Source organism: Electrona antarctica (assembly GCF_951216825.1).
Source record: "Electrona antarctica genome assembly, chromosome: 19".
In the NCBI taxonomy this organism is placed as follows: Eukaryota; Metazoa; Chordata; class Actinopteri; order Myctophiformes; family Myctophidae; genus Electrona; species Electrona antarctica.
The window spans coordinates 40,546,978-40,691,156 of record NC_136800.1 but is presented as its reverse complement, the minus strand read 5'-3'; the positions used below and the strand labels follow the sequence as shown (position 1 = coordinate 40,691,156).

The following is a 144,179-nucleotide window of genomic DNA, read 5'->3' as shown; positions in this document are numbered from 1 at the left end:
GCGCATATAAGCTCTGAAGAAAAAAAAGTTTGTTACTTGCATATCAGAAAACATTGAACATTACAATGAATCTTGATTTACTTGCCTTGTTGCGTTTTCAGCCTGTTTAAGCTGCCCTTCAACTGCACCCATTGGGTCAATGAAAAGCGCGCGGTTCTCTTCGGGATACAGGACCTTCAGCAGATAGGATACTTTATGCAACTATATTTACAACTAAGCCTTTGAAGTTTTAATTTGAATTGATTAAAGGTCACTTACTAGCAGTGTGTAGTGGCCATTTTCACACACTACCCCCACGATGAGCTCCCATTCCAGGGCATCAATCTGCAAGTGATCATTGAATTTGTTAACATGGTGTGATTGTAAGCAACACTTTTAAAAGCAACCATTATCCTTACTTTTTTCACCCCCTTGGTGGAACTATTCCACATTTTTGTGGTCTCCTCCACTGACAGGACCTTTATTGGCCCGTTAGCCATTCGGGCCACCCTCTGCAGATAAGCATTCACAATCTACAAAAAACAAACAAAGAAACAATCACTTTAATATTACTTTAATATCAAAGAGAGCACTTTGCAAAACAAGACTTACTTCACTGTGCAAGCTCTCTCCAGGTGCCAGGCTGTTTAGGTCCAAGGTCAGGACCTTGAACCTGGCGAATTTTGCCCACATAATTTGGCCTGTTGTCCTCCCCGTCCATATCGCTGTGAGAACTGGAAATATAGAACATTTCAGTCATTCAAAGTTGTACATTGGGCATCATTATTCTTGATGTTGCATTATTAAATGGGAATTACCATCCCCATGGCCCAATTTGGAAGGGGGGGGGGGGGGGGGGGGGGGGGGGGGGTCAGTGGAGGGGCCTGCGGCTGGTGGGTGGTGTAGGGCAGGTGGGGGGTCAGTGGAGGGGCCTGCAGCTGGTGGGTGGTGTAGGGCAGGTGGGGGGTCAGTCAAGGGGCCTGCGGCTGGTGGGTGGTGTAGGGCAGGTGGGGGGTCAGTCGAGGGGCCTGCGGCTGGTGGGTGGTGTAGGGCAGGTGGGGGGGGTCAGTCGAGGGGCCTGCGGCTGGTGGGTGGTGTAGGGCAGGTGGGGGGGTCAGTCGAGGGGCCTGCGGCTGGTGGGTGGTGTAGGGCAGGTGGGGGGTCAGTCGAGGGGCCTGCGGCTGGTGGGTGGTGTAGGGCAGGTGGGGGGTCAGTCGAGGGGCCTGCGGCTGGTGGGTGGTGTAGGGCAGGTGGGGGGTCAGTCGAGGGGCCTGCGGCTGGTGGGTGGTGTAGGGCAGGTGGGGGGTCAGTCGAGGGGCCTGCGGCTGGTGGGTGGTGTAGGGCAGGTGGGGGGTCAGTCGAGGGGCCTGCGGCTGGTGGGTGGTGGAGGGCAGGAGGAGGCCCAGAGGGGCTGAATGAAGGCTGTGCAGGGCCCAGGTCAGGAAGAGGGCTGGAGGGACTGGGTGACAGTTGGGGAAGGTGAGGACCAGGGGGAGGAGATAAAGGACAAAGTGGTGGAGCCAGAGGAAAGGTTCCAGCTGGCTTTAGCATTGCTGGAATCCTCTCCTCTGGCTCTATGTAGCGTGAAAGCTGGTCCAAATTAGCAAATTGCTTCTCTCCTTTGTTCCCAACCAAGTACACCGCTTTCCCCTTTATCTCCGTGATGGTGTATGGCCCCAGCATCTCTGCGGCCATTTTCCCACCCTTCCTCTGATCCTCCCTCATGTTCTTTTTAAGGACCCTATCCCCAACTGCCATGTCATCATCCCAGCCCTGCTCGAGCTTCCTCTTCCTGACCTTGTCCTGTTGCTTTTGGACATTGCCCTGCACAGCCTCATAAATGGCAGGTTGCTTTGTCAGCCCCACGAGACCTCCTCTCGCATCATGAGGCCCTCCACATCTTCTGGACTCACCTATAGTACAAAAACACCAGGTGGGGTTATTGACAGTATATGTTCAACATATTTGCATTTAAGTTCATAAAGTTAAGTATAACTAAATGCATTTGAAATAAAATAAGTTACTTTTCAGGATTCCAATTAAATAGCAAAACAATAATTCAGGATTTAAATTCAAATATAGCAAAATATCTGATCTATAAGCTTAAAGCTTGTAGAAATATAGTGGCCCGCTCCATCATCAAAGTTGCCCACCCCTGAAAATCAATATGCAACTGGCATTGACCTCTCAGAACACAGGACCTCTGAGGGATACCTGGCCTCCCTGCCAAACATCAGGTAATATGGGGAGAATCTGGTGGTAAATTGTTTTTTGGTCCTCAGGGCGAACATGGTGGGTTTTAAATGTTTATCCCACAGTGTGGGGTGCTTGTTGCACAGCGCTGTCAGAGACCTGAAAATATCCACATAACATAAGAGCAGACATTCAGACACTTTTAATGTACACCAGTCATGTTGTGGAGGTGTATCTGACAAGTTGACAGTATGCAACGTACCTCTGGATGGTCCCATTCATCTTTTCCACCAGCCCATTGGTTTGGGGGTGGTATGGGGCGGAAAAGCTCCTCTTGATTTTGAGGGCTTCACACAGCCCATAATTCACCTTAAATTACATTTCCCATTAAGAATAAATGGGGATTCGCATTTGACAATAATATTTAAATACATAACACTGAAATTAACAACATTCCGATCAACGGTTTGAGTCCCTCCCCAACTATACCCAGAAACAAATGATAGTTTACCAATACAAATGTAAAGTAGCTATAAACATTTTGATGCCATTTTATTTTTAGTATTCAGACAGCGAGCAATGGATTTAACGCAGGCACTAGGATGGCATCACAATAATAGAAACTGTAATAGTGGAATAGTGAAATAGTGAAATAGTGTAATAAGTGTGTAATAGCCCCAATAGCGTAATGTGCCAAATTTGGCACATACCTACATTTATATCTATTGTTTGTGCTAAATTGCTTTAAAGGTGTAGTGAAATAAAAAATACGTTTTTCACACTTTTAGACCATATCCGTGGTCATCATATGGGCATACCTAACAATGGATGCAAAAAAAATGGGAAAATTCTCATTTTTGTGTGTTTTTATATCGAGGCCCACAGCGATAAAAGCCAATAAAAATGAAGCTCACCCGTTTAATTCCCCATATCTCCGCATCCGTCCAGCACAGGCTGCACAGCTGCTACTGATTACATAAATCTTCCGTTTTTATTCCCACTCAAGATAACATCCAGAGAATGTATTACTCGGTTTCAACTTAATCATCACGCTAAAAAAATTATCTGAAAACATTATAGGGTAGAAATAAGCCACATAAGAGTAAACTGGTAAAGTTGGCCGACTATCTGATTTGTAAACAAACATCCACACGCTGTCCTGCGTAGCATAGCTACCATCCCTAGCTACCGTCCCATCCCCTGGAGGGATGCGACGCTCCGATTGGTTCAGAAACTTCATAGCGGTGTTTCAACTTGAGACCGTCTGAAACTTCAAAATAAAATGTCCACAATTTCCGTTTACGCCTTTAATGCTTTGATTGTTGTACCTGGTGCCGGAATTCGGTCCCCTGATCTGTTAACAGCCGCTGGGGGGCCCCGAATTTGTAGAACCAGTCTAATATGCAGTCTGTCACCGTCTGATTGATAGAAAATTGGATTTACAGTTTGTAGAATGGGTGCAGTTCAACAAAAGTACAGGAGAGACAGAGACGACGAGATACAATTGCCGACTGAATTATTCTGCATACCATCCGATGGCAATTGGATCTCACCCCTCCTGAAGAACAGGTCAATACAACATTTGCTAAGACGATAAGAGTAGTAAGACTTGTTTACATAAGAGTCCTCCATTTTCAATTCATCAGAACATTTAAAGACATACAGAAGCAGATACACTTGGGGAAAGAAAAAAGAAAAAACATTTTATTTATGCATTTATTTTACCTCAGCCTTTTTGTTTGGAAGGGGATAAGCCTCTGACCACTTGGTGAAGTAGTCCACCATGACACAAATATAGGTGTTGCCCGATGTTGTGGTCTTAAGCTTGATGAGGTCCATACCGACCAGCTCAAATGGCTCCTTAACCTGAAAAATAAAGGCAATTAGACATATGTTGGTAGCCCATCTCAGCAAATGTAGATGCATGCTATATTCAGTTGAACACTCACAGAGATTGGCTGGTTCTTCTCTTTGAGGTTCCCCCGCTTGACCTGGCACGCTGGACACTCCTTGATCTTAAATCAAATGATATGAACATTAATGTATATCACAGGCCTTATTGGTCAAGCACAAACAGTAAGTGAAGGTGATCTACAAGCACATGAATTTAAATTGATGCTTCAATTTGACATTGTTTTCCTAAATTGGCCAGCATGTACAAAGAATATTAATTTGGATGAACCTTGACCCTTCCAACTTACCCATTTGCGGATGTCACTTTGCATCCCAGGCCAGTAATATCGGCGGATCACTGCGTCATGGGTCTTCTCCACACCGCAGTGACCACCGATATCACTGGCATGGAACTCCCGAAATATGTCAGAGGCCTCAGCAGCCGATGACACCACCTGCATAGGTAAATAGCATATAGAGATGAGATTGACAGATACTGAAAGGACCACTTCACCACTTTTCAACCCATCTTCATATGATTTATACATAGTCTAATTGCATTCATCCTCACTATATGAAGACAGGTTTAAAAGTGGTCCTTTAAGATTCCTCTTTTGATCAATTCAATTGTTTGAGCACTAAAAGTAACCATGAAACACATTTACCTTTGCATAGTGTGAGTCCTCGGTCTTGCGACGCTGGCAGAGATAATGAAGGACTCCATCTAGTACAAATGAATGAGAAAAATCTCAATGTCCAAGATACTTTTAGACATTTGATCATCTACTCAGGCTTATGTGAACACCACAGTTTTAGAGTTGATCAATTCTGTATTTATATATTTGATATTCTAATCATTACATTTCTAATTTTATAAGACAAATATATTATGTAGAATTGATAGTGTAACAGAATACATACCCTTAAGCATATACTGCGCAGCCGACCTCTTGAAATTAAATTTTGCCTGCGGTGTTGTGGCAGACGCTGGCAGATGATCATGGAGTTTATACTCCATGATATTGGTGAACTTCACTGGGTCCATGACTCTTACTCTCTCTTACTCTCTCTTACTCTTGCTCTCTTACTCTCTCTTACTCTCTCTTACTCTCTTTCCTACTTCCCACACAATTTTTTGTTTTGCACCACCTTATATATGTTTGTTAATCACACCCCAATTACTCAGGTGTAAGTGATCACTGATCGGGCAGCAATGGCTCAGGGGTAGAGTGGCTGGATGGTAACCGCAGGGTTGCCAGTTCGATCCCAGCTTCCCCCAGAGTTGGTGTCAAAGTGTCCTTGAGCAAGACACTGAACCCCCAATTGCTCCTGATGTGCAGGTTGGTGCCTTGCAGCCCTTGCCTGTCATCGGTGTAGTGAATGTGTGTGTGAATGAAATGCACAATATATGTAAAATTCACTATTTACTGATTACTGCCTCCCCTTAAGCCAGGTGCCAGTCAGTCATTCCTGTTTGTCTATTGCTATGCACTGACTTCTGTGGGAACAAGGTGCCCTCCCCATAGGCATCAGTGTTGAGGACCGAGTGAAGTTTGTTTGTAAGCCATTTTAGGGCCAAAACCGCACTTAACTGAAGGCTGGTGTACTGTCATGTAATGTTCAGTGTGTTTAGGCCTACTCTTTCAATGAGTCTTGAGTACCAATGTACCAGACCTTGACTGTTGAGGCTTAGCTCCTTGCTGTGCTTCTAGATTATTAGAATGATTAGATCATTGTTGTATTGTATTTTACTTTTTGATAACCCAGCTGCCAATTAGCTGTTAATTGTCTCCACCAGGCCGAAGGCATGGGGAGAGAGTATGTTTTGCACTCCGTCCGTGTGTGTGTGTGTCCGTCCGTGTGTGTGTGTGTCCGTCTGTCCGTCCTTCCGTCCGTCTGTTACCAGCTAATCTCCGGCACCGTTAACCTGGTCGATGCCAAACTTTGCACACACACTCCCTGGATGTCAACGATGAACCTCTGCCCCACATTTTCCAGAACGGCCTGTTATAGCGCCACCATGAGGCAGCTTTTCAAATTTTTTACCTAAAACTGCACCGATCTGCGTGAAACGTTGCATGCACACTCCCTAGAGGCCAAGGACAAACCTTTGACCTGCATTTTCCGCATCTGCCTTTTATAGCGCCACCAGGAGGCCGACTTTTGTAAAACACATTTTTTTATATTACTCCTCCAGATTCTGTCCAAAAATCTCACAAATCGTTACACAGTATCTCTATGGTCATGTGCTCAAGTCGGATCTGTCCGATATTTCATATTCCATCCTAATTGGCTATAATTGGCTTTCACAGTTTGCAAGATTGCCCCGTTTTGAACAAAAGCCTCAAATCATGAACGCAGCATGCAATTTACGTGAAATCTTTCACACATTTTCTTACTAGGCTGAGGAATATATCCCACCCTTTTCACATTGGCCTGTTATAGCGCCACCAACAGGTTGATTTTTGCAAAACACATTTTTGGAACAAAATGCCTCAAGTCATCCAATTGCCATCAACGGCAAACATGTTTATATTACTCCTAAACATTTTGCCAAACATCTCACACAGTCCTATCCTCCTGGTGGAGACCTGTGCCCAGAAGGGCACTTTTTCTAGTTTAAATTCTGATTCCTTCTCTAGCCCCCAACACCAAGGACCTGGACGTGTTCATCAAGAGGAACCAGGAGTCAGGCTTTGGTTTCAGGGTCCATGGAGGCGAAGGACCAGATCAGCCGGTAAGCTTCGTACACTGATGCCACATTTATATGTAGTTTTGTACGACAGTGTTCTGACGCCCGTGACAAAAATAGTTGATCTATTCTACAATCTATTCACAACATGTTGTGAATCTGAACACAATAAATACAGCTGATCAGAGTTGGAGTGTGATTGCAATCCAGGTCTGATCTTCAAGTTAAAAAGAGTGCAAAAAGCCAAGCAAACATGCACATTTCACACATTTATGTGAAAGCTCACAGAAAAGTAGGTAATGCTAAAATTATAAAAGCAGACAGGGGAGCTAAAAAAGAAAAGAATATAGAGAATTGACAGTTATCGAACGTTATTGGTAACAATATATTTTTGTAATAGCTATGTTGGGCTGCATTAATGGCCGCTACTCCTTGGTGTCTGCAGGTGTACATCGGGGCCATCGTGCCCCTCGGTGCCGCTGAGAAGGACGGGCGCCTGCGAGCAGGGGATGAGCTGCTCTGTATAGATGGCGTGCCAGTCAAGGGAAAATCCCACAAACAAGTTCTGGATCTGATGACCAATGCTGCCCGCAATGGTCAGGTCATGCTCACTGTCCGCAGGAAACTGACTCACACAGGTGGGTCTGATCCAGGTGGATTAACTCTAAATATTTACAGTATATATTATTTACTCCCTGAGGACTTTAAAGCTGCAATCCGTAAGATGTACACTACAGTATGTCCTACCCGGGATTCAGCACAAGGGCTGAAAGTTCTACTGCTGAGCCAAGTTGGAATGACAGCTTGGACAGGGGAGCATTTTGAGATTCATGCAATACCTTTTGTCAACCAGTGTTCCTACCCGAACTGCATCATTATCGATATGTCTCAGTGGAAAAGTAGAGAGGCCACCTCCAACCATTGCATATTATGTGCTACCTTGTTATTACAGATTGCTTAAAATAACAGTTTATCCACTAAAAAAGTTCTGTATTGCAGCTTTAAACACCAAGCCACGCCGCGTAAATTCAGATCTAGAATTTCCTAGGTCAGGACGCTACAGGAAAGCCTGTAAGAAAGGCTTTGATGTTGGATTTTCTCTCTGATCCCCTACATTGGGGATTGCATGCTCGGTCTGTTCATCTTTGTGTCTTTGTATGAGCATGACTGCTTCCATGGCTTGATTTCTGGTTTGATTTCTGGTTTCTGTTCTCTCTGAGTGTATGACGCTGTCATTTGCAGTGCTCTTTCCCTGCTCTGAACCTCTTTCTGTAGGAATTTGACTATTTCATCAACTTTCCATTCATCATCACTTCCCCTCTGACGGCTATATTCAAGTGCTATGTCATCTGGAATCATCTTCATTAAACTTGGGCATAGTAGGCTTCCATAGGTGTCCGACACTACACCCAGTGACTCCAGGCTCCTAATTTGAATTTCACATTCATCATATAGCTGCCTTAGTGCATGCACGTCAGAGGATTTCTTCACAGAATTTAGATTCAGCAGCCTTGACATGTGAGCACTGATAACCAGATCTTTCCTTCCAAATCTGCTTTGCAGTAATGTGATCGCGCTGTCGTAGTTTGCATCTGTGAGCATCAGCCCTGCTACTGCCTTTGCAGCTTGTCCAGTGAGATACGTTTTCAAGTAGGTAAACTTTTCACGTTTGCACAGTGCATCATTCGTGTGAATAGCGGTCTCGTACTGGCTCCAAAACTCCTGCCATCTACTGACATCTCCATTGTATTTGTCAATAATCAACTTCGGCAGCTTTACAGACTGTCTCTGTGCAAATGAGTTAGCTGAATTTGCGCCGCTCACCCTGCTTTGTGTTGTTGATTGGAGCTGCTGGTTTTCATCCTCCTTTCTCCTTATCATCCGCTGTGCGCGGCTCTTAGACGAGATGACACGTTGCTTGTAGTCCTCCGTAGTTTCGATCTCGTTCTCCAAGTCATCCAGCGCCGTATGCCGTTCGATTTCGTTGTCCAGGCCAGATAGACTGTCCTCTTTAGCGGACAACATGTCCAATAAAGTGCTCAGTTGATCCATGTCCGGATCTGGCTTGGCCATTTCTGCGTCAATATTGTTCAAAAGTCGTGTAGTAGTACCTCTTATTGCACCCCGCTTTCTTCTCATTCTTTCCATTTCTCAGCGAAGATGAAAACAGGTGGACAAAACACTGTGCTGCTGCAGACAGCGAAGGCATGGGTGGGAGGCCCATCAGGAAGGAAAATAGCTCGCTGCTTGCTCGATGGAGGGAGTCAGAGAAGCTTCATTCATGAAAACCTTGTGAGGAGCCTGAATTTACCAGTAATAAGACAAGAGACACTCACACTTCACACGTTTGGCTCCACTGTCCCTACAATGTCACAGCGCAACACAGTGAGAGTAATTCTACAGAATGTCTGGGACAACCAGCAGAGAATTGAAATTGAGGCTATAGAAACCCCACAGGTGTGCTCAGCTGTGATGAAAGTTCCCGGTGACCAGATTCAGCACGAGCTCAAGAAAAAGGGACTACAGCTAGCGGACTTCCCAGACAACGATGATGATCCTGAGCTCTCCGTTCTGATAGGAGCAGACTACTATTGGAAAATAGTCTCAGGAAGAGTGGAGAGACTGACAGAGACATTAGTAGCACTGGAGAGCACCTTTGGATGGTCTGTGCAGGGACCAGTGTCCATGTCAAGTGTCGCCGAGGCAACCTGCATGTTCATTCCACTTGAAGAGGACACACTTGTCTCCAAGCAACTATGTGCATTCTGGGAAATTGAGTCTCTGGGTATCACAAGTGAGAAAACACAGAACCCAGCAGAAGAAGAGGCTCTGCAGATCTTCGAGAAAACGACAACTTTCAAAGATGGACGATACCACGTGGAGTTGCCATGGAAACAAGAAAGAGCAGAGCTACAAGACAACTACAGAGTTGCTAAAAAACGATTTGAAGGTCTGAAGAAAAGACTAAAGAAAGATGTCACATTCTACAGCAGATACAATGAAGTAGTGGAGGACTATTTACAGCAGAACATTGCAGAGGAGGTGCCAAAGGACGCAATTACAGACAATGTGAAATACTACTTACCTCACCACGCAGTACTCAGAGAAGACAAAGTGACCACAAAACTGAGAGTTGTGTTTGATGCGTCGTCACATGAAGTTGGCAGTCCATCCCTCAATGACTGTCTGCTCACAGGACCAAACCTGAATCCAGATCTGCTCAGTGTCCTCATAAAATTCAGACAACATGAGGTAGCCTTCATGGCTGACATAAAAAAGGCTTTCTTGCAGATCTCCCTAGAGGAGAAAGACAGAGATGCTGTGAGATTCCTGTGGCTCTCAGGCCCACCAAATGGAGAACAGGATGGAGAGCCACGCGTGCTGAGGATGACCAGAGTAGTGTTTGGAGCCTCCCCGAGCCCATTCCTGCTCGCAGCTACGATCAGGAAGCACCTGGAACAATACGAAGCAGAACAACCACAGGTTGTAGAGACACTAAGGGAGTCATTGTATGTGGATGACTTTATATCAAGTTCAAACAGTGTTGAAGAGGCTTACCATGTGACACAACTGCTAAGAGGATGCTGTCAACCGCAGGCATGGACCTCTGCAAGTGGATGACTAACTCTCATGAGCTGGAGAAGAAATGGGAGGAAGGCACAACCGATCACACACTAGCACCAGAGACACACGGAGCTGTGCTCAAAGTGCTGGGCTTGGTGTGGAGACCAGCAACCGATGATTTCACCTTTGACCTCAGACCGCTATTGAACATCCTAAAAGAAATTAAGAACACAAAGAGGAGCGTTCTACAGTCAGCTGCACGCATCTATGACCCACTCGGGTTCCTGACACCTTTCACCATCAGAATCAAGTGCATGTATCAAGAAATGTGGGAGAGAGGGCTCTCCTGGGATGAAGAGCTACCACCTGACCTGACTCGAGAATGGCAACAGTGGTGTTCAGAACTACCCAAGCTACACCAGCTCGCCATACCAAGGTGGTATCAAACAGACATACAAGACAAACATGCCCTGACATTACATGTGTTCTGTGACGCAAGTGAAAGAGCTTACAGTGCCGCTGCCTACCTGCAAGGTAAATCACCAGACGGAGAACCGACAATGAGCCTAGTCGCATCCAAATCCAGAGTGGCCCCTCTCAAGACAATGACACTGCCACGCCTGGAGCTCATGGGAGCTGTGATTGGAGCGAGACTAGCCAACAACTTGATGACTACTCTAAAACTGGAACCAAACCAGTTAAGAATGTGGACGGACTCTATGATTACGCTGCATTGGATTTGCAGCTCAGCTCAGAAGTGGAAACAGTTTGTTGCAAACAGAGTGACCGAGATCCAGTCACTGACCAACCCTGAGACATGGTCACACATTGCAGGAAAAATCAACCCAGCTGACATCCCAACAAGAGGACAAAGTGTCGAAAGTCTGATACAGAGCCAGCTATGGTGGAATGGACCCAGCGTTCTGACAACACCCGATCAGTCAGAGGAGACTGAAAATGAACAGGTTCAAGACGACATGAATGCAGAACGCAAGTCCAGTCAACAAATCACTGTACAGCTCGCTGCAAACGACACAGACCCCACTGAACCAGTGTTGGAGCTGGAAGGATACAGCAAGCTGAACAGGGTCCTCAGAGTGACAGCCTGGATAAAGAGATTCATAGCCAATGCACAAACAAAAACAAAGACAAGAGGAGAACTGGCTGCTGACGAGCTCTTCGAGGCAGAAAAGTACTGGATCAAGACTACACAACAACAGAGTTTCAGCCAGGAAATAAAACAACTGAAGGCAAGAAAGAGCCTAAACAATGACTACAAGATTAAAGAACTGAAACCCTTCCTGGATGAACACGAGATGCTCAGTGTGGGAGGAAGGCTGCAGCAGTCGGACTTCACATACAGACAGCAGCACCCATGGATTATGCCCAACAAGCACAGATTTTCAGAGCTGCTGATACAAAGCTGTCATGTGAAAGTGATGCACTCAGGAGTGAGAGACACTCTCGTACAAGTGAGAGAGAGATACTGGATCCCGCGTGCAAGGCAGCTGGTCAAGAGCACTGTGGCTAACTGCACAGTCTGCAAACGATTCAAGGCAAAAGCCGGACAGCAGATCACTGCGCCCTTGCCCAAAGACAGAATAACTGAATCCCCACCATTCGAAGTCACAGGTGTGGATTTTGCAGGGCCACTTTATGTGAAGGCAGGTGATTCTGTGAAGAAGTCATACATAGCGCTATTCACCTGTGCTGTAACCAGAGCCATACACTTGGAACTGGTCTCAGATCAGTCAACAGAGACATTCCTGTTAGCGCTGAAAAGATTCATCTCCAGGAGAGGATTATGCAAGATAATCTACTCGGACAACGCCAGAACCTTCAAGAGAGCTGATCAGGACCTGAAGGAGCTGTGGAAAGCCATTAAAGAACCCCAACTGTTAGAGTTCTTCTCAGAAAGAGGCATCACCTGGAAGTTCATTGCAGAACGAGCAGCCTGGTGGGGCGGATTCTGGGAGCGGATGGTCCGATCAGTAAAGACATGCCTGAAGAAAGTTCTCGGAAAAGCTTCACTCAACTTTGAAGAGATGTGCACAGTACTGACAGAAGTGGAGGCTATCATAAACTCGAGGCCTCTGACATTTGTGCATAATGAAGTGGATGAGCCACAGCCACTCACTCCAGCCCACTTCTTGGTGGGAAAACGACTAACATCTCTGCCACCCAAGCCTTTCCCCGCTGACACACAGCACCCAACTGTCAACAAGGCAGAGATCACTCGAAGATGGAAATACAGGCAGAAACTCACGACCAGCTTCTGGAACGCCTGGCGTAAGGATTACCTGTTTTACTTAAAGTCAGCACACCGCTGCGACACACCGACGCCCACGCCACTGAAAGTGGGTGACGTTGTACTCATTGGAGAGGACAATACCCCCAGACAAACCTGGAGACTGGGAAGAATCACAGAACTGTTTACAGGCCGAGATGGACTTGTCAGGTCGTGCATGGTCCGCACTCCCACAGGGACTTTGTTGAGAAGACCTATTCAGTTACTGTACTGTCTTGAGATTTAGATGAACAGATAGTTCATGGGTGGGAGAATGTTGTAACTTAATTTGGGTTACATTGGTTAATATTGTGTGACATTTCATTGCATAATAGTTGAAAGCTGTTTATTTTATATTATTACTATTTACAGTTTAAAAGGACTTTATGGAGTTAAAAAGAATTGATTTATTTACAGTATATATTGATTTCATGTAGAATTGTTATTTCTATTTGCTATTCAATACTAAGCGATTCTTAGAACTGCATTTCCCATGATGCTAAGTTGTATCTAGCGCCGGATATCCGGTGAGAGAATTGCCGGGTTTTCGTGAGTTTGTTGTTGTTGTTGTTGTCTCCCTTCTGGCCCCAAAACTGTGGAATGCACTTCCCGTTGCAATCAGAACTGCAGCATCACTCCCGATCTTCCGCCGTAGTCTGAAAACCCACCTTTTCAGACTCCATCATGGCCCATAGCACTTACCCTACCCCCCTTAGACAGCACTTCTTAGACTTATATAGCATTTGAAACAGACTTATAGCATGTCATGTAGACAGCACAATAAGTGCATTGTATGTAGTCATAGCACTTCATAGTATATATGTACAGCATAGTATAGCATATATGTATAGTTTATATGTATAGTGTCATTATATAGATATGTTCTAGTCACGTTCTTAGCTTACGCATGTTTCACGATAAATGCATTTTACATATGTGATGTATTCCCATGCTTTTTGTTCTTGCTTAATGTAAATCGCTCTGGATTAAGAGCGTCTGCTAAATGCCTAAATTGAAAATTGTAAATTGTAAATTGTAAATTGATGCATGTGGAGAATAGCAGCCAGTAGCCGAGAGAAACCGCGTATGACAAATAATACCTAAAGATTCATTTTCTGCACTTTTCATGTACACCTTTTTTCTTATATAAACAAGAAACTTCATCCCCATATCCCGACGTCCTCTTCAGCTTCTTTTGAACGTAATAATTACATTATTTGATTTGAGTCTCCCTCGCTCATCTTTTCCCGGGTTTCGGCACCAAATAATGTAAAGTCCTTTTAAACTGTAAATAGTAATAATATAAAATAAACAGCTTTCAACTATTATGCAATGAAATGTCACACAATATTAACCAATGTAACCCAAATTAAGTTACAACAGGTAAGTCTTAACAAAGGGGTTTATGCTGAAATGGACTTTTAGGTGGTTATTTTGCAGGTGTAAGCATTTCTGTGTTGTAAAGCTTCAGCTTTTGACATTTGACAGGGAATAGCATTGTTGAGAAGACTGAATGAGACTTTTATGAACAGTTTCATACTTATTATTAATATTATTGTATATATCTTTATACCTGCAAATTCCCTTTTTTCATACATCTAGAATCTGGATGTTGCAGAGTGTCTGCCCAAAAGTATTCCAAGAAAACATTATATTAACGGACTGTCATTACATCTTTATGCACCATAAAGATGTAAGATCAGTGTATGGAGATTGGAGAACAATCTTTGGACAGTGAACACATTGAAAGGTAGTGTGGTATGTTGTCACCATCACTAGGACAAACATAGCATTACAATGTGTTAGCCTAAATGTCAATTCATAGTCCAGACATAGCATACACAGCCCAAACTCTGCTGGGGTATGTGCAGACTAATAGCAGACGTCAGCAGATGCCCATCTGGGCATGTCCAGGTGGCCGCACATGCATAGTGTTCATACAGTGGTGGACACTATATTGTGTCCACCACTGTTATACAACGTGTTGCAGTGCGATGCGTGATAGGTCGCGACCCCTCGGGGGGTCGCCAAATTATTTTAGGGGGTTCCCAAATTATTTTCAAAAAAAAACCAAAAAAAAAGGGGAAAAAAAAACACGTTTTTTCAAAAATAGCAGACCTACAAGCTCGTAGCGCGCCACTCGGTGGCGCGCTATGAGCTTGTTCGATCTGCTATTTTTCAATAGCTAAATTATAACATAATGCTTAAAACACCAAAACACCAAAAATGGGTTAAGGTTATTGTAGCAGTCAATTTATATTGGGGGTCGAGAGGGGGCGGGGCGGGGGTCCCGAGACATTGCCAAAGCATTTCCGGGGGTCCCCGGCCAAAAACGTTGAGAACCCCTGGTGTAGAAAAGCAGTGGAGTCCAAATAAAAACAATTCTATTTGAAATGTAGCGGAGTGAAAGTCATGACCTTGCAAAACAGAAACAAATACTCCAAAGATGTACTTAAGTACAGTACTAAAGTAAATGTCCTTAGTTACTGTCAGGGCCGGATTAACACCTCTGAGGGCCCCTGGGCACTGAAGCTCGAAGGGCCCCCCCTTCACGCGCGCGCAATTTTTTTGCGGTTTTGGAGCCGTTTTGGGGCAGTTTTATGCCGTTATATTAGCCTATTTCCGGTCGCCTACCCCCCCCCAGACACCATTTATTTCAGGGAAATTTTATGTGGAGCTAAAAAAAATAAATAAAAAAAAACTTTTTTTTTTTTTTTTTTTTTGAGGGGCCCCTGGTGGCCAAGGGCCCCTGGGCACGTGCCCAAAGTGCCCTATGGTAGATCCGGCCCTGGTTACTGTCCACCACTGCAGATACTGTATATACAGTACATGCATGGCTCAGCATGACACGGTTTCACATCATGTACTGTCACAGTGGAAAGCTGCATCAGCTGTTCTGTCTTCAGACTTGGCAAATGTAATGATGTAATGGCCAAAAATAGGACCAATCACTGCTATCTTTATAAACAGTTATATGTTATAAGCTTAAACATATATTTATAATTTTCTACATAGATTATCAACTGTAATGCAAGTTTGACAAGTTGGCATTTCAATCTAGAGCCTTGGCTTGTGCTGGCGTATTGTTGCATTACATGCCTGATTGGCTCACTCATCCCCTGGTTCTGCCTGGTTCACGGAAGTCATTTCTCTATGGAGAATAACATGGGGTCATCTTTAAATTTTAATATGTAAAAAATCATAACAATTATGCACTTGGTAACTACTTTTTGAATTTTGGCATGGTGTTAGGTATGGGCATAAGGTTTTCAAAAACCATCGCAAACTAATTTGGCTCGCCCCCTAGTGGTCGGCCCTCAGCCCTCCACTTCCTGTGGTGTGCCTGTCTTTTCATCCCCACTATCAACTCTGAATGGCTTTGCTGACAGATTTGGTAGCGCAACACAGAATCTGTTCTTGAGAGATTACTGCACACTAAATGGATCTGTTACTTACCGATGATACTAATGACATCGGTAAGTAACACCTGTGAAAGAAGTAGGGAAGCAAGCCTGAAAGTAGGAAGAGTTATTCTGTGTGCATAATGCATTGATTGATTGATTGAAAAATGTATTAACAGTTTGCAGAATTACAGTACATTTCAAGCACGATTCAGATTTTACGGGGGCCAGTTTCGAATTGCAGCCATCCGTAGGTGCCCTTTGAGAGCGGTTTTGAAGGAGTCAAGGGATTCGCATGTCTTAATGACTGTTGGTAGGGCGTTCCACATTTTGGTGGCATAGGAGCGAAAATAATTTAGTCCCTTGTTTGTGCCGAATCTGGGTTGAACATGGTTCGTTTCACTCCCTCTGGTGTTGTGGGTGTGGACTTCGTTAACATTAAGGAAGTATCTACACAGGTACATGGGTATCTTGGTGGAGTATCGAATCTTGTGGACCAGACCCATTGCAAGATGCTGTACTCTGTCGCCGACCCTAAGCCATGCCAGTCTGTCAAAGTGGGCAGGGGTGAGGTGGGTTCGGGGGTGAGGCCAAGTAGGAGCCTGACCAGTTTGTTTTGGGAGGTCTGGAGCCTAGTTTTAAGGGCCTTTGAGGTGCTGTGGTACCAGGAGGTGCATGCATAGTCAAAGAAGCCTTGTACAAGGGCTCCTGTTAAGGTCTTCAAGGTGTTTTTGTCGACCAGTGAGGAGATCCTGTAAAGGAATCTTGTTCTTTGGTTGACTTTTTTGATTACGTTGGCATATAGCCCAATGACTGGGTTGTCTTTGGTTTTGGACATACAAGTTTTCCACTTGAAAACGAGGAATGACACCTTCACTGGGTGACTACAGTACATATTGCAGCAAAAAAAGAAAGATGTTTACTAAACAGAGATTGTTTGTTTGTCTGGTGAAGCTGATTGGAGTTGAGATAGACCAGCCAGCCAGTAGTGTTGATTTACATCTCAAAGGATAGAGTAAAAAATAAATAAATCTGAATTTTCTCTTTCAGCAGCACCGACCCCTGCTTAACGCAGCCTTGTTTACAACCACAAATAAGAATTCCACAAATAGTACCGTACAAGCATTTTCTGAAATGACTTTGGATGTGATGTATGGTAAACAACCTTCCTGATCATGTTGCAGAACTGAAGCGCCAGTCTATTTTTTTCCAAAATTGCACCTTGATTCAATTCAAAAAGTGATTCCCAGACGGCATCTGACAAAACAGAAACGCCACAAAACAACTAACACATGGATCTGGATGACATGGATCTTTATTGTGAAACATCAGCTTAACTCTAGAACAGCGGCGTCGAGTCCGGGGGTGCTTGAGGGCTGAAGCACCCACTGACACAATGGGCGCGTTTGGAAATAGCGCGCTGAGCGCACTGTGCAATGCAAACTAATAGGCAAGTGCGCTCCCACACTGGGGGGCAGGGCGGGGGGGCACCCACCCACTGCCATTATAAGAACTTTCCGCACCTGCTCTAGAATAACAAATTAACAGATCAAGATCAACTAGATCAAATATATGTATATATAATATATATATATTTAATACCTCAAATTTTAGATATACAACACAAACGGAAATGAATGTATATAACTTTGAGAAAGTGGTACTTTTTGTTGTAGGCTCTCAAGGATGCCAGACTGACAAAATGGTGTCATTCCCACTGATGTCTACGAACGCAACTGATATTTAATATTCCCTCCTGTGGTCATCCTGTGTTGTCATATATCAGATTGCAGTGGAGAGCAGGAGGGCAGTCAGCAGCCCCCGCAGGTGGCTTCTGTCCTGGTCAATGGCTCTCCAAAGGCACCTCGCATCGAGGGGCCCAGCACCAGCCAGCCTGCCCAACCCTGTCGGCCGGCGTGCTTCGATGTCACCCTGCAGCGTAAAGAAAACGAGGCCTTCGGCTTTGTCATTCTCACATCCAAGAACAAGCCACCACCTGGTGGTAAGATATAAAGAGACATCACTTCTCTTGTCACTGTGACTGTCACACATTGTGCATTTTTTATTTAATTTGGCTGAACATTTTACAGATAAGAAGCTTCACAGAAAATGTGTCATTACACATAAGAGTAAAATAATGTTCTACTTTGAGAAATGCTGCTTTAGCAGATGATATACACCTTTTCAGACTAGCTCTTAGAACAGAAATAAAATGATCAGCGAGATTGGTAACAGTAAAGCTACATGTAAGAGCAACTCAACTTATGTAATTAGATAGCATTTTATGTAGTCATAGCACTAGTGTATACGCATAATTTCATTAAATAGATATTACACTGTTAGACGGATGTTAGGTTCTTAGCTTACGTATGATTCTTGACGACTATTTTTTATGTACTTGATGTATTACATGTCTTGTTCTTCCTTACTGTAAATCGCTCTGGATTAAGAGTGATTTACAGTATGGATTAAGAGCTGCTAAATGCCTAAATTGTAAACTGAATGCAGGTCAGACATATGCAACCAAGCTAGTCATCGAGCAAAACATTAAGTTGAAATGTGTCTGTTTTCTCTGCGGCAGTTATCCCACACAAGATTGGCAGGATCATCGAGGGCAGTCCTACTGACCGCACGGGGCAGATGAAGGTGGGAGACCGCATCTCTGCAGTAAACCACCAGTCCATTATGGAGCTCTCCCACAACGACATAGTCCAGCTTATCAAAGAGGCTGGCACCTCTGTCACACTCACCGTGGTTCCTGAAGATGGTACGTTGATCCAGTCCTGTTGACTTCCACAATGTTGTAGGAGTAAGATAAATTCATCAAACTAATCTAATAATGGCTAATTTGTTGTGTTATAGGCAAAAAGGTTTCAAAAATGTAAAAAGAAAGAAAGAAAATAACTTGTAGATCCACATTTAAGTACAAAGATTATGTGGTTAAATGATTCATTGGTGTATAATAAACGTGCTTAACGATTGATTATTCATTGAATGAATAAGCCCTAGTTTCTAGATAAAACTCCACATCACTTCATTGTATTAGAATGGGGGGGAAATAAATCAATGAAGCCATTGGATATTGTACTGTGGTGTGACTGGTATCCCATTGTGGATTGCAAGACACCGGTGCTCCTGTGTTTTATCCTTGATGTTTGGACATCCTTGGAATGTTTGGTGTGTATTGTGTTTGGACAGAGACTGCGGTCCTCCATCCGGAACCAGTTCAGCCAAGCAGAGCCCGTCGTCACAACACAGAGCTGTTGGCCACTAGCCCCCCAGCCATCCAGACAGGTAGAGGGGCTATGCACGCACGCACGCACGCACGCACGCACGCACGCACGCACGCACGCACGCATGCAGGCCACATAATAGAGGTAAACTCACCGGTATACCAGTACCTCCTGTTTATCAGACTGAAAGTGAGTTGAGTGGAGACCGTTGAGCCATAAATTAGCCCCAGTTGAAACAGAGTCTGGTTTGGTCTGCTTCTTCCACCACTGCTTTTCCTCGTTACGAGTGGTGGAAGAAGTACTCAATTTATTTTTACTAAAGTAAAAGTAGCAATACCAAAATGTAGAAATAAAATACACTGTTAAAAGTCCTGACTGTATTAAACATTTAACTTGAGTAAAAGTACATAAGTATTGGAATCAAAACTTAAAGGAGCATTCAGTGATTTGAGTGATTTGGAAAACCACCCAGTCCGCCCCGGTAACAAAATGTGCACATGCACGCTCTACAGTGGGGGGAAGTGCAACAGGCCAACAGCATGTGCACCAAGGCCCGCCCCCACTCGATCATGATTGGAGGAAGGCCGCTCTCATCCTGATTGGATGAAGGCTTTGCCACCCGCCACCAAAACTGAAACTAGGGTTTTTTTTACCCCAGGGGCTCACTGGGGAGTCGGGGAACTCCTTATATGGTCAGCACACTATAGTAGGGAGGATTATCCAGAAAAAAAGGAAAAATAAGTGATATTTAGATTAAGTCAAATCACTGAATATACCTTTAAGTGAAAGGGACCCACCCCCCCCCCCCCCCACACACACACACACACACACACACACACACACACACACACACACACACACACACACACACACACACACACACACACACACACACACACACACACACACACACAAAAAGGAACAAGAAAATAAAAGTGAGCTTGTAGATCCTCTACTTTCAAATAGCCAAAGTATAAGTATAAGTGACACTCGAACGGAGTATGAATCAGACTTTACTGTGTTTCTGCAGATACAAATCTTCCTTTCTCATCTGTTACGTCTCTCTCAATCAACATGTCTGCACCTCCTTTTTCTATTGTTTTTTGATTATATTTTATTCTATGATTTCATTTAATAATTGTGTCCGTTTTATTTAAGGCACAATTCCATTGGAGGCATCTTAATGGAAAGGACACGAAGGCCGTCTGTGAAGCGTCACTTGACAGAAATAACATTTTCAAATACCCCCCCGGGGGTACTTACTATTAAGGGTGCAACAGTTAATCGAAGTAATCAATTTCATCGATTGTAAAAATGAGAATGTACTGTATATGAACCTTTTATTGAAAAGGATATCCCCTTGAGTTGTATCATCTCGTTTTCGAGGTTGAGTTGTATCTCGTTTACGAGGGGGTCCAACAGCAAGTACAGTAGACAGAACAATACAACATGCATACATAAACAAGGAAAAAAACAGAAACATAAAGCTCTCCTGAAACTGGCCGCTCCCACCCCACCTGATCACCCACAGAATAACAGACTTCATGCATCAATGTACTCTAAAAGCTAATGAACAGACTACAGACCATTACATACATGGACATGCGATATCTTGCACTAACATACTTAAATAAATATACAAACATGCACCTTGGATGTTAAATCACAGTATATTCACATGATGGTTTATAAGAGACAGAGAAAACGAGGTATTTAGAAGCAGGAGCAGGGTATTTGAAAATGAGTAAGGATGGAATGTAGCACGCTATGAGCTTGCAAATCGCCTATTTTCACTGTAGAGCTTAAAGGACCACTTCACCACTTTTCAACCTATCTTCATATACTAGGTCCTCAATAATAATCATGATAAAATGGCACGATTTTTTTCTACTCAGTCTGTGTCTCATAGGAGGGCTGTGGGCAGTTTAGAAACCGTCTTCCAGTGACATCATCATTAGGCAGATTTTTTTTTAAACAAGATTTTTTAACAAAAATGTTTAGATTTTCATTATCGTGAGAACGATGGCTTCCATTTTCACATTGCAACTTTTCAGGACTAGAAAGCCTGCAGTTTCTATTAGCTTGGATTCCCCATCGATGATGTCACTGGAAGACGGTTTCTGAACTGCCCACAGCCCTCCTATGAGACACAGACAGAGTAGAAAAAAATGCGCGTTTTTTTCATGATTATCAGTGAGGACCTATTATATGAAGATAAGTTGAAAAGTGGTGAAGTGGTCCTTTAAGTGGTTAATCAGGCCAATGGATTTAGTTGATATTTGTTAATCAATTACAATAAAAAAGAGAAAGACATAAAAAATACAAAATACCAACGAAAACATGCTTCAAGATTATTTGATAAACCAAAAAAGTTATTTGTTTTAAACTAATTTAACGTAGCCCTTACTATGTTGAGTTTCATGCTGAAAGAACTATTGCCCCAGTTTTTTCTAATGTCCAAATTGTTCAATTACCCCTGTTTAATGGCAACATTAATGCCCCTTTTTGACTAAAATATGCATGCTTCCAGTTTCTGAGGCAAAATGTAATAGTCCATTCATAGAGCTGGAGGAAGTCATTAGTCAGTCATTACGGATAGCCAGTGGCATTTGGTGTAAAGTATATTAATTTTTCAAAATGTCATATCTGAAATAGTCTCTGAAACAACCCAATCTTCTTACGGATAATCTTAAAGACCAACCCCTCCTTTTTTCACAGGAGAAGATATTGTTAAAACCCCTTTTACGGTACCATTTTATACCTTTTTTGTAGCTTCTATAAACAGAACCCTGGCCCTAACCTGGGAAGTACAGTATCAGTGCCATGCTCGACCCATCAACCTACACAGGGCTATTGTACATTAGGACGGTCACTGGTTCTCAACACCGGGACCACCAGGTGTACAAACCCTTACAGGGCTGCAGCTGGGTGTTGTCCTGGATAGTCAGCTATCCTTTAAGACTCATGCAGCAATACCTCGCTCCTGTAGGTTTGCACGTTATAACATTCGATTACAGTCTCACCCAGGAGACTGGCTAACTCCTTATCCAGGCCTCAGTTATTACAACTACTGTAACTCCCTCTTTACTGGCCTCCTGGCATTCTCACTTCAGTCTCTTCAAATGATACAGAATGCTGCCGTAGTAGTCTTCCAACAGCACAAAACATCAAATGTCTCCCCCCTTTTGCTCCCGGTTGCTGCCTGTACTGAATACAAAACACTGACCAAAGGCATGGCATCTTTCAAGGCCTGATGCAACCCTACATCGCTCACTTAGATCAGCTAACACAGAAATGATGACCGAGCCCTCCCTAAAACACCATGGACAACCTTCCACACATTCTAAACTCCTGGCTCCCAATCTGTGTAATAAACTCCCCATGGTCTCATTATGTCTCCTAATTGTCTGCTGTAATGAAAACTGACCTTCGGACTCCACCTAACCCCCTAGTACCTAGTACACTCTACCTGTAACTTTAGCCACATTTTCTTTCGGTTGATGCTAGCGACGGACATAATAATTGACCACAAAATCTGTGGTCAATTATGTCCGCATAATTGAAATAAATAAATAAATCGAAAGATTAATGTTAAGAATGGGATTTAGATCACTTGTTAAGAAAGGGATTTAGATGTAAGTATGTTATTTTTAGACAGATGCTAGGGTCATTGTTTACCTGCTATCTATCTTATAGTTGAAATGTACATAATGTTATTGTCACCACCAGGCCGAAGGCATGGGGAGAGAGTATGTTTTGCACTCCGGCCGTCCGTCCGTCCGTCCGTCCTTCCGTCCGTCCGTCCGTCTGTGAACAGCTAATCTCCGGCACTGTTAACCCGGTCGATGCCAAATTTTGCACACACACTCCCTGGATGCCAACGATGAACCTCTGCCCCAAAATTTCCAGAACGGCCTGTTATAGCGCCACCAGGAGGCCGCTTTGTTAAAAACAAGTTTTTGGACAGTACACCTACAGATTTTGTCCAAACATCACGCAAATTGGTACACAGTCTCTCTAAAGCCATTCAACGAAACGGGTCTTTCAGATTTCTCAGACTTCATCCTGATTGGCTAAGATTGGCTTCCAAAGTTCGCAGGAGTGCTCAGTTTCAAACAAAATGCTGCAAATCATGAACACATCATGTGATTTCCGTGAAATTGTGCACGCACATTCCCACTAGGCCGAGGAAGAAATGCCACCTTTTTTTACCTCTAACTGCACGGATCTGTGGATAACTTTGTATGCCAACTCCCTAGAGGCCAAGGAAAAACCTTTGCCTGGAATTTTTCACATCTGCTCTTTATAGCGCCACCAGGAGGCCGACATATGTAAAACACATTTTCTAATTACTCCTTCAGATTTTATCCAAATTTCACGCAAATCGGTACACATCTTCATAGTCATGTGATCAAGACGGGTTTGTTTGATTTCTCATAATCCACCCTCATAGGCTATGATTGGCTTCTAAACTTTTCAGGAGTAGCCCGCTTTGTACCCGTTTTGTACAAATCACGTTTATATTACTCCTAAACATTTTGCCAAACATCACACACACACTCCTATCCTGCTGGTGGAGACCTGTGCCCAGAAGGGCACTTTTTCTAGTTGTCGGAGTAATACTCTGAGCAGAGGGCTGATGGTCGACACCGGGGCTACGTCACATATTGTGACCGACGTGAAGAAGTTCCGAAACTTCGATGAGAATTTCGAGCCACGGAGGAATGTTCTGGAGATGGCTGATGGAGTGAGGGCCTCTGGCGTAGCGCTGAAGAGAGGTACTGCAGTGTTTTACCTGAGAGATACCAAGGGTCGAGAGGTGGAAACGATGCTGAAGGGGGCGCTGTATGTTCCATCCTTTCCCCAAGACATTTTCTCAGTCAACGCAGCAACATCAAATGGAGCCACATTCATCTTCAAAGAGGGACAGAACAAGTTCATCCAGAGAGACGGCACGACATTCGACATTAAGGTACATGACAGGTTGTTTTATGTAAACACCATTGATGAGAGTATTGATGTTGATGAATGTCATGGGTGCTATGACATCAAGACGTGGCATGAGATTCTGGGACATTGCAACTACGAAGATGTGTTAAAACTGCAGAATGTAACTGATGGTATGGAAATTAAAGGCAAGGTTGATATTTCCAAGTTGTCATGCGATGTGTGTATAGAAGGTAAATTTGCTCAGAGCCGAAATAGAGAACCAGACCAAAGAGCTAAAGCAGCACAAGTTCAGTCAGGGAACCTCAGTACCGCCTCGGCATCACGCTCCCATTCACATGATTCACTCAGCCAATCACACACTCACTCCATCTTCATACCGGCTACTTTAACCGGAGGTTTGCATTCCTCCTTCTGCTTGCTTGCTCGCTGCTGCTACCGTATACCTGCGCGCTGCAGTATACAACTTGCTTGCTGCTACTGTATCAGCGTGCCGCTGTATACAAACCTTCTGCTCAATTCTACTGCTGCTTACGTTGCTTTCACGGTTTTCCACGCAAACCTGGTAAGTCAGGGGGTTTGAATTGGTGGGAAGAACGTGCACTGCTTTGTTCACCGACGGAACCTAGATCAAGTTGAAGCTGCTGCTTAAATGTTCTCTTCTGTTGCCATTTTATCGTTGTGCCTCAAACACCGAGATCGCATTGTTAGCCAATGAATGTCACGTTGGGTCTGTCCTGCTCACAACACTAGTCAAGGAAGCAGCCTTACCTGCTATCGAGTTGCTCTGCTTCTCCGCCGTTCTTCACATGTAAATCCAGGCCAATGTTTTATAATCATTCAGACAGCGGTCACGTTTAGTGCGCATTCTTGTCTTGACTGCGTAGTAGTAGGCCTACTAGTCAATATGTGGACGTAATATGGATTAAAAGTATACACTAGTCTGCGACGAGTTTGTCCAGAGGTAAAGTAGGAGGAGAGTGGCGACACGCTTTGATCTCCAGTTCCAACATCGTTCCTATGGCTGGAACTATCCCGTTGAGATAGAATGAGCACTTCCGCATTCCATTGTTGCCACGGAAGTCGCCACTATTACTAGATTACTCTGAGTATGTGCGCATCGCGTCTGTCAGGCATGTTGCCACGTCTGGTCATTATAAGCGTCTTGGGCTTGTTTTATTTAAGTCACTTGCCGGGTAAACGTCGTTGTTAAACCCACGGTGCATTTGAAGCACCCTCAGTTTAATATATTGTTAAAATTATTGACGTTGTTGGACTGTTTTCATAAGGATTCAAGATTGTTTTTGTGGCTTGTTTTCGCGGACCTGGCTGCTTGTCTCTTCCAATATGGCAACACAAGTTATCTGATCAGAATGAAATGTCCAATGCAGCGTCAGTCAGAAGTAAATGGAGTTGACCAGAGCAACTGAGGGAGTAGAGGTTGCTAGTTTGCATAGGCCCACATGGTTGCTGGGTCCCAAGGAATATTTCAGTGTGAATTGTACCATATCATGGGCCTAGGGTGGGCAGAGCCATGCTGGATATCTTTGGCTGGAGGAATCAATATAATGCCAAATGATTCATGCTAACTTTATAAACCAAATGATCCTGCTGTTTAAAGTAAAGGATTTACTTGGCTATAAGGTGGATGCTTGCACATTCAGGAATCACAACAATATTTTTCATTAGTATTATGAGGTCTTTAGGAGGCTAATTGATAGGGGATTAATGATCAGGAAGATCTATTGCAAACTATTACCAGTTGTCAAAGCGCAGTTCAATATAAGTGGTCTGCAGCTAGAGGATTTTAAAAATGCCCAGAAAAGCACTTGGCTGGTTACGTTGGGGTCCTTCTTTTCAATTAATCAGATGCAGAAGTGCTCACGGATGGTTAAAAATATATATATATATATATGCTCATGCTCATAATTGGAGAAACAAGTCTATGGTACGGACGCACGGGATATAGGCCTATGCGGGCGCTAAAGTTCTTATAACGACAGTGGGTGCCCCCCCCCCCTGCCCTGCCCCCAGTGCGGGAGCGCACTCGTCCATTTGTTTGCATTGCACAGTGCGCTCATTGCGCTATTTCTGAATGCGTCCATTGTGTCAGTGGGTGCTTCAGCCCTCAAGCACCCCCGGACTTAACGCGCTGGGCCGCCTATGCAAGTATGCTTGGAGAAATTGGTGGCATAGGTTACAGCAGAGCCATCTAATAGAAGAGTTACGATGAGGGGGTAGAAACCGAGCGCTGTTCATGCAGTCTGAAAGACGGACAGGCAGAGTTTGAATGCATTGTTTTCAACGAGGTTTCAGCGGCGCAAATGGGAGCTTTTTTTTTTTGGGCACGTGTGCAACATGACAACTGTTTTTAAAAGTGTTCAGTGATGACTCTAACGTGTTTGTCGTATGGTTACTACAGACAGTCTGACATGTAGGGATTTGGGATCACTGGGGCTGGGCTGTTGCATGGGTCCATGCATTTCTGCCTACTTCGGTCCTTCTACCCATTTGTAGAAGAGCCGTTCTTACCGTCTTACTCTATGGCTCTGTTTTTCAGGTAAGTGCATATGGCGCGCCAGGGAAGTGTCTAACATTAAAATAAACGTCTTTAAAGACAGGAATTGGCTCATTGCTAACATTTCTGCTATTCTTAGCCCAGAAACAGGTGTGGTGTTTCTCCTATGCTCAGCCCAGGAAAAGAGGTATGGTGTTACCGCGTTGCTAACACTGCTGCTAAATGATGATGATTTTAATTCTATTAGCGTTACGGCTTAGATGATACTACACTATGACTGAAGCTAACTTGCTTTTAACGTCAACTTTAGCTATATTCATGTCATTTTAAAGTGATATTCATTCATAGCCTGACCTCATACTGCTTCTGTTTTCCATTTCCTGAGCGACAGGCCTTTATGGTGATCATACTGATGGGATGAACCTTGGGTGCTGGGAAGGTCCTTCCTGTGGGTTGCCGCATACAGTCTTCATCGCAGCTGCGGCCATTACCGGATAGGCTCACATTGGCGGTATTCGTGGATTTGCTGCTACCAAAACCATGAGGTTTGTCAACGTAGAGATGCTTGTCCTGTTTAATTTCATGTTCTAGCCCAGAGGCCATGCTGATGGGTTCGAAGTAGCCTGGTAACTTTCAATCAAACCATGCTAAACTATTCCTGCCTTCTCTTAAACAGCTGCAAGCTTCAGCCAAATCGGCTTAAAACCTATGACTCTGCAGGGTCCTATTCATCTTTCCAAGTTGCTTTCTGCGTATCCTATTTTGTAGTGCTTTAGTTAACTGTTTAATCTCAAAGGCATTATAGCTGACGTTCAGCTTTACTCCAGATCATTCAGTGAGTAATCTACTGGCAATCCTATTACTCTTTCAATACTTTTCAACTGGTTCTCAAACTCCAAGGGTTTCAGTCTTACCTTACATAGATCTCATACAATCAGATGTCTCACTTCCTTCTATGGGTTTCTAAGATGTGGTGAATCCTATGCATGATATTTCCACTTCTGACTTTGCTTGGATGCCCACCATAAAATCACTCAAAACAACTCATTTCATTAAGGTATTTCTGTGACAGCAACTAACACTGGTCTTTGTCCTTTCTCTTCCATGCCTCGTTTCTGCCATGCTGTCCATCCGCAAATGTCATGAGCCCCTGTTCATGATGGATTCCGGGAAGCCATATCCGGTCCTTGGTTCTGCAAAAGCTGCATCTTCTGTGTCAAGGCCGTGGGCTGCCTCCTGATCGCTACACGTCACACTCTTCAGGATCGGCGCAGCTACCACAGCAGCACCAAAAGTTCCAAATGCTACACACATGCTACATTTATTCATTATTTAGCTCCCTATGCTGCAGGGTATTATAATACTCTTAAACTGCTTCTGCATGCTTGCTATATGTGCTGTGCCAGGTAGCATAGTTTACTTGCTGCCGCCTTTATGATCATGCTTATATGCACTGTGCCAGGCGGCATAGTTTACTGCTGCCGCTTATGATCATGCTTATATGCACTATGCCAGGCGGCATAGTTTACTGCTGCCGCTTATGATCATGCTATATGCACTGTGCCAGGCGGCATAGTTACTGCTGCTGCTCTATGATCATGCTTATATGCACTATGCCAGGCGGCATAGTTACTGCTGCTGCTTTATGATCATGCTTATATGCACTATGCCAGGCGGCATAGTTTACTGCTGCGCTTTATGATTATGCTTATATGCACTGTGCCAGGCGGCATAGTTTACTGCTGCGCTTTATGATCATGCTTATACGCACTGTGCCAGGCGGCATAGTTACTGCTGCCGCTTTATGATCATGCTTATATGCACTATGCCAGGCAGCATAGTTACTGCTGCCACTTTATGATCATGCTTATATGCACTGTGCCAGGCGGCATAGTTTACTGCTGCGCTTTATGATCATGCTTATATGCACTGTGCCAGGCGGCATAGTTTACTGCTGCTGCTCTATGATCATGCTTATATGCGCTGCGCCAGGCGGCATAGTTTACTGCTGCTGCTCTATGATCATGCTATATGCGCCGCGCCAGGCGGCGTAGTTTACTGCTGCTGCTCTATGATCATGCTATATGCGCCGCGCCAGGCGGCATAGTTTACTGCTGCTGCTCTATGATCATGCTATATGCGCCGCGCCAGGCGGCATAGTTTACTGCTGCTGCTCTATGATCATGCTATATGCGCCGCGCCAGGCGGCATAGTTGCGCCGCGCCAGGCGGCATAGTTGCGCCGCGCCAGGCGGCATAGTTGCGCCGCGCCAGGCGGCATAGTTGCGCCGCGCCAGGCGGCATAGTTTACTGCTGCTGCTCTATGATCATGCTATATGCGCTGCGCTTTCTGCAAGGCTCGCTAACTCTCAGCTCCAGGTGGTAGGCTACTGGGTACTGATTTCAGATTAATTATAATGATAGAATGTTGATCCCTGAATTTCGGGGATCAACAGGCGCTCTGTTGAACACATTGACCTAGTCATCACATAATGTTAGCATGACCTATGTCTGATCCAAGCCCACACTTTTTATTTTTCTGTCTCTGCGTGGAATGGATATCGGTTTGGTCTTCCTGTTTCAGGAAACAACAGGTGCTCTGTTGTACACATGTATAGCTTAAGGTTGGTGTTGGATGATCTGCTTTTTGGGGGATTCGGATGTTTTGTGCTGTGTTTGGGGGATTCAGAGTCCTTATGGTCGGGACTGATGCGCTTGATCTAAGTACCTAAAAAGCAGATCCAATACATCGCCAAACCATAATAAATATACTGTATTGCTCATCTATATTCAATAAATATATATTACATCCTTCTTGAGTTGTCTGACTGAAATGAGCATTTGCGCCTGTCGTAGACATGCGCAGAGCAAGTTCAGTCAGGGAACCTCAGTACCGCCTCGGCATCACGCTCCCATTCACATGATTCACTCAGCCAATCACACACTCACTCCATCTTCATACCGGCTACTTTAACCGGAGGTTTGTGTTGTGATGCAGAGATGATTTGAACCCAATGTGCAGAGTCACAGGAAACAAGTGTTGATTTTTAAGGTATTTAATAATGAAAATAAGGCAAAGTCTTACAAGGAAGTTGCACGCAGGGACCAAGGCACAAAACTCACATTAGAGTAGAACGCAGGAAACTGGAACAAAAACTCACACTTGAGTAGAATCATTAGAAAGCAGGAATCAAAATCATAAAAGGTCCACATAGTCACAAAAACCAGGAACAGGAAACCCAGGAACATGCATCTGCTACATCTGCTACAATAAACTATGATCTGACACTGAATGTTTGCAATGAGTCCAGTCTTATAGGGGGAAGGTGATTGTGGAATAGTTCACAGGTGGGATGACGAGGGAGTTGGAGACAGGTGAGTAATTGGGACTGCAGTGTGGAAATGGAAAGTGGGAGTGGCCAGGGCTGACATGGTCTGTGGAGAGACAGATCATGACAGTACCCCCCTCTCAAGGGACGGATCCCAGACGTCCCACAACATTGCCGAGGGACGAGCAGGGCGGGTGGAGGGGGCCTGGAGGAGGGAACCTGGGGCAAAGGACCAGAGCAAAGGGGATCTTCAGGGGGGCGGCCAGGAGGATGGGAGGTGGCAGAGCGAGCGCCATCGGGGGGACGGCCAGGATGCTGGGATGAGGCAGTGACATCATCCGGAGGGCGGCCCGGAGGTCGAGACGTGGATGCGTCGTCCGGAGGGCGGCCTGGAGGCCGAGACGAGGCTGCGGAGGCGCCGTCAGGAGGGCGGCCTGGAGGCCGAGACGAGGCGGAGGACCATGGAAGCGGAGCCGGGTATGCTGCAGACAGAGGCGACGCCAGGGATGCTGCAGACGGAGGCGACGCCGGAGGTGCTGCAGGTTCAGAAGGCGATGCCGGAGATGCTGCAGGCTCGGAAGGCAACGCCGGAGGTGCTGCAGGCAGAGCTGCAGGAAGAGGAGATGGAGCTGCAGGCGGGACTGCAGACACAGGAGGCGGGGCTGCAGGTAGAGCTGCAGACACTGGAGGCGGGACTGCAGGCGGAACTGCAGACGATGGAGGCGGGGCTGCAGGTGGAACTGCAGACACTGGAGGCAGGGCTGCAGGTGGAACTGCAGACACTGGAGGCAGGGCTGCAGGCGGAACTGCAGGTGGAGCTGCAGGCGGGACTGCAGGCGGAGCTGCAGGCGGGACTGCAGGCAGAGCTGCAGGCGGGACTGCAGGCGGAGGAGGCGGAGCTGCAGGCGGAACTGCAGGCGAAGGAGGCGGAGCTGCAGGCGGAACTGCAGGCGGAGGAGGCGGAACTGCAGGCGGAGAAGGCGGAACTGCAGGCGGAGGAGGCGGAGCTGCAGGCGGAACTGCAGGCGGAGGAGGCGGAGCTGCAGGCGGAACTGCAGGCGGAGGAGGCGGAGCTGCAGGCGGAACTGCAGGCGGAGAAGGTGGAGCTGCAGGCGGAACTGCAGGCGGAGCTGCAGGCGGAACTGCAGGCGGAGAAGGTGGAGCTGCAGGCGGGGCTGCAGGCGGAGCTGCAGGCGGGACTGCAGGCGGAACTGCAGGCGGAGGAGGTGGAGCTGCAGGCGGGACTGCAGGCGGGACTGCAGACTCAGGACAGGCGGAGGATGCTGCAGACTCTGGAGGCGGGACCCCAGAGGACTCTGCACACCCAGGGGACGAGGAGGATGCTGCAGACTCTGGAGACGGGACCCCAGAGGACTCTGCACACCCAGGAGACGAGGAGGATGCTGCAGACTCTGGAGACGTGGAGGATGCTGCAGACCCTGGAGACGGAACGCCAGTAGACACTGCACATCCAGGAGACGAGGAGGATCCAGGAGACGTGGAGGATGCTGCAGACTCTGGAGACGGAACCCCAGTAGACACTGCACATCCAGGAGACGAGGAGGATGCTGCAGACTCTGGAGACGGAACCCCAGTAGACACTGCACATCCAGGAGACGAGGAGGGTGCTGCAGACTCTGGAGATGGAGAGCCGGCAGACAGCATCGGACGGAAGCAGCCGAACAAAAAGCCCAGGGCCAGAGCTTCCATCACCTCGGTCTGAAACCGATCACCATTGGAGATGACCGACAAGGGCTCTGGCAGGTCACTGGCTGATAGGACTGTCGAGGGTGCAGAGGGCGCAGGCAGGACATCTAGGGAGATGGCTGGCAAGGGCTCTGGCAGGTCGGCAGTGGATATCACCGGTGAGGGTGCAGAGGGCACAGGCAGGTCAACCATGGAGACAGCAGGCTGGGAGGGCTGGTGGATGCTGGGCAGGCTGGGCCGTGGAGAACTGGGCGGTGGAGAGCTGGGCAGCGGAGAGCTGGGCAGCGGAGGTTCCTGGTGGTGTTGGTGGCCACGCCTTCTCCTACCAGGCCCACGGTTCCCCCCACTGTCAGGACAGACGGGGCGGGTGGGCTTGGTGGCTGGGAGACCCCCCCGCCTGTTGACACAACGGGGCCCCCCCCTAGAAAAATAATCCATAGACTGGGTGCCCTGCTGGTTAGCATCCAGGCTAGTGGGACGTAGGCTCATCACTCCAACCCTAATTGAGTGAGGAGCTGGCTGGGAAACATGGGGTGAGCTGGTCTCCACAAAGCTATTAAGCCTCCCATTAACAACATCCATGTAGGGAACAAAATGGTTTGTCCATGGCCTCTCCTTGAACCACTGCTGGTGTACTGTAATCTCCTTCTGGAGTTCAGCACGCAGGTTTGGAGGAGATGCCACAAGACAATCAACCACAGTTTCAAAGTTCAGCACCTTCCTTGTCAACACTAGTAACTCTGCTGGGTTCATCTTATTGGTCAGATCATACTGTTGTGATGCAGAGTGATTTGAACCCAAAGTGCAGAGTCACATGAAACAAGTGTTGATTTCAAAGTATTTAATAAGAATAAATGTAAAAAAGCTTACACTGACGTAGAACTCAGGAATCAAGGCAAAAGTCTCACACTTGAGTAGAAATGCAGGACACAGGAATAATTCTTATCCTTGAGTAGAACATAGGAATAGATCTCACTCAGGAACCAAACAGAAAAATGACATGGTAGTCAAGCTGGATACATACATGCACCGACAACATCAAACTATGATCTGACCCTGAATGTTTGCAATGAGTCCAGTCTTATAGGGGGAAGGGCTGGGCTGGGCCAGGGCTGACATGGTCTGTGGAGAGACAGATCATGACACATTAAGGACCAAATAATATATGAAGATATGGTTGAAATTGGGTGAAGGGCCCTGTCTGCGGGATTAAATGATTGGAGGTGTATTATGAACACACAGATATCATGTGTTATATGGCTGGTATGCTCATCCCTATGGATACTGTTATTAATTTTATAATGACATTAATTATAATTATAATGCGTTAATTAATATGAATGGAGGTTCAACTCCAGACCAAGTCACATCACAAACTGCTCAAATGAAGTTCTCAAGCTCACTCACCTTCAGGAAAAAGGAAGGCCCTCAGAGGCCCAGGGAATCTTTTCCTCACAGTGGGAGAAATCCTATTTCTGAAAGTATCTGAGATTCAAACACAGCGACAACATAACAATGTTAGAGATGTGCCATCAGTGCCGATAGAATTCTTCCCTTCGTGATACCAATCTTGATACTTGAACTTGACTATCAGTTGATTAAAAAATGTTTTAATATAGCACTGGGCATCACCTTAACCACTTTGACCCCATTTGAAAATATATACTGAATCGACCCCAAGAATCGAAAACAAAATAAGATTCACACCCCTAGGATCGGTGCTTAGACTCTTGATCCAGCATTTTAGGCTGCAACTGAGTAATTTGCAACAGTGGTATCAGAACAATTCTGAACATAACAAAAGTGATGAGCAGCAAATGATTTGACACTGCTGCTGAGCACGAGCAGTAACTGGTAAGCACATTGTATGTTATGTGTAACCTAAAATTGGTAGAGGAACTTACTAGATGTTTTCACACCAATCAGACAGCCGACAACTGCGACAAGTAGGAGAAGCAACAAACCACCAACCACTCCAACAGCTACTGGTATAGATGATGTAGGATCCACTTATGAGAAAAACATAATTACATTACTGGGTTTCATTTGCTTTCAAGTAAACAGTTAATTACACCTAAATGTGGGAGACACATTCATGATTTCTGTCTATCTGTATGAATATATATATATATATACTGTATGAATTATATGGAATGAACTAGGGATAATGAATGGTTAGCCACACAATACCACATATCTGAAGAGGCTTATTGGTTCATTTAAATACTTAACACAATGGGCAATAACAAAGTAATATCAGACTGCATGTCTGGTAGGTCTAATGAGCTAATGTTAGAAACAAGACAATTAAAACAAAGTGTACTTTTAATGGGCTCTATGCACACACGCCATTTTGGACAGAACTTGGGCCCCTTCCCTACTTCCTTCACAGGTGTTACCGGTCGGTCCATTCTGGTCAAACAGAGTCAGGATGCTGCTATTGTGCATGTTGGCTCACTGGAAACACTCTGCTACACCAGTGGGTCTCAAAGTGTCCTTGAGTGGGTTCCAAATGGCCCCGTACGGGTGTGTAATACTGCGAGTGTACAAATGTAACTAAATGGTTCCACTTGTACACTCTCAGAGTTATGAGGTCTTTGAAATAAAAAAGGTTTGAGAACCACTGCACACTATATGGAACAGAGCCTTAATTAGTATCATTGTTAACGCCTGTGAAGGAAAGACTAGAAGTACAGTAGGAAGAGTTAAAGCCTATTCATATAGTAAGAGAAATCTATGAAAATCTGGGAACTAAATCGTTATCAAGAAATCTCTTCACCAATGTGTTTCTAAAGGTGTCTAATAACATGTACTAAAAGTTTGAAATTCAACTCCTGTGGGAAATGTGAGTTATTAGCATAATATGTGACCATATGCGGCCACCTTCTTGTTTTTTTCAAGATCTCCTCTATAATATGTGACCATACCCATAACATCCTATATAAGGCAAAAAAAGTCCAAATTTCATCATTCTTTAAGTAGCATGTGACATATGAAACTAGGGTGTTTTCATGATTCTGAATCCATTCCAAGCATTCGTTTTGCACAAAAAACACCTAATTTAGCCCAAGGAGTGTTTTTTGTGCAAAACTAATGCTTGGAATAGATTCAGAATCATGAAAACACCCTAGTTTCATATGTCACATGCTACTTAAAGAATGATGCAATTTGGACTTTTTTGCCTTATATAGGATGTTATGGGTATGGTCACATATTATGCTAATAACTCACATTTCCCACGGGAGTTGAATTTCAAACTTTTAGTACATGTTATTAGACACCTTTAGAAACACATTGGTGAAGAGATTTCTTGGTAACGATTTAGTTCCCAGATTTGGTCAAATACCTGATAAAATGCCCTTACTATAAAGGGCATAAAGACCCTAAACGAACAGGTCTGTAACTCTGAACCAATTGGTTCTATTTGTACCCTCTCATAGTTAAGGTGGTTCTTTCAAATAAAACATTTGAGAACCACTTTTTGAGGATCCCAAAGGAGAATGTTCTCATCAGAGAAGGAGCTGGCTGCTAATAGGATCTGGACTGGAATGTGTTGAGCTCTCTCTCCCTCTTTTCTCACGGACTCTTGTGCGTTTCTCCGTTCCCTTAGCGTCACAGCATTGCAACATCTGGAGAGAACATCTGACTTCTAATATTGCAACTGTTCGGCCTGCAAAACCAGGCCTGAAAATCTGGAGACTTGAAATTCTGTAATTGGGTCTTATGGTCAAAATAAAAACATTATAATGGTGTGTAAAAAAGAAAACCAATGGACAAGACCAAGTCTTTGACATGGACACATTTGTCCATGTATGGACATATTGATGACCCTGAATGAGGTTGGAATGCACAAGCCATTGGAGGACTACACATTTCTGTTGGCTGTCATTGAACACAATTCTACACACCTTTTCTTGCAGCTGAATCCTGGTCATCGGGTGGGTTCTGGGTTGTCATCAGGTCATCGGGTGGGTTCTGGGTTGGCATTACGGTTGGCATGGGTGCTGCCGTTCCTGAATCAGCTGAGGCTGGCACCAGGAACATTTGGTTTAGTATGTGGATAACTGGCTACAATTTGGCATGCATGCGTTGCATGCATCTTGACCAAAAGAGCCAAACATGAATGCTCAGAGCAGGGGTGGGCAACTGGCGGCCCGGGGGCCACATGCGGCCCCCACCTTCACTTGATGTGGCCCTCAGGTTAATGTCAGGATACTGATATAATATTGGTTTCAGCTGTTTACAATTCCACAACATGCAAACATGACTCGCTTTAATTACTTCAGTCTAAATTAGTAGCTCATTGCTCAACACAAGTATAATTAAAAGGCATTTGAAATTACATAAAAATGTTAATTTTCAGGATTCCAATTCAAAAATAGTAAAAAATAATTCAACATTTCAATTCGAATATAGCAAAAATAGCCGATCTACAAGCTGCGACACGTTTTGAGCTTGTAGATCGGCTATTTTTGCGACGACGTAATATATGGCCCTAGGGAGTGAGTGTGGAAATATAGTGGCCCTCTCCATCTTCAAAGTTGCCCACCCCTGGCTCAGAGTATGCACATATCTTGGATTGATTTAGTATTATGTATAGCTGCTTAATTTTGTTCCAGTGACCCCCAGAAGCAAAAATGTTCGGTATATAAGATTTGCACAAATCATTATGAGCTTGTAGATCTGCTATTTTTGAACAGCCAAAGTATAAAACAATGGTTAAAGTGCTTAAAATCTAAAGTGACACAGATGCTTTCCCGGTTTTAATGCATTTAAGGTCAGTAAACCATATTTTACTAAACCGTTTGGGCGCCATTGCCGACGATTAAAGTCAATTGAAGCCTAATTTTGATACTGACGCTTAACGCCATTGCCGACGGCCTTCGGCAATTGAGCTTTTATAGCGCGTTCGATTGCTCGAGCCAAAATGCTACTCACGTTAGCTGGTTATAGTAAGAGAAATCTATGAAAATCTGGGAACTAAATCGTTACCAAGAAATCTCTTCACCAATGTGTTTCTAAAGGTGTCTAATAACATGTACTAAAAGTTTGAAATTCAACTCCTGTGGGAAATGTGAGTTATTAGCATAATATGTGACCATATGCGGCCACCTTCTTGTTTTTTCAAGATCTCCTCTATAATATGTGACCATACCCATAACATCCTATATAAGGCAAAAAAGTCCAAATTTCATCATTCTTTAAGTAGCATGTGACATATGAAACTAGGGTGTTTTCATGATTCTGAATCCATTCCAAGCATTCGTTTTGCACAAAAAACACTCCTTGGGAGGAAAACGGCCATAGCCGTCATCACAGGTCAGCACATTTGGTCAAGTGGATATGGCCTAATTTAGCCCAAGGAGTGTTTTTTGTGCAAAACTAATGCTTGGAATAGATTCAGAATCATGAAAACACCCTAGTTTCATATGTCACATGCTACTTAAAGAATGATGAAATTTGGACTTTTTTGCCTTATATAGGATGTTATGGGTATGGTCACATATTATGCTAATAACTCACACACATGTGAACGTAACAGTCTGTCCAGTAAATGCTGGGTTGGGCAGAACGGTCAGAACAGCTGAAGGTCTCTCTACACAAACACATGCATGGGTCAATAATGTGTTATGAATCTACAGCAAAACATTGTGGAATAATGTGGGATGTAGTTGTGAAATAGTGTTTATAACTCACCAGAGACAGTGATAGAAACGGAGCTGCTGTTATGTGTGTAGTATGGTGGGTCTCCTCTCCCTCCTCGACAATTGTATTGTCCACTCTCTGAGACACTGGAGGGAATGAATGTGTAGGTTGATCCACCTCTCTTCACTTGTCTAGACTCTCTGTACCAGTAGATGTTCCATGAAACTGTACTGTCTTCCACAGTACAGGTGAGAGTCACACTGTCAGATACCAGTACACTGGTTCTGTCTGATATCAGTGTAGGCGTTGGTTTAGCTGTGTGCATGACAGAGAAAAGAATCACATTTGTGTGAAGTGAGTGGCGGTCTTATCATCATACATAATCATGCATCATCACATTCCGTGCTCAGCCAATCAAATCATCACATTCCGTGGTACAGACACAAAGTTGTGAAAAAATGAGTAAGTATTATTTCACAAATAAATAAAAACTTAGGACAAGTGTTTTTTTAAACACACACACACACACACACACACACACACACACACACACACACACACACACACACACACACACACACACACACACACACACACACACACACACACACACACACACACACACACACACACACACACACACACACACACACACACACACACACACACAATACCTCTGCCCTGAAGCACTGCTGATTATAGAGTCCCATTTCCCACATCCTTACAGTACATTCATCTCTTTATGGCTACAGTACTACAGAACCATAGTTAAACCATCATATTAATGTTGTAAATGATCATGAACATAATGTCAGTGATGAGTAAATTATATGACTTACCTGATGATACCGTCAAGGTGATTTTATCACTTTTCACAACCAGGTTATCCTCTGTAAGACGACCGGTACACTGGTATTCACCACTGTCCTTTGTGCTGTATGGCGTTGTTTTAAATACATAAGGACTCTGACCAGAGTAGCTGTTAAAGTTAGCACCATCTTTGTCTATTGTATAAGACCAGAGCTTTCCTTCTCCCATGTCACATGTGAACGTAACAGTCTCTCCAGTAAATGCTGGGTTGGGCAGAACGGTCAGAACAGCTGGAGGTCTCTCTGCACAAACACATGCATGGGTCAATAATGTATTATGAATCTACAGCAAAACATTGTGGAATAAAGTGGGATGTAGTTGTGAAATAGTGTTTATAACTCACCAGAGACAGTGATAGAAACTGAGCTGCTGTAATGTGTGTAGTATCGTGGGTCTCCTCTCCCTCCTCGACAATTGTATTGTCCACTCTCTGAGACACTGGAGGGAATGAATGTGTGGGTTGATCCACCTATCACCTCCACTGGTCTAGACTCTCTGTACCAGTAGATGTAGTAGATGTCCCATGAAACTGTACTGTCTTCCACAGTACAGGTGAGAGTCACACTGTCATATACCAGTACACTGGTTCTGTCTGATATCAGTGTAGGCGTTGGTTTAGCTGTGTGCATGACAGAGAAAAGAATCACATTTGTGTGAAGTGAGTGGCGGTCTTATCATCATACATAATCATGCATCATCACATTCCGTGCTCAGCCAATCAAATCATCACATTCCGTGCGCGGGGGGGACAAATATGGTCTGTTAAACTAAATTAATTATTATTATTACTATTATTATGATTATTATTAATAATAATAATTATTATTAATTATTATTATTAATAATAATAATAATACTACTAATAATAATAGTAATAATAATAATAATAATAATAATGTGTGTGTGTGTGTGATGTTTGGCAAAATGTTTAGGAGTAATATAAACATGTTTTTTTGTTTGTTAGTTTTTTTCATTTTCATTTTCTTCATTTTGTTGAGGAAATGCAGAGTGCCTGGTGGCACTATAATAGGCCAATGTGAAAAGGGTGCCATTTCTTCATACGCCTTTGATGGCAATTGGATGATTTGAGGCATTTTGTTCCAAAAATGTGTTTTGCAAGAATCAACCTGTTGGTGGTTGCTATAACAGGCCAATGTGAAAAGGGTGGGATATATTCCTCAGCCTAGTAAGAAAATGTGTGAAAGATTTCACATAAATTGCATGCTGCGTTCATGATTTGAGGCTTTTGTTCAAAACGGGGCAATCTTGCAAACTGTGAAAGCCAATTATAGCCAATTAGGATGGAATATGAAATATCGGACAGATCCGACTTGAGCACATGACTATAGAGATACTGTGTAACGATTTGTGAGATTTTTGGACAGAATCTGGAGGAGTAATATCAAAAAATGTGTTTTACAAAAGTCGGCCTCCTGGTGGCGCTATAAAAGGCAGATGCGGAAAATGCAGGTCAAAGGTTTGTCTTTGGCCTCTAAGGAGTGTGCATGCAATGTTTCACGCAGATCGGTGCAGTTTTAGGTAAAAAATGTGAAAAGCTGCCTCATGGTGGCGCTATAACAGGCCGTTCTGGAAAATGTGGGGCAGAGGTTCATCGTTGGCATCCAGGGAGTGTGTGTGCAAAGTTGGCATCGACCGGGTTAACGGTGCCGGAGATTAGCTGGTAACGGACGGACGGAAGGACGGAAGGACGGACGGACACACACACACACACACGGACGGAGTGCAAAACATACTCTCTCCCCATGCCTTCGGCCTGGTGGAGACAATAAAGGGTGCATTTATATAGTACATAGATAAACCAGAAGCAGCGAGTGCATAATCCGACAACGGCATGAGACACTGCCGGGGGGAGGACCGGCAGCTCCGCCGCCGCAACTGCCAGTAAACTGCCGGTAACAGCCGCGGCACTGCCGGGGGGAGGGGCGGCATGTGCCGGGGGATTATGTCACTCCACTGCCGCTCCATCTCGTGGTCACCGCTTCACGCAGCAACTGCCGGGAAACTGCCGGTAACATCCTATTCATTATTTACACTGATCCATGCATATCATCAACTATTCGTGCAATTACATTTATGACAAAAAACCCCCAAAAATACCAGTAACAACTAGTTAAAGTGCCCATCGGGGCACAGGTCTCCACCAGGGCAGGTGAGGTTGTGGCCTCCTGGTGGCGCTATAATAGGCCAATGTGAAAAAAGGTGCCATTTCTTCTTACGCCTTCGATGACAATTGGATGATTTGAGGCATTTTGTTCCAAAAATGTGTTTTGCAAAAATCCACCTGTTGATGGCGCCTATAACAGGCCAATGTGAAAAGGGTGGGATATATTCCTCAGCCTAGTAGAAAAGTCTGTGAAAGATTTCAAGTAAATTGCATGCTGCAATCTGGAGGAGTAATATCAAAAAATGTGTTTTACAAAAGTCGGCCTCCTGGTTGTGCTATAACAGACCGTTCTGGAAAATTTGGGGCAGAGGTTCATCGTTGGCATCCAGGGAGTGTGTGTGCATCGACCGGGTTAACGGTGCCGGAGATTAGCTGTTAACAGACGGACGGACGGGCGCACACACAATCCTGCAAACTTTGAAAGACAATGTTAGCCAATTAGGATGGAATATGAAATATCGGACAGATTCGTTTTGAACACTAACGATTTGCGGGATTTTTGGACAGAATCTGTAGGAGTAATTTAAAAAAATGTGTTTTACAAAAGTTGGCCTCCTGGTGGCGCTATAACAGGCCGTTATGGAAGGTTTGGGGCAGAGGTTCATCGTTGGCATCCAGGGAGTGTGTGTGCAAAATTTGGCATCGACCGGGTTAACGGTGCCGGAGATTAGCTGGTAACAGACGGACGGAAACACACAGACTCACACACGGACGGAGTGCAAAACATACTCTCTCCCCATGCTTTCGGCCTGGTGGAGACAATAAAATTAAGAGTAGAAATTAATATAGAATGTGTTAATGTTCTGTTTACTCACTGTGGATCTGCACAGAAACAGGATATTCTCTCTCCTCTACTGCAAGTACCAGCACGCAGGTGAAAGTCTTCTGGTCATTGAGGGTGACTTCAGAGATGAGTAGACTGGATTTTCCTGACAAGCTCACACGGCCTTTGTAGCTGTCTTCGGCGATGAATTCGGCACTATGGTCTGGTTTCTTGACAATTAGGTCAACTGAAACACCCTCTCCTTTGTTCCACTGGAATAATCAAGTTTGTACATTTTGTTACTCTTCTGCCGGCTAAGTTCTAAAAACTGTAAAAGTATAGTGGCAAACTCGAGTCTAAACTATAGGTTAATGAGTAAGAACAGTTGCATTTTCTATTGTAGATAGATAGAGACTGTATGTTTCAGACAAGGTATCGCAAGGTATACTGTATAAGTTACCACCTGTCTCGCCCCAAATAAATTAATGAAGAAATTAATAACTTACGTATTTCCATTTAGTGATATGAAGGCCAATTGGATATGCATTTCCATTGTTGCATGGCACCTCAAGTGTTTCCCCATATTGGCCCCAGAGTTTGGTTTCCAAACTGTTCACTGAAAGTGAGAGGAAAAAAGATACATTTAAACCAAATTTTCATTGACGTTGTCACTGGGGCTCAGCCTGTTAACTATAGCCATGATGACAACCTTCTGACTCAAAAATACACGTTTAACACTGACTTTTACACTGAATGCGCTCTTGTACATGAGGCCACACATTTGTGTGCAGCATGCGTCCGCCCACACACCCATTCATGGGAGGGGGATAGGGGGGAGATTAATGGGTGTGTATGGGGCAGACACATGCTGCGAGCTAATGTGTGAGTGCGGCCTGGCATTAGCCTGACGTTAAAGAATAAATAGAACCGCAAATTGTAACTTTTCAAGAAGCCCCTGGTCAGGGACTCGAGACATGGCCAAAGCATTTACAGGGGGTCCTCAGGGGGTCCTCAGGGGGTCCTCAGGGGGTCCATTTACAGGGGTCCTCAGCCAGAAAGGTTGAGAACACCTGGATTAAGATACTGCAAAGTAACATAACTATGGTCCTATCCAAGCAAAGCTCATCAGCAGTCCGAGTGTGTAATCCATAAATGATGGTTATAATATATTGAACAAAACAGCAAATAAACTCGCCACAAACCACGCAGAACGGTCGCCCTAAAGCCCAACAAAGCCCTGTACTTTACAAGCAGTGGATATATTATGCCCTCTCCTAGGGGTGCATGCTCCTCATATTCATGACAAAGAGAAGAGCAGAAAGAAGAAATCACTATCTGTTTAAAAATAACTTGCTTCACAATACAGTCCCCATGAACCCAAGGGTTGACCGATTTCACCAAAACTAAGGATATGTTCATGAATTTCAATGGGGGGAATTTCCTGCATAAAATGGGATTGCTACTGCATAGGGCGCGGCCAACTCTACCCTGTTGCCATGCCTTTCACTTTGTTGATACATTGCTTTTTGGGGATCCACCCTTTGGATGACAAAGCCTTATTTTGCATGGCATTGCAAAGATGCTGTATTTGAATAAGAGAGAAATGGAACAAACAATGGGGAAGAGAAAGCCAGAAGCTAGAATCTTTAGTCAAGAAAGTCATTTCAAATGAGCAGAAAGACATACAGTTGGAGGCCATCGATATTGTCCTTTTCTTTTTGCTGAGGTTTGCGTGATCTGCGCAAAAGGACAGTTAACACATTTTGGGCGGGAACCCCTTTTGGTGTTTTAAACATTGTTATAATTTAGCTATTGAAAAATAGCAGATCTACAAGCTCATAGCGCGCCACCGAGTGGCGCGCTACGAGCTTGTAGATCTGCTATTTTTGAAAAATCGTGAAAATATTTATTTCAGAAAACTGGAGGATTTAGAAGGATTTTTTAAAATTTTGAGGTCAGGCCTAAATGGGTCAAATGATAAGGGACAATATCGGTGGCACCCAACTGTACCAGCATGCATATCTTAACATGAATGAAAATTGTAATGATAGAACAGGCAATTCTAGTCGTGATTATAAAGACATAATGTAGCCTAGCCATCTCCCAGCCTTACTTGATAGCAGGACAAGCCAATCACCAAAATGCAAGTGAAATTTAGGGTGTTTAATTGCTGCAATTACACTGATTCCCAGAGTAACGGATTGTCACATGATGATGTGGACAAAAAGATATTTCACGACACGAGAAATTGTATTTTCCCTTGGAACAGCAAATCAAATCTATGCACTGTATGTGCATATCATGGGAATATGAATTCCCTTACTGCTGTTTCACTGATCTTAGCAAAGACACAATTAGCTCAAAACATATATATAGTTTTAATCAATTATATTCTCCCACATTTATTTATTATTATTCATTAAAGTAATCCAGTTAAAGATGTATATAGTGATATTAGACCATGGTTAACTAATCTTGGATGATTTATTGTGTTATCATTTTTGTAAAAAAAAAAGCGCTATGAAAAGGTTGAATATATCATGTCCCTTCTAGCAGAAAACTGAAAACAGATAGGAATCATTAACACTGTCCCTCATCACAAGGCTCGAGAAAGGCACCACTATATCCACCTGTTCCTGTCTCATGCTGGGACCATTACCCCATGTGACACCATACATCTTAACCCCAGGGGTAAAGGCATGGAATACCTAATATAAAGCAGTCTATAACCTCAGTCTAGATTAGGCTCTTTCTAAATCTAGCCTGTTATATTGCTCAACCAGCACTATGTTGATTTGTACCATTTGTTCCTTGAGGTATAGGTGGCACGAGTAATCGATTTATAAACACTCATTGTGAATGTTCAAACTCCTCTTGCGCTTTTTTATAGTGGGAAATGGTATAATTAGGCTATAACTCATCTCGTCTCGTACCGTTACTTTAAGCTAATTTATTCAGATACACACCCATGAGTGGTTTCGTACCATATATTGATTGTTTTTCTATACAAAAAAAACACACACAAAACTAAAACTAAATTCTCTAAATAAATGAACATGGTTACAGAGTGGCACGCAATTAAGTTTCATAAATGCATTGTTTTGCAGCAAAACCGTTATATTTTTGCACAAAAGTACACACAATTAAAACAAAAGAAATATGATTCAGAATGGTTATGAAGACAAAGCCTACCTTGGCAGATAACAGCGATGATGAGGGCACCCACGCAGCTGGCAGACAACAAGTACATCCTCGCAAGTGTCTCAGATGCTTCTCTCAGTTTAAATGATCTTCAGCAGACGTTGGAGCAGCGATCCTTTTAGTTGTTGTTGTTTTTAATATACTTTACCGTTCCTTCGAACTTGAATATCTCGGTGGAACGAATTTGGTTAGTTATCTTTTGGTTCTCCCGAGGCAACGTGCTTCACAGTCTGTGTTGTAGTCTGTGGCAGTGAGTGAACAGGTATATATGCGAGAGGGGCACCACCAGCGAACGAGGGCGTAGGCAACTATCCGCAACTCCGCCCAACACCCACCCCTTTGTGGGTGTGCTTTGTCATTCTCTCTCGGTCTGTCCACACACACACACACACACACACACACACACACACACACACACTGTATGCAGACCAAATACCGTAAGCCTACTGTAAGAACAACATGCACTTCGTCTCCGGTAAAGTTATTTTTTTTGTCTGTGTTTTTATGTCACTGACCTATTGTGCAAAGACAAACAGGAGGCCGAATAAAGTCCTTCATGTTATGTTCCCTTAAAACAGGTTTGTACACTCACTTTTGAAATTGTGTATCACTCATTTGAGTCACTGTGTGTGCTGTGATAATGATACTCATCATCATAGCACACACAGGGACATGTCAGTAACTCAAATTGAACTATACTGCAGAGTGCAACACTTTGACACCAGGTATAATTACTATTGACTCATAGAACATGCCAAGCATTTCAACATACAGCTGTCTGTTAATACACTTGGAAAACAGACTTTGATTTGATGTCAGATCTGTGAAAACTATCAATACATTTTGATAAGAATTTCATGTGGGTCAAAATTATTGAGACAGAATGGCGACCAAGTCTTAGAGTTTGGTATTCAATTACCAAACAAAAACATTCTGCTAATAAGAGTGTTAGCTTGGATCACAGTGCTTAGAAACAGTGTAACTACCATGACTAAATAGGCTAAAAGTAACTTCAATACTTCATCAATGATAAAGCAGAGGAAAACAAAAACAATCCTCGTCGTGAGCTCTGGAAGCTACTAAACAATCAACTAGGCTGCGGTCAGAAACTAAAAACCACTTTGACAGGATCAGCAGAGAATTCAAGATCAGCATCCTGTCAAAACCACTTTGACAGGATCAGCAGAGAATTCAAGATCAGCATTCAAGATTAATTCAAGATTAGCAGGAGCCCTCGTACAAGGCTTCTTTGACTATGCATGCACCTCCTGGTACCACAGCACCTCAAAGGCCCTTAAAACTAGGCTCCAGACTTCCCAAAACAAACTGGTCAGCCAGGCTCCTACTTGGCCTCACCCCCCGAACCCACCTCACCCCTGCCCACTTTGACAGACTGGAATGGCTTAGGGTCGACAACAGAGTACAGCATCTTGCAATGGGTCTGGTCCACAAGATTCAATACTCCACCAAGATACCCATGTAATGGTCTAGATACTTCCTTAATGTTAACGAAGTCCACACACACAACACCAGAGGGAGTGCAACGAACCATGTACAACCCAGAACCCATATAGCTATGCCGTACTCCAATTTAAATGCAGTTGTAGGGCCTACCACTTTCTATAGTCAGTCCACTTACTGCAGTCAGTCCATTTGCTACTATTACGAGATTATATTTCTATGGCCCATGTCCCTGACCTTGTTCATCATAGCTAAGTATTGTGTAAATGTGTGATCAAACTGTCATTGATCTCATTCTGTCCTCGGACAAATCCAGAATCTCCAAGAAAGGGGTTATTGTATGTGGGCTTAGTGATAATTTTATGATTTTCTGTACCCGCAAAAAGTCTGACTGTCACAAAACAGTCATATCTATAGGGACCTCAAAACCTACTCTAGCGAGGCCTTTAACCTTGAACTGAAGAAACTGGATTGGTCCGATGAGCTCAGGAGCTCAAACAGCAAACACCATGGCTCCTTTGAGAAACAACAGGGTCAAAACCCGCTCGGAGCCATGGATGAATTCGGACATACTGACTGCAATGAAAGCCAGAGACAAAAAATGCTCTGAACTTAAATGCAAGTCCAAGCTAGCCAAGCGCTTCGACAGTGATCTCCAAACCCAACTGGGCATCCTAAAAACCCAACAAAACAAGCTTAGAAACAGTGTAACTACCATGACTAAATAGGCTAAAAGTAACTTCAATACTTCATCAATGATAAAGCAGAGGAAAACAAAAACAATCCTCGTCGTGAGCTCTGGAAGCTACTAAACAATCAACTAGGCTGCGGTCAGAAACTAAAAACCACTTTGACAGGCTGGAATGGCTTAGGGTCGACGACAGAGTACAGCATCTTGTAATGGGTCTGGTCCACAAGATTCGATACACCACCAAGATACCCGTCTAGATACTTCCTTAATGTTAACAAAGTCCACACCCACAACACCAGAGGGAGTGCAACGAACCATGTACAACCCAGATTCGGCACAAACAAGGGACTAAATTATTTTCGCTCCTATGCCACCAAAATGTGGAACGCCCTACCAACAGTCATTAAGACATGCCCTTGACTCCTTCAAAACCGCTCTCAAAGGGCACCTACGGACGGCTGCAATTCGAAACTGTCCCCCGTAAAATTTGAATCCCCCCCACCCTCCCCCCCCCCCCGTTTTTCCCCTCACTGTATATGTTTCTTTTCCCTTTTTACCTCCTTTATGATGAATTCCTGTTCTGTTCTTTGACTATATAGAAGTGTCTATTTGTTCGTCTCTAAATGTTTTGATGAATTGAACATGGTGGACCCTCTTGTAAACAAGTGTAATGCTTAATTGGGTCGTCCACTCACAGTTAACAGTCTTTGTATTGAGTTTGTGCTTGAAATGTACTGTAATTCTGCAAACTGTATTTCAATAAATATATAAATATAAATATTTCAATCAATCAATCAATCAAAGTCAATTAAAGGACCACTTCACCACTTTTCAACCTATCTTCATATAATAGGGCCTCACTAATAATCATGATAAAATGGTACATTTGTTTCTACTCAGTGTGTCTCATAGGAGGCAGATTTTTGATTTTCTACAAAAAATGTTTAGATTTGTATTATGGTTATGGTATTATGGTTCGTATAAAGTTCGCAATGCAACTTTTCAGGACCAGAATGCCTGCAGTCCTATGAGACATACTGATGGTGCCATTTTATCATGATTAGTAAGGATAGGTCCTTTAATACAGTCCTATATGGTCTACTATACTGTAGCGTTTAGGATTACTAGTTTTCAAGGCAGCCCGACCAGGGAGTATGCATTGACAGTGATGAGTCACCGTTAAGTCTTTCAAATGTGTCTACTCTGCCATTTCAGTCTTAATCAGTGACGGTCCATAAATCATGGCTTATTGATATCCGAAACAGTCACGATAATTTCAAAAGTATTGCCTAAACTACATGGTTACCATTGTCTACTTGTCATTCTTGTTGTAATGTTTGTATTTGCTTGTAGCACAGATACTAGTAGAAGATCATGCACCTGGAAGGTAGTTAGGTAAAGTTAGCTTAACTTGTGGCAAATCTGCAACGTTGTGACAGTTGCTGAAAGTTGGGGTACCATTATCAACCAATATAAGGCAAAAAAAAAAATCCAAATTTCATTATACTTTAAGTAGCATGTGACATGTCAAAGGGGGTTTTCATGATGCTCAATCCATTCCAAGCATTAGTTTTGCACGAAAAACACTCCTTGGGCTAAATTCGACCATAGCCACTTGCCCAAATATGTGCCCAAATGTGCTGACCTCATCACATTTGTGATGATGGCTATGGGCATTTTTAGGCAAAGGAGTGTTTTTTGTGCAAAACTAATGCTTGCAATGGATTCAGCATCATGAAAACCCCCTAGTTTGACATGTCACATGCTACTTAAAGTATAATGAAATTTGGAATGTTTTGCCTTATATTGGTTGATAATGGTACCCCAACTTTCAGCAGCTGTCACAAAGTTTCCCAAGGGAGTTGGGTTGGAACAATTGTTTCTGTGATAGTAGACACCTTTATGAACACATCTGTGAAGAAAGCTAGTGGTAAGCATTTTTTTTTTCCAGATTTGCCATAACTTAAGCTAATTTTCCATTATTAAGGGTTGGGGTTGTTTAGTTAGGAAATGTGTATACTTTGAATGTTGTAACTGTATGTAAATGAAATGTTAAAAGTAAATAAAATATAATAATAGGCCTATTGCCTACTTAAATAATGGGATTAATTTATTATAACCTCCGAATCCGTACAGAGTGCGTCCCTGTCTCTTCAGAGCATAGACGACCTCCATAGCAGTCACGGTCTTTCTCTTGGCGTGCTCGGTGTAGGTGACGGCGTCACTGTTATCCAGATCATCTACAGAACCCACTGTGAACACAGACGATATCTCGCCTTGAAGTCCTCCGTTATCGAGCCACTGTGGCAACCAAGCAGCAAATGCAACAATACCGGAGAATGAGTGCTGTGGTCGGTCTCCAGGCAGCCTACAGAGGCCACAGGGAGAGACTGGAGCTTGCTCGTCGCCATAAAGCAGCTACTGTCATCCAATCTTCATTCAGAAAGCACAGAGAGCACATCAAATTTCAGGCCATGTGCCTGTCTGCCATCATCATCCAGAGATACTATAGGGACTGCATTCTTCAAAGACGAGAGACAGAACGATTCCTGAAAATGAATCTCTCTCTCTCTCTCTCTCTCTCTCTCTCTCTCTCTCTCTCTCTCTCTCTCTCTCACAGTTAAACGTACAGTATATTGCTAGTCAACTCTATAATATCAACTCTATAATATAATACAATATAATATCATAGGCTATGTACAGTACAACACCCCTCCTGGTTCGTTTTGCTCACATCACCCTCGGATAGTTAACTTTACAGTAATATTATATTGCTAGTGTACTCTTCTATAAATCATGTTTTATTTTTTACATTACCCCTATTAATATTATATCAATCCAAGACACTGATACAATAATTTACATACAATTGCTGTTACCAAATGCTGCCCTTTGACAGCATTAATTAATTTACCATTTATTAATTGAGTAATGCTTATTTGAAATGTGTCACTTCCCATTTACTGCACACAATTAGGTCTAGACGATGTAGAAGTGGTTAATATCTATAAAAATTTATATGATTTTGAACTATATGTAAAATCTTTATTTTCCAACGACAATAGAATGAACCAAAGAATATAATCGTCGAATATAATCGCAACATCAAATCAGTGATTCATGGCTTAAGAAAATGAGAGAAACGGCAGGGTAGAAATAGCTGGGGATTAGACCATAGGCAAAATTATTAAATGTTACTTAAAAATGAGCCCCACTTGTGTGCTGTCTTAAAATGAACTAGGCCTGGCTACACTTTGTTACGGACTATTTGTGTGGTGGTAATGTATCACAAAGGCGTGAACTGGTAATTATCCCATGGTGTAGAATAAAGTGAAGAGGATACTCTTATAAAAGTATGTGGTTGGCTCTTAAAAGAGCCTTTTGTGGGTATAAATATGGTGCACCGTTTACTTATTTTTGGGAGCGGCCTTCTTTGCTGCCTTGGGTTTGGCAACCTTCTTGGCTGGAGCTTTCTTGGCTGCTGCGGGCTTCTTAGCCACTTTCTTGGGGCTCTTGGTGGCCTTCTTCGGGCTTTTAGCTGCTACTTTCTTGGCGGCAGGCTTCTTGGCTGACTTCTTGGCCGCTGCAGGTTTCTTGGCTGCAGCAGGCTTCTTTGCTTTGACTGCTTTCTTAGCAGCAGGCTTCTTCACCTTCACCGCTTCCACCTTCTTGCTCGTCTTGAAAGAACCAGACGCGCCGATGCCTTTGAGCTGGGCCAGGGTGCCTTTAGCGACCAGGCTCTTGACGGCGATCTTAACGCGGGCCTTGTTCTTCTCCACATCGTAGCCGCCGGCAGCCAGAGCCTTCTTGACCGCAGCCAGGGACACACCGCTCCGCTCGTTAGAGGCGGACACGGCCTTGACAACCAGCTCAGCGACGCTGGGTCCGGTCTTCTTGGGTCGGGGAGCTGCCTTCTTCTTCGCGGCCTTGGCCGGTGCAGGAGCTGGTGCTGGTGCGACTTCTGCCATTATTCTCTCGGTCGGTTGCTGTTCCTTCTCTGAAGCAAACTATGAAAGAGTGATGCTGAAGGCTGTGAAGGGGCTGGACTTAAACACCACGTGAGAACCATGTAGAGTCAACACACACCGAGTATCTTCTCTCTTGTGCCACTTGTGTTTTCTCTTCGATTAAAATAACATATAACAAACTACCTTTTATTTTATGAAATGCAACAAAGAGCTGACCAGTTAGCACACAGGGCATTATTTTCATTGATATGTCTTAGGTAAAAACAGCACTCTGGTTTTCAAGTTACACACTCAAAACATCACCCTTCCACAGTCCGAGCAGTTTAAAACATTTGAAACTGTCACCTTAACAGCAGTACTCACAATCTTCTTAGCAAACATTCATGGCGACTTGATACCATAAACTATACTCTTGTTATGTCCTTAATTTTGCTATAAATGAAAGGTTTTCTGACCCCAGTCACACTCCAGTCAGCATGATGGTGGAGAGATGAGCCTGACTTCCAATGACAAGATTGACAGCTGTTGGAAAACAACAATAACCTACTGTGATCAACCACAGGAAATAAAACGTGTTTAAACCTTCAATCAACTTTTGTATCTGTATCTGATTATGGTTTCACTGACAATACATTATATTTATAGTTTATATATGTCAGTTTCAGTTTGTAGCCAATGTTATTGTAGTATAGGCCTATACATATTGTAAAAACGTCACATTTTACACCGTCCCAGCTAGGCTGGTGTGAGACAAAATACATCTTGAGTGTTGTGTTATTATTGCAATCACATGGTTAGTATAACATCATCATGATTAGATATCATCACAAATTCACTATCCTGACACTATCATGGTAAGCGTCTTGTCAGTATCATTTGAAAATATTTTGTGCATATGCAATATGTAGAATGGTAACAGTAATATCATATAAAATGAGATAGACAACATTGGAATGCCATTCATGCATTCATTCATTCATTCTGCTGTAGGACTATTAGTAGTAATATCAGACATATTTCAAATATAACTCAGCTAGTCTCAAGGCTGTATGTTTAGAATCCATACATGGAGTTCATCTTAAGCCTTAATGTGGTTGTGATATTGTACTGTGATAGTAGATCAAAGGTATGTCTAATAATCAATACAAAAATACACAATTTCAGTTTGTTTCACTACTTTATTTAAAAAATAACTGTATTAGTGCACTGACAATATGTCACAAGAATAGGAGATTTAACTAAATTTAATTGCAGCTTAAAGGAGAATTCCATGCTAGAAGGCTTTCTTACCTTTCTTTGTAGTTGTTACGTCCCCACCAAAGAGGTCCAGGTGTTTTATTGTGCAAAAGCTCCTTATTGGCCATTTCCCCTACCATAAGCGCTCAATGAATTGCATTGAATCGAATGGGAATGGAATGGGGCTATGGGGTGTTGTGCTAATTCGCTTATTTCCATCGAAATAAGTAGTAAACTGTGCCGCTTGGGATATTATTTACATTATGAAGAGAGGATATATACAAAAAATATATAATTTTGAGCGATGGAAATAAGCAAATTAGCACAACACCCCATAGCCCCATTCAATTCCCATTCAATTCAATTAATTTAGGGCTTATGGTAAGGGAAATAGCCAATAAGGAACTTTTGCACAAAATAACACCTGGACCTCTTTGGTGGGGACGTAACAACTACAAAGAAAGGTAAGAAAGCCTTCTAGCATGGAATTCTCCTTTAACTCCTGGTGACTGGATTCAAGAGTTGTGCAGCTGTACAATGACAGCGTCCTGGTATGTGTTCTGCAATGTCCTGTACAAGCTTGTGTATTTATTACTCTGATAACAATTCTTACACTAAAATTCTGATCCCCTCCCCATAGTAGAAACATGCTTGCAACCCCCACCTGCACTTTGAGAAGCCACTGATAGACATGTAAATTAGATTTAAACCAAAACTCTAGACTTGCTTGGTACAGAAGAGTCTCATTCTGCACCCATTCCAGGACTATGAAGTGTGAACAACTGCTGGTTTTGGTGTGAAGCATCTTGTTGAGTTCAATACAATGAAACAATGCCTGCCCTCCCCAACAGGGTAGAGCTGTGCAGCGGAATGTCTTTAAATCATTTGCATGTTGATCACACATTTAATCCTTGGTTTATTTCAGTTAGATGCATTATTAGTTATTATTTCTGATTAAAGTAAGACCAGGCCTTCTTAATCAACTATTAAAAAAACCCCAAAAACAGGCATTTAATCTTCAACTGTTGTGTAAATCAAAATAATGTGTCTGCTTAGCAAATGCCATATTCTGTCTATACATATTCCTGGCCAACAGCAATAGTTATCATAGCAAACAGTTAAATATGGAACGATAAAATGCATTTCCATCTATATGAACGCATCAAGGGAGATGATGCAACATGTTGGGTATTTTTATTTATGTAATTGTATTTGAAATAAATTATATAAATGTTTTTACAATTTACATTTCTATGAACAAATTGAAAAGATAAATGGGAATCGCAGGCCTTGCATTATTGTAGTTCCTAGTCTTAACTAGAAAGCAGAGCCTACATTCCTGTTTAATGGTGCATCAGTCTATCAAGTTTAGAATTACATAAATTGCTCTAAAGATTAGACCATATTCATAGCAGTAATTTTATATAACCGTCTAATGAATGACTAGATTAATAACTGGACAGACAGACAGACAGACAGAACTGGCAGTTGGCAGGTTCTGAATCTGTAGGCATTCGGATAAACTCTTTCTTGGAAAATATGTGTGGTCCTTAAAAGGACCGTTGTGTTTAGAGCAGACAGAACAGCTTACTTGGAGCTGGTGTACTTGGTCACAGCCTTGGTGCCTTCAGACACGGCGTGCTTGGCCAGCTCACCGGGGAGCAGCAGGCGGACGGCGGTCTGAATGGTGCGGCGCTTGTTGTAGTGGCCCAGACGAGAGGCTTCACCCGGGTGTTGTATCGTCATCATTCATCATAGATCCCTCCCCGTCAGAAACTAATATCTAACATTAAATTGCAGTCAGCAGTTCAGTTGGCACGGCGGCCATTGTAATTAGTAAATACTATATTATTTATTTACCTTAAACCCCAAATGTGCTTTTGCGCTCCGGGGTGGTTAATTCCCTCATCATGGCATTTACTGTATATCCAACGTGTGTTACGTGTCCAGAATGTCATTATGTACGTGAGGGTAATAATGGTAGTCGCCTGGCTCATGGCTGCAGGTGCAGGACACTGAACACTGCTGCTGCTGCTGCTGTTGTTGTTTTTATTATTGTCCTCCTCCTCGACAACTCCACGACAATGTCCTCTTCAACGTTAGCACTCGTCCCCCTGCTGAACACTGCTGCTGGTGCTCATGAAGGGTTCATGAACTAGACTTGATTTGGGCTTGGACCCACCAAATAAATCACTCATTCTCTTCTGAGCCATGTTGACAACAACAACACACACAGTCAGGCTGACCGGATAAATTCAAATTTGTGCGCCCCGTGCGTAAAGGTAACCGGAAATAGCGTCAGCAGCAGAGCAGAGACGATGATAAATATAAAAACAAAACAAAAAAGTCAGTGTAGTTTAAGAATACTATTTATTTTATCCTCCAACCAGGCCCTGCACTTTTTATTTATATAAATAATAACGTGACATTTCTATTATTCATATATATATATATTTTTTCTTTCCCCCCCTCCTGTTCGAGGGGGGCTGTGCCTGGGGGGGGGGGGGGGGGGGGGGGTGCACCCCTACTTCCCTCAGCCATGCACACACACACACTCATACACACGCTGCATTATTTATCAGAGAGGCTGTGCTACTTCTCCTCTCCTAGGTAGAGTATTTACAGCTGGGATTAAATCACCAGTGAATCCTGCTGGACGGGAACATGAATATTCCTGGTATTTTAATACGCCCGTTGAAGCTCCTGCAGGAATAGTCAGCGGAGACGCTCTGGTCGCACCAAACACAAGGAAACCTCTGGCTACCAGTATAGCCCGGCAGCTTAAGGCCATATTTTAGCAAAATGTGGACGCGGTGGACAAAAGCGGCAACATTTTTCCACATGCTCTCCATAACCATACGTTTCATTTTGGAAGGGGGGGCCACGTCATCAAGATGTCAGAAGGCGGCCATCTTGGCGTTCAAATATGGCCGCCATGTAATATCTATAAGTGCCGCTATCTCGGCTTCTAAGCCACTTAGAAGGTCAATCTTGGTGTCAAAATATAAATTATCTGGGTCAAGGAATGCAATAAGGTCATAGAGAATATCACTAGATGTTTATTTGTGCCAATATCAAATAAATACGGTCATTCTAGCAACATATTTACATAATCTTCAAATTATCTGTCACAATTACAACTGCAAAGAGCTGTGCAATTCCAGTGTGCCTTCTGACATGAGCATCTTGTACCACAACCCTTTTTACAACCGCACTTTACCAGTTCATTGCAGGCTTTTGACGCCATAGGTAGAGTGCTCCACACAGGAAGCCAGCCCTGGTTGTCGACATCCAATGTCCATCCCCATCCTTCTGGACTGGGTGTTGGCTGCTGGGCCAGTTCAGACGTGGCCCAGATCCCAGACTGGTATACAACTCGCTTCACGTGCTGCAGCAGTGAATCTTGTGTTGGTGGAATGTGTTCCATCGTTTTGTTCTTCTGGCAGAACCATTCTCGCCGTGCTTCATTGACAGATTCCAAATCACTTGTTTTGTCATACATGATGACTGTAAAGCGCTCAAGAAGCTGAAAGTGTTGGGCATCTATGGTCACATTAGTGTATGGATTTTCTGTCATGTAGGTGAAGGCCTGGGTGACCTCAGGGTAGGAATTCCAAGCCACCCATGCTGACTTCTTCCCTTTCCCACCGAATGCTGATGTTGTGTCACAGCCTGTGTAACAGTGGAAGACCGGAAGTGCTGTGGACTTGTCTTTGCCCAGAGCATGGCAGATGGTGTTTATATGAACATTGGTGTAGTTTTTGGTCTTCATTACATCTGGCATCACAGTGGTTGGCACAGACATTAGCCACTACATGCTGCCATGTAACCATGAAGAGGCAGACACCAGGATAGTGATTCACCTGCTTGATGCCCTGGTACATGGCTGTTCTACCTGCTTGATACGCACTGTGGATACGGATGTTGTTGTTATCCTCATCGGTAAGTTTCATGCCCTGTTCACCAAGTATCCAGCTGCAGACATCTGGGTCGCTTTTGGCACTGGCAAAAACTACACCAATGTTCATATAAACACCATCTGCCATGCTCTGGGCAAAGACAAGTCCACAGCACTTCCGGTCTTCCACTGTTACACAGGCTGTGACACAACATCAGCATTCGATGGGAAAGGGAAGAAGTCAGCATGGGCGGCTTGGAATTCCTACCCTGAGGTCACCCAGGCCTTCACCTACATGACAGAAAATCCATACACTAATGTGACCATAGATGCCCAAAACTTTCAGCTTCTTGAGCGCTTTACAGTCATCATGTATGACAAAACAAGTGATTTGGAATCTGTCAATGAAGCACGGCGAGAATGGTTCTGCCAGAAGAACAAAACGATGGAACACATTCCACCAACACAAGATTCACTGCTGCAGCACGTGAAGCGAGTTTTATACCAGTCTGGGATCTGGGCCACGTCTGAACTGGCCCAGCAGCCAACACCCAGTCCAGAAGGATGGGGATGGACATTGGATGTCGACAACCAGGTCTGGCTTCCTGTGTGGAGCACTCTACCTATGGCGTCAAAAGCCTGCAATGAACTGGTAAAGTGCAGTTGTAAAAAGGGTTGTGGTGCAAGATGCTCATGTCAGAAGGCACACTGGAATTGCACAGCTCTTTGCAGTTGTAACTGTGACAGATAATTTGAAGTTAAAGATTATGTAAATGTTGCTAGAATGACCGTATTTATTTGATATTGGCACAAATAAACATCTAGTGATATTCTCAATGACCTTATTGCATTCCTTGACCCAGATAATGTATATTTTGACACCAAGATTGACCTTCTAAGTGGCTTAGAAGCCGAGATAGCAGCACTTATAGATTATAGATTACATGGCGTCCATCTTTGAACGCCAAGATGGCCGCCTTCTGACATCTTGATGACGTGGCCCCCCTTTCAAAATGAAACGTATGGTTATGGAGAGCATGTGGAAAAATGTTGGTGCTTTTGTCCGCCGCGTCCACATAATTTCGCTAAGCTACCGAACTCTTGTTTGGCTGGTCCAGCTCTGTCACTCACTGTCCAGTTGGATACTAGAACGCTCGCCTCAAAAACACAGTCAACTGTTTGGAATAACGTGTTCCATCTATGCGCTACGTCCAACCAGGGAAACTCCCCCCTGTCAGGTGTTAAGGAGCGACTTGGACACTCAGGCATGAAGGAAGCATGCGTTCAAGTCCGTTGCTCTCCCCATGTCCCCCATATATGGGGACTAGGTTGGCGGAGGGTGTGTAGAGCCCATGATCACATTAGATCATTGTCATAGGGGTGAAAAATTGGTTACAAAATCATTAAAAAATGATTAAAAACAAAAACACAGTGAACCTGGGCAGGGACGTGCACACATAGACGTCAAAGGGGGCTTCAGCCCCTGCCCTTTTAACCGTCTGTAAAACAACTGTCCTCTCCAGACCACAAATGCAGCATTTACTACGGTGAAATAAATGTAAATGCCCTTCCTCTCCTTTCCATGCCATACCGGAAGGCAGCATTCAGGAGAATTGTTTTTTTTCTCTCCGAAGTCTCCTGAACTAATTTGTTTCGAAATCCATGCCGTACACCGTATCTCCAGTAGATACAGAGTGCAGGGTTGCGCCCCGAAAATAGCTGATCTATAGCTGAGCTCACAGCTTGTAGATCTGCTATTTTCACTATTTTGGGCCAAAAGTGCCCTCTTGGGATTTCAGCCCCTGCCCCTCTAACACTCTCTGCACGTCCCTGCGTGTGTGCATGTCCTCAAGTGGACATTGCATTCAGGCAGGCGCGCAGTTGGGGGGGGGGGGGGGGGGGGGGGGGGGATAATCACCCTCAGTTTTATGAGGTGGGGGGGGATCGTCCCCTCCACCTTTTGAGCGGAAGAAAAGGAAAAAATGATCAGGCAGCAACCAGTTCTCGTTTCAAGGCGTATTACTGCTGGTTTGGTGTATCCACGGCAGCAGCTGTTTTGCTTAAAAGTGGAGGGGATGATTATGATGATTACTATATTTACCCAGGGTATCTGGGCTAAGCTCAAGAACTTGTTTCCAGCCAGGCCCTGCTCATAGAACATTTCATCGTAGTGGTTCAATGCCTTGTTCAAGGGCACTTCAGCGGATGGTAATTTTAACGTGTCGGACCGCTGATTCGAACTGGCGACCTTCCGGTATCAAGACCGCTCCGCAATCCGTTCGGCCACCGCTGCCACTAAATGTCCCCCCCTCAGTGCAAAAGTGGAGGGGATATCCCCCCCCCCCCAACTCGTGAAATTTTCCGCGCGCGCAAATACCCCCAAATCTATCCCCCCCAGTTATAAAATGCTATCTGCGCCCCTGCATTCAGGCGAAATATTGTTGTACAGTAAACGTGGACATGTTGTATTAATGCACACAGAGCACGGACTAGACCAGATACACGACTTGTACACAAATAGCAAAATAATAAGTTACACACACACACACACACACACGTGCGGGGAGAGAGAGAGAGAGAGAGAGAGAGAGAGAGAGGTGAGAGTGACAAACTTTTACAATATCTCCACTACCATTATCAAAATTAATTCCTTATTATATATATATATATATATATATATATATATATATATATATATATATTTTGTTTTTACATTTTGGAAAACAAATAGCTCTTTTGCAATGTGAAATGCAACCGAATTCTTGCATCTTAATCCTTTTCCTTGTCTTTATTATGGGCCAACTTGTGAAAGCTGCATGCTTTTGTGAAGGCTCTTAGTTCTCAGTTCAGTTCTCACAGCCTGCATATCTCTATGAAAATAGCTGATCTACAAGCTCACAACGCGTTGCTCGGACGCAACGCGTTGTGAGCTTGCAGATCAGCTATTTTCAGCATGGAACACTATTACATTCATCAAACTGTCAGTCTCGATCTGGTCAGATGTCGTCACCAGGCTGTGGTATGAGTGAACGTGGACCCTCATAGAAAAGAAAGGATTGTTGACCAGTCCTTGGTACAGCAGCAGATAGGATAGTAAGAGTAAGAAAAAGGGGCGCCAGGACACAATTTGAGTCTCACTCAAGAGTGAAGTTCAAATATGACACTGATGTTTATTACATTTTCCGTGCATTATATACAAAACAGTATCTCGAGAGGTGGTCGTATGTCACATGGGTATTTATGAGAATGCATAAGATTGACATGAGGTACAATTTCCGTGGTTTAAAGTTCGTTAGGCCTCTGTGAGTTGGAAGAGTCAGAGAGAGGGCATCGGTGGGGGCCTGGGGGGGGGGGGTCCTTCCTGTTCATCCATGGCAAGACTTCACTGGAAACGGAGCAACCTGAAAAGATATTATCTATGATATTATCTCTGCACGTTGCCTGCGCTCTCGTAAACAACACCTATAAACAGTGGCGTGCACAGACATTTAGAGGGGCAGGTGCTCAAGTGGAAAAAAGGGCACTTTGTGCAGCGCGTGGAACCGGCCGGTTGCCTTAATAGTGTGAGATTTATAGATTGTGGGGCCTAAATAATATATTAGAAGCCTTTTATCAAGAATTGATCAATGTTACCATGGTCCACAATCCACATACTGTACAGTGTAACTGTACAAAATAAGAAAAAAAGGGCACATTGGGCACAAAGGGCACATTGCCAAAAGGGCAGGGGGTGCTCTAGCACCCCCTACTGTCTATCTGTGCACGCCACTGCCTATAAACCGGATACCAATAGATTATCTGTTAAGATTGAAAGGTGTAAGACATACAGGATACTGCTTTTTGCGTAAACAAGTCCTTAAGGTCAACATCAGCATATCTCAGGGTATCTCAAGGTATCTCAAGAATTGATGCAATACAGTAAGTACAGTATGCATGCTGTTGGTCACGTAACCATGAGCTGACATTACACTTTGACATCTTGTGCATGGTTTGAGCTGCCATTTGGCTTGTACATCTATGCATGGTTATGAAATTCATAACAAACACGTTGTACGACGAAGAATAAATCAGGCATCACTGCGTTTCTGTGGAGGGAGGGAGATGTCTTGTGTTGGCCGAACGAGGCGATCATGTATGGACAGTTGGACACTACCTCCTCGACGCAAACATAACAAGCTATTGGAAGCTATTTTTGGTGGAACATTATGTTTAATCAACAACACGTTTGTGTCGGGACATGTCCTATCATGTCCTATTATGTGTCTGCTCACTCTGCTGTCTGTATGCGTGCATTACTGGATCATCATGCATGCAGTTAGATATGCGTGCCGTGCGCTGCAGTGAAATTGTACGGCTGAGACAGATTAGTTCATTTGTTTTGGATAATAAGGGCTTATTTGTGAGTTTTCCGCTAGATATTAAGGCCTGTTTATAGGGTGTGTTTCTTTTTTTTTTAAGATCTTTTTTTTGCGGCTTACGCCTTTTTTTTTTTTTTTTTGAAGGGACAGACAGTAGGCTGACAGGAAACGGGAGAGAGATGGGGGAAGACATGCAGTAAAGGCCGTGTCGGGCTCGGGAGTCGAACCCGCGGCACACTGCGACTGGATTACCAGTCGGGTGCCCAGACGGTTACGCCACCGCCTGGGCCTATAGGGTGTGTTTTAGCGGGGGTTTCGTCTAGAAGGCTGTATGGAAACACTCACTTTGAACTCAGTTGAACGCGAGAAAGTGACGTTCTCACACGCCAGAAATGAACACGTTCACAATGACGTTAGTCAAGCAGAAATACAGTACGTTCCGTTCACGTTCACCCAAAATATGAACGTGTTCGTGAACGATCGCAAACATCACATAACAGCAACCAAGGACTGTCTAAAGAGGACGAGACGCGAAGACTGTACGGGCGACGCCATGGTGCTCCATGGAAGGAAAGAAACATGCGCAGTTGAGACCAGGAAGTTGTACATGCACAAATTTGGGCGTGTACAATTTCCTGGTCACATCAGCGAATGACATGTGGGTCTTGCACACACTGAATTTACCCACATAGTAATGCAGCATATTAACCCCTTTGCCCTTGAGCACAGCATGAAACCCCTCGAGTATATCTGACTGAACTAACTCTGCAAGCTACGTATCATTTACCATGCTCAGTGTCACGGATGCAGACAGAGAGTTGAACCCAAGTGCAAAGTCACAACAAACAAGAGTAGATTATAAAGTATTTAATAAAGAATCAGGAGATATCTTACACAGGAGATGCAGGTATGAATCAGGCAATCGAGAATGACATCAAAGTCAACACAGGAACAGGCAGGACATCTATGACAACAGGTTATGAACTGACAATGAGTGTTTGCACTGAGTCCAGTTTTATAGGGAGCCGGTTGATTGGAGAAGTGTTCACTGCTGGGCTGATGAGGTAGTTGAAGACAGGTGTGTAAATAGATCTGGGTGTGCTGGAATGGGATATGGGAGTGGCCAGTGTGGAGTCACAGACTGAGGGAGAGACCATCCTGGGCAAGACCTACGCTGAAAAGACTATCAGCGGAAGTGGCGGAAGTGTTGCGTGTAAGATAACTACGTCACGCGGTGTGGCTGTGTTTACTAGTCCCCACCGAAACAAGGAAATGACGTTGATGCTTTACAAATCAGTTCACATTCTCCGCGAATGAAACAAGTGTTGTGATTGGTCGGGAAAATATCGTATCCGGGGGAAATACATCTGATGGATGTTCCGGAGGATACGTCCGCCGATAGCTTCTTTGCCTTACGTTGTGACCAGGCTCTTCTTTTCGCAGTTAAGTGAGCCTGGGACCGAGGCTAGGGAGAGACAGACTGTGACACTCCGTGTGAATGGGTCTTTGCTCTGATACAAGCGAGCGTGAAAGCTCCCTACTTACTTATGAGTGTTTAGACAATATGGAGGTTATGCTATGCATATTCATGGCTCTCATAACTTTAAATGTGTCAAAAGGAACTTGGTATGCTATAAGTGTCAACAGACGACAAGTACTATAAATGTACTGTACTTGAATGATAGAATGATATAGTTTGGACACTTGTCTTATACATTGTCCTGTACTTTGTCTCCCTCTAGATTTGAATCTTTCTCTGTGAGAGATGGCAGAGAGTGGCAGAGGGACAATTATTGGCGACGACAGTCTGGAGAACTGGTTAATACTGGGCTCAGGGGGCTTTGGGTGGGTCTTTAAGGCCAAACACAAGCTCCTGGGCATTGAAGTGGCCATTAAGCTGCTTAATCATGATGACAGGTATGATGACAAATTGACAATGATCAAAAAAGCTAAATAATGTATCTATTGATAATTATCTTCATTCACACTATTATTCTTTTCATGATCTTAGTCAGTTTCACACAATTGGGTTCTAACTGCTGCCTTTCCCCTCCTAAACTGACCCCATACTGCAGCTCTGGAACGTTGTATGCTGCCCTGTGTCGAGAGGCAGGTCACATGGACTCTGCAGACCATCAGTTTGTTCCCAGGGTCTATGGGATGTACCGCGGCCGGCCCCCCATCATCATGGGCTCCAAAGAGATGCAGGGTATAGTGATGGAGCTGATGGAGGGAGGCTGCCTGCAGTCCTTTCTGCTAACCAAGGTCTTTATAATTCAACTGAAACTAACTAAATAACCACAACTAAAACTGAAAACGCATCTTCGTCAACTGAACTAAATAAAAACTAGAATAAAAAAACAAAGACGTTAACTAACTGAAAGGGGGGGGGGGGGGGGATAATAATAAAGAACTAAAGCTAACACTAAATCCAAAACTATTCTTAACCTTTCCACAGACCCAGTCTAAACCTCCACCCTGGCCCCTGGCGTTCCGTCTAGCCCACCAGGTGGCGCTAGCCATGGACTTCCTCCACTGTAAGAAGGACCTTGTGCACATGGACCTGAAACCAGCCAATATCCTGCTGGATGCCGACCTCAATGCCAAGGTATACAATATACAATAATTATACATATCTATCAATCAGTTAATGACCTGAAACCAGCCAATATCCTGCTGGATGCCGACCTCAATGCCAAGGTATACAATATACAATAATTATACATATCTATCTATCAGTTAATGACCTGAAACCAGCCAATATCCTGCTGTATGCTGACTTCAATGCCAAGGTATACAATATACATATATGTATATATCAGTTGTATACATATATCCATGCATTTATCACTTTGTGTTGAAATGAAATGAGGAACACTCTTTTGTTTTACTCTTATCAGTTAATGTATGCATTTATGTTTACTACAGTATTAGTAAGTGTATACATATATATTTACTATAAAGTATCAGTTAATTAATGCCATGACAACATGACCACTAGGGTTTGATTCCCAACTCAAGCAGCGTGACGGATTCTCGTCGACTAAAACCAAAACTAAATTAAAACTAAGATACGATGACTACTAAATATACTACTGACAATTGTGTCAACGAATATAAACTAGATTAGACTAAAATGTCAGGGAGGGACTAGTAGAGAAGAGATCCGGTAGAACTAAATGTAGAACTAAATGTCAGGGAGGGACTAGTGGAGAAGAGATCCAGTAGAACTAAATGTTAGGGAGGGACTAGTGGAGAAGAGATCCAGTAGAACTAAATGTTAAGGAGGAGAAGAGATCCAGTAGAACTAAATGTTAGGGAGAGACTGGTGGAGAAGAGATCCAGCAGAACTAAATGTTAGGGAGGGACTAGTGGAGAAGAGATCCAGTAGAACTAAATGTCAAGGAGGGACTAGTGGAGAAGAGATCCAGCAGAACTAAATGTTAGGGAGGGACTAGTGGAGAAGAGATCCAGTAGAACTAAATGTTAAGGAGGAGAAGAGATCCAGTAGAACTAAATGTTAGGGAGAGACTGGTGGAGAAGAGATCCAGCAGAACTAAATGTTAGGGAGGGACTAGTGGAGAAGAGATCCAGTAGAACTAAATGTCAAGGAGGGACTAGTGGAGAAGAGATCCAGCAGAACTAAATGTTAGGGAGGGACTAGTGGAGAAGAGATCCAGTAGAACTAAATATCAGGGAGGGACTACTGGAGAAGAGATCCCGTAGAACTAAATGTCAGGGAGAGACTAGTGGAGAAGAGAACCAGTAGAACTAAATGTTAGGGAGGGACTAGTGGACAAGAGATCCAGTAGAACTAAATGTTAGGGAGGGACTAGTGGAGAAGAGATCCAGTAGAACTAAATGTTAGGGAGGGACTAGTGGAGAAGAGATCCAGTAGAACTAAATGTTAGGGAGGGACTAGTGGAGAAGAGATCCAGTAGAACTAAATGTCAGGGATGGACTAGTGGAGAAGAGATCCAGTAGAACTAAATGTCAGGGATGGACTAGTGGAGAAGAGATCCCGTAGAATAAAATGTCAGGGATGGACTAGTGGAGAAGAGATCCAGTAGAACTAAATGTTAGGGAGGGACTAGTGGAGAAGAGATCCAGTAGAACTAAATGTCAGGGATGGACTAGTGGAGAAGAGATCTAGTAGAATAAAATGTCAGGGATGGACTAGTGGAGAAGAGATCCAGCAGAACTAAATGTTAGGGAGGGACTAGTGGAGAAGAGATCCAGTAGAACTAAATATCAGGGAGGGACTACTGGAGAAGAGATCCCGTAGAACTAAATGTTAGGGAGGGACTAGTGGAGAAGAGATCCAGTAGAACTAAATGTCAGGGATGGACTAGTGGAGAAGAGAACCCGTAGAATAAAATGTCAGGGAGGGACTAGTGGAGAAGAGAACCCGTAGAATAAAATGTCAGGGAGGGACTAGTGGAGAAGAGAACCAGTAGAACTAAATGTCAGGGATGGACTAGTGGAGAAGAGATCCAGTAGAACTAAATGTCAGGGATGGACTAGTGGAGAAGAGAACCAGTAGAACTAAATGTCAGGGAGGGACTAGTGGAGAAGAGATCCAGTAGAACTAAATGTCAGGGAGGGACTAGTGGAGAAGAGAACCAGTAGAACTAAATGTCAGGGATGGACTAGTGGAGAAGAGATCCAGTAGAATAAAATGTCAGGGAGGGACTAGTGGAGAAGAGATCCAGTAGAATAAAATGTTAGGGAGGGACTAGTGGAGAAGAGATCCAGTAGAACTAAATGTCAGGGATGGACTAGTGGAGAAGAGATCCAGTAGAATAAAATGTCAGGGAGGGACTAGTGGAGAAGAGATCCAGTAGAACTAAAAGACAAGTTATTTTATGCTTGGTTGCGCTCGGGTGTTGCACTCTGAAATATAGCAGATCTGCAAGCTCACAATGTGTTCCATTACGACGCCATCAAGGCCCGCTTAAATACATTTTAGTCGGCTAAGTCAACTTTAGATTTAGTCGACTGAAATCATATGACGATGTATGATGATGAATCATATGTCGACTAAAACTAGACTAAACAAACATTTCACATGACTAAAATCTGACAAAAACTAAATGAAAATTTGCTCTTGAAATGAACAGTTCTCGTCACTGCATGTCCTGCTTAAACACAATCATAAACACCTCCTCTTTCTGTCAACAGATAGCAGATTTTGGCCTGTCTACGGTGACCAACAGTGTCAGGTCGACCAACCGTACAAACAAAGGTGGCACTCTGTCCTACACCCCCCCGGAGGCTTTTGGAGAGACATACCACCGTGTTCGCTCTTATGATGTTTACAGGTGATTAACTATCTAGATACATACCACCATGTTCACTACGATGTTTGAAATTAAATGAAATTAAATCTATATTTACCCAGGGTATCTGGGCTAAGCTCAAGAACTTGTTTCCAGCCAGGCCCTGCTCATAGAACACATTTCATCGTAGTGGTTCAATGCCTTGTTCAAGGGCACTTCAGCGGTGGTAATTTTAACGTGTCGGACGGCTGATTCGAACTAGGAACCTTCCGGTATCAAGACCGCGCCGCTATCCGTTCGGCCACCGCTGCCACACTGTTTACATGTGACTAACTCTATCTAGATACATACCACCATGCTCACTATGATGATGTTTACAGGTGATTAACTCAATCTAGATACATACCACCATGTTCACTATGATGTTTACAGGTGATTAACTATAGATACATACCACGGTACCACCATGTTCACTATGATGTTTACAGGTGATTAACTCTTATCTAGATACAGATGTGATCAAAAGTTTACATACGTTTGTAAAGTCCTGACTTTCCAATAATTTGTTCAACTCTTATTTTTCTGCGATAGGTTGATTGGAGAAAATACTTCTATGTCATACAAAACATCTTGAATTTATTTGTATTTTTATGAATGTTTAAGGGTTTTCTGAAAATGTGACCAAATCTGCTGGTTCATAAATATACATACAGCAATTATATTATGTCCCATGGTCATGTAGAAAGTTGTGTCAATCAAATTAGCTTTGTGGCATGGCTTCTTAACTTCTTGTGAGTGATTATGATTGACTACATCTGGCGTGTTCACTTCTGAGCCTTAATTAGGGCTTGTTTGGCCACAACCCACAAACAATAAAATGGGAAAGTCAAAGGAGCTCAGCATGGATCTGAAAAAGCGAATAATAGACTTAAACAAGTCAGGTAGTCACTTGGAGCCATTTCAAGTCAGCTACAGGTTCCAAGATCAACTGTGCAAACAATTGTTTGTAAGTATAAACTGCATGGCACAGTTGTGTCACTGCCACGATCAGGAAGAAAGCGCAAGCTATCACCTGCTGCTGAGAGAAGATTGGTCAGGATGGTCAAGAGTCAACCTACCTCAAAATTCTTCAGGGCAACCAAATCATCAGCCAGAAGTTTGGGTCTTGGGCGCAGATGGGCATTCCAACAAGACAATGACCCCAAACACACGTCAAAAGTGGTAAAGGAATGGCTAAATCAGGCTCGAATTAAGGTTTTAGAATGGCCTGCCCAAAGTCCTGACCTAAACTCCATCGACAACATGTGGACAGTGCTGAAAAAACAAGTCTATGCCAGAAAGCCAACAAATTTAGATGAACTGCACCAATTCTGTCAAGAGGAGTGGTCAAAGATTCAGGCAGAAGCTTGCCAGAAGCTTGTGGATGGCTACCAAAAGCGTCTAATTGGGGTGAAAATGGCCAAGGGACATGCAACCAAATATTAGCATTGCTGTATGTATTCTTTTGAACCAGCAGAGTTGAACAAATTATTGGAATGTCAGGACTATCATGACAGTATGTCCTTTACAAACGTATGTAAACTTTTGATCACAACTACATACCACCATGTTCACTATGAACTCTAGAAGGAATTCTGTTACTACATCAGTCATAAATACATATTATGCGTTGAAGTGACACATGTTTTTTATTGTATGAAAACCTCTAATGCTTGGATGCTTCCCGCCTTTTTATTAGCTACGGCATACTTCTCTGGACCATTCTCACTGGAGAGAGTCCCTATCCAGGTAAACTATTTGCGCACGCACGCACGCACGCACGCACGCACGCACGCACGCACACACAGTAAATGTTCCTGTATTTTATGTAGGGGTGGATCAGTCCTTGTTGATGTTCCACATTCCAAGGGGAGAGAGACCAGATCTTCGTAAAATCGATGTCCAGAAAGCAGCTGGATTAGAAGATCTGGTGGAGCTCATGCAGAGATGCTGGGACTCTGAGCCCAACAAGAGGCCTTTGTTTGCTGGTAAATCTATTCATGCAGAGAAGCTGGGACTCTGAGCCCAACAAGAGGCCTTCGTTTGCAGGTAAATCTATTCATGCAGAGATGCTGGGACTCTGAGCCCAACAAGAGACCTTCGTTTGCAGGTAAATCTATCTTTGTCACTGCACCAGTGAGAAGGTCTATTGAAATCACAAAAGATTATTATTTGAACTAATGAAAAGCGTTTTTGTTTTTGAGGCACTAAACCGTTGCGCAACTTTTTGCACACACATCACAAGAGGCGAAAAACTACGTATTTCAATCGTCTCACAAAATGGGCATGGCCTGATGGCTCAATAGTGCCCCCCTACACAAGTTTGTGCTTGAAGCCCCACAATACGGTTTCACCTACATGTATGAAGATCGGTACACACCTGTATTATGTCCACACTTACAAAAACGTCTCTTGGCGTCATGACCGAGACCAACAGGAGTTCGCCGGTTCCCTCCTCCATCTGGTCTCTCTCAAGCAGAAACGATGAACCCGGAAGCAGCGGGACACTCATTTTGAGTTGTAGTCTTGTTAGGTTGTGTTTACATTTGCGCTGTCACAGCTTTAATACGTCGTAAGTCTCACGTTGATCCCGCCTCTAGCGGCCGCAACTCTTGAATACGGACTTGGCCTGGGCCGGCCTAGCGGTCCAGGCACCCTACGCTGGCAGTGGACTTGGCCTGGGCCGGCCCAGCGGTCCAGGCACCCTTGGCTGGTATTCAGCGTGTCGTGGGTTCAAGTCCCGAGCCCGACGACCTTTGCTGCGTGTCTTCCCGCATCTCTGTCCCTCTTTCCTGTCAAACTACTGTAAAACCTATCAATAAAGGCAAAAAGCTCCCAATAATATCTTTAAAAAAAAGAACATTTTTTTTCATTTCAGAATGTGTTGAAGTGACACGTGGTGTTTTTTCAAGACACAAGGAGGGAATCTCTGCTGCCTGTGACCTCCTGAATCCTCCTCCTTCTGTTCCTGCTCCTCCTGGTGCTCCAGGGCTCACCATCAGAAAGGCCTTTTTAAAACGTGAGTCCATGTTGATACAGAGCTTTTACACAGTGGAACTGTTTGGATATCAGTATACATGTTGACACACAGCTTTTACACGGTGGAACTGTTTGGATATCAGTATACAATGTGCATAGTAAAATACCAGCTCAGCCTTAAAGACGTAATGAAATGAAAAAATATTTTTTCACACTTCTAGATCATATCCGTGGTCATCATATGGTCATACTAACAATAGATGGTCATCATATGGTCATACTAACAATAGATGGTCATCATGGTCATACCTAACAATAGATGGTCATCTTATGGTCATACTAACAATAGATGGTCATCATATGGTCATACTAACAATAGATGGTCATCTTATGGTCATACCTAACAATAGATGGTCATCATATGGTCATACTAAAAATAGATGGTCATCTTATGGTCATACCTAACAATAGATGGTCATCATATGGTCATACTAACAATAGATGGTCATCTTATGGTCATACTAACAATAGATGGTCATCATATGGTCATCCTAACAATAGATGGTCATCATATGGTCATACTAACAATAGATGGTCATCATATGGTCATACTAACAATAGATGGTCATCATATGGTCATACTAACAATAGATGGTCATCATATGGTCATACTAACAATAGATGGTCATCATATGGTCATACCTAACAATAGATGGTCATACCGAACAATAGATGGTCATCATATGGTCATACTAACAATAGATGGTCATACCTAACAATAGATGGTCATACTAACAATAGATGGTCGGTGAGTACCACAGACGAATAACAGTCTAAGTCCACACTATTGATCCATAATATATAAATGATAGATAAGGGTTCAGGACAACGAGGCCTTTTCATGGAGGGGTCAGTCTGAAATTTGGACTTAGACTGTTTTTCGTCTGTGGTACTCATATGGTCATACTAACAATAGATGGTCATCTTATGGTCATACTAACAATAGATGGTCATCATATGGTCATACTAACAATAGATGGTCATCATATGGTCATACTAACAATAGATGGTCATCATATGGTCATACTAACAATAGATGGTCATACCTAACAATAGATGGTCATACTAACAATAGATGGTCATCATATGGTCATACTAACAATAGATGGTCATACCTAACAATAGATGGTCATACCTAACAATAGATGGTCATACTAACAATAGATGGTCATCATATGGTCATACTAACAATATATGGTCATCATATGGTCATACTAACAATAGATGGTCATCATATGGTCATACTAACAATAGATGGTCATCATATGGTCATACTAACAATAGATGGTCATCATATGGTCATACTAACAATAGATGGTCATCATATGGTCATACTAACAATAGATGGTCATCATATGGTCATACTAATAATAGATGGTCATACCTAACAATAGATGGTCATCATATGGTCATACCTAACAATAGATGGTCATCATATGGTCATACTAACAATAGATGGTCATACTAACAATAGATGGTCATCATATGGTCATACCTAACAATAGATGGTCATCATATGGTCATACTAACAATAGATGGTCATCATATGGTCATACTAACAATAGATGGTAATCTTATGGTCATACTAACAATAGATGGTCATCATATGGTCATACTAACAATAGATGGTCATACCTAACAATAGATGGTCATCATATGGTCATACCTAACAATAGATGGTCATCATATGGTCATACCTAAAAATAGATGGTCATCATATGGTCATACTAACAATAGATGGTCATCTTATGGTCATACTAACAATAGATGGTCATCTTATGGTCATACCTAACAATAGATGGTCATCATATGGTCATACCTAACAATAGATGGTCATCATATGGTCATACTAATAGATGGTCATACCTAACAATAGATGGTCATCATATGGTCATACTAACAATAGATGGTCAGCTTATGGTCATACCTAACAATAGATGGTCATCATGTGGTCATACTAACAATATATGGTCATCATATGGTCATACTAACAATAGATGGTCATCATATGGTCATACCTAACAATAGATGGTCATCATATGGTCATACCTAATAATAGATGGTCATCATATGGTCATACTATAACAATAGATGGTCATCATATGGTCATACTATAACAATAGATGGTCATCATATGGTCATACTATAACAATAGATGGTCATCATATGGTCATACTAACAATAGATGGTCATCATATGGTCATACTAACAATAGATGGTCATCATATGGTCATACTAACAATAGATGGTCATCATATGGTCATACCTAACAATAGATGGTCATCATATGGTCATACTAACAATAGATGGTCATACTAACAATAGATGGTCATCATATGGTCATACCTAACAATAGATGGTCATCATATGGTCATACTAACAATAGATGGTCATCATATGGTCATACTAACAATAGATGGTCATCTTATGGTCATACTAACAATAGATGGTCATCATATGGTCATACTAACAATAGATGGTCATACCTAACAATAGATGGTCATCATATGGTCATACCTAACAATAGATGGTCATCATATGGTCATACCTAAAAATAGATGGTCATCATATGGTCATACTAACAATAGATGGTCATCTTATGGTCATACTAACAATAGATGGTCATCTTATGGTCATACCTAACAATAGATGGTCATCATATGGTCATACCTAACAATAGATGGTCATCATATGGTCATACTAATAGATGGTCATACCTAACAATAGATGGTCATCATATGGTCATACTAACAATAGATGGTCAGCTTATGGTCATACCTAACAATAGATGGTCATCATGTGGTCATACTAACAATATATGGTCATCATATGGTCATACTAACAATAGATGGTCATCATATGGTCATACCTAATAATAGATGGTCATCATATGGTCATACTATAACAATAGATGGTCATCATATGGTCATACTATAACAATAGATGGTCATCATATGGTCATACTAACAATAGATGGTCATCATATGGTCATACTAACAATAGATGGTCATCATATGGTCATACTAACAATAGATGGTCATCATATGGTCATACTAACAATAGATGGTCATCATATGGTCATACTAACAATAGATGGTCATCATATGGTCATACCTAACAATAGATGGTCATCATATGGTCATACTAACAATAGATGGTCATCATATGGTCATACTAACAATAGATGGTCATCTTATGGTCATACTAACAATAGATGGTCATCATATGGTCATACTAACAATATATGGTCATCATATGGTCATACCTAACAATAGATGGTCATCATATGGTCATACTAACAATAGATGGTCATCATATGGTCATACTAACAATAGATGGTCATCATATGGTCATACTAACAATAGATGGTCATCTTATGGTCATACTAACAATATATGGTCATCTTATGGTCATACTAACAATATATGGTCATCATATGGTCATACTAACAATAGATGGTCACCATATGGTCATACTAACAATAGATGGTCACCATATGGTCATACTAACAATAGATGGTCATCATATGGTCATACTAACAATAGATGGTCATACCTAACAATAGATGGTCATACTAACAATAGATGGTCATCATATGGTCATACTAACAATATATGGTCATCATATGGTCATACTAACAATAGATGGTCATCATATGGTCATACTAACAATAGATGGTCATCATATGGTCATACTAACAATAGATGGTCATCATATGGTCATACTAACAATAGATGGTCATCATATGGTCATACTAACAATAGATGGTCATCATATGGTCATACTAACAATAGATGGTCATCATATGGTCATACTAACAATATATGGTCATCATATGGTCATACTAACAATAGATGGTCATCATATGGTCATACTAACAATAGATGGTCATACCTAACAATAGATGGTCATCATATGGTCATACCTAACAATAGATGGTCATCATATGGTCATACTAACAATAGATGGTCATACTAACAATAGATGGTCATCATATGGTCATACCTAACAATAGATGGTCATCATATGGTCATACTAACAATAGATGGTCATCATATGGTCATACTAACAATAGATGGTCATCTTATGGTCATACTAACAATAGATGGTCATCATATGGTCATACTAACAATAGATGGTCATACCTAACAATAGATGGTCATCATATGGTCATACCCAACAATAGATGGTCATCATATGGTCATACCCAACAATAGATGGTCATCATATGGTCATACTAACAATAGATGGTCATCTTATGGTCATACTAACAATAGATGGTCATCTTATGGTCATACCTAACAATAGATGGTCATCATATGGTCATACCTAACAATAGATGGTCATCATATGGTCATACTAACAATAGATGGTCATCATATGGTCATACTAACAATAGATGGTCATCATATGGTCATACTAACAATAGATGGTCATCATATGGTCATACTAACAATAGATGGTCATCATATGGTCATACTAACAATAGATGGTCATCATATGGTCATACTAACAATAGATGGTCATCTTATGGTCATACTAACAATAGATGGTCATCGTATGGTCATACTAACAATAGATGGTCATCATATGGTCATACTAACAATAGATGGTCATCATATGGTCATACCTAACAATAGATGGTCATCATATGGTCATACTAACAATAGATGGTCATCATATGGTCATACTAACAATAGATGGTCATCATATGGTCATACTAACAATAGATGGTCATCATATGGTCATACTAACAATAGATGGTCATCATATGGTCATACCTAACAATAGATGGTCATCTTATGGTCATACTAACAATAGATGGTCATCATATGGTCATACTAACAATAGATGGTCATCATATGGTCATACCTAACAATAGATGGTCATCATATGGTCATACTAACAATAGATGGTCATCATATGGTCATACTAACAATAGATGGTCATCATATGGTCATACTAACAATAGATGGTCATCATATGGTCATACTAACAATAGATGGTCATCATATGGTCATACCTAACAATAGATGGTCATCATATGGTCATACTAACAATAGATGGTCATCATATGGTCATACTAACAATAGATGGTCATCATATGGTCATACTAACAATAGATGGTCATCATATGGTCATACCTAACAATAGATGGTCATCATATGGTCATACTAACAATAGATGGTCATCTTATGGTCATACTAACAATAGATGGTCATCATATGGTCATACCTAACAATAGATGCATAGAGATAGAGAGAGACAGAGACAGAGACAGAGAGAGACAGAGACAGAGAGACAGACATGAACAACATAGACACAACCCACTGCCTACAGCTGCTATAGCTACACGCACTGAGACAGACTGAGCAGTGTTTACAAGTTCTGTTGTGACGTGGAAACGTGCGTACGCTTGTCAGTATTTTCTCACACACACACACACACACACACACACACACACACACACACACACACACACACACACACACACAGTTGCGCACGCGTGTCAGTCAATTTCATCATGTGTGCTTTACTGTGTTTTCTCCAACAGATTCCTCTCCTCTGTCGTTGGATCCAAACACAGCGATGAGAACCCTCATCCTGTCAGAGAACAACAGGAAGGTGACTGATACAGATGTAGACCAACCTTATTCAGATCATCCTCTGAGATTTACCTCTAGGTCTAATGTGTTGAGTAAAGAATGTATATCTGAACCCCATTACTTTGAAGTGGAATGGAGTGGAAAGTGGGTTGGTATAGCAGTCTGTCAGGATGACATGAACAGAAAGGATTGGGGTCTATCATGCTTTGGATCCACTCCTCAATCATCAATGTTATATTACTCTGATTGTTATAAACGCTACATGTTCAATCACAACAACATTGACACTGAAGTGTCAGGAACTGTTCCCTCCACAAGGGGGAGCCACAGGGTGGGGGTGTATGTAGATCCCCCAGCAGGTGTTCTGTGTTTCTACCATGTGTGTGGAAACACAATGAGTCTCCTTCATACAGAGAGGACGGCCTTCACACGACCTCTGTATGCAGGGATATATGTTGTTGCTGCTACAGCAGAGGTCTGTGAGATCTGGTAAACATGTTGAACCTCTATACTAACAGCTGAGCGGGGTTCTCCAGGGCTCTGTACTTGGAACTGTCTAGGAAAATGTGTAATTTCCTTCGTTTTTAAAGCGGGTTTTGGCAGGTTTAGTTTAGATTTGGTGAAAATGCTAAATTCTGTTTTTTTTTTAAATTAATTTAAGTTTTTATAGTAATGTTTTGGTGCCACGATCAGGGATGAGATTCAAAAAAGCTAAATAAATAAAATAAAATATCAGATCATCCTCGTTTGACATCTTTTTTTTCTGTGTTTAAATGTTGAAACATAAATATTTTATTTAAGGTTTAGCATTATTAATTGATTTATCATGGAGATAACGATAAATTATTATTAGCCTATTAAACACACACATTCATACAGCTTATTTACATAAAGTATATACAGTTGGAGGTACAGCATTGTGTAGACAAAGTATATACAGTTGGAGGTACAGCATTCTGTAAACAAAGTATATACAGTTGGAGGAGGTACAGCATTGTGTAAACATAAAGTATATACAATTGGAGGAGGTACAGCATTGTGTAAACATAAAGTATATACAGTTGGAGCATTGCATTGTTTGATACATGTTGGGTGTAGCGTACCAGGCTGGATAAAGAGGTAGAAGTTTCTTTATTTGATCAACGTGAAAACTAAAAACAAGACACAAAACATCTAATCAACATAGGCAGACACATCCAATAATATGAGGCATTCATATAAACAAATACGTTTACAAAATAACCAATAAAAGGTACATATCAAACCATAATACCATATAAACAAACCACCAACTACAACAATAAAAACCCACAACAATATGACACAAACCAATAACCATAAAATGAACATTCACCTCTCCAGCTAGGTGCTAATAGGTTCCCCATGGGCATGACGTCACTCTGAACATATTGTGTGTGTCCAAGAAAGTCACTAGAATCAATAAAGCACAAATTAAAATCTGAGATAAATCACTCGATCCGTTTGGCAGTCCAATTTATCCCGTTAGGGCTTAGCTTTAATCCAACGTTGTTTGAACGCATGGTGAGGAGCCAAACATTTCATCTGACTGACGCTGAGCTGTCTTTTATCAGTCAACATGCACGGCTCTGGTGAGCGAGTGTACTTCCAGTGAGCCTGCAGTGCCTCGCACAGCTTCTTCAAAATAAAAGTGTTTCCTTAATTTCATTCCGGGGTCCGTTACATTGGGTATAAAGTATTTTTAACAAATAGCAGCATATTTTTCCTCTAGATATACAAAATAAAAAGAGACTCAAATTTCAAACGTGTTTAAGTAATTCAATCAAACCAGCAGGTGTCGCTGTTTCACCACACTTGGAGAATGGAGATCAAAGCGACCCGATTTCAGCTCAGCAGATCCGGTCTAGAGCGGATCTGGAAATGGTTAACAGATCCGGAATCACAGCGAGCTTTGTCGTCACAGTGCATGCATGTGTGTGTGTGTGTGTGTGTGTGTGTGTGTGTGTGTGTGTGTGTGTGTGTGTGTGTGTGTGTGTGTGTGTGTGTGTGTGTGTGTGTGTGTGTGTGTGTGTGTGTGTGTGTGTGTGTGTGTGTGTGTGTGTGTGTGTGTGTGTGTGTGTGTGTGTGTGTGTGTCCGTGCGGGCGTGTGCGCGGTGCGGTACATTGAAAGGACTAGAATCAGAGATAATCAGAATCAAACTTTATTGTCACATCACATTACAAGTAACATGGGTGAAATTCTTGTTTGTGCAGGCTCATCATTGCAGTTAAAAAAATACATAAAGTGCATAGTACATGACTAATCTACATGGTACAATATATATGCATATAAAAATAAATAATAGTGATGTAGCCTATGTGTATATATAAAGTAGTCTCTACTAAGAGGAGACCAATTCTGTTCAGTCTGGGCGGCGTCACCAGTCCTAGTTCTTGTTCAGCAGTCTAATTGTTGACAAGTAGAAACTGTTCAAGAGTCTGGAGGTGCTGCTCTTGATGCTCATGTAGCTTTTGCCCGGCCGTGGGCGTGGAAGTGGCTTGAACAGGCTATGGCTGGGGTGATGGATGTCCCTGATAATGTTTTCAGCCTTAGCCACACAACGTCTCTTGTGTGTTTCCTGGAGTGGGGAAAGCTTCCCTCCCACGATTCGCTGTGCTGTTCGCACTACTCTCTGCAGTGCTTTCCGTCATCGTCGTCGATCAGGCCCATCACTGTTGTGTCGTCCGCGTATTTGATCACGACGTTGGAGCTGTGCGTGGCTGTACAGTTGTGTGTGTACAGTGAGTAGAGTAGAGGGCTCAGCACGCAGCCCTGGGGGGCTCCTGTGTTGAGGGTCAGGGGGTCCGACGTGATGTTGCCCATCCTCACCACCTGACGGCGGCCGGACAGAAAGTCAAGTATCCAGCTGCACATGGTCGAGTGCAGGCCTATTTAATGACTTTGTGAAGTAATGCAATGTGGGTTCCTGCACAGTTTATTGTATTATAATTTTTGAAACAGCTTTGTAAGTTTTATAAACAGAAAATAGTCAGAATGTGTGTAGAATGATTTCGTTTTTGTATTTGAATGTAATACTGTGAAAATGTGTTTAGTATGGCCCAGTTCAGTGTCAGTTGAATTAGCTCTAGGCCTACTGTCTACTTTCTGCTAGCACTTTAGCAGTGCAGCTAGCCACACATGTGCCTTGCCAAAACAATGCAGTGACTGCAATGGTATTTATTTATACTGAATGGTATTTCAGAGTATACTGTATAGTATTACTGTAAAGTAAGAAGATATGTTAAGAGGATATTAGTATTATACTGTAAAGTAAAAAGCGATGTGAAGAGAAAATATGGGTTACTGTAGAATAAGAATGGTGTTATGGTGTATATGGAATCGGAAAGTGAATATGTGTACAATGACAGGGTGAATGTTATATTGTATGATTATTGTTGAAAAGACAAAATATGAACATTGAAAATACAATGGAAAAAAAGAAAAGACAGAAAACAGTTTGTGAGTAAATAAATTATCTGATGGATCTTGCCAAAGAGATGACACGTTTTTGTTGTTCATTCTTGTGTCCTGTATTCCAGGGTAATCTATAATCTGCACCTCGGGTACCCACGCCTGGGACCTGTAAAATTGCCATGTCTGCTTATTATAAGCGTCTTTAGGCTCGTCTCTTTCTGTAAAGTTAATGTAAACAATTGTAAATATTATAGCTTATTATAGCTTGTAGATCTGCTATTTTCAATGGACATGATACATCAATGATAAAGCCGAGGAAAACAAAAACAATCCTCGGGAGCTCTGGAAGCTACTAGACAACCAACTAGGCTTCGGTCAGAAACTAAAACCAGGTTTACAAACAAACATCAAATCGAACGACACCCTCATCACTGACAAGCTTGACGTAGCCAACTACTTAAACATCTTCTTCACAAACATTGCAACAACGCTGGTTAACAAACTGCCCTCCCACTCTGGGCGTTTTGGTGTAGAGCACAATGATTTTAAACTGACAATGGTAACAACTGAGGAGGTACTTAAAAAATCACACCTGTGTGAACTGAGTGGTGCAACTCCCCCCTTACACCCCCCCCCCTCTCTCGCTCTCATTAGCAGGCAACAGTGCAGCACTATTTCTCTCTCTCTGTTTCTGGCACGACAGTGCCCCTACTGGTACTCATGAGTCACACATGAGTCACACACAAACATAGGTTAACACGAGTCACATAGGTGTCACACGGACACGGACATTGCTGTTCCTTGGAGTGGTTGCACCACTCAAAAACTGAGTGCCCTTCAACCACACAAGGCCACTGGCCATGACAATAAATTCCCTCTAAATTTCTCAGAGACTCAGCCACAGCTCCAATCCACCGGCTCTTTTAAGAGCCACCAAATGTGTTATTTGAAGAGAAATTATTAATTTGATATAGACTAGCCATGCACTTTAAACTAACATGACTTAGTTGATGTAACTCCCTCGAAGCACAGACAGACACAAGTGGTTTCATCATACTGATTTATTTGAAGGCTTCTAATCAATCCTCCAAATCCACCAAGAAAACTAAACGATGACAAAATACACCCATTACATATTAACAATTAACATAAAACGACAGCATGTAGATGCAAACATTTTACCAAAGTAAAATACAGACAGAAATGAACAACATACCGTGTTGGCTGTGTGCAAAACAAAAGGGGTATCTCTTCAGTCTTCAGGTCCTTATAACCCTCCTTATGACTTTAGTCTCTTGTGACCTTTTAACTTTAAAAGTCTTTGTGTGACCAGTGTGAAACAGAGCTTCTGCACCTTGCTGCTTCTAGATGCTTGTTGCTTGATTGCTTATACAAAAGTCCTGTGTACCCCATTAACATGAGAGCAGACCAAACGAGATACAGAACATGACTTTGACTCTTCAAAATAAAAGTATTACAACAATTTGACACAAAAATACATGAAATAATGTTTTAAACATAAATGTTACTTAAACTATGAACTTCTTAATTATGAACTTAGACCTTTTAGAAATATAATAGACAATTATGAATTTATTTTAGCCTTATTATCATAGAGAGAATAATTATATTACTCATAGTGGCAACAGTTACAGTTGACAATGAGCCAAAAACCACACTAATGAATGCATTTGGTACGATTGTGTGAAAATCAAAAGTCTGCCACCTGTTGTAGTATCTCCCTGGCCTTGATACATATCCAATCATTCATACAGATGTTGTGTATTGCTACAATAATGTTGTTTTTGTATTTATTTATTTATGTAGAGGCCGTTAAATTAATAGTGCATGAATAATATGTCATTCATATAGCAGACACCACTTGATTTACACAAAGCTAGTTTAAATATAGTTTATCTCATTTAAGGAGGTCTGGTTTTACTTTAAGCAGCGGTGGCCGAACGGATTGCGGAGCGGTCTTGATACCGGAAGGTCGCCAGTTCGAATCAGCGGTCCGACACGTTAAAATTACCACCACTGAAGTGCCCTTGAACAAGGCATTGAACCACTACGATGAAATGTTCTATGAGCAGGGCCTGGCTGGAAACAAGTTCTTGAGCTTAGCCCAGATACCCTGGGTAAATATAGTAATCATTTCATTTCATGCATTTAATCTAAGTGACATAAACTAATGATTAAATGTGTGATCAACATGCAAATTATTTAGATCACCTCAATCAGACAATCACTCAGGCATTCAGCTCCACCCTGTGGTAGAGGGGAGGCATTGTTCCATTGTGTTAACCTCAACAAGATGGTTCACAGTTCACCAAAACCAGCAGTTATACATAATAAGTCAGTAAAACTGTGTGTGTGTGTGTGTGTGTGTGTGTGTGTGTGTGTGTGTGTGTGTGTGTGTGTGTGTGTGTGTGTGTGTGTGTGTGTGTGTGTGTGTGTGTGTGTGTGTGTGTGTGTGTTCTAACACAACGGGGAGGGCAGCTGGAGGGGAGGGCAGCTGTTACTATGAAAGGGCTTTGCCGCAAATAAGTGTTGATTGTGGACTAAAAAATATGCCTTGCACTTGAATATTACAACCAATCGCTCAGGGCGGTGTTCTGCCCAACATCCAGGCTGTTCTGCTGCCCAAGAAGACTGAGAGGCTGGGTACACGAGGACGTCGCGGGCTGTTCCCCGCCTAAGTTTGTGAACGATATAAAACTTTACTGCGTCTACATTGCGGTTATGTTAATTATGTACGATGTCTAGACGAGACCGGTAAACTGCTTCGTTTTAGAACGTTGTAGCACACATGGCCGGCCTGTAGATGGCCACCCCAAAAAAAGAAAAAGCTTATTCTTTAGGCTATATGAACGAGTAGCTGTGTGCTGCTGCTGACCACTGCGATAAGCATTATGACAGGCGTGTGGCGCGAGAGAGAGAGAGAGAGAGAGAGAGAGAGAGAGAGAGAGAGAGAGAGAGAGAGAGCGCATTATATAAAAATAATAATAATAATGCACGTCTCTCTCTTCCCCCCCCCCCCCCCCCCCCCCCTTCTCTCACTCAGATAATTTTAAAAAGCTCACAACGAGGGGCGGCATGATTGTGAACTTATGAGTTTGACTTTGGAGATTGAATATATATTCCCTTGTCCGCAACACCTCTGAATGTCACATAATTGCTCGTTTAGATTGATTCCACCTGCTGGCAGCATAGCGCTAATCATTGCACATAGGCTATACAAAAGTATTAAAAAAAAGAGCAATTGGAAACAGTGAAAACAGGCCGTTTATAGAGGAATATGGACAGTAAACAATATGTGTTTATCCTACCTGGGGTCTCTCAATGCAAAGCCGTTTTGAAGTTACACAAATAATGTTTAATTTCCACCCAAGAGAAGCACTTTGATGAGGTCCTGGATGCATGCTGTGCAGTGTGCACTGTGCAGTCAGACCTGCCTGAGAGGAACGCGCGGTGGCTCTTGGCTGTGCTGTCTATCTTGTATAGCTATACTAATCTATTCTACACTACACCATTTAATAGTAACAATAATGTATTAGATCATCCGTTTTTTTCTTGTCTTTCCAGATTGGTAATCACCATAATTTATATCTGTTCTCCAAAAATAGCTCCTCTACAAGCTCATGCGGGCATGCGATCTGCAGCCCGCGTGCAGATCGGCTATTTTTGGATAACAGATTTATAGACATTATGTGCAAATATAAAATAGCTGTGATACTTATATGTAAGTGGTTATGGTGAAATAAACCATTAACACTATAGTTTAGTGAGGGGACTATGACATCACCGTTTCAGCAAATTAGGCGGCATTTGCTATACACACGGAGACGTGAAAGTCGCGTCTCCAAACTTTCCCACTCTGGAAGGTAGTTTCCAAATTAGCCGTTTAAGTCCCCCAAAACGCTGTCTCCGTGTGACAAAAAGGGCAGATCGGCTAATTACTTGCCCGAGAAACACCGAAATCGTCCTCATCTGGATGGCCCCTGAGAAAGCCGCCAAGAAATAAACTTGCTTCATTTCGACTGAATAAACTCCCACAAAGGCTCTTTTAAGAGCCACCCACTGTTTCTATATGAGAGTAATTTCCAATATCTCCATCAAAGTAAGCGCACTTTATAAGGGCATCGCTATTACGCGTCCTAGTTCATAAGACATATTTGTGTATGTTTCCTGTCACAGTCTGACCATATGTCTGCATTACCCTTCCTAGTTCATAATACATACTTTAAATGTATCTTGTCACAGTCTGACCATATGTCTGCATTACCAGCACTGTTTTATTAATGTTCAAATGTAATTAAAAGTAGGCCTAATTAACTGGATTAATTTAATTCGATAATTGATTCTCATTCGTGTGATTATTGTCCCTGTAAACATGTGGGGGCTAAATAGAATGTTTTATTGATCCTGGGTGCCATGCTTGGATGATAAGAATGCAGTCTGTCTTCTATAAGCATGATGCATGAGCATCACAATGATGGATGTATAAACATACTGCACCTTAACTTGGGTGGATGATAACATTGTACTTTAATCTACACTGCAATTGAAATATGAATCTATACATGTCCACAAGCTCTAAAGTTCAACATAATAAATAATTATGTTGCTTATGAATTAAACAATGGCCATTACTTATTGCCCAATGTATGCCTCTGATCACTGTATTCACATTGTCAGATGACTGACTGGTTTAGCTGACAGACTCTGTGATATACTTTAGTATCAGGATAAACGCTTTCTTGGAAAAGATGGGTGGTCCTTAAAAGGACCGTTGTGTTTAGAGCAGACAACTTTACTTGGAGCTTGTGTATTTCGTCATGCACAGCCTTGGTGCCTTCAGACACGGCGTGCTTGGCCAGCTCACCGGGGAGCAGCAGGCGGACGGCGGTCTGAATCTCTCTGGATGAGATAGTGCGGCGCTTGTTGTAGTTAGCCAGTTTGGAGGCTTCACCGGCGATGCGCTCAAAGATGTCGTTGACGAAGGAGTTCATGATGCCCATGGCCTTGGAAGAGACGCCGGTGTCGGGGTGGACCTGCTTCAGGACCTTGTATATGTAGATGGCGTAGCTCTCCTTCCTGGACTTTCTGCGCTTCTTGCCGCCCTTCGCAGCGGTCTTGGTGACGGCTTTCTTGGAGCCCTTCTTGGGCGCTGGCTTTGCTACTTCAGGCATGTTTCTTTTTCAGTGATTGAAGAAAATATGTGAACTGTGTTTCGGGGTTGCACCAGTATTTATAGCAAGTCTATGCAAATGAAGTGTGCGACTCCCAGCATATGATTGGCTTCTTCTGCCACTGCTCATGTGACCCACAGAGGGAGGAGACTCACACTGTCTTTGTTTCTGCATTGATTGGTTGGTTGATTGAAATATCTATTAACAGTTTGCAGAATTACAGTACATTTCAAGCACAACTCAATACAAGTAATGTTCTCCCACCCGTCTGATCTACTGTCGCTAAAATACAGACTAGGGTAAATGAGTAAATCTTCTATTCCACGCTCCAAATTAAATACAATTATAACCCACGTTCTAATCTCTCAATGCATTTATATAATCTAGTAGTCAGTCCACTAAAATACTACTTGCCCTGAACCACTTTGTACCATTGCTGTGATGAGTGAGGTAATTTGACTTCAAGCAGACCTTGTTTGATTTAAATATGTATTAACAGTTTGCAGAATTACAGTATATTTCAAGCACAACTCAATACAAAGACTCTTAACTGCGAGTGGACGACTTAATACAGCATTACACTTGTTTAATAGAGCGTCCACCTTGTTCAATTCATCAAAAACATTTAGATACGTACAAATACCCCTTTATTATAGCCAGAGAACATAACAGGAATTCATCATAAAGGAGGTAAAGAGGTAAAATAAACATATATACAGTGAGGGGAAAAAGGAGTGGGTGGGGAAAATAGCTCATAGTTCTACCCTAAAATGAATCAGGGATGATAATGGGCAAGTTGGTGTGAATGTGAACCATTATAGTACTTCACTTTGACTGACTGAATATGTAGCCTTTGAGCCTTAGAGCTATACTTTACTGAAATATTTCACAAGAATATAAGACAAGAGTCAAATGTACGGTCAAATGTAATGTAGTTTATTTAAATATAGAAACATTGTAAACAAAGTTCAAACAGCAGTTTGTACAAAACAAAATATATAGAAAAAAGTTAAGTATAGAACAAATTTAAACTAAAAAATATAGTAAAAAGTCATATCTAAAAACATCAGTTTGCTACAAAAACACTAAAAAGTTGTCATATCTACAAAAACACTGTTTCAGTGCAGTCCCATTTTGGTCAAAAGTTGTGCTAAACAACAATTTCTACAATCTATAAGTATAATTAAGTCAAGGCATGATAGCACAATCACAATACAATACAGGCTACAGATGTAAATATATTTATGACACAGTAAAATGTCGAATTCGCCTTTAAGTATGTCAAGGTCAAATGCATAATAAACCTTACAATTACAAACATTGTTTGTATGTAGGCTACCCAGTAGCCTACCCATATGATTAGATGAATGTGCAACATTGTTTCAACATCTTCCAAGCATATTCCTGCCAAAATGGAGATCTTAAATTGTTGAAAATGTCTGAGATGTCCGGTATTCGTTTACCCTATTACATTTTAAATTACGTCTGAAGACACATGGTTAATCCAGATGGTAAATAATTTTGAAAAAAGTGAATTACATTAATCCCCCCAAAAAAGGTTCTTAGAATCTTTAATCAAATGGAGTTTCCAAAGTAAAATATCAGTTATTAAAGTTGTAAGAAAACAAAGACAAAAAAAAAAAAAAAAGCAACTAAGCATAAGAAAAGAAAGGTTCTTCCCACGACTTACAAAGCCAGTGCTGGCACAATCACGACCAACGCTCTACTTAAAAAGACGACTCGCCATTCCGCCCAGAAAACCCCTTGGTATTAGTACAAACCTGACAACAGCCATCACACTGGCCCTGTAGTCTGCAGCTAAGGTCTTCTTCATCAGTCCATTCTAATGCATAGAGACATACAGTCTCAGTGCTGGCTTTCTGCTGAAGCAGAGCGAGAACGAGAACGGGACTGCTTCTTCTGAGCAGGTGCAGGGGATCGGGATCGAGACCTGGAGCGCGACACGGATCGGGAGGGAGAGCGGGCTGCAGCCCTGCCTCCTCCTCCTGACGAAGTCTTCTTTTCTGGTGTGCGGCTGGTGGACTTGCTCCTGTTGCTCCTGTTGCTCCTGGAACGGCTCCGGGAGCGGCTCTTAGAGCGTGAATAGCTGCGGGAGCGGGATCGGCTTTGACTCCTGCGGTGATCTTCAAAGATCTTCAACTTGCGACCGTTCAAGTCTGTTCCATGGAGTTTAGAAATGGCATTCTTCATATCACTGCGTGATGCAAACTCTACCACCCCTTCATTTTTGTTGGTTCTGTGAGCATCCACAAAGGTAACTTCTCCTGCTTTTCTCATCAGGTCTTTCAGGTCCTGCCAGCTAATACGAGACGAGAGGTTCTCCACAATGAGTCTGTGTTCCGTCCTCACAGGTGGGCCATACGTGGATCCACTGCTGCGAGAGGCGCGATCGTTGCCAAACCTGGGAGAAAAACGACCCATTCCAGGACCACCACCTCCGCGACCACGACGACCATCACCACCACCACCTCCTCCTCCTCCTCTTCCGCCGCGAGTATGCTCAATTGTAACCCTCTCGTTGCACAGTTCTTTGCCATTCAACTCGTACACAGCGTCGTCTGCGTCCCTGTGGTCATCGAACTCCACAAACCCAAAGCCGTTCTTCAGGTTGATTTCCCGGATCCGTCCATGTCCCTTGAAGAACTTCTCCACGTCTCTCTCCCTGGCGTGGGGGCTCAGGCGGCCGATGAAAACACGACACCCACTCATGATTAGCAGATTTGTGTTATTTTCTTGTTTCGGTTGTTAGTGTTGTCGACTGCTTTGACTCAACGACGTTAGCGCAGCGCTACTCCTCCCTTGCCTCTTCCAGGTTGCTTTTGCAGTAGATCAAGAAGTGAATGATTTAAGAGCTCAGAGCCTTGCCTTTTTATGTGTGTTCTGAGGACGTAAGGGAGGACAGGCACAGAGAGAGCTGCGTGGGCGTTGCCAATGTGCACCGCCCCCCCCCCCCCCCCCCCCCAACAAACACACTCTGCGTAAAGGCAACTATGCCCAGAGAGTCGGTGCCGGCGCCCCGGTCTATCTGGCGGCTGTCCTCGAGTATCTGACCGCTGAGACACTGGAGTTGGCTGGAAACGCCGCCCGTGACAACAAGAAGACTCGTATCATCCCCCGTCACCTCCAGCTGGCCGTCCGCAACGACGAGGAGCTCAACAAACTGCTGGGTGGAGTGACCATCGCTCAGGGCGGTGTGCTGCCCAACATCCAGGCTGTTCTACTGCCCAAGAAGACCGAGAAGGCCGCAAAGAAATAAACCTGCTTCCTTTCGACTGAACAAACCCCCACAAAGGCTCTTTTAAGAGCCACCCACTGTTTCCATATGAGAGTAATTTCCAATATCTTCAACGCACACGTTATAAGTTTATCAATTACGCCCAATGTGCTGGTTGGTACCTTGCATGGCTTCCGCCGCAATCTGTGCATGTGTGTGAATGGGTGAATGTAATGCATGTAATGCACAATCTATGTAAAGCGCCTTGGATAAAGGCGCTATATAAATTTACCATTTATGAAGAAATTGGAATTATACTAATTATATATATATATTTTTTTAGATCATGTGTGCCATGCTTTCAGCTGTTATGACACCCACATTGCCCCATGATAGACATTTTAATGAAATCATATAATCATATATAATAGTAAGGAGCATGCACGCTGTTTTACTGACTTATTATAGCCTTCACACAATGATACAGTATTTGTATTGTGTTGCGTTTTATTGTGCTATGGTATTGATGAATGAACACTGAGAATTTTACTGTGCACATTAAGTTAGCCAAATTGGAATGAAATGCACATTTAACACAACTTTGAACATTCCCCCAAAAATACTAGAAACATGCTCAACCCCCACCTCAACTTTGCATTTTGTTCGGCACACATTACCAAATCATTTCAGTAGTTTTTGGCTCATTCTGAAGTTAGTTTAAAGTGCATAACAAGTGAATATAAAAGGATAATAGCTCTTTAAATAACACATGTGGGTGGCTCTTAAAAGAGCCGTTTTGGAGTTCTGAATGTGAGGAGTTTAAGCACGTTCTCAACGGATACGACGGGCCAGCTGGATGTCTTTGGGCATGATGGTCACCCTCTTGGCGTGGATGGCGCACAGGTTGGTGTCAAACAGACCGACCAGATAAGCCTCGGCCGACTCCTGGAGAGCCATGACGGCGGAGCTCTGGAAGCGAAGGTCGGTCTTGAAATCCTGGGCGATCTCCCTCACCAGGCGCTGGAAGGGCAGCTTGCGGATCAGCAGCTCGGTGGATTTCTGGTAACGACGGATCTCCCTCAGAGCCACTGTACCGGGACGGTAACGGTGAGGCTTTGGTGGCGAGCTGCTTCCTGGGCGCGAGCTGCTTCCTGGTCGCGAGCTGCTTCATGGGCGCGAGCTGCTTCCTGGGCGCGAGCTGCTTCCTGGGCTTCCTGGGCGCTTGGCCGCCGGTGGACTTACGAGCGGTCAGCTTGGTTCTTGCCATGGTCTCTTCTAGTTCTAAAGAAGTTGAGAATAGAATAGCGCTAAGCCGACTGGTGCCTTTTATTAGCGCCTTGGAGACGCCGTCTTCATCTGATTGGTCAGTGGTCAGGAACCTCCTTGTTTGGGGAGGTACCATGAATCACTGGCACCGATTGGAGGGGAAATCTTACGTCAATCTGACTGGGGCTGCAGTAATAGCTAATACATACTATGGAATGCTAGTTTCCAGCAAACTGAAAAAATAATATACGTATACATTGCTCTATGACACGGGGCAAATAAATAAACATTTCTACAAGAGAGGGCGGCGATCAGAGCACTCAAAAGGTTAAAAATCACACCCGTGTGAACTGAGTGGTGTAAGGTCTTATATAGCCTGATCAGCTGTGGTCTGACGTAATGTCTGACGTAATGAAATCACACCCGGGTGAACTGGGTGACCGTAGTAACCATGCTAATTGTTTGGTACGAACAGACAGACAGACAGACAGACAGACAGACACGTAAACTAACAAAGCCAGTCGTAGAAAATGAGGAGAGGGTGGATAAAAATAAATGTACTTTATTTATAAAAGTTATAAATAAAGTAAGTATATTCATCCACCCTCTCCTCATTTTTAACCTTTTGAGTGCTCGGATCGCCGCCCTCTCTTTAGTATTCCAGTCTCATTGATCTTCGAAGCACCAGAACCTACTTTACATTATTATTATTCAGTGGCGTGCACAGACATTTAGAGGGGCAGGTGCTCAAGTGGAAAAAAAGGGCACTTTGTGCAGCGCGTGGAACCGGCCGGTTGCCTTAATAGTGTGAGATTTATAGATTGTGGGGCCTAAATAATATATTAGAAGCTTTTTGTCAAGAATTGATCAATGTTACCATGGTCCACATACTGTACACAGTGTATAGTATGTGGACCATGGTACTGTACAAAACTATAACTAACTGTACAAAATAAGGGATTATTTTGGGGGGTTTTTCCGAAAGGGCACATTGCCAAAAGGGCAGGGGGTGCTAGAGCACCCCCTGCCCTTTTGGCAATGTGTGTGTCTATCTGTGCACGCCACTGTTATTATTATTGTCTCCACCAGGCCGAAGGCATGGGGAGAGAGTATGTTTTGCACTCAGTCCATCCATGTGTTTGTCCCTCAGTGGACAGCTAATCTCCAGCACTGTTGGCTTGATCACAGCCATACTCTGCACACACACTCCCTGAATGCCACAGCTGAACATCAGCCCCAAGGTTTTCACATTGGCCTCTTATAGCGCCACCACGAGGCCGCTTTGTGCAAAACATTTTTTTGGACAGTACACCTAGTACACCAAGCTGTATAGTCTAGTGGGAAGAGGGGGGTATCATGCACCCCCCGGAAATATACTTCTAATCAATGTTTTCTTATTGGAAAAAATGTGCTGAAAATGATGAGCTATGATAAAAAGTTGTCAAAATGTCCCACCTACCTCAAAACCCCCTTTTTGGTATATGGCTCTGGCGAAATTGTGTAAAGGCAAATATTAATTCACTAAAATTACATAAATAGACATGGAAGTCTGAAATTTGTAATGGAGTATCCTGACACATAGGGGTAAGTAGAAGAATAGGATTTGGGGGGTTGCTACCATTATAGTTTTAAATATGACCTACATTATCCCCAGAAAAATAAAAAAAGATGCTGTCCGCTTGACTAATAACAACAAAGATGGTTATTTTCCAACACATTATGGTGAAAATCACTGCCTCACTTGTGTATAGAAAACTTCCCATATCCTTAAGCTTCATTTTGAGCCCAAGATAACCTTTCTATCTTGAAAATTACTCTTTCTGTAGCCAAAACTCTGAACTACCGGTATACCTCAAATCGGTGAAAATTGTATATTCAGTCAGTATCAGCTATACATTTTGGAATGAATGAATGAATAACTGAGTTTGAACTGACTCCACATTATGGAATATTTCTTACTTGAATAAGCTATGTTAAAAAGTTGGCAAAGTGTCCAATCTACCATTTTTATGCAAATGAGTGTCACCATTATCAAAACAATCAATGTTTATATATCTCAGCCAATATTGCACTTAAATGAACAAATAAGGTGTCTATACTTGTATGTTTGTATGTTTTGAGGGTCAAGGATGTCAGTGAAACTATTCTTAAAGTGACCACATGTGCCCGTGGCATGCTGGTGTAAAAATCAGTGCTGCCATTACAATAAAGTCACATTTATACCAAGTAAGAGATACCAATATTGCATATAACTTTACAAATAAGGTATCTAGACAGGTGTTGTGTTATGCTAGCTTTATAATTTAGAATATATATACTGTAGCATAACATCACACACAAAAAACATCCTCAGTATGAACAATACTAGGCGGCAGTATACACACTATAGAATGGCCTGCACTATGCAGTATAAAATACAAACAGTCACACAATCCTGTAACAGTATTCCATCATATACACACTCAAATGCAAAAGTGTAAGCAACAGTACACTAGAATGCACCATAAAGAACAAAATGCAGTCACATTAATCAGTCTTCTTCGTCTTCTTGTCCATGGTCTCCAATGACAAGGAGATCAAGGGTTGGTAGGACTGGACCGCAGGACCACACTGGATTTAAAAACCCTTCGATTTTCAACCATCCCTGCCCTTCATAGGGTTTTGGTTTTTCCACAATAGCTTCATCAGCTCGCTTGTATAAGGCAACACAGTGGTTCTCTTCAGAGCAGAGTAGCATGGAGGAAGACGAGCCAGGTCAACTTTAGATTTAAGAAGTGAGTTTGTCATTTGCCCCCACCATTGTCTGCAGCAACTTGGCACGGGTGAAGTCCACTGGGGCAGCAGTGGCTCAGGGGTAGAGTGGCCGGATGGTAACCGCAAGGTTGCCATTTCAAACCCTGGCTCCCCCAGAGTTAGTGTCGAAGTGTCCTTGAGCAAGACACTGAACCCCTAATTGCTCCTGATGTGCTGGTTGGTGCCTTGCATGGTTTCCGCCGCCATCAGTGTATGAATGTGTTTGAATGGGTGAATGTAATGCACAATCTATGTAAAGCATCTTGGATAAAGGCGCTATATAAATGCACCATTTACCATACTGAAGACTCACAACTCTGTCCATACAGCAGACAGATGAATTGCTGCAACTATACTAATTAAGGATCTGTTCCATATAGACCGATTCAGAAATGGGTCTCATGGTCGCAGGCAACATATTTCCTGTGGACGGAGACGACATAACAGTCGGCTCTTCTACTACATTGAATGGATAGAGAGACCAAATAGAGTGCTGAAACGTTACTCTTTTACCTGCTTTTTAATAACACTAACTTTACAAAGATGCCCAGAACATCAGGATAAACCTGTGTAGTGTATGGCTGCTTCAACAGTGGTGGCAACGTTCAACTTTGGAGAAGAATACGTTGCCTGCGACCATGAGACCCGTTTCTGAATCGGAGATAGTGTAGCACAAGGCACATTTCAAGGACCCCCATAACACTTACGGGTCCATTTGGTTCCATTTTGTACGTTCAGAATTGCACACCAGTAAGATGTCAACAGCTCAGTGGCCTTGTAGTCAGAGTGTTCGCCCTGAGACTGGGAGGTCGGGGTTCGATCCCCTGGCCGGGTCATACCAAAGACTCAGTCGGTAAGTCGGACATGTCCCTGCTACATACTAGTGTCATGTCCAGGGGGTGTACTTGTACATCAAGCTACCTCATACTACAGAAACAGGAGATAGGCTTCTGCCCTATGGGCCTCATGGCTACACAAGGCTTACTTACAGGTCCATTTGGTTCCATTTTGTACACTCTAAAGTTACACACCCGTAAGAAGCTCTGGATATCATCAACAGCTCAGTGGCCTTGTAGTTAGAGCGTCCGCCCTGAGACTGGATAGTCAGGGGTTCGATCCCCAGCCGGGGAACACCAAAGGGTTGGATTGGGGTAAGTCCCTGCGACATACTAGTCATGCCAGGGAGTGTACTTGTTAGGCTCCTGCCCTATGGGTCATATGGCTTGGCTAGGCTCAGAATATATGCTATTTAAATTGTGAGTCTTCAGTGAAAGAGTGGTGGGGCAGATGACAAACTAATTTCTAAATCTAAAGTTGACCTGGCTCGCCTTCCTACATGCTACTCTGCTCTGAAGAGAGCCACCGTTGCCTTATACAAGCGAGCTGATGAAGCTATGGTGGAAAAACCAAAACCCTATGATGAAGGGCAGGGATTGTTGAAAACCAAATAGTTTTTGAATCCAGTGTGTCCTGTGGTGCAGTCCTATACCAACCTCACTGCTTGATCTCCTTGACACTGGAAAGCATGCACAAGAAGCCGGCGACGAGATAGAGGAATTGATTTCATCGGCACTGATTTGCACACCAGCATGCCATGGGCACATGTAGTCACTTTAAGAATAGTTTCACTGAGATCCTCGACCCTCAAAACATAGGTCTGAGATATAGTGAAAATCGATTCTTTTGATAATGGAGGCACTCATTTGCATAAAAATTTTAGATTGGACACTTTTCCAACTTTTTAACATAGCTTATTCAAGTAAGAAATATTCCATAATGTGGAGTCAGTTCAAACTCAGTCATTCATTAATTTATTCCAAATGTATAGCTGACTGACTGAATATACAATTTTCACCGATTTGAGGTATAGTTCAGAGTTTTGGCTACAGAAAGAGTAACTTTCAAGATAGAAAGGTTATCTTGGGATCAAATTGAAGCTTAGGGATATGGGAAGTTTTCTATATACAAGTGAGGCAGTGATTTTCACCAAAATGTGTTGGAAAATAACCATCTTTGTTGTTATTAGTCAAGCGGACAGCATCTTTTTTTGTTTTTCTGGGGATAATGTAGGTCATATTTAAAACTATAATGGTAGCAACCCCCCAAATCCTACTCTTCTACTTACCCCTATGTGTCAGGATACTCCATGACAAATTTCAGACTTCCATGTCTATTTATGTAATTTTAGTGAATTAATATTTGCCTTTACACAATTTCGCCAGAGCCATATACCAAAAAGGGGGTTTTGAGGTAGGTGGGACATTTTGACAACTTTTTATCATAGCTCATCATTTTCAGCACATTTTTTCCAATAAGAAAACACTGATTAGAAGTATATTTCCGGGGGGTGCATGATACCCCCCTCTTCCCACTGTACTAGTAGTGTAGCCTCGGATGTTCCCTGAAGATATGTTTGGGGTGTGGCTTCCCCAGTACTATCTGGAGGCACTGGACCACATATTACACACATAAAGACCCCCAGCAGAGTGTTCTAAATCTTCTAAACGTCATTATATATATATATATATACATATATATATATATATATATATATATATATATATATTATTATTTTGTATTATTTTTGCAAAAATGGTGAAGTTTCCCTTTACGGTGATACTTTGATTGGGTTGCCTATTATTAATATTATTTCACTGACGTGTGCTTTATATTGTGTTTATATATGATATGCTATATTAAATTGTGACAGTTACATTGTATATAGATTTGGCATACCTGATATTGCAATCTGTATATTATTCAACTGTTGGGTCATTGCTTATGGGTGCATGCCAGCCCTGGCAGAGTAGTTCTGGAGTAGTTCCAACGGATTGTGTGCCCCTGGTTTTTTCCCTAGTGGGACTGATTGAGGGTAGCTACTGGGACGTATGTCGGGACTTGATCACTCCCGGCTGGGTTGCCTGAGTGAGGGGTATGATGTTGAGACCCGAAACCCTGTTGACCTCAGGATACATCACTGAGGATACGTCCCAGGTGCATCCATGCAATGTTTTTTTAGTTATAGTTCTTCTATTTATAGTGACTCATAGGAATAGACTATGTGACAACCAGGTATAGTCTGGTGACCACCGGAGAGACGGGTGACAGCCGGAATGTAGACGGCACCGGGTGAGCAGTATGGGTTAGCGCCCCAGCCTGTGTCCTCCGTGAGGAGGAAGCCCAACAGCCCTCAGTGAGGCCTTTGGGAGGGCCATGCAAGCGGAACCGCAGCACCATGACCCTGCGGAACCAGCCACCACTCCTGAATGAACTGTCTGGTGCTGGGACTCTGGTGCAACGCACAGGTCCTCGCTCTACTCCTGGTGAGAGCAGGAGTGGACCTGGTGAGACGTAGGAGGGGCCCGGACAGGAGACAACCCACAGAGCCTAGTCCCTCCATGCACCAGAAGTGTACCTCCCAGCCCTGGCAAAGTAGTTCTGGAGTAGTTCCAACGGATTGTGTGCCCCTGGTTTTTCTCTAGTGGGACTGATTGAGGGTAGCTACTGGGACGTAAGTCGGGACTTGATCACTCCCGGCTGGGTCGCCTGAGTGAGGGTTATGATGTTGAGAGACCCGAAACCCGAAACCCAGTTGACCTTTAACTATTTGTAGTTATAGTTAGAGCAGTGGTTCCCAAAGTGGGGTCCGGGGACCCCCAGGGGTCCTTGAGGGAGCTCCAGGGGGTACCCAGCTAAATTATAGTTTAGAACCAAATGGACCCTTATGGTTCTGTAACTCTGAATGGTACCAAATGGACCCGTTGGTTCCATTCGTACACTCTCAGAGTTACATCAACATTGATTTTACAATATAAATCGGGGGTCCCAGAGAGCCATTAAATGGGGGTCTGTAGACTAATGCATGTCAAACTGGGGGTCCTTTAAACTAAAACTTTAAATTAAACAGGTTGAGAATCACTGCTAGAGCTGTCATAATCTTCTCTTATGGAGGTCCCAGGCAAATATTTTTCCGTGGGCTCATTAGTGTCAATTTGGGGGTCCTTGACATGGCAAAGTTTGGGAACCACTGCTATATAGAGGGTATGCACATGCAAATCGAGTGGCAAAGTGAGTTTAACATTGTTTAACGATGTTTAATGCAACCAGAAAGGACTTTTCTGTTTGTAGGCCTATGTATGGGCTGTCAAGGCCAGAAAGTATTTTTTTGTCACTCAGTAGGCCTTCCTGCATAACTTTCGGGTTTGATGATGATGTTACGCGCATACCCTCTATTATTCTCTGTGCACATCACTGACCTGTTTGTCATTGGTTGAACAAACGGCCCTGTAAAGGACCATATCCCTTTCCATTTTAGATTTGATTTGTGTTATTTTGTGAAATAACCACTTCTCCCCATTTTAAGTATCTCAAACACTGCTTTTAACAATTTTGATACGCAAATAAATAGTCTTTTGTACCCTATTTTGATACGCAAAATAGGGTACCCTATTTTTATAAGTAAAACTATTGTTAAGCTTGTACCATACTTTTGTATCCTGTCCAATCTATTTATTTAGATTGGACAGAAAAAAAACACTAAGGAAGAAAAAAACCACACCCGTGTGAAGTGAGAGGCGCTCATATCATACATAACATTCCGTGCTCAATCTAATCATCACAAATGTCATTCCAGCCAATCACATTTTGCGTCCTCACCTTTTGTTTGTCTGAAAGCTGGGCATCTACAAGCGGACAATGCAACACATTGAAGCAAATTGGGCTATTTAGGCAGTTTTTGTACAGGGAAATCAGAGCAAAACAAGCAGCCTACACAGTGATACAATCGGTTAACGTGTTATCAACGCCAATCGCAGCCAGTAGGCTCCAGACTACATGCAGTAGGTCCGATCGGCTTGATAAGATCCACGTAATAAGTAACCTACTGGGGATTATCTGTTGATTTTCAGAGCCAACTCAGTTCAACTTTCCACATATCAAGAGATGAAGTGCTTAATAATACACTAGACCTCTGACTGAGTGTAATAGTTGTAGCCACAAACTCAATGATTCACGGAATAAAGAACATGCTAATTAATATAGTTTCTGGTTCCTGGTTTCAGCAGAAGGTTTCTGCCAGGCGGGACCAGAGGACATGATGAGACCCACTCAGTTGATCATCATCTTACTTTGGAATGCTCAGAATATTTAACTGGAGAACAATTCATTGTTTTGGCACAAACAAGGGACTAAATTATTTTCGCTCCTATGCCACCAAAATGTGGAACGCCCTACCCGGCTGCAATTCGAAACTGGCCTCCAATCCCCCCACCGCCCACCCCCTTTTCTCCTCACTGTATATTTTTCTTTTCCCTTTTTACCTCCCTTATGATGAATTCCTGTTCTGTTCTTTGACTATATAGAAGTGTCTATTTGTATGTCTCTAAATGTTTTGATGAATTGAACAAGGTGGACCCTCTTGTAAACAAGTGTAATGCTTAATTGGGTGAGTCGTCCACTCACAGTTAACAGTCTTTGTATTGAGTTTGTGCTTGAAATGTACTGTAATTCTGCAAACTGTTAATACATATTTCAATCAATCAATCAATTGAATAAACAGGGGAAGAACGCGCGCACACACACACACACACAAAGGTGCTGCCACACGGTCGAAAGAGCTGCGCACGTTCTCGGCTGCGCGTAGCTTAAAGCTTGAGTTTTTAGACAGCTGGTGGATGGAAATTAAGCTCCACCTCCGCTGAATTCTTGCGCGACGGCCAGATTCCCGGAAACGCTCTCCTCCGCTCAAGTCTTCCGCGGAGGTGGAGCTTCTTTTCCATCCACCAGCTGTCTAAAAACTCAGAATTTAAGCTGCGCGCAGCTTAAGAAGTGCGCAGCTTAAGACCGTTTTGCGCTATGGTGTGGAGACGGTGACACACGAGCCTGCCACTGCCAGCTCTCTATTTTGGCTTGATAAGCATTTGTATAAATTAATAACAATCATTAACTCATTATGATAGTATAATATAATGGGAATATTGCCACTGTCTTAATGAACATCTAGATATACCTTTATCATGGGGCAATGTAGCCTAATAGCCCAATATTAATACCCAAAATATCTTTAAATTAAGAAAAAACTTTATGCTGGAACAAAGACAAGACACCACCCTCTTTGTGGCAGGATCAGATCAGCCAATCATATAGTGGGAGTTGCACACTTAATTTGCATAGGCTTGCTATACATACTGGTGCAACGCCGGCCACAACTCACTTCTTCTCTTCAGTCCACTGAGAAAGAAACATGCCTGAAGTAGCAAAGCCAGTAGCAAAGCCAGCGCCCAAGAAGGGCTCCAAGAAAGCCGTCACCAAGACTGCCGCGAAGGGCGGCAAGAAGCGCAGAAAGTCCAGGAAGGAGAGCTACGCCATTTACATCTACAAGGTCCTGAAGCAGGTCCATCCCGATACCGGTGTCTCTTCCAAGGCCATGGGCATCATGAACTCCTTCGTCAACGACATCTTTGAGCGCATCGCCGGTGAAGCCTCCAAACTGGCTAACTACAACAAGCGCCGCACCATCTCATCCCGGGAGATTCAGACCGCCGTCCGCCTGCTGCTCCCCGGTGAGCTGGCCAAGCACGCCGTGTCTGAAGGCACCAAGGCTGTGACAAAGTACACCAGCTCCAAGTAAACTGTTCTGTCTGCTCTAAACACAACGGTCCTTTTAAGGACCACCCATCTTTTCCAAGAAAGGGTTTGTCCAAATACTACAAGCAAATGGCCTTTTATCTGAATAACAATGCTAAGACCAGGCATGTAACTTTTTAATGAAGTACTGTGCATTTATTCATCGACAAAATATTTTTTTTTGGTATAAATGGGTGTCAACATTTGTATGAACTTTAAAGAATCTTCAAAATGTATATTTCATATTTGCTCCAGTACACTAGCAGCCATGTGCAATGAACACATTTATGATTCACAAGTTAACAATACATTACCTAAACATTAAGTATCTTAAATGTATCACTCCATATACACATAGAATAAGACTATTAAAAGGTCTATCAATGTGGGTGTCTAATTCTAATTTCAAAACCTGTCAACTGAACCAGTTGGTCCAGGTCAGTCGTCTGTAGTAAAAGTAAAACTGTGTGCTCCTTACTATTATCTCAGACATCGATTCACAGGGAATTATTATTATTAGTTTAGCAGTAAGTCAGTCTCTTGCATTTTAATAATATCTCAAATGTATGTAGCGCTTTTCTGAGTAGTGAGTACCCAAATACACTTTACACATGAGGGGCAAGAAGAAGCAACATGTAAAAGCAACTTTATTAGGGAGTTAAAAAGAAGAAGAATAATGCCAAGGAATAAAACCAATAAAAACAGGGAAAGCAATATTGGAGTGTGAAAAATAGACACAAATTAACAGAAATTATATGATTATAGAGTTGAATAGCAATTACTGTAAAAACAAATGGGTGATGTCTCCAAGGGGGAGGAGGAGTATGTGGGTGATGTGACCAAGGGGGAGGTGTGTGTGCACGCGTGTTTTTTTTTGGGGGGGGGCACATTGGCAACGGCAACACAGCTCTCTCTGTGCCTGTCCTCCCTTACGTCCTCAGAACACACATAAAAAGGCAAGGCTCTGAGCTCTCAAATCATTCACTTCTAACTGCAACTACAGCTGAGCTAAAAATGTCAGGAAGAGGGAAGGGAGGAAAAGGTCTTGGAAAAGGAGGCGCCAAGCGTCATCGCAAGGTTCTTCGTGATAACATCCAGGGAATCACCAAGCCCGCTATCCGCCGTCTGGCTCGCCGTGGCGGAGTGAAGCGTATCTCCGGTCTGATCTACGAGGAGACCCGCGGTGTCCTCAAGGTGTTCCTGGAGAACGTGATCCGTGACGCCGTCACCTACACCGAGCACGCCAAGAGAAAGACCGTGACCGCCATGGATGTTGTCTATGCTCTGAAGAGACAGGGACGCACTCTGTACGGATTCGGAGGTTAATAACGCTGACTTGGTCTACCAACAACCCAAAGGCTCTTTTAAGAGCCGCCCACACTTTCTCTACAGAGCAGATTCCATTATACAATTTGTAGAACCTTTTTAAGATTTGTGCTTTACTAGTCAAACAGTGTTTATCAAAATGTGATCCGTCGACAGTTAAGTCTTCCGTTTTCTGAAAATTCCAATACCCTAGCTTTATACACTTCACTTTTCAAGACTTATAGTTATACTAGTCTGTTGCAATCTGACAAGTTGAACAATACTGTTGGGTGTGGACGTGGCTGAGCGTGCGTATATAACTGGTGGAGACATGGGCCATAAAGTTACAAATCGTCTGCGTTATTTAAATTTGATGTAGACTTAATAGTATTATGAATACAGATAAGACATGTGCGTAATAACACAGGATCAAAGCAAAATATGCCTTTATCTAAAAGTATTGTTATTTGGGTCCCTTATTTAACTACTTTTTGGCTGCTGCGTTGACGCAGACAAATATAAAGTCCGCCTTATTTACACTACAGTTTCATATTAAGCGACGGAACTAGTAAACTGTGTGCTCCTCAAAGACATTGGAAATTAACCTTTACATGGAAATAGTGGGTGGCTCTTAAAAGAGCCTTTGTGGGGTTTGTTAAACGAATGCAGCAGATTTATTTCTTGGCGGCTTTCTCGGTCTTCTTGGGCAGCAGAACAGCCTGGATGTTGGGCAGCACACCGCCCTGAGCGATGGTCACTCCACCCAGCAGTTTGTTAAGCTCCTCGTCGTTGCGGACGGCCAGCTGGAGGTGACGGGGGATGATACGACTCTTCTTGTTGTCACGGGCAGCGTTTCCAGCCAACTCCAGGATCTCAGCGGTCAGATACTCGAGCACCGCAGCGAGGTACACTGGAGCTCCGGCACCGACTCTCTTGCCATAGTTTCCTTTACGCAGCAGCCTGTGGACACGACCAACGGGGAACTGGAGCCCGGCACGGGATGAGCGGGTCTTAGCCTTCGCCCTGGTCTTTCCTCCGGTTTTCCCTCTGCCGCTCATTTTGATGTAGGTTTATTTCTGGAGTAAAATCTCGAAGAAAATTGAGAAATATGCTGAGGAGAGGCGCGCGAGAGCTTTTATATCTTCAACAACACACAGCCTAGTATTGTCTGTATGTGAGGCGGTGTGACCCACCAATGAATGAGAGCGCGGGCTGAGTGTGTATGAGCTCCCGTCCAATCAGTGCTAGTGGCGTGAATGCTCCTCCCAAAGAAGGAGGTTCCTGCCCATAAACGGTGTCTCTGAGAGAGAGAGAGAGAGAGACTAGACAGTACCAAAGAGAGAGTATGGTGGGTATCCCATATGTAGTATGGGATATTGGGAGTTGAATAAAACCCTTATAATGAGTTAATTGGTGCAGCAGAGGATAACACGAGAGGCTCAGTGATACGATTTATTAAAGAAACAGTCTGTAAGTAGGAAATTGAGAGTAACAGAAGGGGGCTGTAATGCAGCTATTTGGATGCCAACCACCAAAAAAAACCATGAAGAAGAGAGAATGGCAACAACCATGTTTTTTGATTGATTGATTGAAAATGTTATTAACAGTTTGCAGAATTACAGTACATTTCAAGCACAAACTCAATACAAAGGCTGTTAACTGTGAGTGGACGACCCGATTAAGCATTACACTTGTTTACAACAGGGTCCGGTCCACCATGTTCAATTCATCAAAACATTTAGAGACGTACAAATAGACACTTCTATATAGACAAAGAACAGTACAGGAATTCATCATAATGGAGGTAAAAAGGGAAAAGAAACATATACAGTGAGGGGAAAAAAGGGGGGGCGGTGGGGGGGGATTCAGATTTTACGGGGGCCAGTTTCGAATTGCAGCCATCCGTAGGGGCCCTTTGAGAGCGGTTTTGAAGGAGTCAAGGGATTCGCATGTCTTAATGACTGTTGGTAGGGCGTTCCACATTTTGGTGGCATAGGAGCGAAAAGAATTTAGTCCCTTGTTTGTGCCGAATCTGGGTTGAACATGATTCGTTGCACTCCCTCTGGTGTTGTGGGTGTGGACTTCGTTAACATTAAGGAAGTATCTACACAGGTACATGGGTATCTTGGTGGAGTATCGAATCTTGTGGACCAGACCCATTGCAAGATGCTGTACTCTGTCGCCGACCCTAAGCCATGCCAGTCTGTCAAAGTGGGCAGGGGTGAGGTGGGTTCGGGGGGTGAGGCCAAGTAGGAGCCTGACCAGTTTGTTTTGGGAGGTCTGGAGCCTAGTTTTAAGGGCCTTTGAGGTGCTGTGGTACCAGGAGGTGCATGCATAGTCAAAGAAGCCTTGTACAAGGGCTCCTGTTAAGGTCTTCAAGGTGTTTTTGTCGACCAGTGAGGAGATCCTGTAAAGGAATCTTGTTCTTTGGTTGACTTTTTTGATTACGTTGGTGGCCATTTTATCACCGGAAAGATTAGCCTCCAGGATGGAACCTAGGTAGGTAATTTCATCTTTACGTGTGATAACATTGTCACCCACTCTAACCAAGAAGCCATTTGCCTTGCTGAGATTACTATTAGATCCAAAGAGAATGGATTCAGTTTTTCCCAGGTGTAAAGATAGTTTGTTATCAGCGAGCCAGGTGCAGATTCTACCGAGTTCAGAGCTGAGGGCATTTTCAACCTGCAGTTTGTCCCTGTCCGAGACCAGCAGTGCCGAGTCATCTGCGAACAGGAACAAGTTGCAGTCACAAGCTGAAGTCATGTCGTTAACATATATTAGGAACAGTAGAGGCCCTAGTATGCTTCCTTGTGGAACGCCACAGCTCACTGGGAGGGGGGGGGACAGTGTTCCGTTCACTTCCACCATCTGTGCTCTCCCCTCCAGGTAGGATTGCATCCAGCTCACTGATGTGCTATCGAAACCAATTGCTTTTAGCTTGTTAACCAGTATGGAGTGGTTCACTGTGTCAAAAGCCTTTTGGAGGTCCAGCATGACCATGCCGCAGTATTTGCCAGCGTCCACCTCTTGTTTGATGTGGTCGCTCAAATAGAGAAGGCATGTGTCAGTGGAGTGGGATGTTCTGAAGCCAGATTGGAACTCGTACAATAATGTATTAGTGGCAAGATACTTTTCAACCTGTTCATATCACTTTCGAGATGGAGCTTAGAATAGAAATAGGGCGGTAGTTGCCGGGGTCTAATTTACTCCCTTTCTTGTGCAGGGGGGTTACTTTGGCCAGTTTGAAATCTAGGGGGACCTGTCCCTGTTTGATGGAGAGGTTTACTATGTGGGTGATGATTGGAGCTATAGAGATGGCTGAGTCTCTGAGAAATTTGGAGGGAATATTGTCATGGCCAGTGGCCTTGTGGGGTTGGAGGGCACTCAGTTTCTTAAGTACCTCATCAGTTGTTACCATAACTAATTTAAAATCGTCTTTACAAACACCTAGGTTTCTGTAGAAGGTTTTAATGTGCTCTACACCAAAGAGCCCAGAGTGGGAGGGCAGATTGTTAACCAGCGTTGTTGATATGTTTGTAAAGAAGATGTTCAAGTAGTTGGCCACATCAAGCTTGTCAGTGATGAGAGTGTTGTTCGCTTTAATGTTTATGTTTGAAAACCTGGTTTTCAGTTTCTGACTATAGCCTAATTGGTTGTTGAGTAGCTTCCAGAGCTCTCGAGGATTGTTTTTGTTTTCCTCAGCTTTATTATTAATGAAGTTACTTTTGGCGGATTTGATCATAGCACTTACCTCGTAGCCATTAGACATCTGAACTAGATGTATGTATGTAGCAATATGCATCCGTCGTTACCAGAAATCCACCGAGCTGCTGATCCGCAAGCTGCCCTTCCAGCGCCTGGTGAGGGAGATCGCACAGGACTTCAAGACCGACCTGCGCTTCCAGAGCTCTGCAGTCATGGCTCTCCAGGAGTCTGCCGAGGCTTATCTGGTCGGTCTGTTTGAGGACACCAACCTGTGCGCCATCCACGCCAAGAGGGTGACAATTATGCCCAAAGACATCCAGCTGGCCCGTCGTATCCGCGGAGAACGTGCTTAAACCTTTCTGACACTAGTAGAACCCCAAAACGGCTCTTTTAAGAGCCACCCATCTATTTATTTTAAAGAGCATTTCCCACACGAGTGGCATATGAGCAATGAAATAATATAAGTAATATTTCAGACGCTAATCTCTTCTCCCACTAAAGATCCAAATTGTTGCATAATTGCCACGTCAACACTACACTGGTTAAGATGCCCCCCCCCCTCTTTAAATCAAACATGAATTTGGCAGTTGGTGGCTAACGGCTGCCACTGTGTTCACGTGATACAGTGATATACAGAGGGTGGCGCTCAATGAGTCAGTGTTGTCTTTGTTTCTGCATAATGTTCTCCCGCCTGCCTGATCTATTGTCCCCTAAAATAGTTCTCCCGCATGCCTCGTATAAGATTGTCCCTCTAAAATATAGACTAGGGCAGGGATTACATTTTGATGAGCACATTTAATTAATAGCTCTATTCGACGCTCCAATTTAAATCCCGTTTTTTAACACTTTCTATAGTCAGTCCACTTACTGCAGTCAGTCTATTTGCTACTAATCTGATATGATATTATGATCATCCATGATGTCCCTGACCAGTCTGTACCAAACAAAGCAATCAAAATTTGCAAAATTGAAGCAACTCAATTTATCCCCAACTGTATCCCAACAATTGATATATGCTGGCAAATCGGTGAATTTAATCTGCATTAGGCTTTATAGTCAAATAAATCTTGCATCTTTATATTGCAGTTTGCACTGCAAAGATGTGGAATAAAAACATATTATATATATTGCATCTTTATCTTAATCATATAATTTGCACTAGTGTTATATTTCATATTCGCGTGATATTTGTGCATGTTTCTTGCTGAAGTTAAATCTGCAATAGTTTTGGCATTATATAATCTTTTATAAAACGTGGCATGGTGAGTCATGGCTTCAGGCCAACGGATCTAACCCTTAGCAGGCGCTGGGGACTCGATCGGGCGTGGTGTCGCAAATTATATACAAATAAAAGTAAGACATTTAAATGCGGGACTATGATGTACAAGTTTGACATGCAAGAATACGTAATCACTGTCAGTCCATTAATCATGGCTCACGAACAGACATTGCCTACTTGAATGGAATAAACTCTGTATAGCGCATGTGGGCGGCTCTTAAAAGAGCCTTTGGGTTGTTGGTAGATCAAGTCAGCGTTATTAACCCCCGAATCCGTACAGAGTGCGTCCCTGTCTTTTCAGAGCGTAGACAACATCCATGGCGGTGACGGTCTTTCTCTTGGCGTGCTCGGTGTAGGTGACGGCGTCACGGATCACGTTCTCCAGGAACACCTTGAGGACACCGCGGGTCTCCTCGTAGATCAGACCGGAGATACGCTTCACTCCGCCACGGCGAGCCAGACGGCGGATAGCGGGCTTGGTGATTCCCTGGATGTTATCACGAAGCACCTTGCGATGGCGCTTGGCGCCTCCTTTTCCAAGACCTTTTCCTCCTTTCCCTCGTCCTGACATTTTGAGTTGCGCTGTAGTTGCAGTTAGAAAACTGAGTGATTTGAGAGTTCAGAGACTTGCCCTTTTATGTGTGTTCTGAGGACGTAAGGGAGGACATGCAGAGCGAGCTGGGGCTGCGTGGGCGTTACTAACTCCGCCCCCCACAACACACACGCACACACACTCTGCTATATAGTCAACTGCTCTATCTATGTCATATAATAATGTATTAATATGTATGTGATGTATTCCTAAAGTACACATATATATTTTTTTTTTATATATATTTTTTTTGTTTGACAACAAATATTGTTAGCCTTGATGACCTTACATGCGTATGCAACAGCTAAATAATGTAATTTTGATAGCATGTACTGTAGATATATAGCACTCTAGTGTAAAATCATAGGTTCATTGTACAGATATTCTACTGTTAGACAGATGTTGTGTTTTTGATCCTTGATTGCATTTGATGTATTACCATGTTACCACCTACATTGAAATTGAACCTGTAATCATGTATACATTTCAGTGTTACAAAATGCATTTGTGAAATTTGCTCTGGGTCAAATTTATTTCTACATTTCATGACTTCATGCAATTTATTGCACAATGAGATAATTCTGATGATGTAAAGGTGGACGGGTTACTAGGTTACCGTTATTTCCCCTTGTATAGCCTACCATTACATTTAGAACAAAACATTGAACCAGAACCACTGGCCAAAGGCAATAGCAAAGGTGGATTCACATGTGTCAATATTCATTAGGTATGAGCATGTTTGACTAGTAACTAGTTTTTTTCTTTTTTGATGAGAACATCAGCATAGATAGGGCAGCAGCAGAATTGTTTTAGCAACAAATCAACTTTGCAATAATTATATTTTATGCAAGGGCCTGTAATATAAAGGCAAACATTTTAAGCTGGTTGTTATTCCAGTGACCATTACATAATTTCTAAATAAAGTAAAGATAGGATACTCTTGTAAAAGAATGTGGTTGGCTCTTAAAAGAGCCTTTTGTGGGTATAAATATGGTGCAGACAGTTTACTTCTTTTTGGGAGCGGCCTTCTTTGCTGCCTTGGGTTTGGCAACCTTCTTGGCTGGAGCTTTCTTGGCTGCTGCGGGCTTCTTAGCCACTTTCTTGGGGCTCATGGTGGCCTTCTTCGGGCTTTTGGCCGCTACTTTCTTGGCGGCAGGCTTCTTGGCTTTCTTGGGTGATTTCTTGGCGGCTGCGGGCTTCTTAGCCGCTGCGGGTTTCTTGGCTGCAGCAGGCTTCTTTGCTTTGACTGCTTTCTTAGCAGCAGGTTTCTTTACCTTCACCGCTTCTGCCTTGTTCATCTTGAAAGAGCCGTTCAGGCCGGACGCAAGCTGGACCAGGGTGCCTTTAGCGACCAGGCTCTTGACAGCGATCTTAACGCGGGCCTTGTTCTTCTCCACATCGTAGCCTCCAGCAGCCAGAGCCTTCTTGACCGCAGCTAGGGACACACCGCTCCGCTCCTTGGAGGCGGACACGACGTTGACGACCAGCTCAGCGACGCTGGGGCCGGTCCACTTGGGTCGGGGTGGTGCCTTCTTCTTGGCGGCCTTGGCTGGTGACGGAGCTGGTGCTAGCCTCGGTCCCAGGCCCACTGGGACCGCGCTGCTCCAGGGAGCACCAGGGAGCCGGATCACCAGGTCGCACCAGGTCCAGGGAGCTGGTGCATCGCAAGGTCCTTCGTGATAACATCCAGTCTCGGATAGGTTGCTGTTCATTCTCTCAAGTAAACTCTCACAGACTGATGCTGAACGCTCTGCAGGGGCTGGACTTAAACACCACATGAGAACCATTTAGAGTCAACACACACAGGCCCTCTTCTCTCTTGTGCCACTTGTACAACTTGTAAAACAAGTTATAACAACTACTGTGTATATTATTCAATGGGACAAAGAGCTGACCAGTTAACACACATGTGCCTTTCTGTCATGATCTAAGATGAAAGCAGTGCACTCCTTTTTAGTAATAACCTCAAAACATCACCTGTCTACAGTCAGAGCACAGTGTTGCCTCTGTAATTTTTCTTCTAAAATATTGTAAACTATGTTGTAATAACAACAATACTCACAATCAATTTAGTAGACATTCCTGGCGATGAGATACCACAAACTATACTTTTGTTATGTCATCCATGTTGCTATAAATATAATGTTTTATGACCACAGTAAACACACTCCAGTTCAAGGAAGCATGGTGGTGGAGTTGATCTCAAATTCCAATGAATTCCAGTGATCAGTAAGAGCGCGCCCGGCAACCGGTGGTGTGAAGAAGCCTCACCGTTACCGTCCCGGTCCGGTACAGTGGCTCTGAGGGAGATCCTTCGTTATCAGAAATCCACCGAGCTGCTGATCCGCAAGCTGCCCTTCCAGCGCCTGGTGAGGGAGATCGCCCAGGACTTCAAGACGGACCTGCGCTTCCAGAGCTCCGCCGTCATGGCTCTCCAGGAGTCGGCCGAGGCTTATCTGGTCGGTCTGTTTGAAGACACCAACCTGTGCGCCACGCCAAGAGGGTGACCATCATGCCCAAAGACATCCAGCTGGCCCGTCGTATCCGCGGAGAACGTCCTTAGACTATCTGTTCCTGTCACAACCCCAAAACGGCTCTTTTAAGAGCCACCAAATGTGTTATTTGAAGAGAAATTGTTCCTTTTAATAGATGCACAATAAGCCCATAACTGATAATCAAATGTATTACAAATGGTCATAGTGTGTATTGTGTCTATATTCAGAGGATATATACCATATTTAACATACCTGGTATCCATAATAACTAATTATTTTATTATTGCATTTTATTCATATATATATATAGCCTATGGTTGTTTTTCGGTCTGAGTTTACTGATTTAATTTGTTAATCCGTAATCATAATGCATCTAACTAAAATAATTTGATTTATGTGTGATTTAAATCACCTCAATCACTCACATAAAGAACCACCCTGTGTGGGAGGGGAGGCATTGTTCCATTGTGTTGAACTCATCATGATGCTTCACACCAAAACCAGCAGATATTCATACCGGTAGTCCTGGAATGAGACTCTTCTGTACAAATGCAGAGAGGAGAGTTTTGGTGTAAATATAATCTGCATGTCTATCAGCGTTTGCTTCTCAAAGTGGAGGTGGGGGTTGAGCGTTGAACATGTTTCTAGTATTGGGGGAGATTTATTTTAATGGTGTGTTAAATGTGTTGTCTAAGTTCAGCTGTGTTTTAGACTCTTAACTCACATGTGCACAGTAGTGGGAGATTTATGTTAGCATGTTATGTAGACAACACTAGAATTGTATTGTATGTAGCCACAGCACTTTATAGTATAGCATAGTATAGTATACGTATAGTTTATACTGTATGTATAGTGTCATTATATAGATATTCCACTGTTACGTTCTTAGCTTACGCATTTACTACTTTCTATGTATGTGATGTATTGCCATGCTTTTTGTAAGTTTAATATAAATTGCTCTGGATTAAGAGTGTCTGCTAAATGCATACATTTTATACAGAGTACAATGAGTACATTTTCTTTGCAGCATGGCACATCATGAAGTATCTAGGCCTATACCTGAGAAGTGTCTCCATAATCAAATATACATATACAGTTTATAGAAGATTTAAACACTCTTAGTTTTCTGATCACACAGTGAGTTATTTGTCCAAAATTAGCCAAGTTTTCCAACAGCTGGCATTTTGTCATTGGAAATTGGGATCAACTCCACCATCAGGCTTTCCTTGAACGGGAGTGTGTTTACTGTGGTCAGAAAACCTTATATTTATAGCAAAACGGATGACATAACAAAATCATAGTTTATGGTATTGCGTCACCAGGAATGTCTACTAAATTGATTGTGAGTATTGTTGTTATTAGAACATAGTTTACAATATTTTAGAAGAAAAATGACAAAGGCAACACTTTGATCTGACTCTAGACAGGTGATGTTTTGAGGTTATTACTAAAAAGGAGTGCACTGCTTTCATCTCAGATATATTCATGACAGAAAGGCACATGTGTGTTAACTGGTCAGCTCTTTGTCGCATTAAATAATATACACAGTAGTTTGTTATAACTTGTTTTAGTCGAGGAGAAAACACAAGTGGCACAAGAGAAGAGGGCCTGTGTGTGTGTTGACTCTACATGGTTCTCATGTGGTGTTTAAATCCAGCCCCTTCAGAGCTTTCAGCATCAGTCTTTGAGAGTTTACTTGAGAGAAGGAACAGCAACAACCTACTATCCGAGACTATAATGGCAGAAGTCGCACCAGCACCAGCTCCGTCACCGGCCAAGGCCGCCAAGAAGACACCAGCACCAGCTCCGTCACCGGCCAAGGCCGCCAAGAAGAAGGCAGCACCCAGACCCAAGAAGACCGCACACTCACACACCGGCCCCAGCGTCGCTGAGCTGGTCGTCAAGGCCGTGTCTGCCTCCAAGGAGCGGAGCGGCGTGTCTCTGGCTGCGGTCAAGAAGGCTCTTGTTGCCGGTGGCTACGATGTGGAGAAGAACAAGACCCGCGTCAAGATCGCCGTCAAGAGCCTGGTCGCTAAAGGCACCCTTGTGAAGCACTGTTTTGCTATGGCCATAACCACTGTTTTGTAACCCGAAATAGCATTTAAATTGAGTAGTGCCATTACAAATGTAATAGCAAAACAACTAAAGAGAAAAACAGGTAACACGTCCACCTCATATTGAAATTGCCAAGTTAGACATGTATCATGTGTTCTGCCTATATCTCACAAATTCATCAAATGCATAAAAATAGTCATCAAGGATGAGAAAATAACTGTAACAGTAGAATATCTCAATGAACCTATGAGTATACACTATAGAGTGCTGTGTCTATATAGTACATTATACATGCTATCGAAATAACATAGTTTAGTCTTTGCATAAATTCGTCGAGGCTAGATTTTATAATATGATATAGAATATAGATAGTTTTCGTGCGTGTGTGTGTGTGTGTGTGTGTGTGTGTGTGTGTGAGAGAGAGAGAGGTGGGGGGCGGTGTTAGTAACGCCCACGCAGCTCGCTCTGCCTGTCGGGGTTAGTAACGCCCACGCAGCTCGCTCTGCCTGTCCTCCCTTACGTCCTCCGAACACACATAAAAGGGCAAGTCTCTGAGCTCTCAAATCACTCAGTTTACTAACTGCAACTACAGCTGAACTAAAAATGTCAGGAAGAGGGAAGGGAGGAAAAGGTCTTGGTCTTGGTCTAGGTAGGTAATTTCATCTTTACGTGTGATAACATTGTCACCCACTCTAACCAAGAAGCCATTTGCCTTGCTGAGATTACTATTAGATCCAAAGAGAATGGATTCAGTTTTTCCCAGGTGTAAAGATAGTTTGTTATCAGCGAGCCAGGTGCAGATTCTACCGAGTTCAGAGCTGAGGGCATTTTCAACCTGCAGTTTGTCCCTGTCCGAGACCAGCAGTGCCGAGTCATCTGCGAACAGGAACAAGTTGCAGTCACAAGCTGAAGTCATGTCGTTAACATATATTAGGAACAGTAGAGGCCCTAGTATGCTTCCTTGTGGAACGCCACAGCTCACTGGGAGGGGGGGGGACAGTGTTCCGTTCACTTCCACCATCTGTGCTCTCCCCTCCAGGTAGGATTGCATCCAGCTCACTGATGTGCTATCGAAACCAATTGCTTTTAGCTTGTTAACCAGTATGGAGTGGTTCACTGTGTCAAAAGCCTTTTGGAGGTCCAGCATGACCATGCCGCAGTATTTGCCAGCGTCCACCTCTTGTTTGATGTGGTCGCTCAAATAGAGAAGGCATGTGTCAGTGGAGTGGGATGTTCTGAAGCCAGATTGGAACTCGTACAATAATGTATTAGTGGCAAGATACTTTTCAACCTGTTCATATCACTTTCGAGATGGAGCTTAGAATAGAAATAGGGCGGTAGTTGCCGGGGTCTAATTTACTCCCTTTCTTGTGCAGGGGGGTTACTTTGGCCAGTTTGAAATCTAGGGGGACCTGTCCCTGTTTGATGGAGAGGTTTACTATGTGGGTGATGATTGGAGCTATAGAGATGGCTGAGTCTCTGAGAAATTTGGAGGGAATATTGTCATGGCCAGTGGCCTTGTGGGGTTGGAGGGCACTCAGTTTCTTAAGTACCTCATCAGTTGTTACCATAACTAATTTAAAATCGTCTTTACAAACACCTAGGTTTCTGTAGAAGGTTTTAATGTGCTCTACACCAAAGAGCCCAGAGTGGGAGGGCAGATTGTTAACCAGCGTTGTTGATATGTTTGTAAAGAAGATGTTCAAGTAGTTGGCCACATCAAGCTTGTCAGTGATGAGAGTGTTGTTCGCTTTAATGTTTATGTTTGAAAACCTGGTTTTCAGTTTCTGACTATAGCCTAATTGGTTGTTGAGTAGCTTCCAGAGCTCTCGAGGATTGTTTTTGTTTTCCTCAGCTTTATTATTAATGAAGTTACTTTTGGCGGATTTGATCATAGCACTTACCTCGTAGCCATTAGACATCTGAACTAGATGTATGTATGTAGCAATATGCATCCGTCGTTACCAGAAATCCACCGAGCTGCTGATCCGCAAGCTGCCCTTCCAGCGCCTGGTGAGGGAGATCGCACAGGACTTCAAGACCGACCTGCGCTTCCAGAGCTCTGCAGTCATGGCTCTCCAGGAGTCTGCCGAGGCTTATCTGGTCGGTCTGTTTGAGGACACCAACCTGTGCGCCATCCACGCCAAGAGGGTGACAATTATGCCCAAAGACATCCAGCTGGCCCGTCGTATCCGCGGAGAACGTGCTTAAACCTTTCTGACACTAGTAGAACCCCAAAACGGCTCTTTTAAGAGCCACCCATCTATTTATTTTAAAGAGCATTTCCCACACGAGTGGCATATGAGCAATGAAATAATATAAGTAATATTTCAGACGCTAATCTCTTCTCCCACTAAAGATCCAAATTGTTGCATAATTGCCACGTCAACACTACACTGGTTAAGATGCCCCCCCCCCTCTTTAAATCAAACATGAATTTGGCAGTTGGTGGCTAACGGCTGCCACTGTGTTCACGTGATACAGTGATATACAGAGGGTGGCGCTCAATGAGTCAGTGTTGTCTTTGTTTCTGCATAATGTTCTCCCGCCTGCCTGATCTATTGTCCCCTAAAATAGTTCTCCCGCATGCCTCGTATAAGATTGTCCCTCTAAAATATAGACTAGGGCAGGGATTACATTTTGATGAGCACATTTAATTAATAGCTCTATTCGACGCTCCAATTTAAATCCCGTTTTTTAACACTTTCTATAGTCAGTCCACTTACTGCAGTCAGTCTATTTGCTACTAATCTGATATGATATTATGATCATCCATGATGTCCCTGACCAGTCTGTACCAAACAAAGCAATCAAAATTTGCAAAATTGAAGCAACTCAATTTATCCCCAACTGTATCCCAACAATTGATATATGCTGGCAAATCGGTGAATTTAATCTGCATTAGGCTTTATAGTCAAATAAATCTTGCATCTTTATATTGCAGTTTGCACTGCAAAGATGTGGAATAAAAACATATTATATATATTGCATCTTTATCTTAATCATATAATTTGCACTAGTGTTATATTTCATATTCGCGTGATATTTGTGCATGTTTCTTGCTGAAGTTAAATCTGCAATAGTTTTGGCATTATATAATCTTTTATAAAACGTGGCATGGTGAGTCATGGCTTCAGGCCAACGGATCTAACCCTTAGCAGGCGCTGGGGACTCGATCGGGCGTGGTGTCGCAAATTATATACAAATAAAAGTAAGACATTTAAATGCGGGACTATGATGTACAAGTTTGACATGCAAGAATACGTAATCACTGTCAGTCCATTAATCATGGCTCACGAACAGACATTGCCTACTTGAATGGAATAAACTCTGTATAGCGCATGTGGGCGGCTCTTAAAAGAGCCTTTGGGTTGTTGGTAGATCAAGTCAGCGTTATTAACCCCCGAATCCGTACAGAGTGCGTCCCTGTCTTTTCAGAGCGTAGACAACATCCATGGCGGTTACGGTCTTTCTCTTGGCGTGCTCGGTGTAGGTGACGGCGTCACGGATCACGTTCTCCAGGAACACCTTGAGGACACCGCGGGTCTCCTCGTAGATCAGACCGGAGATACGCTTCACTCCGCCACGGCGAGCCAGACGGCGGATAGCGGGCTTGGTGATTCCCTGGATGTTATCACGAAGCACCTTGCGATGGCGCTTGGCGCCTCCTTTTCCAAGACCTTTTCCTCCTTTCCCTCGTCCTGACATTTTGAGTTGCGCTGTAGTTGCAGTTAGAAAACTGAGTGATTTGAGAGTTCAGAGACTTGCCCTTTTATGTGTGTTCTGAGGACGTAAGGGAGGACATGCAGAGCGAGCTGGGGCTGCGTGGGCGTTACTAACTCCGCCCCCCACAACACACACGCACACACACTCTGCTATATAGTCAACTGCTCTATCTATGTCATATAATAATGTATTAATATGTATGTGATGTATTCCTAAAGTACACATATATATTTTTTTTTTATATATTTTTTTTTTGTTTGACAACAAATATTGTTAGCCTTGATGACCTTACATGCGTATGCAACAGCTAAATAATGTAATTTTGATAGCATGTACTGTAGATATATAGCACTCTAGTGTAAAATCATAGGTTCATTGTACAGATATTCTACTGTTAGACAGATGTTGTGTTTTTGATCCTTGATTGCATTTGATGTATTACCATGTTACCACCTACATTGAAATTGAACCTGTAATCATGTATACATTTCAGTGTTACAAAATGCATTTGTGAAATTTGCTCTGGGTCAAATTTATTTCTACATTTCATGACTTCATGCAATTTATTGCACAATGAGATAATTCTGATGATGTAAAGGTGGACGGGTTACTAGGTTACCGTTATTTCCCCTTGTATAGCCTACCATTACATTTAGAACAAAACATTGAACCAGAACCACTGGCCAAAGGCAATAGCAAAGGTGGATTCACATGTGTCAATATTCATTAGGTATGAGCATGTTTGACTAGTAACTAGTTTTTTTCTTTTTTGATGAGAACATCAGCATAGATAGGGCAGCAGCAGAATTGTTTTAGCAACAAATCAACTTTGCAATAATTATATTTTATGCAAGGGCCTGTAATATAAAGGCAAACATTTTAAGCTGGTTGTTATTCCAGTGACCATTACATAATTTCTAAATAAAGTAAAGATAGGATACTCTTGTAAAAGAATGTGGTTGGCTCTTAAAAGAGCCTTTTGTGGGTATAAATATGGTGCAGACAGTTTACTTCTTTTTGGGAGCGGCCTTCTTTGCTGCCTTGGGTTTGGCAACCTTCTTGGCTGGAGCTTTCTTGGCTGCTGCGGGCTTCTTAGCCACTTTCTTGGGGCTCATGGTGGCCTTCTTCGGGCTTTTGGCCGCTACTTTCTTGGCGGCAGGCTTCTTGGCTTTCTTGGGTGATTTCTTGGCGGCTGCGGGCTTCTTAGCCGCTGCGGGTTTCTTGGCTGCAGCAGGCTTCTTTGCTTTGACTGCTTTCTTAGCAGCAGGTTTCTTTACCTTCACCGCTTCTGCCTTGTTCATCTTGAAAGAGCCGTTCAGGCCGGACGCAAGCTGGACCAGGGTGCCTTTAGCGACCAGGCTCTTGACAGCGATCTTAACGCGGGCCTTGTTCTTCTCCACATCGTAGCCTCCAGCAGCCAGAGCCTTCTTGACCGCAGCTAGGGACACACCGCTCCGCTCCTTGGAGGCGGACACGACGTTGACGACCAGCTCAGCGACGCTGGGGCCGGTCCACTTGGGTCGGGGTGGTGCCTTCTTCTTGGCGGCCTTGGCTGGTGACGGAGCTGGTGCTAGCCTCGGTCCCAGGCCCACTGGGACCGCGCTGCTCCAGGGAGCACCAGGGAGCCGGATCACCAGGTCGCACCAGGTCCAGGGAGCTGGTGCATCGCAAGGTCCTTCGTGATAACATCCAGTCTCGGATAGGTTGCTGTTCATTCTCTCAAGTAAACTCTCACAGACTGATGCTGAACGCTCTGCAGGGGCTGGACTTAAACACCACATGAGAACCATTTAGAGTCAACACACACAGGCCCTCTTCTCTCTTGTGCCACTTGTACAACTTGTAAAACAAGTTATAACAACTACTGTGTATATTATTCAATGGGACAAAGAGCTGACCAGTTAACACACATGTGCCTTTCTGTCATGATCTAAGATGAAAGCAGTGCACTCCTTTTTAGTAATAACCTCAAAACATCACCTGTCTACAGTCAGAGCACAGTGTTGCCTCTGTAATTTTTCTTCTAAAATATTGTAAACTATGTTGTAATAACAACAATACTCACAATCAATTTAGTAGACATTCCTGGCGATGAGATACCACAAACTATACTTTTGTTATGTCATCCATGTTGCTATAAATATAATGTTTTATGACCACAGTAAACACACTCCAGTTCAAGGAAGCATGGTGGTGGAGTTGATCTCAAATTCCAATGAATTCCAGTGATCAGTAAGAGCGCGCCCGGCAACCGGTGGTGTGAAGAAGCCTCACCGTTACCGTCCCGGTCCGGTACAGTGGCTCTGAGGGAGATCCTTCGTTATCAGAAATCCACCGAGCTGCTGATCCGCAAGCTGCCCTTCCAGCGCCTGGTGAGGGAGATCGCCCAGGACTTCAAGACGGACCTGCGCTTCCAGAGCTCCGCCGTCATGGCTCTCCAGGAGTCGGCCGAGGCTTATCTGGTCGGTCTGTTTGAAGACACCAACCTGTGCGCCACGCCAAGAGGGTGACCATCATGCCCAAAGACATCCAGCTGGCCCGTCGTATCCGCGGAGAACGTCCTTAGACTATCTGTTCCTGTCACAACCCCAAAACGGCTCTTTTAAGAGCCACCAAATGTGTTATTTGAAGAGAAATTGTTCCTTTTAATAGATGCACAATAAGCCCATAACTGATAATCAAATGTATTACAAATGGTCATAGTGTGTATTGTGTCTATATTCAGAGGATATATACCATATTTAACATACCTGGTATCCATAATAACTAATTATTTTATTATTGCATTTTATTCATATATATATATAGCCTATGGTTGTTTTTCGGTCTGAGTTTACTGATTTAATTTGTTAATCCGTAATCATAATGCATCTAACTAAAATAATTTGATTTATGTGTGATTTAAATCACCTCAATCACTCACATAAAGAACCACCCTGTGTGGGAGGGGAGGCATTGTTCCATTGTGTTGAACTCATCATGATGCTTCACACCAAAACCAGCAGATATTCATACCGGTAGTCCTGGAATGAGACTCTTCTGTACAAATGCAGAGAGGAGAGTTTTGGTGTAAATATAATCTGCATGTCTATCAGCGTTTGCTTCTCAAAGTGGAGGTGGGGGTTGAGCGTTGAACATGTTTCTAGTATTGGGGGAGATTTATTTTAATGGTGTGTTAAATGTGTTGTCTAAGTTCAGCTGTGTTTTAGACTCTTAACTCACATGTGCACAGTAGTGGGAGATTTATGTTAGCATGTTATGTAGACAACACTAGAATTGTATTGTATGTAGCCACAGCACTTTATAGTATAGCATAGTATAGTATACGTATAGTTTATACTGTATGTATAGTGTCATTATATAGATATTCCACTGTTACGTTCTTAGCTTACGCATTTACTACTTTCTATGTATGTGATGTATTGCCATGCTTTTTGTAAGTTTAATATAAATTGCTCTGGATTAAGAGTGTCTGCTAAATGCATACATTTTATACAGAGTACAATGAGTACATTTTCTTTGCAGCATGGCACATCATGAAGTATCTAGGCCTATACCTGAGAAGTGTCTCCATAATCAAATATACATATACAGTTTATAGAAGATTTAAACACTCTTAGTTTTCTGATCACACAGTGAGTTATTTGTCCAAAATTAGCCAAGTTTTCCAACAGCTGGCATTTTGTCATTGGAAATTGGGATCAACTCCACCATCAGGCTTTCCTTGAACGGGAGTGTGTTTACTGTGGTCAGAAAACCTTATATTTATAGCAAAACGGATGACATAACAAAATCATAGTTTATGGTATTGCGTCACCAGGAATGTCTACTAAATTGATTGTGAGTATTGTTGTTATTAGAACATAGTTTACAATATTTTAGAAGAAAAATGACAAAGGCAACACTTTGATCTGACTCTAGACAGGTGATGTTTTGAGGTTATTACTAAAAAGGAGTGCACTGCTTTCATCTCAGATATATTCATGACAGAAAGGCACATGTGTGTTAACTGGTCAGCTCTTTGTCGCATTAAATAATATACACAGTAGTTTGTTATAACTTGTTTTAGTCGAGGAGAAAACACAAGTGGCACAAGAGAAGAGGGCCTGTGTGTGTGTTGACTCTACATGGTTCTCATGTGGTGTTTAAATCCAGCCCCTTCAGAGCTTTCAGCATCAGTCTTTGAGAGTTTACTTGAGAGAAGGAACAGCAACAACCTACTATCCGAGACTATAATGGCAGAAGTCGCACCAGCACCAGCTCCGTCACCGGCCAAGGCCGCCAAGAAGACACCAGCACCAGCTCCGTCACCGGCCAAGGCCGCCAAGAAGAAGGCAGCACCCAGACCCAAGAAGACCGCACACTCACACACCGGCCCCAGCGTCGCTGAGCTGGTCGTCAAGGCCGTGTCTGCCTCCAAGGAGCGGAGCGGCGTGTCTCTGGCTGCGGTCAAGAAGGCTCTTGTTGCCGGTGGCTACGATGTGGAGAAGAACAAGACCCGCGTCAAGATCGCCGTCAAGAGCCTGGTCGCTAAAGGCACCCTTGTGAAGCACTGTTTTGCTATGGCCATAACCACTGTTTTGTAACCCGAAATAGCATTTAAATTGAGTAGTGCCATTACAAATGTAATAGCAAAACAACTAAAGAGAAAAACAGGTAACACGTCCACCTCATATTGAAATTGCCAAGTTAGACATGTATCATGTGTTCTGCCTATATCTCACAAATTCATCAAATGCATAAAAATAGTCATCAAGGATGAGAAAATAACTGTAACAGTAGAATATCTCAATGAACCTATGAGTATACACTATAGAGTGCTGTGTCTATATAGTACATTATACATGCTATCGAAATAACATAGTTTAGTCTTTGCATAAATTCGTCGAGGCTAGATTTTATAATATGATATAGAATATAGATAGTTTTCGTGCGTGTGTGTGTGTGTGTGTGTGTGTGTGTGTGTGTGTGTGTGTGAGAGAGAGAGAGGTGGGGGGCGGTGTTAGTAACGCCCACGCAGCTCGCTCTGCCTGTCGGGGTTAGTAACGCCCACGCAGCTCGCTCTGCCTGTCCTCCCTTACGTCCTCCGAACACACATAAAAGGGCAAGTCTCTGAGCTCTCAAATCACTCAGTTTACTAACTGCAACTACAGCTGAACTAAAAATGTCAGGAAGAGGGAAGGGAGGAAAAGGTCTTGGAAAAGGAGGCGCCAAGCGTCATCGCAAGGTTCTTCGTGATAACATCCAGGGAATCACCAAGCCCGCTATCCGCCGTCTGGCTCGCCGTGGCGGAGTGAAGCGTATCCGGTCTGATCTACGAGGAGACCCGCGGTGTCCTCAAGGTGTTCCTGGAGAACGTGATCCGTGACGCCGTCACCTACACCGAGCACGCCAAGAGAAAAACCGTGACCGCCATGGATGTTGTCTATGCTCTGAAGAGACAGGGACGCACTCTGTACGGATTCGGAGGTTAATAACGCTGACTTGGTGTACCAACAACCCAAAGGCTCTTTTAAGAGCCGCCCACCTTTTCTCTACGGAGTTCATTCCTTTTTAAGTAAACTCTCACAGGTGGGCATTTTACCGTATCAAACTATTATTCATGGAGTCATACTGCATCAATATTTGCAGTCCTGAACTTAAACTGCCACTTCAACATTCCATTTTTATCCAAATACTATAAGCAAATGTCCATTTCAGAGCCTGTCAGCTAAACCAGCTAGCCCAGGTCAGTCATCTGACGCTAATCTGAATCACAATGCTGAAACTTGGCATGTAACTTTCTAATGGAAGTACTGTCTGCCCTATCAACCAATTCATAAGCAACAAAATTGCTGTAAATGGGTGTCAACATTTGTATGAACTTTAAAGAAGCTTGTCAATGTACATTTTATATTAACTCCACTACACTGGCAATCATGTAAAATGAACATAATCACATGGTAGATGACTTCATTAAAATGTCTATCATGGGGCAATGTGGGTGTCATAACAGCTGAAAGCATGGCACACATGATCTAAAAATAAATATATATATAATTAGTATAATTCCAATTTCTTCATAAATGGTAAATGGTGCATTTATATAGCGCCTTTATCCAAGGCGCTTTACATGATTGAACCCTACAAACCCTCCTGCGCACTCAGATCAGCCAACGCAGGGAAGCTGGAAGTACCCTCACTAAAAACGCCGGGACAACGCTCCACACGTCCCAAACTCTTCTCCCTTCTGGCCCCAAAACTGTGGAATGCACTTCCCGTTGCAATCAGAACTGCAGTATCACTCCCGATCTTCCGCCGTAGTTTGAAAACCCACCTTTTCAGACTCCACCATGGCCCATAGCACATGTCTGGGGCCATCACTGCAAGCTATCTACTTGAATGGCAACCCCTGGTTGGTTACCCCTGGCCTAGTGGGAATGTGTGTGTGTGTGTTTTATTTCCCCATGTGTATGTGTTTAACATAATATGAGTACCACAGACGAAAAACAGTCTAAGTCCAAATTTCAGACTGACCCCTCCACGAAAAGGCCTCGTTGTCCTGAACCCTTATCTATCATTTATATATTATGGATCAATAGTGTGGACTTAGACTCAGTGGCGTGCACAGATAGACACTAGGGGTGCTAGAGCACCCCCTGCCCTTTTGGCAATGTGCCCTTTCGGAAAAAAACCCCAAAATAATCCCTTATTTTGTACAGTTAGTTATAGTTTTGTACAGTACCATGGTCCACATACTATACACTGTGTACAGTATGTGGACCATGGTAACATTGATCAATTCTTGACCCCACAATCTATAAATCTCACACTATTAAGGCAACCGGCCGGTTCCACGCGCTGCACAAAGTGCCCTTTTTTTCCACTTGAGCACCTGCCCCTCTAAATGTCTGTGCACGCCACTGCTTAGACTGTTATTCGTCTGTGGTACTTTATGTCGACTACATACACTATAAAGGGAAGATGTGAAAATGTCCAGGCAAAGGTTTTCCCTTGGCCTCTAGGGAGTGTGCATACAAAGTTTTACACAGATCTGTGCTGTTAGAGGTGAAAACACTAATCGGCCAGTTATAGCGCCACCATGAGGCTGAGTTGAAAATGTTCCAGTGGTATTTCTATTTTGTTTGAAACAGAGCACTCCTGTGAACTTTGGAAGCCAATATTAGCCAATCAGGATGGAGTCTGAAAAATCTGAAAGACCAGTTTTGTTGAATGGCTCTGTACCAATTTGCGTAATGTTTGGACAAAATCTGTAGGTGTACTGTCCAAAAAAATGTTTTGCACAAAGCGGCCTCGTGGTGGCGCTATAAGAGGCCAATGTGAAAACCTTGGGGCTGATGTTCAGCTTTGGCATTCAGGGAGTGTGTGTGCAGAGTATGGCTGTGATCAAGCCAACAGTGCTGGAGATTAGCTGTCCACTGAGGGACAAACACATGGACGGACTGAGTGCAAAACATACTCTCTCCCCATGCCTTCGGCCTGGTGGAGACAATAATAATATTATAATAATGTAAAGTAGGTTCTGGTGCTTCGAAGATCAATGAGACTGGAATACTAAAGAGAGGGCGGCGATCCGAGCACTCAAAAGGTTAAAAATGAGGAGAGGGTGGATGAATATACTTACTTTATGTATAACTTTTATAAATAAAGTACATTTATTTTTATCCACCCTCTCCTCATTTTCTACGACTGGCTTTGTTAGTTTATGTGTCTGTCTGTCTGTTCGTACCAAACAATTAGCATGGTTACTACGGTCACCCAGTTCACCCGGGTGTGATTTCATTACGTCAGACATTACGTCAGACCACAGCTGATCAGGCTATATAAGACCTTACACCACTCAGTTCACACGGGTGTGATTTTTAACCTTTTGAGTGCTCTGATCGCCGCCCTCTCTTGTAGAAATGTTTATTTATTTGCCCCGTGTCATAGAGCAATGTATACGTATATTCTTTTTTCAGTTTGCTGGAAACTAGCATTCCATAGTATGTATTAGCTATTACTGCAGCCCCAGTCAGATTGACGTAAGATTTCCCCTCCAATCGGTGCCAGGGATTCATGGTACCTCCCCAAACAAGGAGGTTCCTGACCACTGACCAATCAGAGGACGACGGCGTCTCCGAGGCGCTAATAAAACGCACCAGTTTGCTCGGCTTAGCTATTCTATTCTCAACTTCTTTAGAAGAGACCATGGCAAGAACCAAGCAGACCGCTCGTAAGTCCACCGGCGGCAAAGCGCCCAGGAAGCAGCTCGCCACCAAGGCAGCTCGTAAGAGCGCGCCGGCGACCGGCGGAGTGAAGAAGCCTCACCGTTACCGTCCCGGTACAGTGGCTCTGAGGGAGATCCGTCGTTACCAGAAATCCACCGAGCTGCTGATCCGCAAGCTGCCCTTCCAGCGCCTGGTGAGGGAGATCGCCCAGGATTTCAAGACCGACCTTCGCTTCCAGAGCTCCGCCGTCATGGCTCTCCAGGAGTCGGCCGAGGCTTATCTGGTCGGTCTGTTTGAAGACACCAACCTGTGCGCCATCCACGCCAAGAGGGTGACCATCATGCCCAAAGACATCCAGCTGGCCCGTCGTATCCGTGGAGAACGTGCTTAAACTCCTCACATTCAGAACTCCAAAACGGCTCTTTTAAGAGCCACCCACATGTGTTATTTAAAGAGCTATTATCCTTTTATATTCACTTGTTATGCACTTTAAACTAACTTCAGAATGAGCCAAAAACTACTGAAATGATTTGGTAATGTGTGCCGAACAAAATGCAAAGTTGAGGTGGGGGTTGAGCATGTTTCTAGTATTTTTGGGGGAATGTTCAAAGTTGTGTTAAATGTGCATTTCATTTCAATTTGGCTAACTTACATGTGCACAGTAAAATTCTCAGTGTTCATTCATCAATACCATAGCACAATAAAACGCAACACAATACAAATACTGTATATCATTGGATTGGCATTGTGTGAAGGCTATAATAAGTCAGTAATACAGCGTGCATGCTCCTTACTATTATCTCAGACACCCATTCACCACCCACAGGCTATTATTCGTTTAGCAGTAATTTATTATTAAATAATAATCACATTTTTTTCATGGCTCATTTTGTTCTAACACTGGGGTTACTATGAAAGGAAAAGCCAATTTTATTTCAACAAGGCAATTCAATGTGCTTTACACAGAACACCAAGCATATTTGTGAAATTACAGTAGAATACTGAATACAATGCAAACAAAAATCACACCTGTGTGAAGTGATGAGATTGGCCTATCATCAGACTTCATTTTACATGATTATCTCATTCTGACCAATCACAATTTATGTCCTCATCTTCAATGTTTGTGTTAACTCAGACCTGGCCATTCATTGTCAATGGCATCTCATGGGGTGATGTGACTATGGGGGAGGAGTGTGTTTGTTGGGGGGGGGGGGGGGGGGGGGGCGGTGCACATTGGCAACGCCCACGCAGCTCTCTCTGTGCCTGTCCTCCCTTACGTCCTCAGAACACACATAAAAAGGCAAGGCTCTGAGCTCTCAAAATCATTCACTTCTTGATCTACTGCAAAAACAACCTGGAAGAGGCAAGGGAGGAGTAGCGCTGCGCTAACGTCGTTGAGTCAAAGCAGTCGACAACACTAACAACCGAAACAAGAAAATAACACAAATCTGCTAATCATGAGTGGGTGTCGTGTTTTCATCGGCCGCCTGAGCCCCCACGCCAGGGAGAGGGACGTGGAGAAGTTCTTCAAGGGACATGGACGGATCCGGGAAATCAACCTGAAGAACGGCTTTGGGTTTGTGGAGTTCGATGACCACAGGGACGCAGACGACGCTGTGTACGAGTTGAATGGCAAAGAACTGTGCAGCGAGAGGGTTACAATTGAGCATACTCGCGGCGGAAGAGGAGGAGGAGGAGGAGGAGGAGGAGGAGGAGGAGGAGGTGGTGGTGGTGATGGTCGTCGTGGTCGCGGAGGTGGTGGTCCTGGAATGGGTCGTTTTTCTCCCAGGTTTGGCAACGATCGCGCCTCTCGCAGCAGTGGATCCACGTATGGCCCACCTGTGAGGACGGAACACAGACTCATTGTGGAGAACCTCTCGTCTCGTATTAGCTGGCAGGACCTGAAAGACCTGATGAGAAAAGCAGGAGAAGTTACCTTTGTGGATGCTCACAGAACCAACAAAAATGAAGGGGTGGTAGAGTTTGCATCACGCAGTGATATGAAGAATGCCATTTCTAAACTCCATGGAACAGACTTGAACGGTCGCAAGTTGAAGATTTTTGAAGATCACCGCAGGAGTCAAAGCCGATCCCGCTCCCGCAGCTATTCACGCTCTAAGAGCCGCTCCCGGAGCCGTTCCAGGAGCAACAGGAGCAAGTCCACCAGCCGCACACCAGAAAAGAAGACTTCATCAGGAGGAGGAGGCAGGGCTGCAGCCCGCTCTCCCTCCCGATCCGTGTCGCGCTCCAGGTCTCGATCCCGATCCCCTTCACCTGCTCAGAAGAAGCAGTCCCGCTCCCGTTCTCGCTCTGCTTCAGCAGAAAGCCAGCACTGAGACTGTATGTCTCTATGCATTAGAATGGACTGATGATGAAGACCTTAGCTGCAGACTACAGGGCCAGTGTGATGGCTGTTGTCAGGTTTGTACTAATACCAAGGGGTTTTCTTGGCGGAGTGGCGAGTCGTCTTTTTAAGTAGAGCGTTGGTCGTGATTGTGCCAGCATTGGCTTTGTAAGTCGTGGGAAGAACCTTTCTTTTCTTATGCTTAGTTTTGGATGTGCTTTCACAGTAAATTGCTTTTTTTTTTCCTGTTTTCTTACAACTTTAATAACTGATATTTTACTTTGGAAACTCCTCCATTTGATTCTAAGAACCTTTTTTGGGGGATTAATGTAATTCACTTTTTTCAAAATTATTTACCATCTGGATTAACCATATGTCTTCAGACGTAATTTAAAATGTAATAGGGTAAGCTGTCAGAACGAATACCGGACATCTCAGACATTTTCAACAATTTAAGATCTCTATTTTGGCAGGAATATGCTTGGAAGATGGAAACAATGTTGCACATTCATCTAATCATATGGGTAGGCTACTGGGTAGCCTACATACAAACAATAATGTTATTTGTAAGGTTTATTATGCATTTGACCTTGACATACTTAAAGGCGAATTCGACATTTTACTGTGTCATAAATATATTTACATCTGTAGCCTGTATTGTATTGTGATTGTGCTATCATGCCTTGACTTAATTATACTTATATATTGTAGAAATTGTTGTTTAGCACAACTTTTGACCAAAATGGGACTGCACTGAAACAGTGTTTTTGTAGATATGACAACTTTTTAGTGTTTTTGTAGCAAACTGATGTTTTTAGATATGACAACTTTTTACTATATTTTTTAGTTTAAATTTTTTCTATATTTTTTTTGTACAAACTGATGTTTTTCTAAACTTTTGATGTTTACCTTTTTTCTATTTTTTTTGTACAAACTGCTGTTTGTACTTTGTTTACAATGTTTCTATATTTAAATAAACTACATTACATTTGACCGTACATTTGACTCTTGTGTTATATTCTTGTGAAATATTCAGTAAAGTATAGCTCAAAGGCTACATATTCAGTCAGACTTTTGGTGAGACATCTCACCCCTGGTGAGTTGTCTTCACGTTTAGGGGTGAGTTGTCAGGACAACTCACCAAAAGGGGTGAGTTGTCTTGTTACCGATACGATACAGCTCCATCTCAATGAATTCGAATATTTTGTAAAAGCTCATTTTCTTCCGTAATATAATTCAAAAAGTGAAACTTTCATATATTCTCAATTCATTGTGCATAACGTGTTTAAAACTTTTTTTTTTTTTTTTTTTTTTAATCTTGATGATTATGGCTTACAGCTCATGAATCAAAAAGTCTTATCTCAATGAATTAGAATATTTTACGAGACCACTAAAAAAATGTTTTTTAAACGAAATGTCGACCAACTGAAAAGTATATTAATGTATGCAGTTAATACTTGGGTCTGGGATACTTTTTAACAAATTATTTCATCAATGGGGCGTGGCATGAAGGTGATCAGCCTGTGGCACTGTTGAAGTGTTATGGAAGCCCAGGTTTGCTTTGATAAACATCCGTAAATTAATTTGTATTGTTCAGTCACATGTCTCACTGCACCTTCCTCTTGACAATACAACCTAGATTCTCTGTGGGGTTCAGGTCAGGCCAGTTGGCTGGTCAGTTAAGCACAGTAATACCATGGTCAGTACACCAGTTACTAGTAGTTTTGGCTCTGTGGGCAGGTGCCAAATCGAGCTGGAAAGGAAAATTAGCATCTCCATGAAACTTGTCAATATACTGAAGCACAATGTACTCTAAAAAAAGATGGCTGTGTTGAAACCATTGTTAAGTTTTCACTGTCAGTGGATCAACACCAGCAGATAACATGGCCTAAATCATCACAGTCTCTCAACACAACCGTCTATTATGATATTTTACAGCACTGTGTGCCTCCGTACATTGACAAGCTTTATGTTGATGCTGATTTTCCTTTTCCAGCAGCACTTGGCACCTGCCCATAGAGCCAAAACTACTAGTAATTGGTGCACTGACCATGGTATTACTGTGCTTAACTGGCCAGCCAACTGGCCTGACCTGCACCCCGCAGAGAATCTAGGTTGTATTGTCAAGAGGAAGGTGTGAGACATGAACAATTCAAATTAATTTACGGCTGTTATCAAACAAACCTGGGCTTCCATACCTCAGCAGTAACACAGGCTGATCACCTCCATGCCATGCCCCATTGATGAAATAATTTCAATAATTAATATTAATTAATTATTGAAATGTACTTTTCAGATGGTCGACATTTCTCTTTTAAAAAATATATTTTTAGTCGTCTCGTAAAATATTCTAATTCATTGATAGGATTTTTTGATTTTCATGAGCTGTACGCCATAATCATTAAGATTAAAACAAAAAGTTTTAAATACTTAAATACTCACTTTATGCACAATAGAGAATATATGAAAGTTTCACTTTTTGAATTATATTACGGAAGAAAATTTACTTTTACAAAATATTCTAATTCATTGAGATGGAGCTGTATATTGAATAATAACAATAAGGGAAACGACTAACGAGAAATGACTAATAAGCAAAGTCAAATATGGAAATGAATAATGAATATATTACAACCCTACAAAACTAATACTAAAATAGACGTAATATTAATAGGCCAAGAAGAGATGGACATGAAAACTTGCATATTTCTGTATATTGATGTTGAACTTATAAGCTCTATGCAGTTGTTTTGATAGCACTTTTTGTAGACTTATAGCATGTTATGTAGACAGCACTAGAATTGCATTGTATGTAGCACATATGTATAGCATATAGCCTATGTAGGCCTATAGTGTAACTGCTATTTGTCACCTTCCAGCAGGGCCTATTGTCTCCTTTGCAGTTACTTCACAGGTAGGCCACGCAGTACACACAGAAAACACTAAAACAGTAACAGATGGATGTCAAGTCTTTGATCCAGTTTGAGTGTTATACATTGAACAGAAGTGGGCAGTTGAAATCATAAACATACCCGTTATATTGAATTGTGCTGCAGAGTTGCTGTGCCGTCCTGTCTAGCCCTGCTCAGTGCACAGGTCACTTTATAAATGCACACCCAGTGCTGCGCTTCTCAAGACCGCCACCAAGTGGTCAAAAATACTGGAAATAATGCCTCTAATGTCTCCTACATATTTTATTATAGATATCCCACTGTTAAGTTCTTAGCTTTCGCATGTTTCATAACTACTTTTTATGCATGTGATGTATTGCTATGCTTTGTTCTTGCTTAATGTAAGTCACTGTCTGGATTAAGAGCGTCGGCTAAATTCCAAAATTGTAAATAAGCCTTGCCGAGCCATGAGGCCCAGAGGGCAGGATCGAGCCCATCTCCCGTTTCTGTAGCATGAGGCAGCTTAATAATCAGAATAAATGTTGTGTGACCACACCCTACCAAGTTCACCATCAAATCGGCAGTGAGGGACAAAGTACTCAACCCCAGTCCAATATTTGACCATAAGTATCTACTGTACACTTTGCCTACACATCAGTTGGCGTGTTAAGTGGTCAGACATGTGCAGTTTCATAGCATATAAAGCCAGACTAATTACTTTAACCAATTTGTAAAATTACAGCCTCATCCTTAGATTAGGGGAAATGAGCCCATAGGCAACTAGGAGCTATTGTACCAGCATCTTGGCAAAATAATTTCACAGACATGGGACCACTCCAAAGTTAAAGACAAAATGACCCAAGTAGTACATGACAAATTGCTTTATTACAAAACACGTTTAAAACCTCAACAGAACTTAAAACGGAATGAACATTTAAATCAGTACAGGCGTTCTCCAGGGCTGCTCAGCGGCGGGAGCCTGATGCTTTAGGCAGACGTGACGCTCGCTCCTCCTCCACAGCAGCCTGCAGAGCCTCCACAGCAGCTACATGGTGAGAGGAAAACACAATTATAAATCATAATCGTACCTTGATCAACTACAGCATCAAAAGTAGCAGATCTGAAAGCTCGAAACTCAGCACAGACGTGTTGCTTGCCAATCTACTAATTTGCCATGTTTTTACATTTGAATCCTGTAAACTGTTTGACACATTAGGGGCGTGTTTGGAAATAACGCACCGGAGCGCACTCGCCTATTAGTTTGCATTGCACCCTTTCCGAATGTGCCCTAGGTTTCCACCCGACAGACATTTTCAGTTTTCTAAAAAGAAATAAAGACTGAACAAAAAGGTCAAGGCTACACCCTCAGTCATGTTGTTGGGCAGAAACTAGACCAGCTTAAGACCACCTAAACTAAAGTCACTGAGCGCGAGCAGTGCCGTTGAGTCACACAGGGAAGGAAAGAAAAAAAACCTGTGAACCTAACACATTCCGTGCTACAAAGACAAACACAAAGCTGTGCATAGGAGGGGCCCCTCAATCATGTGAACACTAGCATCCCTATTCTGGGGGCATTAGCAATGTCCTTGCAGAGATTTAGTTCAAAGTAAAACACCAACTCATATCCAGTTTATGAAGTATATGGGGTTTCTGATTTTGGTGACCACCACCCCCAGTCCTACCATTACTTCAGCAAACAATATCACTGCTGTCAGAAACCTAATGTCCAAAATTGTTACCTTCAGGACAAGGTATATATATAAAAAATAAACTGTTCCAAGGAGCCAATATAAGTCACAAGCTCTACTTTTTGTAAGACCAACTGACAAAAACAAGCGCATTTAAATGACAAGATCACAATGCTATACATACTTTTACATGTTCTATGACCAGGCATTAATTCCCCCCCCCCCCCCAACAGAAGTTGAAATATGGATACAAGGTTTCTGCCCGACAGCAACGATATGCCCTCACTAGCCTATTCATGAGAAAATGTATTGGCAATTTGGCAATCACCATTAACCTGACTCCGCCAGATGGGGCAGCAGAGAGTACACTGGGTCCCCCCCTCCTGCTCCCATCTGGGAACTCTCAGGCAGACTTGATGCTCCGGCCACCAAACAGCCTGGCCAATCAGCGGCAGCTAGAGGTGGCAGAGCAAGCCTCCATGGCTTGCATATGCAATGCTTTTGGTCACAAGAAGTATCATGACACTCAATCTAAATAGTGTAATAAATAAACTCCAACCTTGCAGACTGCTGGAATATTCCTGCACACATCTCGAATAGTCCAGCAGATCAGGGAGGGCAACTGCCACGTCATACGAGATGTGCCTCATTGGTTCAAGAACCTCACTGGCTCTCTGAGACACTTCACTGAATCTCTGGAAATCAATAAAATCAAGATGCAATTTTATGAACCATACGCATCCCTCTACTGGACATATAACGATTGATAACATTGGCAAAAACTGCATTATGAGCTTAGCTATTTTGGGAGAGAATTGGTAATGGAAAAGAGGGGTCAAAGTATACCCAGGTGAACCAGGTCACCTAAGCCAAGTATATAGAATTTAAGTGGCCAAATTCCAATAACGCAGCTATAACTTGAAGCGTCAAACACCAAGCAGGAAACCGTCTCAAAAAGTAGCAAGGACATGTTATTAGTCAAGGGAAATTCTACCTGTATCTCGCCCTGGACCTTGTCCTCTAGCTCAGTCACCAGGGCGTAGGGGTCGGACTGGATCGAGTCCTGCAGAGGAAAACAATCAATGACATTTCAGAGACTAGTATGACTTATTCAGTCACGATATTTGGGAGCCGTGTCCAATCCGACCTCCTCCTCCTCCTCCTCCGATGAGCTGTTGTCTATGGGTTTCGCTGCCTTGGCGGGTCGCTGGGCCTTGGGACCGTTCAACTCCTTCACCCTAATAGAAATGACAAGAAAACCCAATCAAGAGGCGACTTGTATCTGTACGCATGGCCATTCTGTATATGCATGGTAAGGGTCAGGTGTAACCATACGCATTACAATACATGGTTGACGACAATTCAAATCCACAGTAACACATTTCTCTTTTAACCCATTTAGACAGATTCTAAAAATGCCTTATTAAACCTAAGGTTTCTTAAAACCTTCAAATTCATATTTAAAAGTAAAAAAAGTACTTAGTATTGATCAATAATTGATGCATTTGCATTGCAAAATGATTTGATACAAAGTCAAACGATACATAGATTTTTTGATGCAGTTACTGCCCTGTTACACCCCCTATTTGCATGGCCATGCTGTATTTACATTGTGAACCGTTCATTCGATTGACACTTGGCAGACCTGTGTGGAATGGAAATGCTCCAATTTCTGAGCGGTTCTCCAAAACTGTCTCGTTCCCAACAGGCACTGCACTAGTTCAAATAAACTGAAGAGAGAATTCTTCAGTGTAAATTCCATTTTCTAATTTTACAGAGTAGATTCTATACACAGTAAATACAAAGTGGTAAGTGGAAGAAATGATCTGGAGAATATTTAACATTCTTGAGTTTGCGGTGTACCAATTTCCAGTCCCACTCTGAGTGGACAGAGAAACTCAAGGACCAGGGACCCTCAGGGTTTCTAGAAAGGTTCCAAACAGGTCCAGAACCAACTCTGTCAAGTGTACAAATGGGGACCACAGGTGTAGTTTCATGAAATAAACGTCTACCTGTCCGCATAGCGCAGAGTATTCATGGTGTAGTCACATGAAGCCATGCTTGGAGAACACAGTGCGATCTGGCGAGAAGGAGGAAAGGTGCAGGTACGTTAATATTCATGGTTAACCAACTGAGCACAAGTAATTTGCATGGTTTTAAAGCCTTTTTCATCCGTCAGGTCTTTTTACTTTTCTCCAATCTGTTGGCAGCAAAAAGACCCAAATACCAGTGTATTTGTAATTTTGTAGGTTGTGGGCACTTCCAAGTAGAGAAGTCCTGGGCCAACATAATTGCTAGCATATGGTGCTTTATAGAGCCTATACAAAACTTCTATAGCCAGGAGTAATTTCTAGCAGACATTTTTATTGCTGCCACTATTATCGAGTCATCATTTGCAAAAAGTGGCCCCGATTCCTTTATAGAAAATAGAAATCCATTTGCAAAAACAAAAGTAGGAACTAACAAAGTGACACATATTGTAGTCGTGCATGTCATTACTGAAGGAAGGTTGCCTTTTGCATTGATTGATGCACCTAAATATTTAAAATGCATTGCTTTAATTAAATTGATTTATTCCGAAACACGCTGGATGCCAGTAGGCATTTTAATTGTTCCATGTACATACCATGCAGGTCCTGGACTTTTCACCGATGAAGGAGTCTCTGAGTACCTTTGTCAAGGTGCTCAGTCTGAACGGCACATGGTCCCCATGCCTCCCCAAGGAGCGAATGCATTCCTGTGGGAGTGAGAGAAACACTTTGTCCATTAAAAGCCCAGACAACAAATTAATGGAGTAAAAAGTTATAATAAATAGAGTGCATGTGTAACTAATATATATTGAGCATCAATATTTTGAAGTGCATTTTAGAATTCAGTCTATTTTGCAGCTCATAGATTAGTGCAATATCCGATCACTGCCTTTAGATGTCACTAAAGGACAGCTGAGATATGTCAGCTGAGTCATTTCCTGCATTTTATTTTTCCAAGTGCATTTTTGATGCCATACCTTTGTACCGAAGTAAAATAGGGTTGGCTAGTTATGTTTCATATTTAGATTATAAATAACATTCATGTTAACTAAAGCAGATTATAAATAACATTAATGTTAACTAAAGCAGATTAATAGAGTAGAAGTAAAATATTCATATCATGTCCAAAACTGTCACTTGTCAGTCAGCATTCAAACTCTGTAACAAAGCAGCAGATCTACACACTCACAATGCGGTTTAGATGCTTTTGTGTGATGTTGTAGTTGGGAGTTTAAAAAAAAAGTTATATGGAGATAAGGTTTCTGCCCTTTCCTTCCACCACTGTGACTTCAGAGACAGTGTGCAGCCAGTCTTAATACCATAGACATATAAAGGTAGACTCCCTTTCCAGCTCTGGAGCGTATGTGCTCAAGGGAGGGCAAAACTTTCCCAAGATTCCTTGCGAAGCACCGTGGAAGCATGAGCGTGCGTCACAGAGCGCATGTTCAGGTCTGATAAGGCCCGGAAAAGATGGGCTGTAATTGGCTAGTAATCACTTGAGTGGCAGTGTGACGTAATGTGCCTTCCACACTTCCGGCGTACTTCCTGCCCCAGTGTAAATTCTTCCGCCCATCCTTCAACACACACGCTCCAACGAACTGCAGCGGCCAATGAGGCATCTAATTTTTTATATCTATGCTCAATACCTTCAGGGCCAGCAGGCTGCGGTTGATCTCATTGGTTTCCACCATTGTGGCACGGTCGTTGCTGCTGACGTCTGAGCCCCGCTCGTTCCCAGCCAGGTCGATCAGAGAGAACTTTCCGTGCAAGGTCTTGGCGCGGTTGTTGCATCGCAGGACAATCTGGAGGATGGCGTGGGAGCGGGAAGAGTTGGCATTCGCAGACGTCTGGCCAGACGTCCTATAGAAGTGACAGAAGAGAACAGTCTGTAATACATACAGTGAGTCTGTGTCGGCTTAGCTTTTACCCATTATTTCTGTAACTTTAACTGTTGAAAAATAGCCATTTTTGAAAATAAAAAAAACATCGGGAAAAGGTGCAAATATTTCTCAGTGAACATTAACTCAAATATTTGCTTCTGGCGGTGGCTGGAACAACATATTTTCAGATGGGGTCTGCGGCCAAATACAGATCATTCTGTTGGTCCTTGACATGAAAAGGTTTGAGCACCAGTGCACCGATACATTTTTCAGAAAACGGTCAGGATTTGGAAGACATTTTGTAGAATCTGGTCTCAGGTCTTAATGGGTTAAAATGGAAGTAGATTGGCTTGTAGATCTGCCATTTTTGAAAACGAAGACTTCAAACATGGGTGACATTGTTCAGCGTTAATATACTGTACCTGCAAGCACTGCCAACTTCTATGATCTTGATGACGTCCTCCGCTGCAGAGACACCCACTTCCTGCAGGCCGACCACCTGAACCTGCTGCCGCTCATCCTCCAGAACACGCAGTTGGGTCTTGTCGGTCAATAAATCATAGACCTGAAATGACAAAACACAAGTTCACTCAATCCTACCAGAACACTTTGTCATGTTGGTTAATTTGGTCCACCACGTAGATTAGGTTGAAAATGTAAGTGATCGCTACACATTTGGGTACAACAGCACATGTTTATTAGATTAATAGTTTTCATACCTTGCCATTGTAAATCTCAAAGAAGGACACATATGGACAGAGATCCAAGTGGGCATACCTCCGGCTGGTAATTAGGCTGAACACATCCTGGGCTGTGTAAGGGACAGAGAAATTTGCAAGCATCTTTTCATAAACAATTAGCATAATGATGTTTTGGTAGCCTGCCATAGCCAACCAGTTGAAGAAATCGAAGATTTACGTTTGCTTACATATCTGAGCTCATTAGGGAACATTGACGTTGCATTTATTCCAAGTTTTAATCCAAAATAATTAATAACCAGCAATGAGCCATCTACAAGCATACAATGTGTGGTGCCGCGATGCATTTTATACTCTACTGCAACCTTTAATCCATGAGGTAGCCATTTTTAAGACATGGTTTTTGGTGTGGAAATTGTATGAGTATGGCTTACCTGCCAAGGCATAGATGCCTTTAGTGCTGTTCTGGCGCTTCCCAGAGAAGTCACCTCCCATGGTCTGAAAATAAGTAAAGTGACATACCATAAGCACATGGTACATTTTAACTACTGCATTAGTAGGCTCAAAGATTCAACCCATAGTGCATAAAATGTGTGATCTTGTGTTCTCCAGAACTATGAACAGACTGCACACTTACATGGGTCTTTCCACTGCCCGTTTGTCCATACGCAAAGCAAGTTGCCATGGCACCATCAAAGATCGACTGGACCAGGGGTTTGGCTGTGAACCTATTGGGGGGGGGGGGGGGGGGGGATAATTAATCCTGTCCATTTAACCACTTCTGCTGAATGTTGGCCCAGAACAGGGATGCCATGTTTCCAGTGGTTAATTGCAGTCTAAAAACCAATGACATGTAGGGAAATGGGTCCCACAAAGTCACAATACTAGAGCATAGAGTAGGAAACTGTTAAGATCTAAAGGCCTCGTCTGGTGTTCTAAACAGTGGCATTTCAAACTGAAAGGTAATTCAGACCAATGAAAGTTATCTGCAACATTCTGCTCAAAAACGTATGCTGTCGTACGGAGCATGAGCTGGTCTTTTGTTTCACCTAATGGCAAATAAAATGTGTACCCGTCCATGGCTGTATAGCACATTGGGGTTTGAGAAGCACTGGAGTAAAGAAATAGGCCATAGGATTACCTGTAGACCATGTCATTGGTGGCGCTCTCATCGAAGGCGTAATCAAAGTGAAACTCCTGATTCTCCAGGTACTTTGTGAGGTCCACCTTGGTCTTGGGTTCGTGGACCAGCACAGTGCCATTGCCGGGCATAGAGACCACATCAATCTCCCTTCTAGCCAGTTCTGGGAACATGACAGATCAGGGAAAATAAATAATCAGCCGTCAAGTGAAAACCTCATTTTGCAGTAACATTTAAAGTCACTGTATGGAACATGCATTTTAGTGTAATATTCTGTTTTGGCAACACCTCATGGCTCCGCAGGGTAGCCATGAGGTCTTCGACAGCGACCTATATAGGGTAGGTATGATTGACTATTCCCAGCGACCTCATAGGAACAAAGTATAGGATGTAACATCATGTAAGTGGTAAAGGTCAGAAACATGGGATCACCGAGATAACACAGATATAGTACATTTAGTAGTGTACATTTTATTCCATGCAAAACTGATGACAGGTTTTGATAACATGCGTCTTCTTTACACATTGTTGAATGGCCCACATACCTTTATTGTTGAATGGCCGCTTGCGGATGCACACGCATATCTTTTGATCTTCCACCTGTACAAAGAAATAAAGATCAGAATTGATGTGCTAAGATGACATACTAGGTCGTAGGTAGGGCTACAAAATATGGAAAATAATCCATTACAATTCAGGTTATGTTTTTTTTCTTTTAGACCCAGTCACGCACAGTTGCACACCTGGGTTCTATGTGAGCAGCAAACCGGATCATATCACAATATTCAACACCGTTTCCCAATATCTTGCAGCCCTAATAAGTACAGCTCCCATTAGCGATTCTGGGTGAATGCTACAATCATCCATATACACGTTACAAAATTGATACAGCATGCACCCATTGTGCAAAAAAAATAAACAAAGTTAACATCTTACTTCATCCATAGGTGTGGGAGGGTTCATGTCCAGGGTCTCTCTGAACTCCTGGATCATTTCATAAAACTTCTGGTTGGGTCGGGAGACCTCTCCAAACTGCAGGAAACAAATGGGAATTAAACCAAAGGACAAATGGAGTCTACCAGCACGCCTCAGGCCTAAATCTGCCAGTCCATTGAGTCACAGTAGCAGGGACAACAGTTGCAGAAGGCATAGACACTGGAGCAGCTTTGACTTTTTTTTCCCGGTGCTACAAGAAATGACTGACGTGTCAATCTTGCGCTCAGAGGAATTACCAAATTTGAGTCCAACTACTTTCACCTGCAACTACTGTGGTTAAATACAAATGCATGTGCTCAAGGGAGGGCAAAACTTTCCCGAGATTCCTTGCGAAGCCCGCGGAAGCATGAGCGTGCGTCACAGAGCGCATGTTCAGGTCTGTAAGTCCCGGAAAAGATGCTTGGCCAGTAATCACGTGAGTGGCAGCACGACACAACGTGCCTTCCACAGTTCCGGCGTACTTACTCTACCACCCCTCCTTCGACACACATCGCCCTAACGAACTGCAGCGGCCAATGAGGCATCTATTTATTTGAATTATCTATGGGGTCTGAAGAGGTGAGTTCTCAGATTAAGGCATTGTAGGGTTAGCTCAGACTTTGAAGAAAAGTGTAGCGACCTCTTATGCCTCTCCCTTTAATGTTACTAGCCTAGTCTTAGACCAGGCTTTCCCAAACAGTGGTGCGCGCACCCCTAGTGGTGCGTGGACGACCTGCAGGGGGTGCATGACATGAAAAGGGTAATGGCGGACGGTTTATAGTGTTATTTAACAAACGTCAAAACACTGTTTTTGTATAGAGCTGCATGACTCGAGACGGGAGCGCAGCAGCTCTTTCTCGTGACATTCCTCACCACAGCCCCCCCCTTTCCAAGTACACACACACACACACACACACACACTGGGTAATAGGGGGTGCACGGCCAAAAAAGTTTGGGAACGCCTGCCTTAGACGATTAACTGGATTCCCTTGACACAATTCCTAGGCGATTTGTCTCACCTTCCCCCTCTTGGTTTGAGCATCGGGGGGCTTCATAACACCAGACATCCTTTTGTTGGGTTTCATTTTTTCTTTTGGCGCCATGGATGCTCTTGGGCCTGTGTACAGAATATGCAACATTACGGTCAGTTAAAAAACAAAACAAGTCTAGTCCTTTGCTAAGAAACATTTTTGTTTAACACAATGGCTCATAGTCAGTTGTAGTTCAGCTAGTGGAACTACAACTAGCTGAACCCCCCCCCCAATCCTGACCTTTGATCACGTTTACACTGTCCTGGGCCTCGTCGTTTTCCTTCGCCTCCTCACGGAGACGATTATAGCCGCCGGCATCCTTCCTCACCTTTTTGGTGGCGACTAAGGAGAGATACGTTATAAATATACAGATGCATGCATGTTAGTCTCATGTAGCCAGATCAGGGGGTGACGTAAATACCAACCAGTTCCAGTTGAGGGGAGGGCAGAGTTTGGATGAGTTGGCTCTGCAGATGTGGGTTGAAGTGGCGCCACAAACATGCATGTTTGCCTTGTCGAAGCCCTGCAAACTAAAGAAGTGAAATGTAAGTCAAACAGCAACACGAGTTGTGATAGTAATGATTGAACTTGACTTTTACACAATGTGGAAAAAGATTTCAAAATAAACTACAGCATGCACTTGGGGAGAGAAAAATGATTTGTGCTGGAACGGCAGTCTACAGTAAGTGTCATCAGATTTTCACAGCTCCATCACAGATTTAACAGTCTGGTTAAATCGGCAGGGCTGCCCTTAAAGACTGACATGCACCCCCACCAAAAAGTGAAAGGCTAAGCTCAGCAGGTATTAAAAGACTGAAACAAAAAGCACATTAAATCCCATTTGGTGATTATTATGTTATCAATTGAAGACAGCATTTCATGGAGTTGCCGATAAGGGAACATGCATAAAGTCATTGCATAGTCAGATGTGATAAGAAATTAACAGTTTTCACATTAACACATCTAAAAATTGTTTTGCTTATGGCCAACTCTGGCACATTTACATTTGCAAAATAACAGTATTGTCTGTTAAAAAATAATCTACACAAGTCCCATGTGATGGTACTGTACAATACACTTCTTTCCTGATAGGCTTGCATAAAACTATTAAATTAGGATTTAATTTCACCCCCTTAAACTGTAACGATTCAACTGTTCAGATATGATCATCAGCTACACAATGACTTTACAGGCAACAGAATCCCAAAACACCCGTTCATGACCTTATGAAGAATGCTTAAGGAATATGTGATTGTCAGCTTTACAAAGAGAAACATGTATAGCATGCCAACCTGTCTGTTCAGCCACAACGGCTGCTGGAACAGAGGCTTTTGATTTTAAAAAGAAATACATTGGGAGAAAACAGTCAATATATACAAATGCCAAACTGGATGTGACTCAGAGGTGTAGTGAAAATCAATTTACATACCAGTTGGAGGAGCAGGAATCCTGGACGAGCGCAGGCGGCTAAGGTATTTCTGCAAAGGGAAAGAAAAGAGACAGAGTACAGTTATCATGAGACATAAATGACACTTTGAGCTCATGCAACAACAATCCATATAGTGTTTCATAGCAGTGATTAACCAGACCACCATTAGGCAGTTCCCCCCCCCCCATTTAAACAAATTTCAATGTTTTAGAAGTACAATGGATTCCATTACAGCATGCCAACGTTCCAGTAATAGAAACTAGAAAGCATGAGTTTCTATTAGATTAATCATCCATTATGTCACTGGTAAGCAGGTTTTTGAAGTGTCTAGTTCAGTGTTTCCCCAACCTTTTTTGTCCCAGGGCACACTTTTCATAGCCTAAAAATCTCAGGGCACACCTAGATATACGGTGTATAGGCCTATCTATATATATATATATATATATATATATATATATATATATATATTCATCATTCAATATTTTGAACTAAAGTTCATGGTTCCAAAAAAAAATGAACTTTTTCGTTCTCTTTTTTGAATTATTATTATTACCACAGTACCACAGCCCATAGCCATATAGAACCTCAGACTTTATTGAATAAAAAAAAACTTTGGGGGATTTAATGAAAAAATAATTCCTTTAAAAAAATAGCTCATATGCAATGTGAAATGCCACCTAATTCTTAATCCTTTTCCTCGTCTTTATGGGCCAACTTGTGAAAGCTGCATGCTTTTATTGTGAAGGGTCTCAGTTCTCACAGCCTGCATATTTCCACGTGCTGAAAATAGCTGATCGACAAGCTCACAACGTGTTGCGTCCGCAACGCGTTGTGAGCTTGTAAATCAGCCATTTCAGCATGGAACACGTGTACGACGAAGAATAAATCAGGCATCACTGCGCTTCTGTGGAGGGAGGGAGATATATTGTGTTGGCCGAACGAGGCGATCATGTATGGACAGTTGGACAGCTATTTTTCGTGGCACATTATGTTTAATCACAACAACGTCAAGTTTACTTTACCGCCTCAGTGTTTGGGTCGGCACATGTAGGACTGTATGTGTCTGCTGTCTACGTGCATATGCACGAAATGTAGCGTCTTCTGGATGCATCTCTTTTGCATTAACATTTCAATGGCCGAGGGTCGTAGAGTCTATCGTTCCGTCGTTATCGCACGTCTAATGGTTAGACGTGTGACAACAACGACGCAACAATAGGAAGCCTGCAGCCCAGTAGCTATAATATTGCTTTCGGGGGAGGGTTAGTGTTATTTTCGGTCAAATCAGGCGGCACACCTGGACACATGATCAAACAGCACAGTAAAGTGCCGCGGCACACAGGTTGGGAAACACTGGTCTAGTTCTCCGAGCCACAGTAGACAAAATTATGAACATTAGCGAGGACCAATTATATGAAACACACCCATGCATGCAGTTTCATCTCCGGTTACAGACTCACTATGTGGATATTCCAAAATGGGGGGGGGGGGGGGGGGGGGGGAAACAAAAAGTACATATCAGCACAAACAAGGCTAGGGACATCTCCAGTGCAGGCCACCAATCAGTTTCACGTTACGGGAAATGCCAAATAAGCTAAAATTGTCAATATCTTGATTGCATTGAAACCTTGTTCACACTTGCCTTGTCTATGGACGGAGTCTCTTTCACAACCAAAGAGGTGAGGCGAAGCAGGAGCTCCTTGTTGTGGGCGCACAGGTCTTCAAAATCCACCTGTACACCACAGATTAACATGGGTAGAGGTTAGGCAGGGTTTCTGTGAAACATTCGTCAACCAAGGGTTGAATACTTGTTGACCTGGCCGACTTAACAAATCCATACACTTAAACACGAAGAGAAAAAACATGGTTAATGTTGGACAGGCAGTATAGTTTGATAACCCATTAAAGGAGAATTCCATGCTAGGAGGCTTTCTTACCTTTCTTTGTAGTCGTTACGTCCCCATCAAAGAGGTCCAGGTGTTTTTTTGTGCAAAAACTCCTTATTGGCTATTTCCCCTACCATAAGCCCTCAATGAATTGCATTGACTTGAATGGGGCTATGGGGTGTTGTGCTAATTCGCTTATTTCCATCAAAATAAGTAGTAAAGTGTGCCGCTTGGGATATTATTTACATGATGAAGAGAGGATATATACAAAATAATATTTTTTAGCGATGGAAATAAGCGAATTAGCACAACACCCCATAACCCCATTCAATAAAAGGTAAGAAAGCCATTTAGTATGGAATTCTCCTTTAAGACCAGGAAAAGCTATACGATTGTAGTTATACCCATTTTGTTTTAACAATATACAGAAACATCTAAAATGACACTGATGCTTTCCCCGTTTTAATGTTATGGAATTTTTTTAAAAAAAGTCAGGATTTAGAAGGCGTTTTTCAAATTGGCCTCAGGTCTAAATGGGTCGTTATAGTGGACATGATGGGCTATAAGGTTGCCATATAAATTACATCTGGCTTTGACACTTGCCTCCTTCCTTTTGGCTGTATTCCTCTCCATCCACTCCACCATAACCGTGCCTTTGGCTTCATCCACAGACATCACCTCTGAAGAATGAACTCTGCCTAGTTGCATAGATTCATGAAATGGGTATGAACATAAATTTCACACAGTAGAGTTAAAAAGTCAACTGGATCACTCACTAAGACATAGGGTTATCATGGCAAATATATTACAGTAGACTCAAACTCAGGAATATGTTCTTTAATACCATGTCATATTCAATCATTGTGGGCCACGTCTTCAGTCCTTGTTTCCCTGGCTTACGCAAGTCTATCACATACCCAAAGCCCTTTCAATAAACTAATACAAATCATGCCCCTATTCAAAATGCACACCTCAAACAGGGCATACTTAGACCATTAATAAAAATGAACATGTCTGAATTATGCTCTTACCATTTATATGCATGATGTAACTCAGAAATAGCCAAACGGCAAGTTAGCTCTGGTTAAGATATAAGTGCATTTTTAATAGGGGCAGTGGTTTGCGTACATAATTGAACTTGCTCTGGTCCATACAGCTCAGTTGAAGTTCTCCTAACGCTACCCCAATTGAATCATTGTTGATTGAGATATTCAGCTTCAGGTGTGAGACATACTTGGGAAAGGGCTGAATACTAATAGCCGCTACCGAGGAAGGCATAGCTGAAACATTTGCTGAGTGAACATTTGAAGATAAAATACCCATTTTAAAACAAACAGAAAACATTCCCATAATTACACAAAAGACTAGTTAGCGATAACTGCAATGATTATGGGAATATAGAGCAAAGAAATGACATGGACTGACCATTGCTCCTGTTTATGTTCACAGTCTGGCCGAGCAGACTCCCAACAATATGTGCCTCCATTTCTTCGGTAAGTAGTTCTGCCTGCAACGAAAACACTGTCAAGTAACAAACGGTCGTTAGCCAACATGAATCTAAATAACATTAACATTTGGTCAAGAAAACAAGAACAGCATTGGATTACCGTACTTACCACTAAAAGTAGTATTTTTTTTACAACAAAAACACACCACTGTTTGCCTGCGTTTAGTTTGAATCAAGTATCAAACCGTTCTTCTTTTTTGGCATTTTATCAGCATTTGGAACACCTGATTGGTCGAATGACAGGAAGTTGTCATGATCAGACTGATGACGATTGGCGTTTGGTTTGACTGGGGCAAATTCAATCAATATAATGATTGATTGATTGATTGATTGATTACTTTATTAACAGTTTGCAGAAAAAAGCACAGGAATTTAAAACCCAAGAAAGCCTACGGCTTGTTTCCATTGGGGTCCTTTATTCAATATGATATTTCAATTTTAAATTATGTTATGTTATGAATTAATAATATAAAGACACGTTGCCCATGCAAACCACATAGTCCTACGGAATTTATTTGGATTTTGGATTTAATAGGCACAATTATCAACATAAAGTATTGGTTTTGCAGTCCATTCAATGAAGCAGTAATTGTGCAATATCATGCTTCACCACACTGTGGTAGTGTCGGAACATTTTTACACCATGGATGAATTCCAAACACAAGCGCACGGTGCCGCAAGCCCGCAACCATCACAGTTCACTGAGTTCAGACGGTCCACATGCTGAATATCCTACGTTTTCCAGTGTGCATCATCTCAAACAGTCTGTATCTGGAGTGTTACTTTTACTTCATGTCTTCTCGAATTAGTTTTGCCCTGCTGTCAACTGTGGTAGACATCCAGCAGAGCATGAGGGGGCTCCCTATTACAGCCCAACAAACCAGAAGCAGTGGTACCCAAACTAAACCTTTTGGGGATGTGATGTATTTAAGGTTAGCCAATGGAATACAACCAGGACAGCCGTATATGTACCAACTACCAAGTAGACCTCTGCCAGTGGTTTTCAACCAGGACAGCCGTATATGTACCAACTACCAAGTAGACCTCTGCCAGTGGTTTTCAACCAGTGGAAAGTTACTCTTCAAATAAAGCCTCGGCTTCAGCCTATACACCTTTTTGGTTACATGTGTTTAAAGCACTGGCTGTGAATAAAGGACAGTTTTTTGTAAGTGATGCAAAGTGTCATGAATGGCGGACTCATCTTCTCATCTTCAAAGTGCCTGTCTAGAGTTTGAATTGGACAGGTATCAGTCAAAAGGGAGACATCGAAGAGGAAGGATGGATGGGGAAGGACAACAAATGGAATGTCAGAACATACAGTATATATATAGGGTTTGAGGTCAGATGTAGAGTTGATGGCCAATATTGATGACATCAGGGATCTCCATATATGCATATGGGATTATATATGGGCATCCCTGATGATGTCACGTGATGTCACAAGACCTGGGCACCATCCATGGGGGGTCCTTTCCCCATGTAGAACAGGTCAGCTCCATATATGGATATATACACTGTCACTAGGCTACAGGCCATAAGTGTCCGGTTGCATCTGCTCACATATAGGGAGCTTCGGTGAGTTTTACCAGGGTGGATCCTCCACACCTGACATCACATACCATAACCTTATTACTGGATGTCTTCTGTTGGCATATGGGGCAGATTTTCTGTAGCTGTTAAAACTATAGGCCTAATATTCATATTAGCCTACACTTGTTGAGATTATTATATTATCTCCTATATTAAGGGCATACACATCTTAGCCAGGTCCACTATTGAGATGATGAATAAAATAGTCCAGTAATAATGTAATTTGACCTCAAACTAACTAACAATATATCCTGAATAACAGAAAAAAAGTTACCTGGAATTGTCTAAGGGGAAAGTTTAGAAAATGGCCTGTACAGTATGGCCACCATCCTATATAAGACAAATATTTTCAAAATGACCTTTTGCTTTAAGTAGCATGTGTCATGATTCTGAATCCATTCCAAGCATTAGTTTTGCACAAAAAATGAGTGTTTTATGCAAAACTAATGCTGACGCAGCTGACCTGAAAATACGTTTTATTTTCAGTAAAGAGCTGGAGAGACTGGGAGACTGAACAAACCCTCTAGCAATGATCACACTGGTGTGAAGTGAGGGGTGCTCTTATCATCATCATACATCACATTCCATGCTCAGCCAATCAAATCATCACAAACGTCATTCCGGCCAATCACTTTTGGCATCTTCACTTTTCTGCCCTCACGTTTATCTTCAATATGTACTTTGCTCAGCCAATCAAATCATCGCTATGGGGTGATAAGCCAATCATCAGCCAGTGTTTGTGTTCACACAAACCCGGAAAGCGGGGCATAGGAGGGGATAGAGCCCCTCAAAAAACAGACAAATACAATAAGGGACCATAGGCCCTTCGGGCTTTTCCCTTAAAAACAAATTGACACTTTAAATTGCTGGCTTCCCGCCAGGCTGAAATTTAGTCTGGTCTCCATGGATGGAGGTGTGTCACATGGGTGAGTTTTATCTCTACACCACCCGGATGTCCTGGCTACCACTTGACTCTTCATAACATTGTGAGGCCAATCTCTAGTACAGGGGTCCTCTATAGAGCGTCGCAGTCCCGCCTCCTACCCTGACCCAGGAAATGAAACCCAATGCATTATTCTCATAGACATTTCGTAAAGTATTTATTTAAAGACGGTTACGCCGCGGACAAAGCCAACTCGAGTCGTGACAACTCATGACAACACAAACAATATTTTGGACCAAACAAATAATTAGAAAGAAGAAAAAAACGGCAGGTTACAACACTTTCTTTGTTGTTTTTCTTCTTTGTAATTATTTGTTTGGTCCAAAATATTGTTTGTGTTGTCATGAGTTGTCACGACTCGAGTTGGCTTTGTCCGCGGCGTAACCGTCTTTAAATAAATACTTTACGAAATGTCTATGAGAATAATGCATTGGGTTTCATTTCCTGGGTCAGGGTAGGAGGCGGGACTGCGACGCTCTATAGGCGGACCGTGGTCCACGACCGGACCACCTCTCTGTGGACCCTAGGAAAAAAAAAAAAAGGGGGGGGGGGGTTAAACTTGACAAAAGTGTTCTTTGTGCCTCAACACAATACCTCTCATTTGCTGTGAATTTTTGGAGGGGAATATTTGTGAAACATTTTATTTCCATACTCTGCACCCCAGTATTGGTTGGTTGGGAGGGGATCCGATTTGTATAAGCTTGCCTTGGTGTGACTGTACTAAAAAATATATATGCGTGGCATGGGACCGGACCTTAGTCTTTTTCAAAAATTATTAGTGGACCTTCAGCATTTCTAGTTTCTAGTATGTCAATTACGTATGGAAGTACTTCCAGAACACTTCCTCCCAAGTCCAGATATCAAATAACTTCACATTTCTGTTTTCACCCTTCTACATAAAGTATACAAGTCATATTTCAGGATTTATATAATTTCCAAGGAAAGGAAAGGCAAAAAAACAAAAAACAAAGTTAAACATTTATTTTTTAAGCCAATAGGTAATTTCAACAAGTATTAATTGCAGGCTGCTTGTGCTTCAGTTTAAACACATGTATTCTGTTACACTGGAGTTACCAAAAGTTGGATAGCATTGATTGGAGAGGAACAATGTTCAAGACAAAAAACGCTCTTAGCTCAAAAACATTATCTCATTCTGTATTTATCAAGACAGGTCCGCACAAACATTTAGACAAATTTACAAAGTAAGACATAAAAAAATTGTTCATCCTTTTCCCCATATAAATATCAAAATAGATCCTCTATCATTATGTAAAACTATCCTGATAAGTTTAATTTATTGCATAGAAATGTAGTGACGACAAAAACAAAGAATATACAATTGACACCCCCAATTTGACACCCTCTCAAGTGCAATTTTGTTGTCTACTTAAGTAGTTACAGACAAAGGCTATTTCAGCAGAACACCAGTGTCAAGCAATAAGGGAGTGCTCAGAAGATGATCAGAACCAGTATTAAAAAACAAAAAAACATCAAATGAGCAATAAAATAGTATTCCAAATTTTAAAACAATTTTATGATCATCCAAAGGTTTTTCGGTCATGTGAAAAGCTAGCATTCGTAAACAACAGAGCTAATGTAGTCATTTTAATACACTCAAAAAGCAGACTTGACCTGCCCAGCAGTGACATATACCCATAAATATACATAATCCCACCTCTATAACACAAGAACAAGGATAAACATATATTGTGAAAATGTCTAGTTCAGCCGTTCAACAGAAAATAGTACCAAAATAGGTTAGCATCACTTGTCGACACAAGTGGAAACAGTCAATTCCTTAAAACAAGTACACACACACACACACACACACACACACACACACACACACACACACACACACACACACACACACACACACACACACACACACACACACACACACACACACACACACACACACACACACACACACACACACACACACACACACACACACACACACACAGTATGATATTACAATCAAGTTATATCAAGTTAGAAAATCCCATCTGCCATGTTAAATAATTATATAAGTATTCCGTTTCTAAGCAAACCCATTGCTTCCAACCCCTTTTCCAGTTGCGGATTATGGATGGTTGACAAAAAGAAGAAAAAAACAGGAAGCAATTGTTCGGTTCCCTAGGTGACAACATAGGTCTGCCACAGAGGAAAATGAATAATACTTCCCCCTCTCTGGCAGACACATACATGTTGTATTAAAAGACTAGTGCTGAAAGGCTTGTTTCAGATT

At 42.8% G+C, this 144,179-nt stretch overlaps 14 protein-coding genes, 1 long non-coding RNA gene and 2 pseudogenes across 19 annotated transcripts; 7 read left to right on the top strand and 10 right to left on the bottom strand.

The window, feature by feature from the left end:
- Nucleotides 1–49,966: 49,966 nt before the first annotated feature.
- Nucleotides 49,967–50,527, bottom strand: LOC306943181 (histone H1-like; the record flags this gene model as incomplete). The annotated part of the gene is made up of 1 exon (XM_079529387.1): nt 49,967–50,527. One exon carries the CDS (start codon nt 50,525–50,527, stop codon nt 49,967–49,969), a length of 561 nt encoding a protein of 186 aa, XP_079385513.1.
- An 8,279-nt stretch (nt 50,528–58,806) lies between these two features.
- LOC306912449 lies at nt 58,807–78,812 on the bottom strand. The gene is made up of 2 exons (XR_013788381.1): nt 78,632–78,812; nt 58,807–59,062 (listed from the first exon to the last, which is right to left on the bottom strand). It is a non-coding gene; the product is annotated as an uncharacterized lncRNA (long non-coding RNA).
- On the top strand, nt 61,766–74,562 carry LOC306912448 (receptor-interacting serine/threonine-protein kinase 3-like). The gene is made up of 8 exons (XM_079488687.1): nt 61,766–61,936; nt 62,095–62,284; nt 62,478–62,627; nt 65,201–65,340; nt 67,037–67,086; nt 67,170–67,325; nt 68,216–68,356; nt 73,931–74,562. The coding sequence occupies exons 1-8, from the start codon at nt 61,785–61,787 to the stop codon at nt 74,473–74,475; spliced, it is 1,524 nt and encodes a 507-aa protein (XP_079344813.1). The 5' UTR covers nt 61,766–61,784; the 3' UTR covers nt 74,476–74,562.
- A 3,416-nt stretch (nt 78,813–82,228) lies between the features above and the next one.
- Nucleotides 82,229–82,607, bottom strand: LOC306912582 (histone H2B-like; annotated as a pseudogene). The gene has a single exon. The product of its transcript is annotated as a histone H2B-like (transcript).
- Nucleotides 82,608–84,275: 1,668 nt separating this feature from the next.
- On the bottom strand, nt 84,276–85,446 carry LOC306943176 (serine/arginine-rich splicing factor 5-like). Its single transcript, XM_079529379.1, has one exon. It carries the CDS (start codon nt 85,335–85,337, stop codon nt 84,474–84,476), a length of 864 nt encoding a protein of 287 aa, XP_079385505.1. The 5' UTR covers nt 85,338–85,446; the 3' UTR covers nt 84,276–84,473.
- Nucleotides 85,447–86,673: 1,227 nt separating this feature from the next.
- On the bottom strand, nt 86,674–91,428 carry LOC306943149 (histone H3.2-like; the record flags this gene model as incomplete). The annotated part of the gene is made up of 2 exons (XM_079529350.1): nt 86,674–87,004; nt 91,400–91,428. The coding sequence occupies 2 exons, from the start codon at nt 91,426–91,428 to the stop codon at nt 86,674–86,676; spliced, it is 360 nt and encodes a 119-aa protein (XP_079385476.1).
- A 4,713-nt stretch (nt 91,429–96,141) lies between these two features.
- LOC306943629 (histone H2B 1/2-like) lies at nt 96,142–96,529 on the top strand (the record flags this gene model as incomplete). The annotated part of the gene is made up of 1 exon (XM_079530061.1): nt 96,142–96,529. The coding sequence occupies exon 1, from the start codon at nt 96,143–96,145 to the stop codon at nt 96,527–96,529; it is 387 nt and encodes a 128-aa protein (XP_079386187.1). The 5' UTR covers nt 96,142.
- A 1,010-nt stretch (nt 96,530–97,539) lies between these two features.
- LOC306943989 (histone H4) lies at nt 97,540–97,851 on the top strand (the record flags this gene model as incomplete). The annotated part of the gene is made up of 1 exon (XM_079530572.1): nt 97,540–97,851. The coding sequence occupies one exon, from the start codon at nt 97,540–97,542 to the stop codon at nt 97,849–97,851; it is 312 nt and encodes a 103-aa protein (XP_079386698.1).
- Nucleotides 97,852–98,486: 635 nt separating this feature from the next.
- LOC306943304 (histone H2A-like) lies at nt 98,487–98,911 on the bottom strand. The gene has a single exon (XM_079529544.1). It carries the CDS (start codon nt 98,886–98,888, stop codon nt 98,505–98,507), a length of 384 nt encoding a protein of 127 aa, XP_079385670.1. The 5' UTR covers nt 98,889–98,911; the 3' UTR covers nt 98,487–98,504.
- A 2,704-nt stretch (nt 98,912–101,615) lies between these two features.
- Nucleotides 101,616–101,901, top strand: LOC306943305 (histone H3.2-like; the record flags this gene model as incomplete). The annotated part of the gene is made up of 1 exon (XM_079529545.1): nt 101,616–101,901. The coding sequence occupies one exon, from the start codon at nt 101,616–101,618 to the stop codon at nt 101,889–101,891; it is 276 nt and encodes a 91-aa protein (XP_079385671.1). The 3' UTR covers nt 101,892–101,901.
- A 1,175-nt stretch (nt 101,902–103,076) lies between these two features.
- LOC306943991 (histone H4) lies at nt 103,077–103,388 on the bottom strand (the record flags this gene model as incomplete). Its single annotated transcript, XM_079530574.1, has 1 exon — nt 103,077–103,388. One exon carries the CDS (start codon nt 103,386–103,388, stop codon nt 103,077–103,079), a length of 312 nt encoding a protein of 103 aa, XP_079386700.1.
- Nucleotides 103,389–104,413: 1,025 nt separating this feature from the next.
- Nucleotides 104,414–113,400, bottom strand: LOC306943148 (uncharacterized protein; the record flags this gene model as incomplete). Its single annotated transcript, XM_079529349.1, has 5 exons — nt 104,414–105,063; nt 105,703–105,892; nt 110,006–110,086; nt 112,143–112,155; nt 112,697–113,400. The coding sequence occupies 5 exons, from the start codon at nt 113,398–113,400 to the stop codon at nt 104,414–104,416; spliced, it is 1,638 nt and encodes a 545-aa protein (XP_079385475.1).
- On the bottom strand, nt 111,356–111,667 carry LOC306943630 (histone H4; the record flags this gene model as incomplete). Its single annotated transcript, XM_079530062.1, has 1 exon — nt 111,356–111,667. The coding sequence occupies one exon, from the start codon at nt 111,665–111,667 to the stop codon at nt 111,356–111,358; it is 312 nt and encodes a 103-aa protein (XP_079386188.1).
- Nucleotides 113,401–116,849: 3,449 nt separating the features above from the next.
- LOC306943147 (histone H4-like) lies at nt 116,850–117,159 on the top strand (annotated as a pseudogene). The gene has a single exon. The product of its transcript is annotated as a histone H4-like (transcript).
- A 2,716-nt stretch (nt 117,160–119,875) lies between these two features.
- Nucleotides 119,876–120,559, top strand: LOC306943494 (histone H3.2-like; the record flags this gene model as incomplete). Its single annotated transcript, XM_079529877.1, has 1 exon — nt 119,876–120,559. The coding sequence occupies one exon, from the start codon at nt 119,876–119,878 to the stop codon at nt 120,284–120,286; it is 411 nt and encodes a 136-aa protein (XP_079386003.1). The 3' UTR covers nt 120,287–120,559.
- Nucleotides 120,560–121,277: 718 nt separating this feature from the next.
- LOC306943603 (serine/arginine-rich splicing factor 5-like) lies at nt 121,278–122,555 on the top strand. Its single transcript, XM_079530031.1, has one exon. The coding sequence runs from the start codon at nt 121,356–121,358 to the stop codon at nt 122,232–122,234; it is 879 nt and encodes a 292-aa protein (XP_079386157.1). The 5' UTR covers nt 121,278–121,355; the 3' UTR covers nt 122,235–122,555.
- A 3,444-nt stretch (nt 122,556–125,999) lies between these two features.
- Nucleotides 126,000–139,560, bottom strand: LOC306943266 (kinesin-like protein KIF2C). Of its 3 annotated transcripts, none has more exons than XM_079529499.1 (23): nt 139,505–139,560; nt 139,314–139,395; nt 138,492–138,586; nt 137,645–137,734; nt 136,006–136,054; nt 135,869–135,904; nt 135,002–135,106; nt 134,817–134,918; nt 134,565–134,662; nt 133,507–133,602; nt 133,116–133,170; nt 132,571–132,733; nt 132,067–132,157; nt 131,864–131,927; nt 131,451–131,542; nt 131,154–131,296; nt 130,498–130,711; nt 129,448–129,558; nt 128,834–128,901; nt 127,969–128,059; nt 127,816–127,884; nt 127,381–127,516; nt 126,000–126,178 (listed from the first exon to the last, which is right to left on the bottom strand). In XM_079529499.1, exons 2-23 carry the CDS (start codon nt 139,372–139,374, stop codon nt 126,099–126,101), a joined length of 2,109 nt encoding a protein of 702 aa, XP_079385625.1. In that variant the 5' UTR covers nt 139,375–139,395; nt 139,505–139,560; the 3' UTR covers nt 126,000–126,098. The 3 variants fall into 3 exon arrangements, with proteins under 3 accessions (XP_079385625.1, XP_079385624.1, XP_079385626.1); XM_079529498.1 differs by having other exon boundaries at nt 139,314–139,409; nt 139,505–139,559; XM_079529500.1 differs by lacking the exon at nt 135,869–135,904 and having other exon boundaries at nt 139,314–139,409; nt 139,505–139,559.
- Nucleotides 139,561–144,179: the final 4,619 nt, after the last annotated feature.

What these genes read in the sequence shown, in the direction of transcription:
- LOC306943176 (XM_079529379.1), bottom strand. Translation starts at nt 85,337, where the DNA reads ATGAGTGGGTGTCGTGTTTTCATCGGCCGCCTGAGCCCCCACGCCAGG.
- LOC306943266 (XM_079529499.1), bottom strand. Translation starts at nt 139,374, where the DNA reads ATGGAGGCACATATTGTTGGGAGTCTGCTCGGCCAGACTGTGAACATA. An exon ending in CCTCCCCTCAACTGGAACTG is followed by an intron (nt 134,919 to 135,001) that starts GTTGGTATTTAC and finishes ATCTCTCCTTAG; the next exon opens with TCGCCACCAAAAAGGTGAGG. An exon ending in ACCAATGACATGGTCTACAG is followed by an intron (nt 132,158 to 132,570) that starts GTAATCCTATGG and finishes CCCCCCCAATAG; the next exon opens with GTTCACAGCCAAACCCCTGG.
- LOC306943603 (XM_079530031.1), top strand. Translation starts at nt 121,356, where the DNA reads ATGAGTGGGTGTCGTGTTTTCATCGGCCGCCTGAGCCCCCACGCCAGG.
- LOC306912448 (XM_079488687.1), top strand. Translation starts at nt 61,785, where the DNA reads ATGGCAGAGAGTGGCAGAGGGACAATTATTGGCGACGACAGTCTGGAG. An exon ending in AGTCCTTTCTGCTAACCAAG is followed by an intron (nt 62,285 to 62,477) that starts GTCTTTATAATT and finishes ACCTTTCCACAG; the next exon opens with ACCCAGTCTAAACCTCCACC. An exon ending in CGCTCTTATGATGTTTACAG is followed by an intron (nt 65,341 to 67,036) that starts GTGATTAACTAT and finishes CCTTTTTATTAG; the next exon opens with CTACGGCATACTTCTCTGGA.
- LOC306943304 (XM_079529544.1), bottom strand. Translation starts at nt 98,888, where the DNA reads ATGAGCGGCAGAGGGAAAACCGGAGGAAAGACCAGGGCGAAGGCTAAG.